Source organism: Saccopteryx leptura, chromosome 2 (genome assembly GCF_036850995.1).
Source record: "Saccopteryx leptura isolate mSacLep1 chromosome 2, mSacLep1_pri_phased_curated, whole genome shotgun sequence".
In the NCBI taxonomy this organism is placed as follows: domain Eukaryota; kingdom Metazoa; phylum Chordata; class Mammalia; order Chiroptera; family Emballonuridae; genus Saccopteryx; species Saccopteryx leptura.
In genome coordinates, this window is record NC_089504.1 from 33,493,062 (window position 1) to 33,637,240 (window position 144,179).

At 42.6% G+C, this 144,179-nt stretch overlaps 1 protein-coding gene across 1 annotated transcript; it reads right to left on the reverse strand.

Annotated features, from left to right (window-relative positions):
• Positions 1-66,724: 66,724 nt before the first annotated feature.
• On the reverse strand, positions 66,725-121,126 carry TGFBR1 (transforming growth factor beta receptor 1). The gene is made up of 9 exons (XM_066367570.1): positions 120,944-121,126; positions 94,761-95,006; positions 91,543-91,773; positions 86,360-86,590; positions 78,495-78,662; positions 77,666-77,822; positions 75,930-76,054; positions 74,719-74,849; positions 66,725-71,846 (listed from the first exon to the last, which is right to left on the reverse strand). Exons 1-9 carry the CDS (start codon positions 121,029-121,031, stop codon positions 71,721-71,723), a joined length of 1,503 nt encoding a protein of 500 aa, XP_066223667.1. The 5' UTR covers positions 121,032-121,126; the 3' UTR covers positions 66,725-71,720.
• Between the last annotated feature and the right edge of the window lie 23,053 nt (positions 121,127-144,179).

The window sequence follows — 144,179 nt, forward strand, 5'->3', positions numbered from 1 at the left end:
AGCAGTTAGTGTCGGCCCCAATCCACCCTCTGTAAATTTTAATAAATACAGTAGTCCTCCTAGGATGTTGAATTTCCTTGTGGGATTCATCAGTGTCCGTCCCCCCCCCCATTATCTGGATGCAGATGTGAACCGCAATCTTTTTTTTTTTTTTCTCATTTTTCTGAAGCTGGAAACAGGGAGAGACAATGCGCCCGACCAGGATCCACCCGGCACGCCCACAAGGGGCGACGCTCTGCCCACCAGGGGGCGATGCTCTGCCCATCCTGGGCGTCTCCATGTTGTGACCAGAGCCACTCTAGCGCCTGGGGCAGAGGCCACAGAGCCATCCTCAGCGCCCAGGCCATCTTTGCTCCAATGGAGCCTTGGCTGCGGGAGGGGAAGAGAGAGACAGAGAGGAAAGCGCAGCGGAGGGGTGGAGAAGCAAATGGGCGCTTCTCGTGTGTGCCCTGGCCGGGAATCGAACCCGGGTCCTCCGCACGCTAGGCCGACGCTCTACCGCTGAGCCAACCGGCCAGGGCGTGAACCGCAATCTTAAGGGGTCCTTGGGATCTGCGCGGACCCTCCATTTCCTCCGGTCTGAGTGCTGGGCTCCCGTTACCTCGTCAAGTTGAGCTGGTTTCACGTGGGAGAGATGGATCCAGTAAGGCTTTTCTGCTATTTTAATGGCCGTGGGTGTACTCAAAAGCACCTGGAACGGTCCATTCCAACGCGGCTCAAGGTTGCCCCATCTGTGGTTAAGAATCCACACCCACTGTCCAGGCTCCGGTGGTTCTGGTAACCGGGAGCCGTGTTTCTGGTCTGGTTGGGCTGATCTCTGGAAGGCTCGCACCTCGCTTCTGATATTTTGCAGGGCCTGCAAGGACTTGAGGAAATTATGATTAGAAACCTCTAGCTCCTCCCTGGTTAATCAGGGTACAAGGGGCACAGGTTGCCCAAATAAGATTTCATAAAGGGTCCATTTATTGAGATAGGGGGTACATCTGGTTTTAAAAAGGGTGAAAGGGAGGAGCTCAACCCAGTTTTCACCGGTCTCCTCCCTTAGCTTGATTATAGTTTCTTTCAGAGTCCTGTTCATTCTTTCTACCTGTCCTGAACTTTGGGGCCTATAAATGCAATGTAATTTCCAATTGATACCTAACTTAGTGGCTAGTTCTTGAGATATTCTAGAGATAAATGCAGGTCCATTGTCTGATCCTAGGGCTAGAGGAATGCCATATCTAGGTATGATTTCCCTTAATAAGACTTTGCAAACTGGAAGCAGCCTTTCCTCGCGTGGGGAATGCTTCTACCCATCCTGAGAAGGTATCTACTAATACTAATAGATACTTATAACCTGACTTCCCAGGGGTCATTTCTGTGAAATCTACTTCCCATAACTCTCCAGGAGCTTTCCCCTGATACCTCACAAAGGGAGGCAACTTCTTATTCTGGGCGTTGACCCTGGCACAGATGCTGCATCTAGAGACAACGGAGTGACTCTAGATGATATCAGTGATATCAGACAATATCCCTGATGTTGGGCCTAGAATAATATTTCTTGACAAAGTTGTTCTAGCTTATTCTGCCCTAGGTGAGTGCTAGTATGAATATCTCTTACTATTTCCCTTACTATTCCCTGGGGTAAATAGAGCCGGGAGTCAGGAAGTTCTATCCATCCCTGCTGATTTTTCTTCCCCTTTAACTGTATCCCTTCCTGCTCTTCTTCTGGGGAGTATCTAGGATCCGGAGGTAGCGTTGGCTTAGGCAGCAATGGAAGAAGGCTTTCTTGTGGCTTAGTGGCTGCCTCTCTTGCAGCTGAGTCTGCTAGGTTGTTACCTTTTATAATAGGAGAATTCCCCTTCTGGTGTCCTTTACAATGGATAATGGCAACTTTGGTAGGTAGCCAATGGCGTCAAGGAGGGCAAGAATTTCACTGCTGTTCTTAATGTCTTTCCCCCCTGCTGTCAGGAGGCCTCTCTCCTAGTATATGGCTCCGTGAACATGGGCGGTGGCAAATGCATAGCGGCTGTCAGTATAGATGTTGGCAACTTTTCCCTCTGCTATCTGTAAGGCCCTGGTTATTAGTCCTATTAGCTCTGCCTTCTGTGCAGATGTCCCTGCGGGCAGCGCTTTCTGCCATAGGACCTCATCTCCCGTGGTCACTGCTGCCCCTACATACCGCCGTCCGTCCTTGATAAAACTGCTCCCGTCAGTAAAGAGGGTCAGGTCTGCCTTTTCGTAGGCCTGATCCCTTAAATCCGGGCAGGAGCCAGTCACCGTGTCAAGGATTTGTTTGCAACTGTGATCCACTGTGGACTCCGGTATTGGCAACAGGGTTGCTGGGTTCAGGGCGGTTGTTTTGAGGAACTGAACAGACGGAGGGTTCAACAACTGAGCCTGATATTGTGTCAGCCTTGCATTGGATAGCCACCTGTCAGGAGGTGCTCGTACCACTTGCTCTACGTAATGTTCCCCAATTACTTGGATGTCCTGTCCCAAAGTCAACTTACTAGCCTCCTTGACTAGTATGGAGGTGGCAGCAAGTGCCTTCAGACATATTGGCCATCCCGCGGCTACAGGGTCAAGTTTCTTGGACAGATAGGCGACGGGCCTCTTCCATGGCCTGAGCTCCTGACTCAGTACCCCTAGAGCTACCCCTCCCTTTTCTGCTATAAATAGCTGAAAGTGTTTGGCCATATCCAGTAGGGCCAAAGCTGGGGCAGTCACTAGGCCCTTCTTAAGCGCTTGAAACGTTTGCTTTTCCTTATCTGTCTATATGAATTGTTCTTCCTTTCCCCTGGTTAGTTCGTGTAGGGGTCTAGCTAGTTCTGCAAAGCCAATATCCACAGTCAGCAGTATCCTACTGCACCCAGGAATTCTCATACCTGCCTCTTGCTGATCGGCTCTGGGATCTGCAAGACCGTCTGGATTCGCTGGCTGGACAATGTCCTTTGCCCTCCCTGTAAGTTATACCCCAAATAACTTACAGTGTGCGTCACAATCTGGGCCTTCTTGGTGGAGACTCAATACCCCATTCACCCGAGATCTTGTAGCAGGTCCGAGGTAGCTTCCTCACACTCTCCTTCGTCCTTGGCAGCTATGAGGATGTCATCCACATACTGGAGAGTACGATCGACGGATGAGAGGAGCGGAAAGCCCGCAGATCTTTGCTGAAGGCCTCATTAAAAATGGTGGGGGAATTCTTAAACCCTGTGGTAGTCTGGTCCAAGTGAACTGCCCCACCAGTCCATTTTCTGGGTCATTCCATTCAAAGGCAAAGATCTCTTGGCTCTGAGGCGCCAGAGGAGTACAAAAGAGGGTATCCTTCAAATCCAGGACCAAATAATAGGTATGGGTTGGGGGCAATGAGCTCAGTAAGGTATACAGGTTGGGCACCGTGGGATGGATAGTCTCTACCTGTGCATTCACCTCCCGCAGGTCCTGCACCGGGCGGTAGTCATGGGTCCCCGGCTTTTGGACGGGGAGTAACGGGGTATTCCAGGCTGATTAGCATTCTCGGAGTATGCCTGCTTTTAGCAGGCACTGCAAGTGCCGTGCAATGCCCTGTCTGGCTCTGGACGGGACCGGGTATTGTCTGACCCTAACAGGGCTGGCAGTGCTCAACAGCTGTACTAGGACAGGCAGTTAGTGGGTTGCCAAACCTGGTGGGTTGGTTTCTGCTCAAACTTCAGGTACCCGAGCACGCAGGGCATCCAGAACCCCTGCTCCTTCCTCCTTACCTCCTTGGATAGTGGCAAGTAAGTATTCTTCAGACAGTGGGACAGTTATCTCCAAGCTGACTTTCACCTCCTTGTCCCTTGTAAGGCTTTCCTCCCGTCGGAAGGTAATGGTGGCCTGAAGTTTCTGCAATAAGTCCCTGCCAAGTAGTGGGTAAGGGCAGTCTGGAATGACTAGGAAGGAGTGAGTAATGGTGCCTCAGCCTAAGTTGGTAATTCTTGTGGTAGCCCATGGATAGGCTTCTGCTTTGCCTGTTGCCCCTACTATTTTGGTGGTTGCCTTCTGAATTTGTCCTTGTGGTTGCTTTAGGACTGAGTAGGTGGCTCCCATGTCGACTAGGAAGTCTATTGGCTTTCCTTCGACTGTCAAGGTGACCATGGGCTCCTGAGAGCTGACAGGAATGGAGCCCTGGCCCCGTCAATCTAAGGTTTGGAGCAAGACCTCTGGGCCCTGTCTTGGCCCTTGGCTGTCGGCCTTCAACTTTGGACAGTCTTTCTTCCAGTGACCTTTCTCCTTACAATAGGCACATTGATCTTTGGCTATTCGCCATCCCTGGCCCTTTTGCTGTCCCCCTTTCCCTTTGGGAGGAAATTTCTGGGCAGCAATCAGGATTTTGGCAACTTCCTTCGCCCTGCCAACCTCCGGATCATCCCTATTGACGTACACCTTCTGGGCTATCTCTAATAGCTTGCTTCTATTTTCTCCTTCAAATTCTTCTATCTTCTGAAGCTTTTTCCTAATATCTGGAGCGGCCTGAGTCACAAAGGCTATATTTACTAGTCTCCTGTTCTCTTCTGCCTCAGGATCTAGAGGGGTATATACTCTATAAGCCTCCATGAGTATTTCTAAGAAGGCTGCTGGAGACTAGTCTCTTCCCTGGATGACTTCACTAACCTTACTGAAGTTGGTAGGTTTTCTAGATGCTGCCTTGAGCCCCCTCAACAGAGCCTGGCGATACTGGAGAAGCGCGTCCCTTCCCCCAGTGGTATTAGGGTCCCAGGTAGGAGGTTGGGATGGGAGAATATCTTCTATTTCCCTTCTTCCCTCCCGAATTTCCCTCTCTTCTCCCAATACCGCTTTTGCAGCTTCTCTCATTATTCTGTCCCTTTCTTCAGAAGTGAAGAGGGTTTGTAAAATTTGCTGACAATCATCCCATGTAGGCTGATAGGTCCTAAAAATGGTTTCAAGGAGAGATATTAATCCCTGAGGTTTCTCAGAAAATGGGGGATTCTGATGCTTCCAATTGTATAAATCACTAGAAGAAAAAGGCACATAGATGAGGTGAGGAGGTGCCTGTGGGCCAGCATCCGGTGCGGGCGGCACCTCCTGGAGAGGCAAAATGGCAGCACCTCCTGCCGAAGAAGGCAAAATGGCAGCGCCTCCCACCGAAGGAGGCAAAATGGCAGCGCCTCCTGCCGAAGGAGGCAAAATGGCGGCGCCTCCCGTACCATAGATCGCCCCTCCTCGGGTGTGGGGCAGGCTCGAGAGCCTGCTCACGTCCTGCTGCGAGGAATCTGGTTCCTCCTGCTGCCAATAGGGTGGAGGGGAATTCACTGGGTCTAGGTGGTCCTCCGGCAGCCCAGGCAAAACAGGGTAAAGCCTGGACGGCTCACCAGGCCGTGTCGGGAGATGGGCTTCTCCCTTTTCCTTTTCTTTGACTCTCCCAGTTTTCCTATTTCCTGTAGCGAGACAAATCACCCGTTTGCCTCGCTGGCTGTCCTTCAGGCACTTTCTAATGTACCCAGGCCGCTCGGTGGCTATATCTACCCACACATCTATATACAGGTATTGGTCTGGGTGAGGTGTCCTATAGATAGTGGCTCTGACAGCAAATAAAGTTGGAAGATCAAAAGTGCCCTCTGTGGGCCAGCCTACATTAAACGTAGGCCATTCTAGCTGGCTCAGGGTCCGGAGGAAACCTGCACTTAGTGATGTACCTCCGTACCCCTGAGCCCTCTTCTGGAAATCAGAAGGGGATCCCGGCACAGACTCCTGTTGTCCCACCCTAGATGATTCAGGAATAATGAGGAGGGGCAGGATACAGGTGACACACACTATTAAGACAAGGAAAACACTTGCCTCTCTCACACTAAACTCAGTCATTCAAGCTCAGGCAGAATGCAGCGCAGCGCGGCGCAAAGAAAGAGATTCCTAATGTGACTGGTCACTTCTAGAGTTAACAAATTCAAATTTTCAGAGAGCGGCATCCCACTTCTGAAAGTCCTGGGTAGGTTGCCGGCAGCGTCCCACCTACTACCTCAGGAGTGCGTGCTCCAGAGCCCAAAAGTCAAACCAAAAGAGGATCCTCAGTGAGTACTTACTCAGCTCGAGCTGTCCCTCCAGTCTCTGAACCAGAACCCCGCTGAGGGAGATCCCGGATGAGCCCCCAAAATGTTGCATCCACCAGGTACGAGAACAAATGTCGGAGACTTTCAGGGGTTTAGATCTTGCTTTATTGGCCAAGTTTAACCTGTGCAGGGGCGAACTCTCAAGGCGTTCGGAGACACCGTACCCACAAGGGGCTGCAAACGAGAGTCGCGCCTGGCGCTTACAACTAGGTCCTTATATATCCTAAGTGAGCAAGCATTTACAGAAGCAGATGTGGCAGTTCGCTATTCGCTAGGGGGGTCACGCGCAACATAGCAACAGGGGAAGGGTTTAGCTCAGTGGCGAATTAAAAACATAAACTTCTGATAAGGATCTCTAACCAATGGAATGCAGGATGTTTGCCCAGCTTTGTGCTGATCTCTTTGTTCTAGGCCTCACAGGGACCCTATCAGCACTTCCATGTTTCTGCTCCTCTAAGAGTCAGACTCTGGCAGCCACAGCACACCTCCCCGAACCTAACAACACAATCAAAGATGTTTACAAATCTTTTAGGGTTTATCTTCCCTCACTAGCCTAGAGGTATTTTACTCTCAAGATTCCAGGAAGGGGGAGGAACTTCAATCAATGTAAGGTGGTATGTAAATTCTGTCTCCTAATGAAAGAGAAGTTTCTCGGTTAACCTGTATTTTAGATTTAAAACTAAATGACCCATTGTACTTACAAGCAAGAAACTTCTAAATTCTTCTCCCTCCCCTCCCCAAAGGAAGGACAGGTCAGGAAAGCCTGACCTTTCCTCCTAGAATATCAATATTAATTTTGCAGCTTTTTGGTACCTTACAACAATAGGACTAAACATAAAAGCTAGAATGCAGAATTTAGAGAAGAAAACAGAAATCTCCGCAACCTTTGGGTAAGCAAAGATTTTGTAGTACACAAAAAGCACAAAGCATAAAGGGTGAAAATATTAAATTGAATGTCATAAACATTAAAAACTGCATTTCAAAAAACACTTTTTTATTGATTTTAATTTATTGTGTTTACATTGATTCTAGTGTTGCCCCTAATGCATCACCCCTCCCCCGTATTCCCCTCAACATCTCCTTTATGCCCCTCCCCTTAGTGCCCTCCCACCTTCCCTTCAGGTTTATCCCATCCTATCATTTCCTTTCCCTCTGTTCTCTTTTCCTCTGGGCCCTTTGATCCCTCCTCTGTCTCAATTCCATTCCCCAGTTCACATTGTTCATTGGATTCCTCAAATGAATGAAGTCATATGATATTTTTCTTTTTCTGCTTGGCTTATTTCACTTAACATAATATTGATAGTTTCCAGGTCCATCCATGTAGTTACAAAATGTAAGATTTCCTTCTTTTTCTTGGCCCCATAGTATTCTATTGTATATATAATATGTACCACTGCTTTTTAATCCACTTGTCCACTGATGGACAATCAGTCTGTTCTTCGTTCGCTATTGTGAACAATGCAGCCATAAACATGGGGGTGTGACTTTCTCCTTTTGAAACAGTGCTATGGTGTTCTTGGGGTATATTCCTAAAAGTGGAATAGCTGGGTTAAAAGGCAGTTACATTTTTAATTTTTTGAGGAATCTCCATACTGTTTTCCACAGTGGCTGCACCAGTCTGCATTCCCACCAGAAGTGCAGGAGGGTTCCCTTTTCTCAACATCCTCGCCAGCACTTATTCTGTGTTGCTTCGTTAATGAGCACCATTCTGACTGGTGTGAAGGTGATATCTCACTGTGGTTTTAATTTGCATTTCTCTAATAATTAGTGATGTTGAGCATTTTTTCATATGCCTATTGGCCATCTGTATGTCCTCTTTGGAGAAATATCTATTCATTTCTTTTACCCATTTTTTGATTGGATTGTTTGTCTTCCTGGAATTGAGTTTTACAAGTTCTTTATAAATTTTGGTTATTAACCACTTATCAGACAAATTGTCAAATATGTTCTCCCATTGTGTAGTTTGTCTTTTTATTCTGTTCTTATTGTCTTTAGATGTGCAAAAGCTTTTTAGTTTGATATAGTCCCATTTGTTTATCCGTCTTTTATTTCACTTGCCTGTGGAGATAAATCAGCAAATATACTGCTGCGAGAGATGTCGGAGAGCTTACTGCCTATGTTTTCTTCTAAGATGCTTATGGTTTCACAATTTACATTTAAGTCTTTTATCCATTTTGAGTTTATTTTTGTGAATGGTGTAAGTTGATGGTCTAGTTTCATTTTTTTGCAGGTTGCTCTCCAATTTTCCCAACACCATTTGTTGAAGAGGCTGTCTTTACTCCATTGTATACTCTTACCTCCTTTGTCAAATATCAGTTGTCCATAAAGCTGTGGGTTTATTTCTGGGTACTCTGTTCTGTTCCATTGATCTATATGCCTGTTCTTATGCCAGTACCAAGCTGTTTTGAGTACAATGGCCTTGTGGTATAACTTAATATCAGGAAGTGTGATGCCTCCCACTTTATTCTTCCTTTTCAAGATTGCTGAGGCTATTCATGTTCTTTTTTGGTTCCATATAAATTTTTGGAATATGTGTTCTATATCTTTGAAGTATGCCATTGGTATTTTAATTGGTATTGCATTGAATTTATAAATTGCTTTGAGTAATATAGACATTTTAATGATGTTTATTCTTCCTAACCATGAGCATGGAATATGCTTCTACTTGTTTGTATCTTCCTTTATTTCTTTTATCAATATTTTATAATTTTCCGAGTACAAGTCTTTAATCTCCTTGGTTAAATTTACTCCTAGGTACTTTATTTTTTTGGTTGTAATAGTGAAGGGGATTGTTTCCTTAATTTCTCTTTCTGAAAGTTCATTGTTGGTGTATAAAAATGCCTCTGATTTCTGAGTATTCATTTTATATCCTGCCATCTTGCTGAATTTATCAGGTCCAGTAGTTTTTTGACTGAGACTTTAGGGTTTTTTGTATACAATATCATATCTTCTGCAAATAATGATAGTTTTACTTCTTCTTTTCCAATTTGGATGCCTTTTATTTCTTCTTCTTGTCTGATTGCTGTGGCTAGGACTTCCAGAACTATGTTGAATAAGAGTGGTGAAAGGGGGCACCCCTGCCTTGTTCCTGATATTAAGGAGATTGCTTTTAACTTTTGCCCATTGAGTATGATGTTGGCTGTGGGTTTCTCATAGATGGCCTTTATCATGTTGAGGTATGTTCCCTGTATTCCCACTTTGTTGAGAGTTTTGATCATGAATGGGTGCTGGATTTTATCAAATGCTTTTTCTGCATCTATTGAAATTATCATGTGGTTTTTCTCCTTCCTTTTGTTTATGTGATGAATCACATTGATTGATTGCCGAATATTGTACCAGCCTTGCCTCCCCAGAATAAATCCCACTTGATCATGGTGTATAATTTTTTTTCATATATTGCTGGATCCGGTTTGCTAATATTTTGTTGAGGATTTTATCATCTAAATTCATCAGGGATATTGGCCTATAATTTTCTTTTTTTGTGTTGTCTTGGCCTGGTTTTGGAATCAGAATAATGCTCACTTCATAAAAGGAGCTTGGAAGTCTTCCTTCCTCTTGTACTTTTTGAACTAGCTTAAGAAGGATAGGAGTTCGTTCTTCTTTGAATATTTGGTAGAATTCACTTGTGAAGCCATCTGGCCCTGTGCTTTTGTTTGTTGGGAATTTTTTGATAACTGTTTCTATCTCATTTGTTGTAATCGGTCTGTTTAGGTTTTCTGATTCTTCCTGATTGGTTTTTAAAAGATTCTATGTTTCAAAAAATTTGTCCATTTCATCTAGGTTGTCCAATTTTTTGGCATACAGTTGTTCATAGTATTTTCTTACAATCTTTTGTATTTCTGTTATGTCCGTTGTTATTTCTTCACTCTCATTTCTAATTTTATTTATTTAAGTCCTCTTTTTTTTTTAGTGAGTCTGGCTAAAGGTTCATCGATCTTGTTTACCTTTTCAAAGAACCAGCTCCTGGTTTTATTGATCCTCTGATTGTTTCTTTAGCCTCTATGTCATTTATTTCTGCTCTGATTTTTATTATTTCCTTCCTTCTACTACCTTTGGGCTTTACTTTCTGTTCTTTTTTTAGTTCTTTTAGATGCAGGGTTAAGTTGTTTATTTGAGCTTTTTCTAGCTTACTAAGGTATTCCTGTAATGCTATGAACTTCCCTCTCAGTATTGCTTCTGTTATGTCCCATAAATCTGGAGTTGTTGTATGCTCATTATCATTCGTTTCTAGGAATTTTTTTATTTCTTCTTTGATCTCATTGTTAACCCATTCGTTATTCAATAACATGCTATTTAGTTTCCAAGCGTTTGAGTATTTTTCAGTTTTTCTTTTTGGTTGATTTCTAGTTAAAGGCCATTGTGATCAGAGAAAATGCTTGATACGATTTCAATCTTCTTAAATTTGTTGAAACTGCTTTTGTGCCCTAATATGTGGTCTATCTTAGAGAATGTACCATGAGCATTTGAAAAGAATGTATATTCTGCTTTAGGGTGAAAGGTTCTGAAGATATCTGTTAAATCCAGTTGATCTAGTGTGTCCTTTAAGTCTGCTGTTTCTTTGTTAATTTTCTTTCTTGAGGATCTATCTAGTATTGTTAGTGGGATATTGACATCCCCTACTATTATAGTATTGCTGTTGATCTCACCCTTTATATCCATCAAAGTCTGCTTTATATATTTAGGTACTCCTATATTAGGTGTGTAGATATTTATAATGGTTATATCTTCCTGTTGGATTGCTCCCTTTATCATTATGTAGTGACCTTCTTTATCTCTTACTATAACTTTTGTTTTAAAGTCCATTTTGTCTGATATAAGTATTGCTACCCCAGCTTCTTTTTTCATTTCCATTAGCATAAAAGATTTTTTTCCGTTTTTTTTCCCTTAATTCTATGTGCATCTTTTGTTTTCAGGTGTGTCTCTTGTAGACAGCATATGTATGGGTCCTGTTTTCTTATCAACACATCTACCCTATGTCTTTTGATTGGATCATTTAATCCATTTACATTTAAGGTTATTAATGTGTAGTTTTTTATTGCCATTTTATTCTTTAAAGCTGTATTCCTCTTTTGCTATATTCTTTTCCCCCTTTGATTTATTTACAACAGGCCCCTTAACATTTCTTGCAGCATTGGTTTGGTTGTAATAACTTCCTTGAGGGTTTTTTTTTTTTTGTCTGGGAAGTTTTTTATTTCTTCTTCAATTTTAAACAAGTCACAGAGCTCTCTTAGAGTTTCCTCAAACTTTTTTAGTCTCTTTCCTTTTTGCTGCTCTGCTTTCATGCCTTTGTTTATCTTGTTCTCTAACTCACTGATTCAATCCTCAGCTTCATCCATCCTGCTTTTAATTCCTTCCATTGTGGTCTTCATTTCTGATATTGTATTTGTCATTTCTGACTAATTCTTTTTTATTATTTCAATGTCCTTTTTTATGCTTGCTATCTCTTTATTTAGGTGTTCTTTGTGTCCATCTATTGTTGTTCTAAGATCTTTGAGCATTCTAACAATCATTATTTTAAACTCTGCATCAAGTAATTTGGTTATATCTGACTCGTTCAAGTCCTTTTCTGGGGATTTCTCTTGATTCATTTGGGTTGCATATCTCTGCCTTCCCATTCTGTCTGTGTATAAGTGTGTGGCCACTGGAGTCCAATGGATGTGGCCTCTGTATTCCTAGGTGTGGTCTGTCTGCAGGCCCACCACCCCCTCTGCCACTGCCTCGGGCACTTGGGTATGGGCGTTGCCGGTGCATGTGACTGGTCTACAAGCCTGGGCCGGCCTCAGCCTTTGCCCTGCCCCCGCGGGTGAGGCTGCACACTGTGCTGGGGCTCCAGGGGCATGAGGGGCTGTGAAGTTCCCTGGCTTTCGCCTTTCCCCTGTGGGTGGGATTGCAGGCAGGACCGCTCTTGCTCACCCAACCCACAGCTGGGTTGGACCGCTTTTGTTCGCCCCTTCTGCTCTTGTGGGGCGAGACTGAGCTCAGGCCAGGTCCCAGTCATGGCCTGCCCGGCTTCCCCCCCCCTGCCCATGGGACCACGCTTCTGCATCCTGCTGCCCTCCGGGGAGCCCTCAGCCATGTGGGTGGGGGCACTGCAGCTCAGACCCTAACACTCCTGTAGTCCCAGAAGCTCCCTCCTTCTAAGTGACTCTGCTCTGAGTGCCCTGGGAGAGCTTGTTTGGCTGGTGTCTTGCTTCCCTTTGCTGTTATTGCTGGTTCCAGGGGAAATATTCACTTTAGATTTGGGGGTGACTCAACCCCGGGGTTAGGGTGGCTGTCCCTCAAAATGTTTCTCCCTGTGCCTCCTAGATTACACTGTCTTCCTCCTACTCTGGTCCTCAGCTCTCCCTGTCCCCTGGAACCCCGGGTGAGTGGTTGTGAGAGAGGTTTTCTGCACAGTCCCTTTAAGAAGAATCCTGGGTCTGAGAAATCTCTTTCTCACAAACAGTATCCTGACTTGTTTCACAGCTAAATAGTGTTCATATGCTTCTTCAATGCTCTGGGGCTGCAGGCTGGGGCTTTGTTCCTGGGACTCAGGACCCTCCCCTCTCTGCCAAACTCACTTCCCACCACGCAAGTCCCTCCCGGCTGCCGTTTGCTCCGGGGAGCTGGGCAGCCCTCTCTGCGTTTCTGATTTTCCCACCAGTCTCTGTGTGGCTTCTTCAGTGTTCCTTGGTTAAAGAGTCCTCTGAGTTTAGTCCAAAGTTGGTTTTTCCAGATGATGGTTCTTAAAATTAAGTTGTGATCCACTTTGGTTCTGGAAGGTGGAAGTTGGTAGGTCCACCATCTTGCCGCCCCTAGGACACTTTTTTTAATCAAATGGTCACAGACTTGGGAAAAATATTTATCATTAGTATATGTGATAAAGACATTGTTGGGCAGATAAGTTATTTTTTGCTCACTCTGTTAAAGATGGCCACTGCTCTCACATGGTGACATTCTCAGGTGATACAGCTGGTTGCCCTTCCTGCTTGGGAGGGGGCTTGGTTATGCTGGTGTATGTTGGGGGAGAGGCTTTCACATCAAAAGGTTTTAAAAGGTGGAACTAGGAGGCCATTTTGGGAGAGAGAAACCACGTTCTTAGAGAGAGGAAGAGCCCATGTGGTAGCAGGGCAGGGAGGCCACGTAGAGGAGGCAGCCAAAATGGTGGAATGGTGAAGGGGAAGTCAGTTTGTGGAGAAGAAGGAGATGGGGAACAGAGATGAATACACTGGTGAGGTGGAAGCCTTTGATTCTAGGAAAACTCGATGAGTCAGAGGCTTTGGGAGCCCTGAATGGAAAAGGAAATGTTTTCCCGCTGTGTGTGTTTTTTTGTTTTGTTTTGTTTTTTGTATTTTTCTGAAGCTGGAAATGGGGAGAGACAGTCAGACAGACTCCCGCATGCGCCCGACCGGGATCCACCCGGCACGCCCAAAGGGGCAATGCTCTGCCCACCAGGGGGCGATGCTCTGCCCCTCCGGGGTGTCGCTCTGCCACGACCAGAGCCACTCTAGCGCCTGGGGCAAAGGCCAAGGAGCCATCCCCAGAGCCCAGGCCATCTTTGCTCCAATGGAGCCTTGGCTGCGGGAGGGGAAGAGAAAGGCAGAGAGGAAAGCGTGGCGGAGGGGTGGAGAAGCAAATGGGCACTTCTCCTATGTGCCCTGGCCGGGAATCGAACCCGGGTCCCCTGCACGCCAGGCCAACGCTCTACCACTGAGCCAACCGGCCAGGGTCCCCGCTGTGTGTTTTCACTCACTTTCTGAATGCGAGTCTAGAATAAAGGAAAATAGACCAACAGTTTTCAGCTCAATTGTTTCTCTACAATCTGTCCAAACTAAATATGAACCTACACAGGCCAGGCGGCTTTGATGGTGGTCATGGCTACTGACTTTACAGACATACAGCCAGGATATATAAAGAATTCTTACAACTCAAAAGTAAGAGGTCAAACAACCCAAAAATTTTAATGGGTAAAATATATGAATGACCAATTCATAGAAGATATCTGAATGGCCAATAAGTACATGTTAAGTTGCTCAACATCACTGGTCATCAAGGAAATGCAAATTAAACCCACAGTGAGATATCAATGCACACCCATAAAATGTTGGTGAGGATGTGGAGCAATTGGAACCCTCACACATTCCAAAATGGTACAATCCCTTAGGAAAACAGTTTAACCGCTTCTTACAAAGTTAAATATAACACCTACTGTACAATCCGTCAATTCTATTTCTAGGTATTTTTTTTAATTTCTAGGTATTTTGCTTAAATAAGTGAAAACATATCTAAACAAAGACTTTTATTCAAATATCCATAGCAGCTTTACTCATTAATAGTCAAAAGTTGAAAACACTCCAAGCACCTGTCCACTGGTGAGTGGACAAATACAGAGTGGTACATTCATACACTGGAACACCCTGTAATGATAAGAAAGGAACTACTGACAAGCACAATGACATGGACGAATCTCAAAAACACTGAGTGACAGAAATCAGACACACAAGAGTTCATATTTTATGATCCCGTTAATGTGAAACTGTCGAGAAAAAACACCTAGAGTGTCAGAAAGCAGACCGCCCGTGGCCTGAGGTCCGGGGTGAGGGAGAGACGGACTAGGAAAGAGCACAGAGTATTTTTTGGATGATGGAAATGTTTCACATCTTTCTCATGGTGATGGCTATAACAGTATGACATTTGTCAGAACTAGTAAGATACATGCTTAAAATGAGTGTGCATTATTGTATGTGAATTATACTTCATAAAGTTGAGGGTATTTTGTTATTTTCTTTTAAATAAAAAAGCACATGTAAAGTAGTCTCATTTTTATAGGAAATAAAAGGTCTTCTAAAGGTAAGAATATATACCAAGGTGGTAATATTGATAAAAGTTTGTAAAAGTTTTTTGTTTTGTTTTTTTAAGTGAGAGAGGGGGACAGACAGGAAGGGAGAGAGGTGAGAAACATCAACTCTTTGTTGCGGCATCTTAGTTGTTCATTGATTGCTTTTTCATATGTGCCTTGACAGGGGGTGGGGGGCTACGGCAGAGCGAGTGACTCCTTGCCCAAGCTAGTGACCTTGGACTCAAGCCAGTGACCTTGGGCTTCAAGCCAGCAACCTTTGGGCTCAAGCTAGCGACCATGGGGTCATGTCTATGATCCCATGTTCAAACTTGCAATCCTGCACTTAAGCCAGATGAGCCCGTGCTTAAGCTGGTGACCTCAGGTTTCAAACCTGGATCCTCAACATCCCAAGCCAACATTATCCACTGCACCACTGCCTGGTCAGGCTATAAAAGTCTTTTAAGTCTTAAAAGGTAAGTGGATTATCAATGTGGATTTAAATTTTCTTTTATTTGCTTGCATTTTTTTTATATTACAAGAATTGGGGTTTTTTTTCTTTTTGTTGAATTTATCGCAGTGACACTGATTAACAAAATTATACAGGCTTCAAGTGCACAATTCTACAACACATCTGTGTACCACATTGTGTGTTCACCTCCCCAAGTATTGGTTTTTCATAAGAAAAATATTGAAAAAATAAAAGAAAGTATAAAGTAATCCTGTTGGTCACATATGTTTTACAACATAGTTTTGGACATTTTTCCAACTATGGCCTAATTTGGGATGTATAGTTGCTTCTAATTAATTCATTATTATTATATATTTGGATTACTCCAACTTTTGCTACTACAAGTAGCCTAAAGGAAAATAGCTGACTTTAAATTCTAAAAGCAAATATTTAACCTTTTAAAAAGTACATTTAAAAACCATAGAAAAAATAAGAAAAAAAGGAGACATGTGAAAAGGTTGCAAAATTGCCTAGTAATACACTAAAAAAGAAAAAAATAGTGATTAAAAAAATCACTAGCCCTGGCCGGTTGGCTCAGCGGTAGAGCGTCGGCCTGGCATGCGGGGGACCCGGGTTCGATTCCCGGCCAGGGCACATAGGAGAAGCGCCCATTTGCTTCTCCACCCCTCCCCCTCTCCTTCCTCTCTGTCTCTCTCTTCCCCTCCTGCAGCAAGGCTCCATTGGAGCAAGGATGGCCCGGGCGCTGGGGATGGCTCCTTGGCCTCTGCCCCAGGCACTAGAGTGGCTCTGGTCGTGGCAGAGCGACGCCCCGGAGGGGCAGAACATCGCCCCCTGGTGGGCAGAGCGTCGCCCCTGGTGGGCGTGCCGGGTGGATCCCAGTCGGGCGCATGCGGGAGTCTGTCTGACTGTCTCTCCCCGTTTCCAGCTTCAGAAAAATACAAAAAAAAAAAAAAATCACTAACTAACTGGTGATGTTTATTTTCAACTCAAATTACCACATTGATCAGCTTGTTTTTAACCAAACTGTATGCTCCCTTTGCACTATAGAACCAGGAAACTTGACTTAACACTTCAATTTATTGGAGTAAATACAATATCAGGTGTCAGGACGTATGTACCATTATTGAAATTTTTTTTTAAAGATTTTATTTATTCATTTTAGAGAGAGGAGAGAGAGAGGGAGACTGGGGCGGGGGGAGCAGGAAGCATCAACTCTCAAATGTGCCTTGACCAGGCAAGCCCAGGGTTTTGAACCAGCGACCTCAGCGTTCCAGGTCGATGCTTTATCCACCACGCCACCACAGGTCAAGCATGAAATTTTTTAACAAGGTAACTGTATTAGGACCCTTGGTTGCAAGCTACAGCTGGGTTTCTGACTAATGCAGTGTGTAAGTGTAGAAGGGGAAAAGGCTGAAAAAGAAATTTCTTAGGAAGCTCCAGGAATAGATCATGTCATTCAAGGAAAATTGCATAACTGAATCAGGGAAGTGCAAGGATACGGCTAGTCCTGAGGTTCAAATGGAACCAGGAACTAAAAGCCACCAGAACAGCATGTTTTTATGTAAGACTTCATTGTAGACCAGTTGCTCCCTCTTGTCAGGAAACATGACCTCCAATAGCAACCAAGACCTTCATCTTTCTGTTTGTAAGAGGAACCGGCTCTCTTTTCCAGAGTTTGACATCAGTGAAGTTTCAGATGACTTCCCTTGAATTAATGAAGCAGCCAAAGGGCAAGGTACTGCTGTCTCCCTGGCTCAGGTCGGCTGACATCAGCTGCTGCCAGGATCCAGGAGCACACGGCAACAGCTATCAGATAGCTGGGAGAAATGAGCCTGGGGTGCCCAAAGAGGGAAGAGGAAGCAGTTTCCGGAAGAAGGTGAGTTAGGCAGATAAAGGTGTCCTCTCCAGTATTCAAAGTAGAGATACCTTAGAACCTTACAGCCCAGGGGTCCTGGCCAACAAATCATCCCTTCCCACAGACCTTCTGCCCACTGCGTCCCCTTCCACAATAAATCTTGCTCTATCTATACTTAAGACCTACCTTGGACAATTGACCGAGGACAAAAAAATAAAATTAACTGCTTAATACTCTTTGGCTTGTATAATTCTACACTGCCTGGTATTAGTATCCCCAGAACTTTCTTTTTGTTCACCTTTGAATAATCATATTTCACCCATGTTTTAATTTTGAATATTTGTTTTGGGGGAGGGCTTGTCTAATAAGCAGAGAAACCCTGGATTTAGGGATTTCCCCCCCTCATATCTATGAGTATTGGCCTTTAATGCTTCATTAGACGTTAATAAAAGACTACCTTCCTCTTTTTTCTTTTTTTTTATTTATTGGGATGACATGGTTTGCCAAACCATACAGGTTTCAACTGTATAACTCAATATAGCACCATCTACACATCACATTGTGCACCGTCAGCCCTGAGCAAAGTCTGTTTCTGTCCCCATTTGCTCCCCCCATCCCCACCACCCGGGGCCCTCCTCCACCTACCTACACCTCCACTTTCCCTCTGGCCACCCTGTTGTCTGTATCTGTGGGTTATATATAATAAGCTTTTTGGCTAATTCCTTCACCTTCTTTTATCCAGTCCCCTTACCCCTACCCCTCCGACAGCTGCCCATCTGTCCATGTGTCCGTACCTCTGTTTCTATTTTGTTCATTGGTTTATTATGTTCATTTGATTCCACATAGAAGTGAGATCATATAGTATGTGTCTTTCTCTGATTGGCTTATTTCACTTAGCATATAATCTCCAGGTCCATCCCTGCTGTCGCCAAAGGTAAGCTTTCCTTCTTTTTTTCACAGCTACATAGTATTCCATTGTGTATATGTACCACAGCATTTTAATCCACTTGTCCTCTGACGGACACTTGGGCTGTTTCCAGATCTTGGCTGTTGTAAACTATGCTGCAATGAACATGAGGGTGCATATCTTCTTTTGAATTAGTGTTTCAGCATTCTTAGGATATATTCCCTGAAGTGGGATCACTGGGTCAAAAGGCAGATCTATTTTAAATTTTTTGAGGAAACTCCATACTGTTTTCCACAGTAGCTGCATGAGTCTGCATTTCCACCAGCAGTGCAGGAGGGTTCCCTTTTCTCCCCATCCTTGCCAACACTTGTTGATTTGTTGATGATAGCTATTCTGGCAGGTATGAGGTGATATCTCATTGTGGTTTTAATTTGCATCTCTCTGATGATTAGTGACGTTGAGCATTTTTTCATTTTCCTACTGGCCATCTGTATGTCCTCTTTGGAGAAGTGTCTATTCAGCTCCCTTGCCTACCTTTTAATCAGATTGTTTGTCTTCCTTGTATTGAGTTTTATAACATATTTATAAATTTTGGATATTAACCCCTTATCAGATGTACCAGCAGATATGTTCTCCCATTCAGTGGGTTGTCTTTTCATTTTGTTGATGGTTTCCTTTGCTGTGCAAAAGCCTTTTAGTTTGATATAATCCCATTTGTTTATTTTTTCCTTGTTTCCCTTGCCCAAGGAGATAGACCAGCAAAAATATTGCGACAAGAAATATCTACCTTCCTTTTTCTCTTAAAAAAGATGCTTTCTGTTCCCTCTTTATTCTTTTGATCTGCACTGATCTATGCTGTTATCCCATTGTTTCCATATAAATAACCTCTTTCAAATACTCCAACCTTTTGATATCAATTTAGACAATATATTCACTGCAATTCTTTAGACTTATTTCAATTATCTACTGTTCTCACTGCTTACTGCAAGTTCTAATTTGCCATTTGTGAAATCCTACTTTAGAATCATTGTTCCCTTCAGGGGAACACACCTATTAATAACATTTTCTTTCAAAGAGAACATATGTATTTACATAATTAATCCCTATTGCCTTTACATAGAACTAGCATGATTGTACATAAAATTGTTGAATCCCATGTATTTCTTTCAAAGCTTTACAAATGTTTTGTTTTTCCTTCCAGGGCAGCTTTTTTTTTATAGTAATTATGGTCTGGGACACATAAGCCATAAAGATGTTTCCAGAAAAGGCTTCCGCGGTCATATAAGTACAAGAAATGTTCCGTGCAACTAGAAGGGGACCAGGCCAAGTAGCATAATAAAGACACGAGACTTCTTAAGTTAATGGTGCTTTAACTTTTCTGTATCCAAACTATTTGACCACAGTAATGTTGAAAGAAAGCATGTGACCAATAACATGCTAGCAGTTACCATTTGCTGAGCACGTATATGAAGCAGGCACTCTTCTGGGACTTATTCTTTTATATCAACTCCTTGGCTTCTCACAGCAACTCTGTGTGGTTGACAGAAATTTTCAACCCATTGTAATGTATGAAAAAACTGAGGCACAAAGAGCTTAAGAAAATAAGCTAGATAGTGACAAATTTAAACCCAAGGTGTCAGTTCCACATGACTCACAGCCTTATGAATGGTCAGGTCAGGGGACAATAAGGGCACTATGCCTTTCCCGAGTCTGAAAACCATGACAAGACATCTCATTGCACCAAAAAGAACTTTCCAACGAACAGTCTCTGTAACAGAATTTGCCACTGAACTATGGCAAAGGCACACTGGGGGGTAAATCTGATTATCGTCAGTGCAAGTACTCGAACTCTGCAGTTGGCCAACGTCCAGGACCCATCACTGAGTACTCATCACCTCATCAGTGCGGCCTCCTGGACTGACGGGCAAAACATCATCCAGATATTCATTGCACATCTGTGCTGGGCAGATTATACATTAGCAATTCAAATCTGGCCTGTGTACCGGCAGTTTCTGAAAATGCCTCTGTTTGGGTGAGATGCCTTGTTGTCTGGGGTGGATAATAAGGCAACTCAGTCTAATCTTGAAAAACAATCAACCCATCTTGCGAAGGTGACTGGCTGTGTGTGTTCTTGCCCTGGCAGCGGTGGAACAATGGCCTCCTAATGCACTCGACTCAGCTGGCAATGAAGTCCCATCCTGATTAGTAGCCCTGGCTGATGTCAATCACCACGAGATGCACCATTGTCCTCTAGTCCCCAACACAGTTTATTTACCAGAAAACAAAGGCTTTGGGGAGCTATGGCTGCTTCCCAGAGATTGCAAAATAGATTGAGCTGTCAAGCACACAAAGTAGACGAAGATTAATGAGTTGTGTGGACAATAAATATGAAGAGATGACCATGAATATGCTAATGGGCATTATCCATATACACCGTAATTGCTACCAAAATTAAAAGGTGGCATGAAGGAGATGGGTCATGAGGTGACAGGGGGATAATCTTGGATGCTTGAGACGCTCACCCCCGATAAGACCCTCTACAGGTTTCCTTTCCTCGATTATTAAACCATCCCAAAGCATCATTGTTCACAAGCTGTCTGAATAGGCTCCTTTTAAACCGGGATGTAAGCAGTGGGGTGAGAGGGGGAGCCGGAAAAGTTACTTTAGGGAAAGGTGTAATTAGAATAAGAAAGGTGCTTATCAAAGGCAAGAAGTGATCGGCTGTCAGGCTCCCTCCTCATCCCCAGGCACAGAACTGGTGAAGGATGTCACATCAAACTTCAGACCCCTTTCCCACCCCAGAGCCACAAGGATTATTATAATTATGAGAATGATATTTAGATCACCTTTTGGGAAGGAGTGAGTGATTTTTTCCAAGTCTTCCAATACTCTGATGATTTTTTGTTTTTAGAAAGAGACATAATAGAGAAATTTGAAGAACGTAATGTTGAAAGGAGCAGGACATTCTGTTTCCCCGAATGGTTTGATTTGGGAGAATCTCTATCCTGTAGGACCGTGGCATGGCTGGGCACGACTGAGCGCTGCCCAGGCTCGCAGCCTGTCATTCTCTGACCCCGTTCACCGCCTTTCTTCTCTTCCACCCTCGTGTCTGCGGACGGCGGTTAAGTTAGCATAGTAACATAGGGAAGTAATGCTGAGAGGCCATGAATGCTAGGAAGAGAAAGGTTTTCTTGTTTCATAGTTTCTCTCCTTTGGAGGACCTGAGAACTGGGTCTCATCCCCCCTGAGGTCTGGGGAGCATCACCCCCTGATTGTAAAGGGCCCACCTTTGCTCCTTCAGGATAGAGACCAAACTCGCGTTCTTGGCCTCCACCAGGAGAAGGGAAGCAGGATGGACCCAGGGTTTGGGAAGAGGGCAGCAGGGTAGAATAGAGGAAGGGAGGTCAGGAGAAAGAAGGCATCTCAGAGACTGTCTGAGGCTGACTGTATACGGGCTGAACAACACCTAACAGGAGAAAAAAAGAATTTTGCACAAATCGATAAAACGACCTCACAGAAAGGGGTGGGAGGCAAAGGTGCTGCCCTGAGGAATTGTGGAAATTGGTGTCTGTAAAGCTCAAGGCAAAGAAATGGCACGTGAGCACTTATTCTAGTTGATAAGTTGTTTCCCGTGGGGGTGAGGGTTGACAATTCTGAACCACTCTACATGTACACTGGAACTGAACAATTAAATACAACGGAGGGCTGATGGTGGAAGCCAGGTTGCCCATTGTTGGAGTGGGAGTTACAGGTGAGCAAGGGGATAAGGCTTAGAACGACCAACGTGGTGATGGATTAAGTTGGAGATAGTACAAATTAACACAGACAAGGATGGTTTCGCATAGTGATGTCTTTAGATATGTTTCTACACACAGGTTAGTGCACACATGTATTTCCTTGCCTTCCTGGCTGAGAGGGCCTAAAAAGTGGCAACAACACTTCAATAGCAACAAGTACATCCAGCACCCAGATCTTGGTTTCTACTACTAGTCTCCAGTTAAAGGAACCAAAGCTCCTCAGAGAAATGGTTGATTCTAGGACGGCACAGGAAATGTACAAGAAACCAACCCTGACAGCACCTTGATCTTGGACTTCCAGCCACTAGGACGATGAGAAAGTTACGTATCTGCTGTTTAAACCCCCCAGCCTGTGGTGTTCTGTTATGGCAGCCGGAGCTGACGAATACCACAGGTTTTCAGGGAGTTGTTCTTAGGCTCTTGTCATGGTGTCTGTGGAATCTGTGAGAGTCGTCATCATTCAGAAACCACCTCCACAGAGCTGGGGGCCATGTCTTCCTCAGGTGTCAGAGTCGCTCACCCTGCTGCACGGGGCTGAAGGTGCAGGGGAGGAGGGGCCGAGTTCCAGGTCTGTAATCAGGCACGTCAGATTTTGAGGCTCTGCGTGGCCAGTTTTGTGGGTGGAGACCTTGGGCTAGGTGACCCCCGTGAACCTGAGCGGTCCGTGCCCCTCTTCTGCTCTCACACACCAGCTCTCCGGAGCACTTAGCACTCGGTGGTGGAACCCAAGGGACTGTCCTTCTCACTCATCTCTGGAGCCCTGGTGGGCACACAGCAAGCACTCAGAGATGTTCGGAAGATGTGCGCACGAGGACAGTGACAGAGGTATGTGTCCAACCGAGTGCCCTCAGTTAATAAGAATTGCTTATTGAAAAACTTTTGTGAACTTGAAGCCAAAGAGATATATGGATTCCAATCCTTCCCTGCCACTTATCAGCAGGGTGACCCTTGAGCAAGTATTAACTATGTCTCCATTTTCTTTTGTAAAAATGGGGCCAATAATGAGGCAGAAACTGTTAACTGGCTGCCCAGTGGACATCCTTAACTCCTTTCTCACCACTGCAGAGGCTAAAAAAGCTAACTTCTCAGTTCCCCAACCTGTCTTGAGGTGGTAGTGGCCACTAAACTCATTTCAAGCCAGTGAGTCGAGAGGAGTGAGTTTGCAGGTGAACTCCTTGGAAAGACATTCTTTCCCTAAAGATAAGCCAGGCAAAGAAAGACTCTCACCACCCAGCCTCGCCCTACTTCATGCCTTCGAATGCAGATGGGGGACCCAAGAGCCATCTTGCGATCCTGAGGGAATAAGCCCAAGGAAGGATGGCAGAGCAGAAGGCTAGAGTCCTTGATGTGACCATTGAGCAAATGAGTAAGAACAGCAGCACCCTCCTGCAGACATCCCATCAAGGAAAGAGTGAAAGTCTTCATGGTTCACACCGCTTTGGTTGGGTTTCTTGTTATTTGCAGCCTAAAGCATCAACTTGCCTCAGACAGTTAATGTGAGGACTAATTAAAATTATCCGTGTGCTTGGCATGACGTGAGCACTCAATAAGTGGGAATTGACTGTTGTGACTTCAAAGGATAGCCCATTGTTGGGGAGCTCAGTGCAGTTGAGAAGACAGAGGAAGGGGCATGAGGAGGAAGGGGTGAGGGAAGGAAGAGCAGATGGAAGAGGGAAGGAAGAGAGAGAGGATGTGATGGAGAGGTGGACAAGGGCCATACCAAGGGGGGATGAATGAAGGAAGAAGAGAGGAAGGGGAGGTACTGGAAAGAGAAGGAGGAAAGAAGAAAAGAATTCAGAGAAGGGGGACCCCAATAATAACTGAAGCAGAAAGATAAAATAATCACAGTAAAAGAAAGAGTCAAAAGTTGTTTGAAAGGAAATAAAGAGCAGTACTATTTCTTGTACACCTAAATTTCTGGACTGAGACTCATAACCACTATATTGCTCTGCAGAATTTCTATGCGCATTTAACTGTGTAACAAATGGTAAATGACCCAGTGCATGCTAGACACTTAATGAATGTTTGCTGAATTAAATGGTATCACGTTGAAATTGGCCACTGCAGAAGAGTCCTAAGAACCTAATTGGTTGCAGCCCATTTTATCCTACCAAGTGAATATGGCCCATGAGATGAGAGTCTAAGCTCTACCTGGGTACAGTTGGAAAGAGGATTCAGAGAGAACCAGCTTTCCTAGCAAGATATGGCACGTGTTGTCACTTAAGAAGGTGCAGGACAAGCCCTGGAGAGCCTGGTGATTTTCTTTTGAAGAGGACTGTGCAATGCAAGCAAACACTGTGCAACGAACAGAAGTGCCTTTGGTTACACTGATCACAGGTCAGTTTTACTCCAGGTAATTAAAAAACAGCTGTGCTTGACCAGGTAATGGCGCAGTGCATAGTGTCGTACTGGGATTCAGATGACCCAAGTTTGAAACACCAAGGTCAATGGCTTGAGCGAGAGCTCATCTGGCTTGAGCGCAGGCTCACCAGTTTGAGTATAGGGTCACCGGCTTTAGTGTGGGATCACATACATGACCACATGGTCGCTGGCTTGAGTAAGGGATCACTCGCTCTGCTGTAGCCCCCGGTCAAGGTACATATGAGAAAGCAATCAATGAACAACTAAGGTGCTGCAACAAAGAATTGATGCTTCTCATCTCTCTCCCTTAAATCTGTCTGTCCCTATCTATCCTTCTCTCTGTCTCTCTGTCTCTGTCATAAATAAATAAATAAATAACAGCTGCAACAGAATTAGAGTAGATTTAAACAAAAGGGCTTAAAAATGGCCATGTTAGAGATATTTTAATACAGACAATATTAAATATTGTAGAATGTTTATTAATTTTCTTGGTAATAATAGCATATGATGATATAAGAGTATGTTTTTATTCCTAGGAGATTTATGCTGAAATATTCAGGAATGGGAGTCATAATGTCTGGAAGTTACTTTCAAATGATTTTTCAAAATAATTTTAAAAGAAATTGAAAGCAAAGACTTGTTTGCTGATTTATTGATGATAGCCAGCTGACAAGTGTGAGGTGGTATCTCATTGTGGCTTTAATTTGCATTTCTCTGATGATTAGCGATGTTGAACATTTTTTCATATGCCTATTGGCCATCTGTATGTCTTCTCTGGAGAAGTGTCTATACAAGCTCTTTGCCCATCTTTTTAATTGTATTGCTTGTCTTCCTGGTGTTGAGTTTTTTAAGTTCTTTATGAATTTTGGATATTAAGCCCTTATCATATATATCAGCAAATATGTTTTCCCATTTAGTGGGCTGCCTTTTCATTTTGTTGATGGTTTCCTTTGCTGAACAAATCTTTTTAGTTTGGGGCCCTGGCCAGTTGGTTCAGTGGTAGAGTGTTGGCCTGGCATGTGGAAGTCCAAGGTTCAATTCCCAGCCAGGGCACATAGGAGAGGTGCCCATCTGCTTCTCCACCCTTCCCCTTCTCCTTTCTCTCTATCTCTCTCTTCCCCTCCTGAAGCCAAGGCTCCATTGGAGCAATGTTGGCCCAAGTGCTGAGGATGGCCCCATGGCCTCCACCTCAGGCACTAGAATGGCTCCGGTTGCAATGGAGTAACGCCCCCTAGTAGGCTTGCCAGGTAGATCCTGGTCAGGCGCATGGGGGAGTTTCTCTGCCTTCTCACTTCTCACTTTAGAAAAATACAAAACAAAACAAACAAACAAAAAAAAACACTTTTCAGTTCAATGTAGTTCCATTTTTTTATTCCTTGCCTGAGGTGATATATCAGAAAAATAATATTGCTATGAGACATGTCTGAGATTTTACTGCCTATGTTTTCTTCTAGAATTTTTATGGTTTTAATTCTAACATTTAAATCTTTAATCCATTTTGAGTGTATTCTTTTGTATGGTGTAAGAAGGTGCTGCCGTTTCATTTTTTTTGCATGTATCTGTCCAATTTTCCCAACACCATTTATTGAATAGACTGTCTTTGCTCCATTGTATGTTCTTGCCATTTTTGTCAAATATTAATTGACTATGAAGGTGTGGGTTTATTTCTGGGCTCTGTATTTTGTTCCATTGATCTATATGTCAATTTTTATGCCAGTATCATGATGTTCTGAGCACTATGGACTTGTAGTATAGCTTGATATCAGTAGTGTGATTCCTTCAACTTTATTCTTCTTTCTGAAGTTCGCTTACCTCAAAAAATTTAAAATGGAATTGCCTTATGACCCAGCAATTCTACTACTAGGAATATTTCCACAGAAACCTGAAACACTAATTCTAAAAAAATATCTGTACCCCTACTTTCATTGCAGCATTATTTACAATGGCCAAGATTTGGAAGCAACCCAAGTGCCCATCAGTAGATGAGAGGATGAAAAAGCTGTGGTGTATTTACACAATGGAATACTACTCAGCTGTAAAAAATGAAAAAAAGGAAATCTTACCTTTTCTGGCAGCATGGATGGATCTGGAGATTATTATGCTAAGTGCAATAATCCAAGCAGAGAAAGACAACAACTATATGATTTCACTTTTATGTGGACTCTAATGAACAAAATAAACAAACAAACAAAATAGAAACAGACCATAGGTACAGAGAACAGACTGACAGCTGTCAGATGGAATGGGGGTTGGAGAACTGGGTAAAAAAGGTGAAGGGATTAAACAAAGAAAGAAAATTTATAGACAGATAACACTGCGGGGATTGCAGGAAGGAAAGGAGGGTGGGGAAATGAAGGAGTGTAGAGGGGATAGATGGTGATGGAGGTAGACTTGACTTGGGGCGGTGAACAAACACACAATGCAAATACAGATGATAGGATTGTGCATCTGAAATCTATGTCATTTTATTAACTAATGTCATTCCAATAGATTCATAAAAAATTAAGAATTTGATAAATAAAAGAAATGGAAAGCAGATAAAGCAAATATTGGAAAATGTTAAAGTAGAGAATAAGCTTATTAAAATTGGTGACCTTGATTTATTAACTTCTGTTTTTCCCTTCATCCAGCCCCCACCCAAATCCATTCTCTAGTCTGCCTGGCACATGGTGAAAATTCAAGACATTTGGTGAATTAATATTAAGGATAAAAATTCTCTTTACAGGTTACTATTTGCATACTCAAGTAAAGATGTGGTTTCAAGTCATTTGCAAAGAAATACTTGCTTTCTTAAGTAAATAGAACTTGCTTAAAATTACAATTAAACATTGATTTTTTTTCCCTCCCAGAGTCTAGTATCAAACAAAAGCCTACTTGTCTTCAGTCCCAAGATGCTCCAGCCTGACCCACCAATCTCAGAAGGTCAACTCCCTAGGTCAACGCCCTGCACCTGACATGCTTTTTCCTAGGGCTGTGTTCCTGCTGCCCCAACTCAGAGTCCCTTCTGCACCAAGACATTGGGAACAAACCATGTGGGCATAGACAATTTGATGGAAAACAGTACATATGCTGTACATGCAATAGAGACAGTGGTGGAATTCAGCAGATCCACACCGGTTTGGCATAACCGATACCAAATTGTTTTAGTTCGGCAAACCAGCTGTTAAAATGGTACTTGTAATCAGGGTTCCCTCTAAGGTGGGCACCTGAGCAGCCACCCAAGGTGAAAATCATAAATTTACATTCCTTACTCCTTTTTAAAGTTCATTGCTCAACACCATATTCTATGCGCCTGTAGTAATGTTCATTCTGTCCATAGGTGAAAAAAATTGCAAGTGAGGATGCCAATCAAGAAGCAATATGAGAATATCTTAAATAACAGTTTTATTGTTTTTTTGTCAAGTATTATTTAATATTTTTTCATTAATATTTTTAAATTCTTTCTTATAATCTAGTTTTGTGTACCTCTTTTTTTTTTTTTGTATTTTTCTGAAGCTGGAAACGGGGAGAGACAGTCAGACAGACTCCCGCATGCGCCTGACCGGGATCCACCCGGCACACCCACCAGGGGCGACGCTCTGCCCACCAGGGGGCGATGCTCTGCCCCTCCGGAGCGTCGCTCTGCCACGAACAGAGCCACTCTAGCGCCTGGGGCAGAGGCCAAGGAGCCATCCCCAGAGCCCAGGCCATCTTTGCTCCAATGGAGCCTTGGCTGCGGGAGGGGAAGAGAGAGACAGAGAGGAAGGGGGGGGTGGAGAAGCAAATGGGCGCTTCTCCTATGTGCCCTGGCCGGGAATTGAACCCGGGTCCCCCGCACGCCAGGCCGACGCTCTACCGCTGAGCCAACCAGCCAGGGCCTTGTGTACCTCTTTTATTGTTCTTATTTAAGTATTAAATGCATGAAATAATAAATTACCTTTCAGTTTATACTTAAAATGGTCATTAGGGTTTTAAATTAGTTGAATCCCACCACTGAATAGAGAACATATATTTACAACTAGCTTATAAAAATTAAAGTAATGAAAACATTACCCAAAAAGCAATGAACTCTAGTTCACTGAGAACAAATAAGACATTTTTAAAAACACATTTCTTATCCCAAAGGAAATGCTGTCTACTATAGAAAAATCAGAAAATGAAGACAAGAAAAATAAAGTATCCTCGCCCTGAGATGACTGTCACATTGTTGTAAGTCCTTTGGTATAATAATAATAGTAATAATAATAATAATATTTAAAAGCAACAGATATGACCATTCCATGGGTACTTACTGTGTTCCATGTACATTTTTATTCTCACAACAAGAATCTGAGATACAGATGAAGAAACTGAGGCTCAGAGAGGGTATGGCCCTTGCCCAGGGTCACACAGCTAGTACGTATCCAACCAGTCAGACCCCCAGATCTGACCCAAACTTAAAAACATACTCTACACTGTACTCTCTCCCATAAATTTGTCATTTTCTACAAAAACAGTAGTCTAACACAGTGGTCCCCAACCCCCGGGCCACGGACTGGTACCAGTCCGTGGGCCATTTGGTACTGGTCCACAGAGAAAGAATAAATAACTTACATTATTTCCATTTTATTTATATTTAAGTCTGAACGATGTTTTATTTTTTAAAAATGACCAGATTCCCTCTGTTACATCCGTCTAAGACTCACTCTTGACACTTGTCTCGGTCACGTGATACATTTATCCATCCCACCCTAAAGGTCGGTCCGTGAAAATATTTTCTGACATTAAACCGGTCCATGGCCCAAAAAGGTTGGGGACCACTGGTCTAACACACAGCCCCCTATTGTGGTACCATTCTATTGCTTTCAATTTGTGTTCATCTTCTATGCTGCTGAATAGATGACCACAAAATTAGTGGCTTAAAACAATACATGATTACTCTCCAGTACCATGTCCTCATACTGTAGGGCACCCTGGATTCAGGTCTTCCTGGGGGTGGCTGGTCCTTTCTGGTCTGGGGGTATCAGGCTGATAACTAAAGATCTTCCATAGCCTGAGTTCCCAAGGGTCTGCACTTCATAACTTCCCCATGCTGATCTCTGACCGACATAAAACAAATAGCTCCCACAAATAGCTCCCCAAAGCTTCCTTATCCCCCACCAGGCACAGGAGCAGTCCTACATCTCTGTCCAGGAATCAGATATATACCCAGGAGCACTCTCTCTGGCTCTCTCTCTAGCCCTGTCATCCATCTGGTGCAGCCTTACCATCTGCAAGCCATAGGAGACACAGCACTGCCGGCCTCAAGCACCAGCCCTGATAGATTTTCATTCCTCCAAACTTAGCTAGTGGTCTCCTCTGCATACAGTTCCTCTCTGAGGTTTAACCCAAAATGGAATGGTGTATTTGTCAGCTATTGCCACACTAATGCTGTGTAACAAACCACTTCAAAACTCAGTGGCTTCCAATGACAAGCATCTCTTTTTGTCACTTACAGGTCTGTGCTCTGCCTGAGGTGGCTCTGCTTCCTGTTGAAGGGCAGCTGGGTTTGGTTCCAGGTGTGGGTTGGATTCAGATCTGCTCCACATGACTCCATATTCTCCTTGGAATGGCAGCTGTCAGAGACACATTCTTCTCTGGGAAATCAAAGAAGCACCAGAGAACATAAAAAGACACATCGCCTCTTAAAGCCTTCGCTCTTTTCATTCACATCCCACTGTCGAAAGAAGCCCCTTGACCAAGTCCAACACCACTGAGGCAAGAAATAGGTTCTATCATCCTGTTTTGCAGGGTCACAAACCAGAGGGAGAGGACAACGTTAGGGGTATACGAGAAAATCAGAGGATGGGGAAATGCTCTTCTCAGGAGCCTTGAGAAGACTTCATAGAGATGGCTTTTGATGCTGTTTTTTTGGTTTTTGTTTTCTTTTTTTTTTTTTTTTTTTTTTTTTCATTTTTCTGAAGCTGGAAACAGGGAGAGACAGTCAGACAGACTCCCGCATGCGCCCGACCGGGATCCACCCGGCACGCCCACCAGGGGCGGTGCTCTGCCCCCCAGGGGGCGATGCTCTGCCCATCCTGGGCGTCGCCATATTGCGACCAGAGCCACTCTAGCGCCTGAGGCAGAGGCCACAGAGCCATGCCCAGCACCCGGGCCATCTTTGCTCCAATGGAGCCTTGGCTGCGGGAGGGGAAGAGAGAGACAGAGAGGAAAGCGCGGCGGAGGGGTGGAGAAGCAAATGGGCGCTTCTCCTATGTGCCCTGGCCGGGAATCGAACCCGGGTCCTCCGCACGCTAGGCCGACGCTCTACCGGGTTTTTGTTTTCTTAAAACAGCAGTTACTTGCCAAATGGCTCAAAGAGGTGGGACATCCCGGGCAGAAGTTACAGGTTAAGGGTCCCAGACAGGGAGAGCATCTGTTTAGTCACAAGAGCCTGATGTGATGGGAAATGATCCTGGAGAGAGGGGCCGAGTCAGACCATGAATGACTTGAGAAGCCTGGCTAAGGATTCTGAGGGTGGGGCTTTGTGCTGGAAGCCATGGGGAGTCTGTGCTGGTTTTTAAACCAGTTAGAAGCCTGACTGCTTTTGCATGGGGCTGACAGGCAGGAGGCAAACATGGGTCTTCTCACTCCCACAGCCATGCTCTTCCCACGGGGTTCCCCCACCCGACTTCTGATGGTCCTAGGCTCCAAATACCAACACGTCTTCCTCTGCTCCCCTCATTGAGTATCACCGCGGGTTCCGCACCTTAATGGTGAGTGAATAAGAGTGAAGAGGCCACTTTCAATGATCCTAGAAAAAGGAACTCCTCCATGTCACATGACCCTCTGACCCAAAACTTGGATGGCTATAGACCATCCATATACGTGTCTAGTCTCTACCATTTATTTTAGTTGGTGACTAGGAATGTTTGAACAGCATACAAATTTACGATCAGAGAATATTAGCTCCTGAACACCGCAACCCTGCCCCCAAATTACCTCTTTAAATTCAGATTGTTTTCCCATTCCATCATTTGCAATCAGAGTTTTCACTGCAGGCAGATTTTTTACAGGTCAGCCCTAGACTGGGGATTTATTTGTGCCCATAAACAAAACCCTGATATTAATCGCAAACTATTTCTGATTCTCAGTTAACATTCTTAAACATCGCGCATCCCAGGGGACTCTTTGCCCTGTCACATGAAGATGATATTTCAAGATTTATGTTTCCCCAAAGAAACAAGGAGATCATAAAACTTAATGTATTCCGTGGTTTGGAATGATAATTTTGCCAAGAGGTGAGGGAATATTTCACTGTGGATCATTATACCATCCATGTAAGTTGTTAATATACTACTTACTACTTCCCTCTAAATATTCATCCAGCTCCTGTTTATGGGATGCGTCCCGTGCCCCAGTGTGAGCTATGGGTGGCATATGTATTAGGGATCGGGACTAGTGAAGACAAAGCTATGGACAGCTCCCTGATTTGAGGTAGGAGGGCTGAATATGAAGATAGAAGGGAAGAAGCTATCAGAGGCAAAATGACCAGTAATGGCCAATGGGTGGGAGACCCCAGGGGAGAGAGCTTTGGTAAGAAGCAGGGAGGACAGCAGGGTCCAGGGCTGGTTCTGGTTCTGGCTACAGAGATGTCTGTCCCTGGAGACTGGGCTGGCAGAACCTGTGCAGAGCCCACTGGCCCAGAGGATGAGGAAGGGGGTAGAAAAAGAGGGTAAGTGATGCAGGGAAACAACCAAATGGAGGAGGATTCAATTTAAACAACCTTCTCTGAGTGTCTCTAACTTGGTCCTGTACATAAGTTGCTCCCAATCTAGTAACAGAGCAGAGAGGCCCACGGCCAAGAGTCTTTTAAGCAGGACCTTCGGAAGGAAAGCTGGAGACCGAGATGAAGAACCCTCGAATTCCACCCCTTGGGAACAATCTCAGAAAGCTTCTCAAAATGAAAAAGCGGTATTGCCCTGTGTTAACAGTCCTTGAAAACAGGATTCAAATCCCAGCACCTCCCTTCCTAACAAGGTGACTTGGGGCCTGGGCCTCTTCTCAGTGCCTCAATTCTCCCACCCGTAAAATTCAGATAATAACCTGACCCACCTCCTAAGATGAGGACGACACACAATAGTTAATGCCCTGCATTCAGCAAGCAGCCTGGCACAGCGTGAAGCTCAGTACACGTTAGTCTTTTCTGTTCTTCTAAGTGGTAATTGCCTAAGGACACTGATGCCAGGATATATTCAACAGCAAAGAGGAGCATCGGTAGCTTTGGGAAAGAGAGTGCTGGGATCCGTCTTCATTTTAGAAAGGAGCCGGGAGGCTGGTAGTGCTGCTGTCACAGTTGTGCCAGGGCAGCCCAATCACCGTCTGGATGGAAGGAAGCATAGTGGCAGCGGAAGGCTTCCTCGCACGCACGGGGGAAGAACTGCGCCTGTGCAAAGCAAAGAGGAGGGCAGTGGAAATGGAGACCGCGGGAGAGAGGAGGCGGGGGCGGTAATCACAGTTCCGAGTAGGGAATTTTTAGATGGATTCTCCTGGCCTACACTCCATAAACTTCAGTTTGTTTTAAATTTGCACTAAAATTTAAAAATCAATGGAAGCACTAAAAGAGGAAATTGAAGAAACATGGTTACACAAAGTATCGATGTTCCACTGGCTACAGGAGCCACAAAAGGACCCTGTGCCATCATGGAGCCCGTCCAGCCTTGGGCTGTTGGAGGTTAGGCCATCAGAGGCTGGACAAGGGGCAGTTCAGCCTCCGGGCCCCAGAGCCGGTATCAGGAAGGCAACCAGATCCCTGATCCTCACTACCAGCCCGTGTTCACCCTGAGGTCTAGTTGATGTTAGTGTCTGTCGTTTCCCCGCTGAGGATAGAGGGGAGAAAGGCCACTTGTGCGTTCACGGTAACATTCTCCAAACACAACTCAGCTGGAACATCTTGCTGGTCAGGAACAGTCACAAAGCAAACTGTTTCCCTGTTTAATAGAATTAGAATCAGGAAATTTTAGTGCCGATATGGGCTCTGTGTGAACTGATTGGGACAAGTGGAGAGGACACAATAGTTAGAGATTACTTAGTCCAACTTGCCCGTTCCACAGATGAGAAAATCAAGGACCAAAGAACAAGAGGAATGTCCCCCAGGCTCCCTCTGCATGGGGGCTACTCTTCACTGCCCCCTCCCCAACTCCTCCCACCGCTGAACCCGCTGATCTTCCTCTGTCCTGTCAAAACACCTCCGGGGACTCTGAAGACTAGAAGATTCTGGAAAGGCTGCAAGGGCACATAGAGGCCCCATCTCCTGCCCCCCCCTTTTCTGTGGCAGAGACAGAGAGAGTCAGAGAGAGGGACAGACAGGCAGGAAGGGAGAGAGATGAGAAACATCAATTCTTCCTTGCGGTTCCTTAGTTGTTCATTGATTGATTTCTCATATGTGCCTTGATCAGGGGGGCTACAGCAGACCAAGTGACCCCTTGCTCAAGCCAGCGACCTTGGGCTCAATCTGGTGAGCCCAGGGTCTCGAACCTGGGTCCTCCGCACCCCAGTCCGATGCTCTATCCACTGCGCCACCGCCCCTTCAGGCTCCTGACCCTTATACAGACAGGAAGACACTGCCTAGGTCAACAGCAAGCAGGTGCTGGCAGGAGGGCCGGAGCTCATTCCGTGAACTACAGCCACGCCCCTCCCAGCTCCCCCACCTGGCCTCCCTCTTCTCCTGAAGTCTCAGGGTTAAGGATGCTGCGCTCTGCCTAGGACTACAACGCCACCACCTCTCATAACAAGAAAGCAGCGCCACCCCAACGCCCTGTGGGCTCCTCAGTCTCTGGCTCCCTCTTGGTGACAGGAAGGAAGCTGGCAACAGACACCAGTATAAGTAAGTGGTTTTCATCAAACTATATTGTCTTCATTACACTATGTCCGTTAGAGCTCCTTCACTTCCTTGTCCCATTTAAACCTCACGACAACTGGTAGGATAGGACCGAAGGCGGTTTCACCCCATTTTACAGAGGCCACTCAGGCTGGGGACAAACCCAGCCTCGGAGCATCAGAACTGGAATCTAAACCCAGTTCTTTTGACTTTCCAGCTCAAGTGTCCTTGTACTTAAGGAGCCATCTTTAAACTAGACCGCTTGCCAGCGTTGGACGATGCCACTTTAAAGCCTCTAAAAGCTCTGGGGGTGGAGGAAATCCTCATCATCTTTCATTAACAAAGTTGTCTTTTACAATTTACCAGCTCTCCCAGGCAGAGGTCCGGGCTGTCCCGAGGGAATAGCTGATGTGTGGACGGCCATCGCCCTCTGGTGGCCAATGAACAAAGTGTGTCATAGTCTTAACTTCCAGAACAAAGACCTAGCAGTCTCCCAGCCTCCACTCACTGGCCACTTAAGATAGTGACAGTTTATTTGTTTTTTATTTTGGGGACCCAACTCACTGGTCAACTGACTAATGAGATGTACACCAGCTCAGGAAAGGGCTACTGAGAACCTGGCTGAGGGGCTGGGTCTGAGGGTGGGAGGTGAAATTTTAACTTTCCTGGTTGTGTGGGCCAACATTTGTCTGAGAGCTGCTCCCATGCTCACGAAAGTGATGCATTCCCCTACAGGAGCACTGCTCCCCGCCCCCTGCCCCCGCCTCGACCTTCCCCAGCCCATCCCCCAGCTGTCACTGCAATCCAGCCTCAAGGCCCAACTCACTCCTCCTGTGGGAGGCCTTGCCTGCTCCTTCCTGCTCATGAAGCTGGTGACAGCTGTGTGCCCTGGCTTGTGGCTGACACCTTTGGTTCTGCCTCTGCCCCATGTCAAAATGAACCGGGACTGTGGGTGGTCTCTGTTCAACTTTGACATCTCTAAAGGCAGGGATCAGTCGCGTTCAGGTCCTGAAACAAGACCCGGCCCAACCCAGACCCAGTGAGTCAGTGAATGAGTTTGTTGGATCAGAGAAAATTTCAGCTCAGCTATTGTCTCGAGGCTACCCTGGAGAGACACAGGCTTTATGGGTGTCAGACTAGTCGGTGCTTTGAAGCTATAGGTTCAAGGATGAGGCCAGAGTAAGAATTTCTGGGTAGAGTGGAGTGGAGTGAACGTCTGACCTGCAGTGCTTGTCTCCTCACCCACTTTGGCAGCCTCCACTTCTCCAAAGGGTCCCCAGGGTGGCGCCTGTTCGGGATGACTCCCCCGGGATGACTTGGGGAGGAGAGAGTCCGCGGGCCTGGGGTTGATTCTGGAGAGTCACCTTGGTGCCTCTATTTTCTCATCTCTACAGTAGGAGCAAATAATATTGATTAATAGTTTTCAAACATAAAACAAGACAATTGATAAAAACCTGTTTGCACAATGGTCAGTTTTTCTAGTGATTTCTGGGTTCCAAACCCTGGGTAGACGTTTCTTACTGAATCATTCATTCATTCAGTCGCTGCTGCAACAATACGCAGTAGTGGTCCAGGGTCTGGGTTTGAGTTCTCGCTCTGACACTTACCGAGTCTGGCACCTTATGCATCTTATCTTATTTCTCTGTGCCCTAGACAGCCCATCCAGAAAAGGGAATGATGGCAGCACTCACATCATAGGAGTATTGTGAGCCTTGAATAATTGAACACACATAAAGACAGGAGACTACTGACTAGCTCCTCTTAGGAAATGCTCAGCAAAGCGAGCTCTTCCTGCAAGATTATGTGGAAGCTGCTTGTCATGAGGTTGGCTCATCCTGGAAGGGTGTATCTCAAAGATGGAACTGAGCTGCCTTTTACATAAAATTGATCTTTCTAATGCACATGCTTGGTATAAGCTTCTTCACTTTGTGGTGAAGAAGCATGCCATTAATGTGAGAGAGAAAACAAAATGTGCCTTAAAGACGTCTGTTGCTCTAATGTTTATTGAATTAATTGATTAATAGGTTTTATATTTTCTACATAGATTTGCACTGCATGCATGGATTTGTGAGTGAGGAAGCAGCAACATACAAGGAACTGCTGGGTGTGATCTCCAACCCATGACAGCACCCAGCAGAGGCCAGTGCCAGATATGGGAGCCATACATCTACTGAGAGCCCTGAAGAGCTTTGTGCCAACCCAGGACCATTTACTATTTTCATTAATGACCGGAAGGATGGAATCGAGACCCAGCTAATCAGATCTCTGCATGATGTGAAGCTGGAAGGGATCTTAGCTACTTTGGAGGACAAGATTAAAATACAATCCAAGCTTGACGAATTGCAGAGATGCACCTAAATCAATAAAGAGGGTGGCAATAAAGATAAATGCAAGCAGCTCTGAATGGGGCTGAGCAAATTACCCAGGCACCAAGTGGTGATGAGAGGAATGAGTTTTGAGAGGGCTGGGAGGAGCTACCTGGATGTAAATTCATCAAGTATTTGTAAAGTGGAGGCTCAGCTCTGTCACTGGGTGGATCTCAAACTTCAGTGAACATAAGAATAACCCGGAGAGCTTGGCAAAATGCATATTTCCAGGCACGGGCCCAAAACTGATTCAGTTGGTCTGGAAAAGGCAGTACTTTGAGAAAGCAAAGCGCCTAGCAGGTAAGGAAGCAGCCTCTGATCACACCACTATTCCCCAAATGTTTTCTCTACAACACTTATTCCATGGGATGCTATGCAAGAATGAACTTCTATGGTCAAACAAGCTCAGGAATGCTCCTTTTCAGAAAAACAAACAAAGGGAATTGTAAGGTAAGTGAGCATATTCATGACTCCAACATTTTCTGCAATGAAATAAACATCTTCAGGTGGTTTAATCCCACACTTGTTGACCAGAGAGCTGTTTCTTTGTGTACCACCCAGCAGTGTCTTGTGGAACACACTTCAGAAGCAGTGATGCCCACTCACCCCCTCCCTCAGTAAATGCCCCAGGATTTCTCAATGGTTTCTCTGATCTGTGTTGAAACTTATCCAGGGGGCTGGAACTTGAAATCGTCTTAACTGCTTCTCTGTCTCCTCAATTGGCCCGGGTCGGAACTTCTTTCTAACATTTAAAGAGAAGATGGAAGCACAATAGCTTGAGATTCCGGTCTAGGTTTTCCTCTTGCCCGAGTAACAGTGCGCCATGCATCCCAGGTTGGGGAGGGAAAGAGGGTGCTTTTCCTTCTTTGTTCATCCTCTTCTTTGATCTTGTGTCAGAAACTGCTCGTTTTCTTCCCATCATCTGTTCTGTCCTCTCCCTTATTAACAGAATTTCCTACTGTCGAATGTAACCCTGGGCCCCATTAAAAACCCTCATTTCTTGCCTCCTTTACAGATGCCCTGGTTAGTCAGAAGTACATGGAAGTCATTGGGGGATTTCTGGGGAATTACTTTACAGGGGCTAACACGTTTGGAAGACACCCTTTTTGCTCTTCCTCACTTCCTTCCTCTCCCTAGCCGGAGCATTGGCAGCCATCTTGGGCCACGAGGTGAAATTGCAGATGGGAGCCATTCACTGAGGATGGCAGAGCAGAAAGATAGACTTTGATGGCCTTGTGAAGCCACCAAAGCAACCCTGCACTGCCTAAGAGAAAAGGGGACCACTAATTTGTGCAAGTCATTGTTTTTTCAAGTTTCTGCTATCAGCTGTTAAATGCAATTTTGAGCTCATACAGAGCAGAAGGAGCAAAGCCTTTCTGTTATTTTCCACAAATGTCAGCCATGCTGGGCTACCATCCTGACTGTGTCCCTAGATGCTTATGCTGTGCCTCGTGTGTGAGTTTGTGTGTGTGTGTGTGCACACTCTTCTCCCCTCTTTGGCATGAGGCAGCTATGCTGCTTCAGCCAGTATGGTCCCCGTGCAGCCATACCTCCATCACCACCTGCCTCCTTCTCTTTCTCCTTTCCTTGGATTAACTCCAGAATGGAACAGACTCAGAATGACATTTGTGAGAACCTCACATCCCTCTAGAATAACCTTCTCTTTTGGAATCTCAGTCTTTAGAATCTTTTTTTCTAAAGTTCCATAATATACACTCCTGTCCAAACCAGTGACTACTGAGAAAAAGGGGGTTGAATAGAAACTCCATCTCAAGAACTCCCTTTGTATCATCAATGAGACTTGCTGCAAAGGAAAGAAAAAATCATGCAATTGCGAAGAAAAGAAGAAATGAGCATGATCAAGAGTCAGAGGATACGTATGATTCACTCCAGAGGGCAGAAGGGTCCCCTCTGCAGCCACGGCCTCCCTCCCACTTGGCCGCCTCCCAGGTCCCGGGGCGGGAGGCCTGGTCTGTGATCCTCCACTCTGTTAGGTGTCCCACTCTGTCCGCAGGTCCTCATTGTGCCACTTAGGTGCCTGCCAGAGACCAGGAGAAACAGAGACCCACTGGAGTTTCTCTCCACATTTGGCCCTGTGGTCTGAAAAGCAACATAAAGGTCTTTGAACTTTTCCTCTCCTTTTCTTTGACTTTATTTATTTATTTGTTTACAAGGAATATTTTTCCAAGTTCAAAACTAGTGGGGCCATTGCATTTTCTGAGAGAATCAAATGGGAGACTCTCCTAGCAGAAGGACCCGGTGTCCACTAACTAAATGCCTGTCCACTGACCGGCGCAAACTCATCACCTTTCTCTCCAGCGCAGCCGCCTCTCATCATCCTCCTGATCGCTGAACAGGCCTCGCTAACTCTGCCGCAAGACCTTCGTAGGTTTTCACTGACGTGCATCATACAAACTTGCACAAAATGTCTATTCTTTCCCAATCATACAGGTGTCTTCTCTGTGCCTTAAAACAGACAGAAGCCACATGCCATGTACTCTCCATCCCCACTGCCTCCTGGTGATTGAATAAATGGACGAACACATGAATACCTGCTCAACAAGTATTGAACAAATTAAATCTTTATAGATGTGTACAAACTGTGTTTCTCCCAAAGGGAGGAAGTTTAAGGTGACACTCACAGGGTTTCACTTGAGAATAATTGGACTCTTAACTTCTTGATACTCCAGACAAAAGCTACACTCTTCTCCCCTGAATAGCTCCCAGATGATATCCTCTCCTTGCAGAGAAAACTGTTCCTCCTGAAAACTTCCTGAAATAGAAGAGGTGGGTGTCTGTAAAATGTCCAGTCCTTTTTTCAATATACTCACTGAGCTACTGACCGGACGCCTTCTGCTTCATCTTCCGCATCCTTTGGCCAAATACGCCAGCCAGCCGGTGCTCAATTCTGCCATTGACTGGACGGTTCAGGAACACACCCTAAAAATCTGATTACAGGAAAACTCATTACTCGAAGTCCTCCCTCAGGGTTCAGAGCTCATAAAAGAAACCTCCAGAGGTCCCCGCTTAGGGGAGGAGAGGGCCTGCGCTGCGAACCTGCAGATGGGCGATAATTAACCTGAACTAATGACGGCCGAGCCCCCGGTCAGCCTTCCTGGATCAATGATCAACTCTGCGTCCCAACAAGCCGGCTCTCAGAGGAAGGACTTTTCACTCAAAGAGACTGACCCACAGAGCATCCTCTGCCAGGCAAAGATGGAACCAGCCAGGGGGGTCTCTGTTGGAAGGTTTCCCAGGTGAGAAGGGGACGCCCAAGAAAGTGAATGTGCAAGGATACTGTCTGTCCCTGGAACCGGCTTACGAGATTCTTAAGGATTTTGAAACAAATTCAAGCACATATAGCAACACATAAAGACAAACAGCACGCTACAAAAGCTACAGTTTTATTTAATATATTAAAAGATGACATGGAAAAATAAGGGAGAAAAATGAATAGTCAAAAGAAAAAAAAAAGTAAATTACAAGGAAAAATCATTTGCCACCAAAACAACAGCCGGTCAACACAAACAACGTCTTTTGTTGTTGTTAATGTTCAACCTCACTCTAGTAATAAAAATATATATATATCAAGCAACAGAGAACTTTCTGTCTAATGAGATGAGTAGTTTCTTTTGTTAATGGTGATGCTCCTGTTCATCAGGGAGGTGTGTTGGGCACTTTTATATACTGTTGGGGGGAGTAAATAATGCAACTTTTGGAAGGCAATTGGCAAAAGATCACAACAGTCTTAAAATATGCATATCCTTGAACCTTTGACTTAAGAACTTTATCCTCGGGACAGTGGTTCTGAAGCACAGGCCATTTTGCCACCCAGAGGACATCTGAAAATTTGAAGCTATTGACCGGCAGGGGTCGGGAACCTATGGCTCACAAGCCGGATGTGGCTCTTTTGATGGCTGCATCTGGCTCGCAGACAAATCTTTAATACAAAAATAATAACGTTAAAAATATAAAACATGCCCTGGCCGGTTGGCTCAGTGGTAGAGCGTCAGCCTGGCGTGCGGAAGTCCCGGGTTCGATTCCGGCCAGGACACACACAGGAGAGGCGCCCATCTGCCTCTCCACCCCTCCTCCTCTCCTTCCTCTCTGTCTCTCTCTTCCCCTCCCGCAGCCAAGGCTCCATTGGAGCAAAAGATGGCCCGGGCGCTGGGGATGGCTCCTTGGCCTCTGCCCCAGGCGCTAGAGTGGCTCTGGTCGTGACAGAGCAACGCCCCGGAGGGGCAGAGCATCGCCCCCTGGTGGGCGTGCCGGGTGGATCCCGGTTGGGCGCATGTGGGAGTCTGTCTGACTGCCTCCCCGTTTGCAGCTTCAGAAAAATACAAATATATATATATATATATACATATATATATATTTTTATATATATATATAAATGTTTTATATAAAACATTTATGTTTTATATATATATAAAACATTCTCATGTATAACAATCCATTTATTTCCTACTGCTCATGTTCATGGTTGCGAGTGGCTGGAGCCAATCACAGCTGTCCTCTAGGATAACACCAAATTTTTATTGGATAATGCGTAATGTACATGGGTCATTGTATGGCTCTCATGGAATTACATTTTAAAATACGTGGCGTTCATGGCTCTCTCAGCCAAAAAGTTTCCCGACCCTTGGTATAGAGGGAGGGGTGTGCTATTGGCCCCCTGTAAGTAGAGGCCAGGGAGGCTGCTAAACATCCTACAAGGCACAGGACAACCCTCCAGAATCAGAATTATTGGTCCAAAACATCGACAGTGTCACTGTTGAGAAACCCTGCCTTAGGGGAGAAAGTCAGGTAAGTACACAGGGATAGAGATGCGAGGATATTCAATGCAGCATTGTATAAAAGGCTAAAAAAATTAAATACAGCACACAAATAGGGACAAGTTAAATAAACCACACTCCATTCTACACTAGAACACCGTCAAGCCACTAAAAAGTACATAAGTTCGTGTTCCTTGACACGGGAGTATATCTGTCATGTGGTGCTCAGTGAGGGTCTCTGGTTTCAGAATCACGTGCCTGGCAGGAGAAGATTCTGAACATGTTTAACCGCCATATCACATATTTGACAGTGATTTTCTCTGAGTGGAAACATGATAAGTGATTTTAATTGTTTATTTTAGCTTAGCAGCGCTTTCTATTTTTCTTACAACAGCATGGGAGTTGGCAATGTGCTGTTTAAGACTAGGGTCAGACGCCGAGTGTTCTGACTTGGTCCTTTTCCAACAATGTGAAAACAGAGAATTCTGGTACCAGGGAACCTGTCTTCCCACGTGCCACCGAGCAGCTGGGGCTGTCCCCTTAGCTCAGGGGTCAGGAACCTATGGCTCATGAGCCAGATGTGGCTCTTTTGATGGTTGCATCTGGCTCGCAGACAAATCTTTAATAAAAAAATAATAATAATGTTAAAAATATAAAACATTCTCATGTGTTACAATCCATTCATTTCCTATGGCTCATGTTCATGGTTGCGGGTGGCTAGAGCCGATCACAGCTGTCCTCCGAGACAACACCAAATTTTTAATGGATAATGCGTAACGTACACGGGTTGTTGTGAGGTCAGGAAGTAAACATCCCTCCTTTAAATCAAGTAGTCAGCTAGCTAATTGCAGAAACCCTTTTGACGAAGAAGATGGCTAAAAGAAAAAAAGATGAGGAGTATCATACTTTTCAGCAGGAATGGACAGAGGAATTCACCTTTGTGGAGAGAGCAGGTTCTGCAGTGTGTCTAATATGCAATGATAAAATTGCATCAATGAAACGGTCAAATACAAAGTGGCACTTCAACACACACCATACTACATTTGCATAAAAATATCCAATGGGGGGGCAGCAGAAAGAAAGCATGTCAAGAGCTACTGTGCAGAGTGCAAGCTAGTGAGCAGCAACTCTGTGTTTGGACCCAACAAGGTAGCTAAAATTCAGCTAGTTTTGCTGGTGCTTTAGCAACTGTGAGAAATGGAAAGCCATTCACAGATGGGGAGTATGCCAAAACATTCATGCTTGATGTTGCCAATAAACTTTTTGATGACTTTTTGGATAAAGACAAGGTAATCAAATGAAGAAAAGACACATCTCTGTTAGCAAGAACTGTTCACGATTGTACCATCATGATGGCAAATCAAACTGAGGCAACACAAGTGAAAGACTTAAATCCAGCACCATTCTTTTCTCTTGCTTTGGATGAGTCAACAGATGTAAGCCATTTATCCCAGTTCAGGGTGATTGCAAGGTATGATGCTGTTGGTGACACACTACGTGAGGAAAGTCTTGCTGTTTTGCCTATGAAAGAGACAACAAGAGGGGAGGATTTATTCAAGTCTTTCACTGAGTTCGCTAAAGAAAAAAAATCCATCAATGGATAAACTTATTTTGGTGTGTACTGATGGTGCTCCGTGCATGGTGGGGAAAAACAGAGGATTCGTAGCGCTTCTTTGTGAACATGAAAAGAAACCCATCCTAAGTTTTTACTGCATCCTACATCAGTAGGCACTTTGTGCTCAGATGTGTGGCGAGCAGCTTGATGAGGTGATGTCGCTGGTCAACTTTATCATTGCCCGAGCTTTAAATGATCGCCAGTTTAAAACACTGCTGGATGAAGTTGAGAATAATTATCCTGGTCAGCTTCTGCACAGCAATGTGCATTGGTTCTAAAGAGGGAAGGTGCTCAGCCATTTTGCGGCTTGTCTGAGCGAAATCCGGACTTTACTTAAAATGAAAAACGTCGGCCCTGGCCGGTTGGCTCAGCGGTGGAGCGTCGGCCAGGCGTGCACCCGAATCCCTATGAAAGAGACAGCAAGAGGGGAGGATTTATTCAAGTCTTTCACTGAGTTCGCTAAAGAAAAAAAATCCGGGTTCGATTCCTGGCCAGGGCACACAGGAGAAGCGCCCATTTGCTTTTCCACCCCTCCCCTCTCCTTCCTCTCTGTCTCTCTCTTCCCCTCCCGCAGCGAGGCTCCATTGGAGCAAAGATGGCCCGGGCACTGGGGATGGCTCTGTGGCCTCTGCCTCAGGCGCTAGAATGGCTCTGGACGCAACAGAGTGGCGCCCCAGATGGGCAGAGCATCGCCCCCTGGTGGGCGTTCCAGGTGGATCCTGGTCGGGCGCATGCCGGAGTCTGTCTGACTGCCTCCCCGTTTCCAGCTTCAGAAAAAATGAAGAGGAAAAAAAAAAGAAAAAAGAAAAGAAAAACGTCGAGCATCCTGAGTTAGCTAACACTGAGTGGCTCCTGAAGTTCTACTATCTCGTGGACATGACTGAACATCTGAACCAGCTCAATGTGAAAATGCAAGGCGTTGGAAATACAGTCTTATCCCTTCAACAAGCAGTGTTTGCATTTGAGAACAAGCTGGAACTCTTCATTGCCAACATTGAAACAGGTTGTTTACTATACTTTGAAAAACTGGGAGAGTTTAAAGATGCATGCACAGCAAGTGACCCTGCTCTTGATCTCCAGCAGCTAGCGGGCTTCACATCTAATCTCCTGCAGTCATTCAAAGCGCGTTTTGGAGAATTTTGTGAGCGCACTCATCTTTTTAAGTTCATCACCCATCCACACAAGTATGCAGTGGACAGCGCCAACCTGAGTTACATCCCCCGTGTCTCTGTCAGAGATTTTGAGCTACAAGCTGCTGACCTGAAGGCCTCAGACATGTGGGTGAATAAGTTCAAGTCACTGAATGAAGATTTGGAAAGACTTGCATGACAGCAAGCAGAGTTGGCGAGCAAACACAAGTGGGGAGAAGTGAAAAAACTTCAACCCGTGGACTAACGGATTGTCAAAACTTGGAACGCGCTTCCCATCACATGCCACACACTGCAGAGTGTGAGTATTGCTGTACTGACAATGTTTGGTTCTATGTATGCATGTGAGCAGTCTTTCTCTAAACATCTAAAGAACGTTAAGACCAACCTACAATCATGTTTAATGGATGGAAGTCTCAACACCTGCATGAAGCTTAACCTCACCACGTATCAACCAGACTACAAAGCCATCAGCAAAACCATGCAGCACCAGAAGTCGCATTAATGGTAAGAAATACTTTATTCATCATTGGTTAGCAACAGCATAACAACGTTATTAAAAAGAATTCAGAGACTTATTGTACTTTAAAAGTGTTGGTCTTACATAAAATGCACACATTTACTTGTATTTAGTGTTCAACATATTGTATGGCTCTCACGGAATTACATTTTAAAATATGTGGCGTTCATGGCTCTCTCAGCCAAAAAGGTTCCTGGCCCCTGCCTTAGCTTAATCCCAAGCCCCATGAAGGCACCTGATGGCATGATGTCAATAGATCCCTTTTCTCTTCCTGGAAATCACCCCAAAGCAACAATTTTTTATTGAACCTGGGGACATGTAAAACTCCAGAGCCAACATTATTAGGAAGGGCTGCCAGAGTAGTGGAAATGAAGCAGGAGCCTGAACAGGGAAAACAGGAGAGGAAGTGGAGAGGCTAAGCCAGGAAACATAACTGAAAACGAGGGCCACCCCCTGACATGCAAAACTGGAGCAGCTTGTTTATAGCAGTGGGCAAGGAGGGCTTGTGGGCCAGCATAGATATTTTCTTGCCTGACCTGTGGTGGCTCAGTGGATAGAGCATCAACCCAGAATGCTGAGGTCACTGATTTAAAACCTGAGGAGGCGGGCTAGTGTGCAGGCTTGCCATTCTGAGCATGGGGAGTCACTGGCTTGAGCATGGAATTGTCCATATGATCCCAAGGTCACTGGCTTCAGCCCAAAGGTTGCTGGCTTGAAGTGCAAGGTCTCAGGCTTGAGCGAGAGGTTACTGGCTTGGCTTGGGTCACTGGTCCAATCCTCAGTCAAGGCACATATGAGAAGTAATCAATGCACAACTAAAGGGAAGCAACGATGAGTTGATGCTTCTCTCTCTATCTTCCTCTCTCATTCCCTTCTCTCGCTCTCTCGCTCTCTATCTCTCTCTCTCTCACATAAATAAATAAATAAATAAATAAATAAATAAATAAATAAATAAATAAATAAGAAGCAAGGGGAGGTGGAGCTAAATCAGATCCCCCAAATTAACGATATTTGCAGGAAGCAGTCTTCTTCTGAAGCAGATGAGAGCAGAGTGAATTTGCATGGCAAATACAAACACCTCCCCCCAAAAAGCTTTAAATAAAAAACAGCTTATCTCCATTTGCTTATAAAGGCTAATCAAACTCACGTACAATACTTTGTATCATTTTAAAAATAATAATAATTGTGCTGGAGATATTGTGGTGTAGCAGTGAGAGACATTCTTTGGCGAGCCCACTGTCTGGTGGGGAAACCAGAAGATGGTCAAATAATTGCACAAATTGCAAATGCAGCATTGTGGGTTAGAGCTTGGACTTTGGAGGTAGTTAAACCTAGATTCTAGCCCCTACTCTGCAGTAGACTCTTTGCTCACCTGCCAAATGCAGAAGTATAATAGCACCTACCTTGTACTCCTATGTAGTTTCATGGGGATTGGATAAGGATTGCTACAATCACTAGGGCTATATGACTTACTGATGAGTAAGCAATTAGTGATGTTAGGTCTGTTTGAGGTAAGCAGATTGAGCTTGTTATGATTATGCCTCATAATGAAAGTATTATAAACGGATACGCTATATTACTTGTGAGTGGGTTGAGGAGGGTTGTGATTCGTAGTACTAGGTGTTTGCTCTCGTGGTTATTAATACAGTGGACACTATCAGTGGTAGCAGCAGCAGTAAGAGTATGATGAAGAGAAAACAAAATTGTAAGAACTCACAATGGGGCGGGGATGAGGGGGGTCTCACTGAGACGGTCAGTCGTGAAAGTTTCTCTGGGGAAGAACTAGAGGAAACACAAAGAACATGTTTCCAGGAATTTCCAAAAATCCTAGGGATGATTTGAATTCCGCCAGTGCACGGCACCGGAATTATAGCTGAGCTGAGCTGGATCTCAGGGGCCAAGAGACCCCCTGCTGACACCTGAGCCCATTCTAGCGCAGAGGGGCCCCTCCCCCACCCACTTCTGCCTCTGCTGACAGCAGGTGTGAGCAGCCTGGCAGGAGCTAATGAAATGTTTACTGAAAAGATTAGCTTGTCAGAGGAGCCCGGACAGATGGCTATTGATCCTGTGCTGTCTGTCATCCCTGTTCCATCTGAGACTAGATGTGGGGGCAGGTTCGCTCTGACCAGAGCTCAGGATGAGGCTCAGGCCTCAGGCACAGTGGCACACAGGAAAAGATGCGTGCAATGGGAGAAAGTCTTTCAGATCTGTGGGTAGTCAGAGTGGTCCCTGAAAACCCCAACTCTGCTCTTGTGGGTTGTTCAGCCGTGGAGCCATGGAAAGAGCAGAAGAAACACCAGACTGGAGTTCAAATCCTGCCTTTATTATTTTGTGATCTCGGACTCTAGGAGACTCAATTATTCTTATCTGTAAAATGACGACGATATAGTACCAACTTCATGGAAGTGTTTCAAGACAAGTCAGGAAATCAGTATCAAATTTCTAAGAACCAACATTGTTGAAGGTAGATTCGTTTGATTTTTTTTTTTTTCAGTGAGGATATTGAGGCCAAGATGAGAACTTTTGTCCTAGTCCATGAATTCCTCTGAGGTAACAAAGAGGTGATTTTGAATTTAGGAGCATTTGAGAGGAGTTGAGAGGTGAGGATATGGAATGAGTTGTAGATGGCGATCTGGAGAAGCTGGCCACGAAAAGGGAAGAGAGAGAGAGAGGGAGGGAGGGAGGGAGGGGAGAGAGAGAGAGAGAGGAGAGAGAGAGAGAGAGAGAAGAGAGAGAGAGAGAGGAGAGAGAGCTGCCTCCACAGGGCGTGGGGGTAGGGCAGGGTCATTTCAGGATGGGAGTCACCGAGAGGACCCCAGTTGGTGGTCTTGAGGAATCTGGCTTGCAGGATGTTCTAAGAGTGTGACCGTTGACGTGCGGACAGTGCTGAGCCTCCGAAGGCGTGACTTGGTACAATACGAGTTTAGCAAGATCACTCTGACTGTAGGGAGGTAAGACTGCAATTGTCGTGGTGAAAATAATGGCAGTGGGAAGACAGAGGCTCCTTGGAGATTGACTATATAGGGCTGGATGATTAACTGATTGATTGATTGGATATGAAGATGGGGAGGGGTGGCTTCTATGAGCATGGTAACACTTTGAATGAGATGGAAAGTCCTAGGGGAGAAGTGGACAAGGGGAGGGTAAACGAGCTCATTTGGAACATGGGAAGGGTGAGATTCCTGTAAAACTCTCAAGTGAGACGTCTGCCTGGGGGCTGGCTATAAACCTATAAACCTGCTGCTCAGGAGTCAGATCTGGACTCAATGTAGAGATTCAGGAGCCATCTTCTGCATTAATTAACTTCATCATCATCATCATCATCATCATCATCATCATCATCGCTGTCATCGAGTTGGTAATGGAAGCCACCAGAGTGGTGGGCTGCCCGTGGAGAATGCCTGAGGACTAAAGAAAGGGCCTGAGGGAGCAGGAGAGGGATCCTGTAAGAGGAAGTCTGGTTTCAGGAAGCCAGGGGAGAGTGAGTATGAGGAAGGAGGGAGGAAGTATTCGACAGAAAATTCTACAAAAAGTCCCTATTTCAAAACCCCCCAAACCAAAAACCTAATTCCTGGATTTAGTAACAAAGAGGTGATTTTGAACTTAGAAGCATTTGCGGGTAGGTGCGAGTGAGGACATGCAATGAGTTGCAGATGGCGATTTGGAGATCTGGGAGTGAGAGGGTCCAGACAGAAAGGAGAGAGAGAGGAGCAAGATCCCTGCGGAGGCACAGACTCAGAGCCCAGGTGCGGGACTCAGGGCACCTCTACAGCTAATGGCAGCCCTGTGGACAGGGAGGCTGAGCCTCCGCGGGCAGAAAGGGAAGCTCAGCAGAACCCGCTGGAGGTCTCTATTTCCTTGCGGAGGGAGGTAAGGTTGTCTAATCAGGTCACAGATGGACGAGCTAGGGCCTCAAACCAAGTCAAGCAGCTGTGAAAGCTGCTGTGGGGAATGGAAGAGGGAGAACTGACCGGGGCCACGTGGAAGGACTGCCAGGCGGGTGGAGGCCCAGCTGGGATGGAGACCAGGAACATGTACAGGAAAAGAAAAGCCAGTCTGAGTGATGCCAAGGATTCAAATGGGCGGGACCTGAGAACTGGTGGCAGATGGGGGTGAGGAGGAAGGGTTTGCTCAGATTGCTGGGCTGGAGGAATTGGGGTTCACTCAGCCCAACCGCATACATGGGGAGGGGTAACGGGAGCAAGCTAAGGTGCATTTCAGGACAGGCAGCCTGGAGACAGCTGCTCTAGACGTGTAAACAGGTTCCCACCCCTCCTCATCAGCTTCTTAGAAAGTAGACAAACCTGACTGTCTGCCACTGGGGACCACAGAGGATGCTGACTCGGCATTTCCAACCACCCCAGATGCACACGCACGCGGCAGAGTGGAGAGCGGACCGGCTGGGGAGACAGCAAGCTTGCCTTGGGACCCTGGGCCCTGGGCATTTCTCTCCCCTTTGCTCAGCTTCAGTTTCCCGAAATAGACAATAAGATTATTTCTAGGAGTCTCTAAGGACCCCAGTCAGTGAGGACTTCTTCAAAGTACAGTTTTACTCCTGAGTGTGTTTTTTACAGCCTGAGGCTGGGGGCGGGGAGGGGCACAGAGCTTGGAAACGCAAACATGCTGTTAACAGCCAACGTCTCATCGAGATCTGAATGCACAACGTTTTCTGCTAATTAATGGCTTCTTTTGAGGTTATTAAGTTAGACTGGGTAGGTGTGTGGCCTTTCTTTCCACTGCCCTTCCAATTAACAGGCACTTTGCTTGGTAAATGTTAATTTAGAGTAATTGGGCATGCAGAAGAGGGACTTGCAGGCAGGGGAAACAGTGGTCCCTCGACTATAGGTTAATTGCTCGTAAGTATTGTTCCTGCAGCCCCAGTCCCAGATGATTAATGGCCTTGGAGTGCAGGCTGAAACCCCTGAGGGTTGGCAGAAGCCAGGACAGGCTTAACCCCTCGGTGACTGAGAAGAGGGCAGAGAAAAATCACAGTGGGTCTCCCTGGGCTTATGAGCAAGACTCAGGGTGCACTCCTCACCTGTGAAGCAGGCCCATAGAATCTCTTCTCCTGTGCATTCTGAGAGTCAGGTATCCATCAAGATAACGTTGGCAAAAACACTTCATTGCACTGATTGAAAGAACAGCGAAAAGGACCAGTGGTTTTCTGCTGTCAATCACTTCTGGCTGAGTCAGCCTGTGCTGGCCAGTTGGATATGTCAACTTGGCTAGGCTACAGTCTTGTTATTCAAATGCTAATCTAAGTATTGCTGTGCAGGTAGTTTGTAGGTGTGATTCAAGTTTATAAGCAGTCTGACCTGCTGTGGCACAGTTGATAAAGCATCAACCTGGAAAGCTGAGGTCGCCGGTTCAAAACCTTGGGTTTACCTGGTCAAGGCACATATGGGAGTTGATGCTTCCTGCTCCTTCCATCTTGTGCCTCCCTTCTCTCTCTCTCTCTCTCTCTCTCTCTCTCTCTCTTTCTCCTCTCAAATGAATAAATAAAATCTTAAAAAAAAAAAAGAACAGCAAGATCTGTATGTAACTATGGCCAGTGATCTGGAAACCCCTTCCCCTCCCCTCTCCTTGAGTCCTGGAAAACCGTAAACAAGGAGTCTAGAAGTTTATAAGCAGTTAGTGGACTCACGAAGATTATCCTAGGTAACCAGGGCAGGACTGATTCAAACCAGTTGAAAGTCTTTAAGGGGTTTCCCTGAAGAAGGAAAAAATTCCTCAGGAAGACACTAACTTCACAGTGCTGTGGTGGCAAAGGCCACACAGGAGGCAGCCCCTCAGCCCCCTCTGCTTCTCCCTCTGCTCTGAGACTGGTCCCACATCCACCTTTCTCCCTCCCTCTCTCTCTCTCTCTCTCTCTCTCTCTCTCTCTCTCACACACACACACACACACACTCACACCCCTCCCCTCCCCCCACCAATGTAGGTTGATTCCTGGCTCCTCCCCCCACCTTTTTTTTTAGGAAGGGCAGAAAGTTTGGATGAGATACTGACCGTCTCCAGTGCTTTCTCTCATAAGATTGGTTCAGGGTACTGGACCCAAGGCTGGGACACTGCAGTGGGGTAGAGGAAGACCAACAGAGAGAAAAAGAGACCATTCAAGAAGGCCTTCAACAGCCAGCTGCATTCTTCAGCCGACATATCTACGTTTAGGGCGTCCGCAGGGCTGGGAACTGGGTGGGCTCAATGGGCATCCACCCCCAGCACCAACCCCTGTCCTGCAAAGACCCCAGAAAGATACAGATGGGAAAAGAATGAATTTACTGGAACTTCTCAAGCTGACTCTTTTGAGGGACCTGCTTGAGTAAGAAACTGTCCGGAGTGGAGTGGGTTGAGTTTTGTTTCCATCAGGGGCAGTGCGTAGGTTTGGAGGCGGAACTCAATTTGTCAGCACAGAGGAGAAGCTGAGCTGAGGGCTGCCTCCAGCCACCGTCCTTCCCAAACAGAGCCTCGTCTCTTTTATAGAGAATAGCTGTTTGGCAGTGCCACTCAGGTCAAAATGGAGAGGGGTGTGTGTGTGTGCGCGCGCGCGTGTGTATGTTCGTATATATGCATACATTTATGCATGTACCTATATATTTCTTCATCTAATCATGAACTCTCCCTGGAAGGATCCAGTGGTTTGTTCTCATTGGTTACCTCCAGGGAAGAAAACTGAGTAGCTCAGGGTTTGGCGCCAGTGGAGACAGGATGGGCTGCGGTAAGAAGTGACCCCAGACTACAAGGCTTATACAAGATAGCCTTTCATTTCTCTCTTACATACCAGGGCTGGTATTACAGCCAATAAGAAAGGGGAAATCCAGGAAGCAGAGGAGGGCACATCCCTGCCCATTAGATGTTGAGCTTCTGCTCACTTACCATTAGCCAGAATTCAATCACTTGGCCATACCTAGGAAATGTCCTTTTTGGCTGAGCAGTCATGAGCTCAGTTAAAATTTGGGGCTTTATTTTTAAAATAAAGAACGGGAGAATAGATAAAAGAGAACAACTAGATGTCTTTTTCTGGAATAGGATGAAAGGGATGTTGTTACTTTATAGATCTGTCTTAAATCTTTTGAACCATATGAATTAAAAAAATATTTTGGCCCTGGCGGCTCAGTGGATAAAATGTCATCCCTGCACACCGAGGTCAGGGGTTCAATCCCCGGTCAGGACACATTCGAGAAGCAATCAATGAGTACACAACTAAAAACGGGACAAGCTGATACTCCTCTCTCTCTCAAATCAATGAAAAAACATTCTTACAAATTTAAGTATAAAAATATACTATATTGGAAGTCACAAATGAAGTACATACATCTACCTCTCCACTATCCCATGGACCCGTTAGAATAAAATGTAATTTTTAAAAGAATTAAATCATATCAGTGCTAGAAAACAAGCAGATCGGAAAGTCTCGGGAAGCTAGGAGGTAGATGAGATGTGATCGAGAGAGACCAAAGCAAAGGTAAACCACAGCCCCAAACACCAGGGTCAAGAACTTCCCTCCTTAACGTAACTCCTGAAAAATCTCCAGATTCAGAGCCAAGAAAGAGAAAGCAAGGCCACAGGGCAGTCATCAGAATAGCTGAGCAATGAACTGTATTCACAGTGGCTGGGCCAGTAGGGTCCCACCTCTTTTCTCCTTCCCCCCAACATACCTTCAACCTGTCAGGAGCAACTTTGCCTACTAGGACCCAATAATTATTCTCCAAAAAAATCCATCAAGGCAGATTTAGGGTGATCTATCTAGAAAGGGATCCTAATATGGGTGTTGTGACTCAAGAGAGAAGTAGAACAGAGCTTAAAATTGTTCTAGACATTCACAACAGGCATATACAACAAGGGGACCGGGCAGGGCTCTGCCCCAGAGGAAAGCAGAGTAAAGGAGTCCCGTCCATTATTTAAGCTTCTCCTTACATGGGCAAGTGTGGGCGTCCCCAGGCTGCAATCTAGAAGTCAGCCCGCTAACAACATGGCCCAACAGCCTACAGGAACCGTGGCCAGCCCTCCCCTTCAAGGGGGATGTCTCCCAGGAAAACAGGCCTGACCAGCTATCTAGACATATTAATCTAGTCCTTCATTTTATGAAAGTGGATGAACAGCACTGGGTGACCAAACATTTGAGGAAAACCAATAGCATTAAGGAGTTAAACAAAGATGAGTAAACAAAAGGAGCCATCCTGGAAAAACAAGACACAGTAAGGAATATTCTAGGAGAAAACTCAAAGTGTCTTTGAAGAGATTTGAGCAAATGTCAAGCCTCTAAAACAAGAGATAGCAGCCACTAAAAAGGAAGCCATGTGTGAATAAGAAATCATTTCTGGAAACGTAAAATGACTGTCAAAAAAAAAAAAAAAATTTAGCAAACAGAAGGAATTAATAGAACAGCCAAGACTAAAAACCAGACCATTATCTGGAATTCAAGGAAATCTCCTAAGACACAGGAAAACACAAAGCAGTGAAAAATTAAAGAAAAGTCCAGAGACAAAGGGAAGCTCGGAGAGGATCACACCCACTCATTCAACAGGAGTTTGAGAAGGAGCAGAAAGAGGGGTGCACACCAGACGGAACAGAAACATTTCCTGGACTCGGGGAACACACAAACCTTCCAAGGAGGCCACCGGGTACCAGGAAGGATAAATGAAAACAAGAGCCACACCTAGACACCTGTGGAAAGTTCAGAACCCCAGGAACACTGAGAGTCTTCAAGAAAAAAAATAAGTCAGCTACAAAGGAATGAGACTCTGACTGGAATGGCTTCCCTGCAGAAATCCTTTTAAACCACGCCTCTAAAATCCCAACCATCTCATCAGGAACAGGTAGCTGAGCCTAAACTATACTCCAGGCCAAACCAACAAGCAGTCGCGGGTAAGATATTGATATTTTCAGTATGCGGGCGAAGTGAGGCACACAAATTTACAAACGTACTTGGGCAAAGCAAAAGGAGTCTAAGGAGGTTTCAAGAAACACGAGATTAAAACAAACCAATAAAAAATATTGATTGTTGAGTAAAAGTGAGGAAAATAAAAATGAGATGAAAAGGACAGCTTTGATAGCTGTGGGGTAGGGGTTAAGCACATGGGAGTATTGTGATACCTCTATAGATCCCCCCAGATTTTGTTCTGCATTGCTTAGTCTCAACAGAACCACAATATGGTAAGTGCTATTTTTACGAAGTTTAAGTATAGACTTGACTCTAGTTCCAGCACAGAATGTAAATATTATAAACCTTGCCAGTATGGCCCTGGCCGGTTGGCTCAGTGGTAGAGCGTCGGCCTGGCGTGCAGAAGTCCTGGGTTCGATTCCCGGCCAGGGCACACAGAAGAAGCACCCATCTGTTTCTCCACCACCCCCCCTCCTTCCTCTCTGTCTCTCTCTTCCCCTCCGGCAGCGGGGCTCCATTGGAGCAAAGATGGCCCGGGTGCTGGGGATGGCTCCTTGGCCTCTGCCCCAGGCGCTGGAGTGGCTCGGTCGTGACAGACAGATGCCCCGGAGGGGCAGAGAATCGCCCCTGGTGGGCAGAGCGTCGCCCCCTGGTGGCGTGCCGGGTGGATCCCGGTAGGGTGCATGAGGGAGTCTGTCTGACTGTCTCTCCCTGTTTCCAGCTTCATAAAAATACAAAAATAAATAAATAAATAAATAAACCATGTCAATGGGAAGAAGTAGATCATATATGTAAATGGGGGGGGAACGCACGTGATGGAAAGGGGAGTATGCAGATTGCAGAACAATATGAGTCGTCAGACCCCATTTATATATATGAATATATTTTACATGCATAGCAAAACAGCTGGAAAATTTACACTCACTTTTACTTTCTATACTTTTGTATATTTTTATTTTTTTACAAGTATGATAACTTTTATTACTAAAAAACTTGAAGTAGACTCCTACTTGACAGATTAACTTAATCAGTTTGCCTAGGGGATTAGGGTTTGGGGGAAGGCCCTGCACAACAACAAAGATTGATTGAGTAAAGAGAATAACATTTTGTGAAACCCACCATCTAAAGCTAAACAGAAACCTCAGCTGTTCTAAACCTGATAAAAACAAAACAACAAAAAATACCCCCCCACCACCTCCTGCAGACCAAATCATCAATGAAAGATCAACACTGCCATCTACCGAGGACTTCTTAGAGTTGAGAAGGCTTTTTGTTTTGTTTTTATTAACAACATTGCCTTTTGAGACCTGCACAGACCTGAAGTCTGGTTTATATTCTTCAGGAGCAGGAATTACTAGCAATATACATGAGAAATCAGGATCGTACAGACAGATGCTTGGGGAGGCATGGGCAACAGCTGAAGACATGGAGTTGGCCTCGCAAAGAACCGACCCGAAGGACATGGTCTCAAATTCAGGACATGACTGAAGTGGAGCAAAGGTGTGGTGTAGGGCAGTGGTCCCCAACCCCCGGGCCGCGGACCGGTACCGGTCTGCAGAGAAAGAATAAATAACTTACATTATTTCCGTTTTACTTATATTTAAGTCTGAACGATGTTTTATTTTTAAAAAATGACCAGTTACATCCATCTAAGACTCACTCTTGACGCTTGTCTTGGTCACGTGATACATTTATCTGTCCCACCCTATAAAGGCCGGTCCGTGAAAATATTTTCTGACATTAAACCAGTCCGTGGCCCAAAAAAGGTTGGGGGCCACTAGTGTAGGGGACCAGTGAAGAGTAGTGATAGGGTCCCAGAAAGAACCTTTCAGTAAGTATTGCTTTCCACAAATAATTTGTCCTGTGAAATAGCGACTACAGCCCTGGTCTCTGAAAATGGGTTAATAGGCAGTATAACCCTCTATCCACAGAAAGAGCGCCTGTGTTTCTGAAAAGTTAGATGATATGGTCATGGTATTCAACTAATATTTTGAATAACTCAAATATAGTCAAGGCACCAGAATCCAAAGGAACCAAGCTGTATCTGGTCAGCCATCCCGCCAAACCCAGCCTGTTTGAAGCAAGCATTGGATTTGCATATCACACTTACCGACCCTCAGGACACATTCCTTAAAAACCCAGGCCTAGAAATCTAATAAACCAAACTCTTGTTCCTTTTTAAAGCAAAGGTTGAAAATATCAACATCCCAATAAGATCAAGGGCAGCATTTGCTTACAGGTTTATAAAAGGAACATAAAGAAACAAATCTATATTAGAGTCACAGATTTAGTAGAACTGAAAAGATGTCTGAAATCATCCAGTTCACTGAGCTCATAAACTGGGCTGAGGTCTGGAATGCTGGAAATAAGAATGTTTTGTTTTAATTTGGAAGGATAGTACAAGAAATAGGAAGAAATGAAAGATATGTACAGGATCTGTTATACCAGGGGTCCCCAAACTTTTTACACAGGGGGCCAGTTCACTGTCCCTCAGACCGTTGGAGGGCCGGACTATAAAAAAAACTATGAACAAATCCCTATGCACACTGCACATATCTTATTTTAAAGTAAAAAAACAAAATGAGAACAAATACATATTTAAAATAAAGAACAAGTAAATTTAAATCAACAAACTGACCAGTATTTCAATGGGAACTATGTTCCTCTCACCGACCACCAATGAAAGAGGTGCCCCTTCCGGAAGTGCAGTGGGGGCCGGATAAATGGCCTCAGGAGGCCGCATGTGGCCCGCGAGCCGTAGTTTGGGGACCCCTGTGTTATATAGTCACGGCTCAATAGATTATGTGTTGAGAATGTAAAAAAAGAGGTTCTTTCACAATACATTTCAATCTTAAAGCCCCAAACTTCCATCTTACTAAAAGGTGCTGGGTTCTGAGAGCCCTTTGTTTCAAAACAAAACAAAACAAGAAAATGACATCAAGTATGAGAAAAATACAAGCAAATAAAAGGATGACAGTAGTAGTAGATGGACTAAGTAAAAAGAGTATCAAGAGGGAAGCCAGAGATTGGTGGGGCGGTGAGTGAAGACTAAAAATGAGTCTTCTCTAAGAAAAGCCGAAGGAAGGCTGGTGGCTGAAACACCTTTGGGAAAAGCTTGCAGGCCGGCCCTTCATTGGTGGGGGGAGGGTGATAACAAAGGACTACTTTGCTTCTGGGAATACCCAGTCCATCTCTGCATTCTCTCAGACCCCTTCATGTTCATTTAGGATTCCTTGGGGGGTTTTTTAGCTTCTATGTAGAATTTTTTTTTTTTTATTCCTGCAATTTTGACTTTTTGATGTTTTTTGTTTGTTTGTTTGTTTTTTTGGATTTTTTTTTTTTTAAGTGAGAGGCGGGGAAGCAGAGAGACAGGCTTCTGCATGCACCCCGACCAGGATCCACCCAGCAAGCCCCCTTTTGGGGAAATGCTCTGCCTATCTGGGGCCGCTGCTCTGTTGCTTGGCAACTGAGCTATTTTAGCACCTGAGGCGGAGGCCATGGAGCCATCCTCAATTCCCAGAGCCCACTTGCTCCAACTGGGCCATGGATGCAGGAGGAGAGAGAGAGAGAGAGAGAGAGAGAGAGAGAAGGGAGAGGGGGAAGGGTGGAAAAGCAGATGATTACTTTTCCTGTGTGACCTGACAGGGAATTGAACCCAGGACTTCTACATGCCAGGCTGACACTCTAGTACTGAGCCAACTGGCCAAGGCCTTGATGCTATTTTTAAGTTCAATTTTTAAATCTATTTCATTAAGTTTATTGGAATGACAATGGTTCACAAGACCATCCAGGTTTCAAGTGCACAACACAACAGACCATCTGCCCACAGTACCGTGTACCCTCTGCCCCTAGCAATGTCTTTCTGCCCCGTCTCCCCACCTCTGCCAGCCTCCACCAAGCCCTCAGCCCCTTTCCCTCAGTGTGGCCATCCCCACACTGTTGACTGTGTCCATGTGATGTATATGTTTTTTGGCTAATCTCTTCACCTTTTAAAATAAATTGTATTTATTTATTCATTTTGGGAGAGAGAGAGAGAGAGAGAGAGAGAGAGAAGGAGGATAAGCAAGAAGCATCAATCCCACATATGCCTTGACCAGGCAAGCCTGGGGTTTCGAACCAGTGACCTCAGCGTTCCAGGTCGATGCTTTAGCCACTGTGCCACCACAGGTCAGGCTAATCTCATCACCTTTCATCCAGTCCCTCCACCCTTCTGACAACTGTCTGTTCCATGTGTCCATGCTTCTGTCTCTATTTTGTTCATTAGGTTATTTTGTTTTTGTTTTGTTTTTTTTTCTTCCATTTTTCTGAAGTTGGAAACAGGGAGAGATAGTCAGACAGACTCCCACATGCGCCCGACCAGGATCCACCTGGTACGCCCACCAGGGGCAAAGCTCTGCCCACCAGGGGGGCGATGCTCTGCCCATCCTGGGCGTCGCCATATTGCGACCAGAGCCACTCTAGCGCCTGAGGCAGAGGCCACAGAGCCATCCCCAGCGCCCGGGCCATCTTTGCTCCAATGGAGCCTCGGCTGCGGGAGGGGAAGAGAGAGACAGAGAGGAAAGCGCAGCGGAGGGGTGGAGAAGCAAATGGGCGCTTCTCCTATGTGCCCTGGCCAGGAATCGAACCCGGGTCCTCCGCACGCTAGGCCGACGCTCTACCGCTGAGCCAACCGGCTAGGGCCTAGGTTATTTTGTTTATATGTGAAGTTATATGGTACTGTATTTGTCTTTCTCTGACTGGCTTATTTCACTTAGCATAATAATTTCCAGGTCCATCCGAACTAAAAAGCTTTTGCCCAGACAAAAAAAAAAATCATCAACAAAAATGAAAAGACAACCCCCTGAGTGGGAGAACATATTCGTCAATACATCTGATAAGGGATTAATATCCAAAATCTATAAAGAACTCATACAACTCAATACCAGAAAAACAATGCAATTAAAAAATGGACAAGGAATCTGAATAGACACTTCTCGAAGGAGGACATACAGATGGCCAATAGGCATATTAAAAAAATGTTCAATGTCACAATTATCAGATAAACACAAATTAGAATCACAGAGATTTCACCTCACCCCTGTCAGAATAACTATCATCAATAATCAATAAACAAGTATTGGCAAGGATGTGGACAAAAGGAAACCATTGTGCACTGTTGGCGAGATTGCAACCACTGTGAAAAACAGTATGGAATTTCCTCATTAATGCTTGATTGATTGATTGATTGATTGTCTTTTTCCGAAGTTAGAAGTGGGGAGGCAGTCAGACAGACTCCCATATGCGCCTGACCAGGATCACCCAGCATGCCCACCAGGGGGCAATGCTCTGCCCATCTAGGGCGTTGCTCTGCTGTAGCCCGAGCCATTCCTGCGCCTGAGGCGGAGGCCATGGAGCTGTCTTCAGCGCCTGGGCAAACTCTGCTCCAATGGAGCCTTGGCTGTGGGAGGGGAAGAGCGAGACAGAGAGTAAGGAGACGGGGAGGGTGGAGAAGCAGACAGGTGCTTCTCCTGTGTGCCTTGGCCAGGAACCGAACCCAGGACTTCTACATGCCGGGCCGACACTCTACCGCTAAGGCAACTGGCCAGAGCCTTTCCTCATTTTAAAAAAATTAAAAATGGAACTGCCTTTTTACCCAGCAATCCCTCTCCTGGGAATATACGCTAAAAATCCCCAAATACTAATTCGAAAGCACATATGCACACCTATGTTTGCTGCAGCGATATTTAACAATAGTCAAGATCTGAAAAAGAGCCCAAGTGCCCATCAGTAGGTGGTTGGATAAAAAGGCTGTGGTAGATTTACACGGCCATAAAAAAGATGGTACCGGCCTGACCTGTAATACTGAGGTCACCGATTCCAAGCCCTGGGCTTGCCTGGTCAAGGAACATATATGGCAAGCAATGAACTAAAGTGAAGCAACTATGAATTGATACTTCTCACTCCCCTCCCCTCTGTAAAATCAACAAATACTGTCTTAAAAATAAATAAATAAATAAATAAATAAATGGAACTCTTACCTTATCATTTAGGATTCTTTTAACCAGATGATTATTCATTCAATGAACTCTACTTGGGGACTGCTCTGAGCCAAACTCTGGGCTAGGCAAGAGGTCCCCAGAAATGAATGACAAGTAGTCCCTACTCTTGGGGTATTCATTTCCAGCTGCAGAGGCAGGCCTCAGAACCATTCAGGGACACAGAATTTATATAAGGACTTAAAGGGAAGCATGCGTATGGCATGACATGGCTTCATAGAGCTACATGGGGAAGAGTCCGTCCACTAAGCCACAGTACTGCACTTCTGACAGGGCACCCCAAACATGCCTTGCTCCCTAGAAGACAGGGGCCCAGCAGGATTAGCATCCAAATCATCTTTGAACCTCTTGTTCTTAAGTGAGGTGTTCAGAAAGGGAAAGGTATGAAACCACCTGCTTCCTTAAAGGTGAAGAGGGAGAGCCCTAAAACCCCAAGGGAGTTAAAAGGGGAATGAAGTGTGATTAGAGGCTGTGCTCCAGTGATTCGGAAACATTGCAGGGGAGCAGAGATCTACCAACAGGCAGGATGAGCGCATGGTTAGAGAAATGACGTCTGAGAGGATCCTTGGGGATGATTCAACTAGCAAGGCAGAGGAGGGGGACGTGCAGGTCTGGTAGCCAGCAGACCAGAGCAAAGGGCACGGGGTGCACAGGAAAACAGGAGACTGCTTTGATATGACTGGCACAGAAAGTGTGCTGGTGGGTGGAATGGCAGAAGTGAGCTGTTTTTTATTGAACAGATTTATTGAGGTATAATTTACATACTACCTAATTCACCCATTATATATATACAATTAATGATTTAGTAAACTGATAGTTGTGCATCCATCACCAAAAATCCAGTTTTAGGACATTTTCTTCATCCCCAAAGGTCCCTGTGCCTGTTTGTCTTTTTCCTTTACACTTATTGTACTTTAACATGATGGTTTGAAAGTTCACCCTTGTTGCAACATCTTTACTATATGCGGCTTAAGTGTCTGTTTGTTGCCGATAGCTTATTGGTTGCTTGCGTAACTGTACTAGCCAATGGGGTGAAGTTGCCACGGCATTCAAATAGTCCTGCCTTCTGGCATGCCACCTCACAAATTGAGGTTAAAGATTGGAGCAATTATTATGCTGTTATGAAATCTTAACACCAGAAGGGGTCTTTGCAATGGTACAAGACTAGAGGTTCTCCAATTGAAAAATGTCGTAATAGCTAAGTCTTTGACTGGCTCCTCTAAAGGTGAAATACATGTCATTCCAAGAATTGATTTGGCTCCATCTCAAACAGGGTTACCGTTTCAATTGAGACGTAGACAATTTCCCGTAAAACTTGCCTTTGCTATGACCATCAATAAGTCTCAGGGCCAAACGCTTAAGCGTGTTGGCATTTTTTTACCTGAGCCTGCATTTGGACACGGTCAACTTTATGTTGCCTGTTCAAGAGTTCGTGAAAGAACGAACGTAAAATTAAAAATAATTGATGGTCCTCTGCAAGGCGAGCTTAAAAATGATGGAAAGATCTACACAAGAAATGTTGTGTACTAATGGCCAACAGATATATGAAAAGATGCTCATCTTCTTTAGCTATTAGAGAAATGCAAATCAAAACGGCAATGAGATACCACCTCACACCTGTTCGATTAGCTGTTATTAGCAAGACAGGTAATAGCAAATGTTGGGGAGGCTGTGGAGAAAAAGGAACCCTCATACACTGTTGGTGGGAATGTAAAGTAGTACAACCATTATGGAAGAAAGTATGGTGGTTCCTCAAAAAACTGAAAATAGAACTACCTTATGACCCAGCAATCCCTCTACTGGGTATATATCCCAAAAACTCAGAAACATTGATACGTAAAGACACATGCAGCCCCATGTTTATTGCAGCATTGTTCACAGTGGCCAGGACATGGAAACAACCAAAAAGCCCATCAATAGATGACTGGATAAAGAAGATGTGGCACATATACACTATGGAATACTACTCAGCCATAAGAAATGATGACATCGGAACATTTACAGCAAAATGGTGGGATCTTGATAACATGATACGAAGCGAAATAAGTAAATCAGAAAAAACCAGGAACTGTATTATTCCATATGTAGGTGGGACATAATAGTGAAACTAAGAGATATTGATAAGAGTGTGGTGGTTACGGGGGGGAGGGGGGAATGGGAGAGGGAAAGGGGGTGGGGAGGGGCACAAAGAAAACAAGATAGAAGGTGACAGAGGACAATCTGACTTTGGGTGGTGGGTATGCAACATAATTGAACGACAAGATAACCTGGACTTGTTATCTTTGAATATATGTATCCTGATTTATTGATGTCACCCCATTAAAAAAATAAAATTATTATAAAAAAAAAAAAAAGAGATGCAAAAAAAAAAAAAAAGAAATGTTGTGTACAAAGAGATCTTTGACATGTGAATTAACATTTTATTATTTAAATCACCTTTATTTATTGAGCTAGCGGTGGCTCTTAAGAAATGTACTGCCAGTGGTTTCCTTCATTGCACTCTACTTTAAGCAATTAAGCAAGTAGAAGGGGGAAACCCCGTGGGGCAGTAAGCAAAGGGGCGTCCTTGCCACCTGCCCTGGGTAATTCAGTTTGAATTAGCAGACACCTTTGCACAAATCATTTTAGTTACAATTTATAATATCTAGAACAGCAGTCATTTTGTATGACTGCCGGGTTTCCTAGTGTACTAGTAAGCAGGCCGTCCCTTTTGATGGCTGAATAGTAAACCACTGAATAAACACAACACCTTTAAAAAGAATCAGCTCACCAGCTGGTGCACACTTCAATGGCTTCCATTCAGGGCTAGGAGGACAATGCTGCTATGAACCCTCACCTCTAAGCCTCTGGGGGGGACATCTGTTTCATTTTTCTTGCATGAGGGTTGCCATAGTTAGCAAGTTAAAATACAGGGCTCCCAGTTAAATTTGAATTTCAGGTAAAAATTTTCTAGCATATCTCCTGCAACATTTGGGACATACTTATAGTAAAAAATTGTTTATCTGAAATCCAAATTTAACTGGGCACCCTGTAGTTTACCTGGCAACTCTAATGTGGGTAGATATCTAGATGTGGAATTGCTCAGTCACATAAGTTTATATTTAACTTTTTAAGAAACTGCCCATCTCTCTTCCAAAGGGACCACACCACTTTACAGCCCAGCAATATATAAAGATTCTAGTGCTTTTATTATCTTCACCAACACTTGGTATTTGTTTTTCTTATAGCCATTCTAGACAATGTGCAGCGATTTCTCATTGTGGCTTTAATTTCACTAACAGCCTTTAAGAAATTGTGTTTATTAGCCATTCATGTCTTCTTATGTCTATCAAATCTTTTGACCATTTTTAAGTTGGATCGCTTGCCTTATTATGTGTTCTTTATGCATTCTAAAAGTCCTTTATCAGATATACCAGTGTTTTTCAACCGCCAGTCCGTGAACAGGTGCCCGTCCTCCAGAAATTTCATGTCGATCTGTGATAAAGTTAACCACCCTACTGTTTGTATAAAGATTGCAGACTCAATGATCTTAGTTGAATTCGCTTCTGTTCAGGGTGATTACCACTTATCAGCCTGTATCATTGGTGAAATACTATTGAGGTTGTCTTAGATATCTTTGGAACGTACAGGCTCGTCTGAACCACCTTTTGTAGCATGCACAGCATTTATAGATCATGCATCCGTAATAGACAAAAAAGCATTCGGACAAATGTATGTAGCATTCAATGCATTGCACACGTGGAGTTTGGAAATCAAGCACCAGCTTGTACCGTGTGGCACTGTTAGGCGCGGTAAGATAAAGCTATTCCTTGCATGTTTCTGTTTCTGGCCAGGTAGGTTACCAGTCCCTAAGTGTAAAAAGTTGAAAATTACTGAGATACATAATTTGTAAGTTCTTTGTCTAGCTCATCTCTGAACAGTGATTTTTAAAGCCTCAAGAATTTTAATTTTTATGAAGTCCAATTCATCAATTTTTAAAGTGGATTTTGCTTTAGGTATCACATTGAAGTCTTTGCCTAAACCAGGAGTCGGGAACCTATGGCTCGCAAGCCAGATGTGGTTTTTTTGATGGCTGCATCTGGCTCGCAGACAAATCTTTAATAAAAAAAATGTTAAAAATATAAAACATTCTCATGTATTACAATCCATTCATTTCCTACTGCTCATGTTCATGGTTGCTGGTGGCTGGAGCCAATCACAGCTGTCCTCTGGGACAACACCAAATTTTTATTGGATAATGTGTAAGGTACACGGGTCGTTGTATGGCTCTCATAGAATTACATTTTAAAATAAGTGGCATTCATGATTCTCTCAGCCAGAAAGGTTCCCGGCCCCTGGCCTAACTCAAGGTCATGAAGATTTTCTCCTTTTTCTGTCACCTTTTTCTTCTACTTTGCTATCATTTTTGAAAGCTAGTTGTATCCAAATCCTGTAATGTTCCTAAGCCAGTCTGCAAAGCTCCATGAAGGTATAGACATAACTCTTAAGCACCCAGTCTCTTTGTTGGTCTTGAGTTAGAGATCCCAAGAAGGCTAAGATTCGATGTAGGAATATCAAGAATTCTGCGGGCTACTGGGGAGAGTGGAAATTCACTCCTGAATTTGCAAGCCCTAAATCTGAGTCGTAATCCCAGGATGCTAAGCCCTTCCAAACTCACTCAAATGCTTCAGGACAGCAGGAATCTCCTTCCATACATAAGTGTGACCAACACCTTGAAAAGTAAGGAAAGACTTGAGTTTGGCACAGAAAAATCTGCTAGTTGTACAGGTGCCCTTCCTGTACCTCCCTATTCAGGAACCAGAAAGTGTAGCTGCAGGTCATCTGCAATGGAGTCTACCTGTGTTGCTTATAATTAGCCTGTTTCGGATTTAGGTAGGTCTGCTATGTATTGAGAACATCTTGTTCAGCTCCTAGAAGAGGTATGTGTGTGTGTGTGTGTGTGTGTGTGTGTGTGTGTGTGTGAGAGAGAGAGAGAGAGAGAGAGAGAGAGAGAGAGAGAGAGAGAGAGAGGAGAGAGAAGAGAAATGAGAGGTCTCACTAGTCTTGAGATAGTGGTGAACGCTAAGGCTTTAGGTAGGTCTGCTATGTACTGAGAATACCTAGAGAGTGTTCAGCTTCCTAGGAGAGATGTGTGTGTGAGAGAGAAAGAGAGAGAGAGAGAAGAGAGAAGAGAGAAGAGAGAAGAGAGAGAGAGAAGAAAGAAGAGAAATGAGAGGTCTCACTAGTCTTGAGATAGTGGTGAACGCTAAGGCTTGGCCACCTGCCACTGGTCTCCCAAGTTAGAATCCCCAGGGGGACATGCTGAGCTCCACCTTCTGGGTGAAAGGTCACAGGCAGAATGGCCAGTGAGGAAGGAGGCTGCCCCTGGGCCTCCCATGCAAAACTTGCTCTTTCTGGCTGTACCCCTCTATCAAATGCACACCCGGTTCCCCTTCAGGAATTTCCTGAAGTAAGACCTGCCAGGCACCTCTGTCCTGTGCACTGCCCTGAAGACACCTTCAACTGATCACCATCCATTCTAATTGCAAAACTCAGGTGATGTATGCAAATAAAAGCACTTGGACAAAACTCAAATGCTAGGTAATGACAAGCACAATCATCTCTCACGTCTGGATTTGTCTCAAAACTGCATTTAATCCAAAACTCACTGAGTGTCCACATCTATTTCAGCGTGTGAATCCAATGACCCTCTGGTTCCTTCTGAGGGTATCCGGAGTGCCAAGGAGCAGTTCTAACTTTATTTTAGTGCTGATGTCCATAACTTTTCCCAGTTTTCCCTTTTAAAGGGTCTAACATTAACAAGTAATCTATCAACACCTCCCTTTAATGTAGCACTGGACCTCTCTGCACATCATCTATAACAGGGGTTGGGAACCTTTTCGGCTGAGAGAGCCATGACATGAACACAACATATTTTAAAATGTAATTCCGTGAGAGCCATATAATGACCCGTGTATGTTACATACACATTATCCAATAAAAACTTGGTGTTGTCCTGGAGGACAGCTGTGATTGGCTCCAGCCACCCGCAACCATGAACATGGGCGGTAGGAAATGAATGGATCATAATACATGAGAATGTTTTATATTTTTAACATTATTATTTTTATTAAAGATTTGTCTGCAAGCCAGATGCAGCCATCATAAGAGCCACATCTAGGCCCTGGCCGGTTGGCTCAGTGGTAGAACGTCAGCCTGGTGTGCAGGAGTCCCGGGTTCGATTCCCAGACAGGGCACACAGGAGAAGTGCCCATCTGCTTCTCCACCCCTCCCCCTCTCCTTCCTCTCTGTCTCTCTCTTCCCCTCCCACAGCCAAGGCTCCATTTGAGCAAAGTTGGCCCGGGTGCTGAGGATGGCTCCTTGGCCTCTGCTTCAGATGCTAGAATGGCTCTGGTTGCAACAGAGCAACGCCTCAGATGGGCAAAGCATCGTCCCCTGGTGGGCATGCCAGGTGGATCCCAGTCTGGCGCATACGGGAGTCTGTCTGACTGCCTCCCCATTTCCAATCTCAGAAAAATAAAAAGAGCCACATCTGGCTCGCGAACCATAGGTTCCTGACCCCTGATTTATAACAACATTAAGATACCGAGTGTTTAAGAGCTGCCTACCACAGTATGTGCACATTACTGATCCATGCCCAAACTCCCTTTCAGCTCCCGTTTTTATGTTCCTTTAATTGTTTTCTTTCACCTTTTCTCTCTTTGAAATACTTAAGGTAAAGCCCTGACTGGATAGCTTAGTTGGTTAGAGCATTGTCCTGAAGTGCAGGTTCGATCCAGGGTCAGGGCACATTGATCTGTTCCTTTCTCTCCATTCCTCTCTCACTAAAATCAAGGAATAAAAATTAAAAAAAAAAAAAAAAAAAGAAATACTTAAACTGCTAATCCCTTTTTATAATCCTATTCTTTCATGATAGAAAACTTAATTTTCTATCCCTTTCCATTTCTCTACAGCTCAAACAAAAAATCCTATATTTCCACATGGTTTAATATTATTTAACTGTATCTGTCCTAATCCTTAAAATTATGAGTGGCTTAATCACACAGCACTGGGTCCTAGCTTTTGTAACATCAAGTTTTTCTATTCATTTTTCAGAATAGCCTCATTGTTTTTGTAAATCCTCAATTACGAAGCCAAAAAAGTGCACAGTTGCAAGATATGTCTAGCAGGCCATATATGTAAAAACACTTTTTCCAAATTAGGAAACACCAGAGGCAGAAGAGATCTATATAAAGCTAGTCAAGCTGTTTCTCTGAATTATGATGTTTCAAAAATAATTACACTTTTTCCAATGAAATTCTACAGAGGTGTCTTCTTTATTATGAAGAAAGAAACAAACCTTAGATCCAGTATTTGAGTTGAAGTGACCAGTCTTTACTGCGAGAGCAATGGAATCTGCAAAACCTGTCTCAGTCAGGGTTTGGGGTCCACGTCTCCTCCAGCAGTACCTCCTCAGTTCTCCTACCAGCCAGGCTCTCACACACACAATAATCACTGTTCAAATCTACTTAAAAAAAAAAAGCTGATTTCTACAACTAAGTCCATTCTCACAAATCTTTAAATTAGGAAAGATGAAAATATGCTTTCCTTTGAAAGTCATGGAAAAACTGTAAGAATCAAGATAAAACCCTACTTTAACACACACTTAGCAAATCTGCTGAGGCAGAAGCAGACATGCAGATAGGCCCGATCCGCCCACCGACAGTTCCACACACCCAAGCCCGTGGAAAGGAGCCAGGAGCCACCACCCAGAGACGCACCTTCAGGCAGGCGAGCACTTCTCCACACGCTCTGATACTGTAATCGGTACTAGGTAGTGACCCAGAGTCTAGTATCTAACTGTAGCAACTACATCTCATAACAGCATGGCTCACTCCAAAATACACAATTTATTTTAAATTATGCCACTAGCGCTTGGGGGAAAAAAAAAGGTAATTTATTTCCATTACTTCCATTTCTCTACTGTAGTGTTAAGACTTGACATAAGTATCATTCTTCTACTTCCTATTTACAGTTCATTCAGAATATTACTACAAATACAATATACATATTTTTAAAACTTAAGGGGAATTGCAGTTTTGTTTTTCTCTCCTCTTTACAGGTTTCTCAAAATCATTCAACTTAAAGGAAAATTCATATGGACATTTTCTGTACATAACTGAAAGAGCCAGGATTACACTGATAAAGCCAAAAGAATTTTGCACAAATACAATAAAATACAGAAAACAGAAAGTAAAGGTAACATTATTAGGGCACAAATATAAACAATACAGTACCATTTGAGTAATGTAGCAACATGATACTCATACTTTATAGAAATAAAACTGCAAACCAGGAGAATGCTCTGACAAATATGAAACATATATATACAATGAGGTAAATGTACCTTGGTCTCTTGAGAGGTAATTTAAGTTTAAAGCAATTGACATTTTGAAGCATCTCCTTGACATATAAAGAAATATCAAACACCCCATTCCATTGGCACAATGTGAAAAAGGGATTATCAAAACAGGGTTCATGGTACTCATTCACAAATCTTGTTAAAAAATAAAAACAAAGTCACTGAAGTTCTTCTTAAGCTTTAAAAACAGGTTGAATGTTATTAACCACATTTTTAAAGTTTACAATTACAAATAAGATTGCATAATGGGATTGAAAAATTTAAATGTACTGACAATCCTCAGAATGTCCTAGAAGTCCAGTATTCCCAGACAGAGGGCCCTGTGGGAATTCCAGCATTCCAAACAGACACAAGAAGCTGCAATACCTGTCCAGAGCTATTCTTAAGGTTCTAAAAAGCATGTGAATTGGCATTTTTTGCCAAGTTGTAACAGAACCATCATTTGGAATCTCCATCATCTGGAGCCAGCACACTGCCAGAGTCAAGGAAACAAAAGAAACCGTTGACTTATACAATTGCTTTTTCAGTGCAAGGATAAGAATAAACTCTCTACGACATGTCTAATGGGATACTGATTTTGTTGTGCATTTTAATTAGCACTTTGCCATTTTGCAAGATATTCTATATGTGATAGTTCTCAAATGTAGGGAAAAAAAATAGTAACTCATGCATAAGCAACAAAATGGCCAAATGACCACTTACTTGGTCACTTCTTTTGTAATAAGAACTGAAATTTGGAACTTTTGATGGCTACGGCACTGTACACAGACTCAAGGCACTTCTTGAGCACTATTATTACAGCAGAATCACAGGCTCAGTGCTTTGGGCCTTACCTTGTCCCCCAGGGGAATACAACTGGCCGCTGCTCCTGGCACATCTCCCATGGCCATTGCTGCCACCCCTCCGCCAAGGCTGAAGTCAAAGTAGGGCAGCCAGCAGGGCCAGCATCTGCCCAGTCTTCAAACCTAGAGACCCCTCCTAGCAACATCTAATGATCAAGGAAATAAAAGTTTGCCACAACTTCCATCAACCATTTTGCTCTAGGTCTCAAAGGCAGCTGTTCAGTCAAAAGGCTACTGGGAGGGGGGAGGAGGAAGGAGGGGGAAGGGAGAGGGGAAGGCGAAGGTTGGCAAGGCTGTGACCTCTGAGTCAGGGATCAGCAGGAAGGCAGGCTGGGAGAAACAGAGCTCAAGTTATTAAAGGAAGGACCGTGGATGTCTGCACCCTACCAGGTCACACCCACCCATCCCCATTCCTCTGGTGTAACTGACTAAATGGATGTAGACAGGTAATTCACCTGAAGGTATATTTTAGACGGGTTGAATTCTGGAAGGTGAGCATCTGAAGACAGGCAGTATAAATAAAGGCTTGGGTTTCAAAATGACAAAATTAACACTCTAGTCAAATTTAACTGCAGGTGATTTCATTCTTTGAATTACTTTCATTTTCAATATTAGCCAATTGAGGTTTATCAAACTGTCATTAGCCAAAGAAGGAATAAGCTGCAGTCATGCGTAGACCCAAATTAGAACTAAATTCCAACTTTTAAAAAATTCTGATTCATTAAAAGTACATTTTATCCACTTAAGTAAAATTATAACTCAATCTCTGATTTAATAAAGAATATCCTCACCAAAAACTGATTTACTTTATATGAAAGTAAGAAATCATATATCACAACTTTAAATCAGACAAGAACTTTTGGTATGTTCTTAAAATTATATAAAAATAGTTTCAGTGATATAATGCATTGGTCCCCTGGATTTCATAAAGCAGGTCTGGTGGGCCTAGAAATGACCAAAAACAAAAAAAGGAAAAAAAGAAAAAGAAAAAAGAGTGGCTAATCACAGAGCTATAGATTATTAAACAGGAACTATAATATAATTATAAAAACAAACCTCTCAAACGCATATATTTGCTTTGATGAAATCACAGTAACTAAAGAAAAAAATCAAATACGGAGTCAAAATATTAACCTCTAAGCACATTTTCACCACGATTCTTTTCAACACATGAAACTGACACTAAATTCCTATGTAATGTCATTCTTTCTAAAATTACTTTGGTTTTAAGACCAAATAGTCTTTCAAATTTACTGTGTGTGTAAGAGATAAGACATCATCAGAATGCAGCGCAGTCACTATTACTGACCTAAATACTGTAAAGGTTATTCTGACCCTTTCACTGGGAAGCTGACAGCACTCTACAGTCAGTGTCTCTTGCCTCACAGCTAAGATAGTTTGACCCCTCAGAATAAGATCACAGTGATAAAGAAAACCTTGAAAACTGTAAAAGCCCTGCAAAGACTGAGCACTGGAAGTAAAAACCAGTTACTATAAGCTAGTTTCAACTTAATGTGAGAAGACGATGACCAGTTTATTTTAAACATTTAATTTGACCAAAAACATCTGTAAACAGAGAACCTATACTCAGAATACGCTTTAGCTACCACTCTCACAAATATCAAGAGTGTACTGAACCTATTAGATAATCATGTAAATTAAGCAGTTAAAATATCTGCACACAGAAGTAAAGACTGAATTAAAAGCTGCCTTCCTCAAACTGTAGTGAGACCTCAGAACCACAATGACTCTAACCTTAGTCACAGACAGAAAATCCACCCAACAATGACTCCTACGTAACAAATGTGACTCTCTTGCACACCTGTTATCTACTCAAATTATTAACTACCTTTACCTTCCTAGAAAAAAGGCCTACCATTTAATATTAACCATAGTCTTACTTTAAACATAATTCATTATTAAAAAAATAACACTGTCTTTGATCAGATAAAGAACAAAATGGCTTACAGAATGCCACATTTTTTACAAGCAGCTAGACAAATTTTCCATTTTAGAAAAATTAGTCTGTATGCTATAAATTTTAAATGAAAGTACTTAACTTAAGCATCTAGAGTGCCACTTGATGTTTTTAAAAGTATATTTAGACGACACAACTAAAATAAAAAACTTGATGTGAGACTATTCAAACATGACCTTGATAACAATTTACCAAGTAATGCCACTTCGTTTCTTTAGTGGTTAAGCACATTCTGGTAGGAGAAAGGCATTTTCAAAATGGAATACCAAGTGACATACCACAAGACTCTCCCAAAACAACAAAAAAAGAAAAAGTCTGGGTTATCCAAATAAATACACTTTTTCAATTGAAACACAACAGGTTTTAACGTGCACAGGCTTTAAGCAATTCTACTCATTTACATTAGCAAGACACAGAAGTGGCACTTACTGGTATAGTACAATCCCGCCTGAAGGCATGTCATGTTCTGAATGTGAAAGAACAATAATAGTATACAAAATACAATTGTATAAATTATGTTCCTCCATACTATATAAGGTCATTTTAGACTCAAGGTAAGAGTTTTATAAGTGTTAGTTTTAAGATCCTGAAATTTATAGAACAGTACATTCAAAGTCTGAATCAAGGAAACTCTTTAGTGGTTCAAAATCCTCTGAGAATGTACTAAGCAGGAGTAATATTTTCTTTAAAAACAAGAAATGCTTCATGTAACTCAGCCATCCAGCTCCTGTACCCTTAAAGATGATCTTCAGCACAGCAGAGTTACCTAAAGTTAAGACCAGCAATCATCTTAAAAAAAAAAAAAAGCTTTGTATTGAAACAAGTACAGGTAGACTACACAATATTCTGTAACTGTTCCTGGGAAAGAGTTCATAGTGCACAGAAAAGACCCGCATGGCTGTTTCCTGGGTCCATGGAAATCCTGGGAAGTTTAAAATTGACCTTATCACACTGTTGCAAAAGGAAGCAATATCCTTCTGTTCCCTCTCAGTGAGGTAGAACAATTGACCTCCCAATTAAAACCCAGGAGCAGATCTGAAGAAAAGCAGAGTTCAGGCAAAGCTGCAGAATTACATTTTGATGCCTTCCTGTTGACTGAGTTGTGACAAAGTTTTCTTAATCCGCAGAGCTGTAAGCCTAGCTGCTCCATTGGCATACCAACATTCTCTCATAATTTTAGCCATTACTCTCAAGGCCTACAAGAAAATACAAGAAAAATAATTAATGCATGCACCACTTTCGATTGATCTGGTTAAGAATGGTTTACCTGCAAGTTTTCTTTCTAAATGATGTACGTACACATTTTTTTGTTTGAGCATCATTCGTAATATCACATGAATAGGAATAACTGAAATGCCCAGTGATAAAGCACTGGTGCCAGCAGCTGGAACGCAGACACAGGGTGACTCCCTCAGCAGACCTGAGAAAGCTGAATTCTAAGCCAGAGCTGTGCAAAGGCAAAGAGCCTACTCCCACTGAAGCCTCACCTTAAATTGAGGAATTAACTGTGTCAGGTGCCTCTAAAGTGAAGTTCAAGGAAAAATAGAAGCATCAGCCAGAAAAGCTGGAACCCCAGACACCTGTCCCTCCCCCACCCCAGCAGTAGAACAGAGGTTTGCATCAGAGAGGGTAAAACAGAACTTTCTGACTTGGGGAACACAGAGGAGAAAGTTCCATACTGACAACACACTAAGTGCTAAGGCTGTAGGCTTTTTCCCTGCAACAGACAGCAACACGGACAGACTCCCTGGCAAGAGACCAGAAATGCGCGAGCATCCCGGGAAAGTCTGAGCAGCCGGGGGAAACACCTGCAGGGGCTGACATTAGTGGTTCCCCAAGGAAGCAACCCTGGTCCGATCACCTTAAAGACCACAGTCAAAACACTCCTTCATGTATACAAAGCTTCCTATACGCTATCAGTATCCTGTTTTAAAACAGAGAGTCGAGTTTGATTAGATATTTGGGGAAAGTTTATAAAATGCAGAAGTTGACACAAACAGAAAAAAACAACTTGGAGAAAGCAGAAGCTGTACACAGAAAAAAAAAAAAAGCCATCAGTAATATCTTCAAAGAGATCAAAGAAAATATGGTATAGGATTTATCATTGATAGGCTTTGTTTCTTGTTTGACTTCGAAAAACTTTACAGAAGTGAAAGATAAACCTGATTTTTTTAAAAAAAGAAAAGATAAAAGCTGATAAATCGCCCAGAGAGTAGAGAAAAACAAAAATATGGGTAACAGGAGGGAAAACATAAGCAAATTAGAAGGTGTAACATTCATAATCAGAGCTGAAGAAACAGAAGAGAGAAAAATGAAAGAGAACCAAAGAACTATTTCAGGAGCACTTCCTAGAAGTGAACATTTGTTTCCAGATTAAAAAAAGACTAAGTGCCCATAAAACATATTTATTCATTCAACAGATCTTTACTGAGTGCCTCCGATGTACCAGATACCATCTTAGGTGCTGGGGATACAACAGTGGACAGACAGAATGCCTGCCTTATAAAGCTTACATTCTAGAGGGCTAAAGCATAAAGTTGCTAAGTAAGCAAAACACATGGACTGTCAGGAGAAACGTCATTTAGGGAAGGAGAGTGTTATTTTAAATAGATGGAGAGGTAACGTCTCACTGAAAGGTAACATGAGCAGAGCTCTGAAGGAGGGGAGGAATGAGCAAACCAAGAAACAGGAAGACAAGAGATCCAGGAAGGAGGATTCACCACAAAAGAGGCAAAGGGAATCCCAGGATGAAAGGTGAGGGATATCCCAAGATGAAAAAAACTGTACCGTCCAGACTGGAAAAGGTCAGAAGGTTCTGGAAGGCACTTCTTTAGTCAGTTTCATATTCTTTTTTTTAAACATGTTTCAAACTATTGAGAGATTTATAAAACCATAGAAAAGTGAAATACTGAATTAGTAATAAGGACATAGAATACAAAGTAAATGAAGAAAAAACAAAAGCGACAGCGATGGCATTGACTCAGCATGACATGATAGTGACTGCGAGTTGAATTTCTGCTCTTAATATTAGCTGCCAACTTTTCTTCACACTTAAAAAGCCATCTATCTGTTCAAGAATTATCTGTTCTAATTATTGAGTGCATAAATACTTAAGTTTGTACTCTGCAGTATTAAGATAAAAATTTTCAAAGACAAAACCTAGCCCAGTTTCACTTGATAAACATGCCAATTCTTTGAGCACACGAGAGGCTTTATATCTGGGCCTGAATACATGACTTTGTTACAGGTAGCTAAGAAGCTCTCTTGATGCCAAAGGTTCTACTGAGTACTACGTTATTTTAAGATGTAAATCACCTACTCAGTGGCCAGCTTTTAATTCTTCCTAAAGCACAAAACTTCCAATCTGGAAGGAAATGCTCTGCGTCACCAATATTACATTAGTAACAGTTAGCAATTAAAGATAGATTACATAAAATTTGTCTTACGAATTCTTTAAATTTACAATTACAAAAACTTTTTGTAAGAGATAGGGTTGAGCTCAGACACTGCTAGGAGCATTTTCCCCAAATTCCTGGTGAATAATCATATGGGCAATCAAATGAAGAAAATATAAAATCATCTGAACCATCTTCATAATCATCTCGTCCAAGTTCCTCATTTTACAAAAAGTCACGGTAAGGTCAGAGAACTGAAGTCATCTGCCCAGCGTCACTGTGAATGGTACGCAGGCTTGGTCTGGAATACCGTCCTCTCAATTCCCGTCAGCACTCGTCCCACTATTCTAGGCTGCCCCGATTGAAGGGAAGCATTCATTTAAAATGGAGGTGCAAAAAAAACCAAACAGACAAAAAAAACCAACAGAGGTGCTTTGGTTATTGGCAGATCTAAACAGTGTTCTGATGGCCAGTGCAAATACTCTATGACCCTTTCAATGTGCTTAAAAACGAATACGAAAAGTCAAGCATTCCATTTTTACTCATTGGTTTAATTGCCGTGAAAAAGAAAGTAAAGGGAATTCTTGTGTCTTTTTTCCTTAAAGTAGCAAATTTCTACTTACTAATTAGAACCAGTTTAGAAAACTGCATAGTATCTAAAAGAAATACTCACTTCACAGCTCTGCCATCTGTTTGGAATATTTGGCCTCAACTTCTGCTCACAGACAACCTTTCTCATTTCTTCAACTGATGGATCAGAAGGTACAAGATCATAATAAGGCAGCTGATAATCTTCATGAATTCCTATATAGATTTAAAAAAAAATCTATTTTAAAGAACTTACTCAGATAATGCCAGGAAAGGAACACCTGAGTGTCCTATTCCAGGGCCCCGTTACTAAATCAGATCAGTGGGACCAGGGTGAGGGCTTGCTCTATCTCATCCACATCTGTAACAAGCCTCCTGTCCAAGTTGGTACTGGGCTCACACCTTGACACTAAATATGACTGTGGGACCATAAAGGTTATTTTAATGATGGTGAACTGAGCTGAGTGAGATGTGAGGGCCACTGACACTTCTCCCTAGAACTCTAATCTGAATTATACACTCTAATGTGTATAATTTCATTCAATAAAACAGAAGAAACGAGTTATTCTGTGAGTGCACAGCTTCTCACTTGGTACAGGGATACACCCTCCATCACTGTAATGTGAACCCTACAAGGCAAGCCTCAGGTGCAAGTCCCTTCCTCTACTGGCCTCTGTCAATAACCTGTCCTCTCTGTGACAATGATGAGACATACTCTGCCCCTCACTGCCTCAAAAACCTGAGACCCTAGTCTCAGCCAAGTGTGGGCCCCAAGGATAAGAGCCTTTCTTGAGGAAATATCAAAAGTGCTAAATATAAAACTAAATTTAAAAATTGAAACAAACTTACTTTTTAAAGTAATGTAATGGCTGTATAACTGTGTGATGCTCTGCATATCTAATTTCTAAGTTGGAGGACATAACCACAATCTCAGGGAGAAATCAGTTTGACCAGGCCATGTCAGAGACAGCTTCCTGGTGGGCACTGAAGCAGTCCTCCATTCTAATGAACTGTATTTCAAGATACTAAAGGATTATTTTCAGATGCTTTCCAAGACTCAGGTAGGAAAGAGAGAAAGAATACCCCAGGATAAGGCTGTGCATTAGGATAAAGCATGACACGTCGTTTTCCCTCACTGACAGTTTTAGCTCTTTTATTTTCTTTGGCAGTCTCCTGAGTACCTGGTGAACATAATTTCAGACTGTTGATGTGTATAATTTCATTCAATAAAACAGAAGGCAATTTTTAAACAACTCTGTTCATGACAAGTTGCTGAGGAAAGGGGGAGAAATTTACCACCAATGGAACATCTTCGAGCTATTTCCCAGAATACTAAGCCCATTGCATAGATGTCGGCACGTTTGAAGGATTCAAAGTGTTTCATATTTATGGAATCATCAAGAACTTCAGGGGCCATGTACCTAAAAAAAGAGTCAGCATTTTAATTTACTGAATGGTGGTCATATTCTTTTTGAACTGTTTCATAAATTTTCTTTTTCCCCTGGGAATAAAAAAAAAAATAATGTTAAGGCATTCCCCCTCTTTCAAAATATGTATAGTTCACGTGCTTCTGCTTTTTTTTTTTAATGACTCATACTTCTTACAGAAATTTTCCTGAAGCACATAAAGAACAAAGTGAAAAATCATTCCACACAGCATTAACATTTGATGAATCTGCTTTCAGACATCTCTCTAATCATATAGTCATATAGATATATTACATAACTGATATCATATTAGCCTCAAGAGTATTACATAACCATACTGGTTTGGAAATTAATGATGTCAACTAAATCCTAGTTGCTATCTGCTGTATGATCTTAGTTTCCAATGACAGCCACAGAACAGTTAGCAGATGTCCTAATGTACTCCACTTACTATCATGTACTTTGCAGGGACTACATATTCTAATCTAGAGTCTCCTCACTAAAACAGAATGGAAGACAGGCAAGGACATACTCTAGGGAAGAAAATAATAGGTTAAAATGAATGCCAGTTTCCCTACTAATGCCACATTGTAGAGTTCCGAAGTTTCAAAAACCCTACAAAGGTTATACAGCTCAAGACTTACAAAGACCTGCAGCAGCCACTGTCCTGGAACCCAGAGAGTTCTGAGAGTCCCTGTTGAATCCAGAAATCATAAAAACAACTTAGATAGAATAAAGCTTGGCTCTAGCCAAGGCCAAGGCAGTAGTTTGAAGATATATGTGACAACATGCTGTGATTGGAGCAAGCTTGTGTTCATAGGTTCAAATCTCAGCTCTTCAGCTTACTATCCATATGACAGGTTGGCCACCTTATGTAACCTCCATGACATGCAGTCCTCATCTGTGAATTGAGAGTAACGACACCTACCAAGTTAGATTCTTTTGAGGACTTGTGGATTTAACACACTTCTACTGAGGACTTACTATGTATGAGGCACTGTGATGGATGCTGAGAGTACAAACTGCTTTTAGGCAGCCTGCAATCCAGTGGAAAAATAACAGACAAATAAAGGACATCCACACCATATTGTGTTAAGTGCCTCAGTGGTCCAAGTTCAGCATGCTATCAGAGCTCTTGGCAGGAACACAAATAGGAAGCCAGAAAAAGGCTTCCTATAAGAAAAGTGAGTACAAGTTAGGGAAACAGCAGGGAAAAGTAGGCTCTAGGATACAGAAAGGCCCACTTTCAGGAAATGAAAATAATTGGAATAGCTACAGTATAGCATTTGAAGAGGGCATTAAATAAAAAAATATATAAAAAGATCCATTAAAATGGCAGGCATACAGTAGGTACCCTATAAACATTAGCTCCTATTGCTATTAAAATTAAGATAACTATGATAATATCTTCTGGAAGGACCACCTGTCATCAACAGGCATCTTTTAAAGTCAGGTAACCTTGGTTTCAAAGCAGGCAAAACCGTAAGATCTTCTACCTGTGGCCAATCTAAAAAAGTTTGCATTTCAGGAGCTACATATAAATAAATGCGAAGGAAAAGGGACTGCTTTCAGAACATATTAAATGCTATTTAGTGAAGAGCGTACCTTTTTGTTCCCACTCTGTGATTTGGAGCAATATCAATTGTGTCTGTGGCTGAATCGTGCCTGACTGCCAGCCCCAAGTCTGCAATACAGCAAGTCCCATTTTTCTTCACCAAAATATTTTTTGATTTCAAATCTCTATGAGCAATGGCTGGCTTTCCTAAAAGAAAAAAATAAAATAAAATAAAATAAAACATAATTGCTTAAAAGGTAATACCAATCACAATTCTTACCAAAGCATTTCAGCCCACATCACCTGCAATAGCTGGGCCACTACTTAACCTCAAGTAAATCCAGCAGCAAGTGATAGCTTCCTGGCCTTTTGGTTAAGATCAAGTGTAGTAGTAAGTGGATAATCAGAGCATAGAGATATGTTGGTGGTATCTGATATCCTACACAGCACAATAATCACAGCATAAAAATTTCATAACTAAAACTTAGTATTTAATTTTTCAAATGTAAAAGGATCTTACATGCAGTCTCCTTATCTCAAAGTCAAATATAATTGTTCGATGGTCAGGTAAGATTTCTACACTATATTATTTACAAGCTTTTCACATTTCATTTGATACTATACATAAAAAATACATTTTCTTAGACTCAAAAATCACAAGTAGGATACTGAATGCTACTTTTAAGAACTCATAAAAACATTGGTTTTATCACAATGATCATAGGATTTCTAAACAGATTCCTAGATTCTTAACTCTATCTGAGATTTTCAACAGAAAGATAACATCTCCAATTAGGCTGACTTCTTGCAAAAAAATTCTCAACAGACACTAGATCCACAGGAATTTAAAGCTTAAATAACAAGATTGCTTCAAGTTACCTTGGGTACCAACAATTTCCATATGAAGATGGGCAAGTCCACTTGCTGTGGACAAAGCGAGTTTTATCATTCCTTCCACAGTAACTGTGTATCTGTTCAAATAATCAAAAAGAGATCCATGCTCATGATAATCTGACACCAACCAGAGCTGAGTCCATGTACCATTGTCTGCAAAATACAATAACAATATTTCAGATGGGTTGCAGAACACTTACAATTTATTTGTTCAAAAGTTATCACTTGCCCTGGCTGGCTCAGCAGGACAGCATCGGCCGGTGTGTGGAAGTCCTGGATTCGATTCCCAGTCAGGGCACACAGGAGAAGCGCCCATCTGCACCTACATCCTTCCCCCTCTCCTTCCTCTCTGTCTCTCTCTTCCCCTCCTGCAGCCAAGGCTCCATTGGAGCAAAGATGGCCCGGACACTGAGGATGGCTCCATGGCCTCTGCCTCAGGTGCTAGAATGGCTCCGGCCACAATGGAGCAATGCTCCAGATGGGCTCAGCATTGCCTCCTGGTGGGCATGCCAGGTGGATCCCAGTCGGGTGCATGCAGGAGTCTGTCTGACTGCCACTCTGCTTCTCACTTCGGAAAAATACCAAAAAAAAAAAGTTATCACTTTACCACAAATTCCACAACTGCAATATGATGGTAGCTTAAGTTTGTAAGTATTTCCTTCATGTTTTCTTGCATTTGCAGTCTGTCTTATACGTTTACCTACATATCCCTTAGATCCTCAGAGTAAGCCTCTGTTGCAGAGATGAGGTTGGGTGACTAATCCCATTTAAGAGATAAGGAATCAGTTCAAAGACGGTCATCTTGAGACTACACAGACAGTGGTGGAGCTGGGAACTCCTTATGCCTAGAAAAATGCCTGGTTCTGGTTAGATGCTTGATGGTTATTTCTGGAAGGAGGGAGGGAAACAATGAAGGAGGGAGTAGGAAAATGAGAAGCGTCAGGACCCTAGTGTGACCACAGTAGGAATGGAACAAAACGCCAAGTAAGGCTAAATGAAGAAAGACAAGCTTTAATGACAGACTCTGTGTATAGTTCACCCAAAAAACCAGACATGATTATGACTCTAATGTTTCCAGCTTAGAAAAACATAAAAATAGTGGTATGACTGACACAAGGGGCGGCTGAAACAGGAACCGAAGTGCCAGGAGAAAAAGCAGAGGCTGAAACCAGCTTTACACACACAAGGTGATTCTGAACCTCCAGAACCAGGAATTATGTGCCAAAAATTCATTTGTAAGCTGACACATGAATCTGCAGCACTTCCCCATGGGAATCATGGTAAAGGTTCTGGCCAGGCTGGTCCACAAAAGCCTATTTAACCTAAAAGTAGCTGGAAATACAAGAAAAACCATGTTTCATGAAATCGTAAAAAAAAAAAAAAAAAAGTATTATAATACTAGGAGGCAGCACAATTCAGTAAAAGACATACCTGAAGTCATTGTGACCTGAGTTGAAATCCAGGGGCTGTTACTAAGTGCCCTCAGACAAGTTTCTTTTTGTTTTTAATTTTTTTTTAATTTATTCATTTTTAGAGAGAGAGGAGAGAGAATGAGAGAAAGAGAGAGTGAAAGAGGAAGGAAGAGCAGGAAGCACCAACTCCCACATGTGTCCCGACCAGGCAAACCCAGGGTTCTGAACCGGCGACCTCAGCATTCAAGGTTGACGCTCCATCCACTGCGCCTCCACAGGTCAGATCAGACAAGTTGCTTAACCAATGAGTCTGTGTCTCTTTTCACACAACAAAAATACCTTACTTGCAAGACCATTAAGAAGATTTTAAAAATAGGATAACAGCTTTTTTTTAAGTATTTAATACAACACATATGAAACATCAGAACTTAAAATGTGCTGTGTCTTTCCTCATTAGTTATAAAACAAAAGAGAAAACCCAAATGACATAAAACAACTTCTGTATTTTTAAGGTTGTTATCTGAAGGTAAGTACCTCTGATTAGAAAAGATTAAAAAAGATGTTCTCAGAAGATTCTGGAGGGGATTTCTGAGTACTATCAGAAGGATTTAGAATTCATAATACTAGTGCTTTATAAACTTGTTTTTCATACACTGATTCTGTTCAAACTTGTACCTTTTCTTTTCCTTGATACAGAGTATCACCAGCTTTACCTGCATGCTTCTGCACCGAGACTGAAAGGCTCACAAATACAAGAAACAAACAGGAACACAGGTAGATGGAAGAAAGAGTTTTATGAGGTAACTGAAGGATATTAAGAGGCCTTGCGCATATAAAGGGTTGTTTGGGAAGAACTACTAAATCATGAGGGTAAAGATAAAGGAGCAAGGAATTGGGGTGGGGGGGCTAAGAAAGAGCCTGCAAGGTCAGCTAGTTCCCATGGTGACCACCAGATGACAGCACCAGCTTGCTTGCTGCTTGAGCAAAGGCAGAGGAAGCTCAGGGCACAGCAGCAGAGGCATTTTGTGCCAGTGTGCTTGCGACTTGGAACACACCTAAAACACACTAGGCTTGGATGAGGTTTGAGCCCACAGTGGAGACTTGAAAGTCACCACCATAATAAGTTTGAAGCTATAAATGTGGGTAAGTTCTTTAGGGGAGCAATTACTACTTGTATTATTAGATCCTTCATAGAAATCATCAGTAAGAAGAGTTTCAGAAAATAAAGACAACTATTAAAAAATAAAGCCTAGAGTCACAGAACATAGTAAAGTTTGCTATAAGATTTGGAGGAGAAGCTAAATGGTGTCAAAGACAGAAGAAAATGAAAACTAAGGACTTGGTCAGATTATGATCACTACTTTTGTTTATATTTTCTTTTTAAATTAGGTAATATTGATCTGGTAGTTGCCACTGATAATCACTGACTAAAACCATCACTCACTCCAGTCACAAAATAGAGATAATCAAACACTATGTCTCCTGATATGATACAACAGAAAATATATAAGTAAGAACTATTTTCAGGAAACCAATAAAACATAATCAGATTTCATCTCTAATTCTACCTACCAGTTTTCAAATAATACAAGGAACAAGTTAAGAGATACTATAGGAATTCAATTAGCAAAATCCAGAATGTAGCAAGCTCTACAGGACAAACTATTCAGTTTCTTCAACAAATACACTTCAAAAAGAAAAGAAGAAGAAAAAAGACAGAAAAAGAACCTAGAGATTTTAAGGGATTTAAAACAGATACCAACCATATGCAACGTGTGGACTTTGCATCCTAAAGTGAATAACCAATTGTTTAAAAAAAATAAAATAATAATAATAGTAATAATAGTAATAGGAGACAATCACAGGAATTTGAAACTAACTAGATATTTTATGACATTTAAAAAATGACAATGGTGCCTGATCAGTTGGTACTGCAGTGGATGGAGCATCAGACTGAGAAGCAGAGGACCCAGGTTTGAAACCCTGAGGTCGTCGGCTTGAGTATAGGCTCACCAGCTTGAGCAAGGGGTCACTAACTTGAGTGTAGGATCATAGACATGACCCCATGGTCGCTGGCTTGAGCAAGGGGTCACTCACTCTGCTGTAGCCCCAATCCCCGCTCAAGGTACATATGAGAAAGCAATCAATGAACAACTAAGGTGCTGTCAGAAAGAAATGATGCTTCTCATCTCAATCCCTTACTGTCCCTATCTGTCTCAAAAAAAAAAAAAAATTAAATTAAATAAAAAATGACAATGGTAGTATGGTTTTGATTCATAAATATTCTTCATAGTCTAAAGATCCAAACTGAATGTTTATGAATAAAAAGCTACATTATCTGGGATTGGCTTCTAGTAATTTAGTTAGGGGCAGTGTAGTGAAATCAGGAGATCAAATATTTGGCAGTGAGCTAAAAGTGAGCTTATAGAAGATGGAAGTTCATTATACTATTCTTTTCTATATACTAGAATTTTCTCTAAATAAAATTTAGAAAAATAAACATTAAATGCTTGTTACAAATTTGAAAATACAGAGAAGCAAAACAAAAAATCATAAAATCCTTCATAATTAACAACCGAGATTAAATATTGCTAACAGTTTAAAGCAATAAATACTGTTGAAGACAATGAAAAGAAATAAAAAGAAGATACTACAGTTCTGGACAATTTCAAAAAGATAATGATTGCATTTTTTTAAAAATCAGAAAAGCTGGGATACATCTGACTCAGGCTGGGAATGATGAGACTTGAGTTGTAACCTAAGTCTCTGACAGAAGCTACTATAAAAGCAGGAAGTGTGGGCTAAAGGTAGTAACTGAAGCCAAGAAAGTAGGTGAAGTCCAGTCTGAGTCATTGCTCAGTCACCACTCACTGACTGCACTGACATGGCTTCCCTGCTTCCCAGCATGTGCTCTGACCCTGGACATTAAGCACCTGCTGGGCCCCAGCACCTGAGCCACAAGCAAGGAAGTGTCAAGGTGGCTTTGTAGAAACCCTGTCTCTATTTAACCGAGTTTACTTAAAAGATTAATCTATTCAGCCTCAGGTGACTTAAAACATAGAATACACTGAGAAGTGATTTTCCCTATATATATGGTCACTAGTATGCATCAGAATGCCCTTACAGTCAGGAAGAGATTAAATAGAAACAGATAATCTGGGCTCTATCCTACCTCAAAACTTTGAGCAACTGGAATTTATTATTTTTTCTGTATTATGATTATACTCAATAACTGTCCAGAAGCAAAATAATAAAGCACATGGCTTTTTAAGTAAAAGAGCTCTTTACATTTTGTAAAACAATTAGATTTAAGAATACAGTGGTGCCTTGAGATACGAGTTTAATTCGTTCTGTAACTGAGCTCGTAAGTCAGTCAACTCGTATATCAAACAAATTTTCCCATTTAAAATAACTGAAATAGATTTAATCCGTTCCAGCCCTGTGAAACATCCCCAAACCATCCTAAATTATGAAAAAAGACATGTTTTTAATTAAGAAACACACATGTATACTTTACCAATGTATAACAAAATATATGAAATAAAAGAAAAAAGTGTTATTTAGTACTGTATTCTTATGTTGGGAGACAGATGAGTGCGGCTAACGGAGGTGAATGGCGGAGGAGGGGGGGGAGAAGGGATGCAGGCACTGTAGACACGTAAACTAAAACTGCACTTTCTTAACACCAAATGTAAAACTAAAACTGCACTTTCTTTACTTAAAATGAAACCACAAAAACTTAATTGTAAAAAAAAATGCACTTTCTTAACTTTAAACTTAACCTAAGCTTAACATTACATATTTTTCATTTAATCATCACCTGTTTTTGCCTTTTTGGCTGCAGTTCCGGCACTTTCACTTGCAGGACTTTGGAATAAAAATCTATCCAAAGAAGTTTGCTTTTGCCTGCCTTTTAAAATGTTACAGAAATGTGACAAATAGGTGTCATTAAAAAGTGCTGAAGCAGGCCCTGGCCAGTTGGCTCAGCGGTAGAGCGTCGGCCTAGCGTGCGGAGGACCCGGGTTCGATTCCCGGCCAGGGCACATAGGAGAAGCGCCCATTTGCTTCTCCACCCCTCCGCCGCGCTTTCCTCTCTGTCTCTCTCTTCCCCTCCTGCAGCCAAGGCTCCATTGGAGCAAAGATGGCCCGGGCGCTGGGGATGGCTCTGTGGCCTCTGCCTCAGGCGCTAGAGTGGCTCTGGTTGCAACATGGCGACGCCCAGGATGGGCAGAGCATCGCCCCCCTGGTGGGCAGAGCATCGCCCCATGGTGGGCGTGCCGGGTGGATCCCGGTCGGGCGCATGCGGGAGTCTGTCTGACTGTCTCTCCCTGTTTCCAGCTTCAGAAAAATGAAAAAAAAAAAAAAAAAAAAAAGTGCTGAAGCAAGACCAGTTGAAACTTTTTCTGGGTGTTTCTTTTCAATGAAACTTGAAAGCTTCTCCCACATTGCCAGCATGTCTTTAATTTCACTTGTAGAAATCACTTCCTCCGACTCTACCTCCTCCTCACTACTAATCTCTTGCAGAAGCTCTGTATGTTGCATCATCTGTAGCTCCTTCAACTCCTCAGTTGAGAGTTCCTCATGTTCCTCGACGAGCTTGTTTAAGTCACCTCCAGACCCATCATCTACCTCCAGACCCATTGACTTTCCAAGGGACACAGTCTCCTCTAACGCTTCTACCTCGATCTCGGTCTCTGGTTCGAATCCTTCGAAGTCCCTGTCGCAACAACATCAGGCCATAACTTTTTCCATACCGAGTTCAAGGTTCTTCTTGTAACCTCTTGCCATGCTAAGTCAATAATGCGTAAGCATATCATGATGTTGTAGTGATCTTTCCAAAACTCTCGAAGGGTTAGATTTGTATTCTCAGTCACCTCAAAGCAGCGGTGGAACAAGTGCTTCATGTAAAGCCTTTTAAAGTTGGAAATGACCTGCTGATCCATAGTTTGCAAGATTAAAGTCGTGTTGGGTGGGACGTAGAAGACTTTCACGAATTTGAACTCATGGAGAATGTCATCTTAAAGACCAGGTGGGTGGGCTGGAGCATTAGTAATGCTTTTATCGGGAGTTTATTTTCTTGAAGATATTTCTTCACTGAAGGACCAAAGATGAGATTTACCCATTCAATAAAAAACTGCCGCGTAACCCATGCCCTAGCATTGGCAGCCACTTAACCTGCAGTTTTTCTTTAAGAATTTTGTGAGTCTTAAAGGCTCAAGGATTTTCAGAATGATACACTAGCAGTGGCTTTACTTTACAGTCATCGCTAGCATTTGCACACAATGCAAGGGTCAGGCAATCCTTCATGGGTTTATGGCCTGGCAGCTTCATCTCCTCTGTGGTAATGAAAGTCTTCCAGGGCATTTTTTTCCAAAACAATCCTGTTTCATCACAGTTGAACACTTGTTGGGGGATGTAGCCTTCCTTTGCGATAAGCGCAGCAAAACGTGCGCTGTACTCCTCAGCTGCCTTAACGTCAGCACTCGCAGCTTCACTATGCCTCACCACCAAGTGGATGCCAGATCTCTTCTTGAAATGTTCAAACCAGCCGTGACTTGCCTTAAACGTATATACTGCTGCCTCTTTTGAGGTTGATGGTTCTTTCTTCTTTAAGTCACCATAAATAATACATGCCTTTTCACACATTACAGTCTCTGTCACTGTATCTCCTGCCAGCTCTTTCTCTTTCACCCACACCAGCAGAAGCTTCTCCATTTCTTCATGGATATTTGTTCTTTATTGGAATAGAATTGTAGTTCCTTCCTCTGAACTTGCGCTTTTGATGGCATCCTTTTGTTTAAGGATGGCACAAATTGTAGATGTATTGCAGTCGTACAGCCTTGCCAGTTCAATCACTCGTACACCACGCTCATGTTTTTCTATTATTTCTTGCTTTACTTCTATCGACATCATTCTCTTCTTCTTACCACTGTCTTTTACACTCACTTTCTTCGGCCCCATGATAGCACACAAAAAAAGTTAGTAAAAAATGCAAAAATGATGCAAGAACGAATACAGCGCATGAGATTCGACTTGATTCTGTGGGTAACACGTGAGAAAGAACGAGATGCTGGTGGTGTGCTGCCAATACTGGACCCGTGCACCAACTAGCAGCAGCTTCCCGAATCATGACTCCTTTCTTGGAATTTCGCTCGGATCTCGAACAAAAATACGGACCGAGTCTCAGCTTATATCTTAAAAAATCCATATGTTGGTCTGCTTGTATCGCAAGGTACCACTGTATATTGTCAAGAGTGAAGAAAATCTTTAAATTCCTGGTTCTAAGGCTTCTAATATATTTCATTTGGTCTAATGGGTCTAATCTATGACACATTCTCTTTTTCTCATTAAATTTGACAATGTTTAGTAGTCATGTCTGTGAAAAGGCTTAATTAAATAGATTCTGTTACACTCAAAGAAGAAGGAAATGTTACTGACCTTTATTGTCTGCTGCTATAAATCCCAAGATGTTTTCATGACGTAACATTACAGTCTGATAAATCTCTGCCTCACGGAACCATGAACGTTCTTCTCTAGAGGAGAATATTTTCACAGCAACTTCTTCTCCTCTCCACTTTCCTCGCCAAACTTCTCCAAATCGACCTTTGCCAATACTTTCTTGTAACACAATAGTTCTCGCAATTGTTCTCTGAACAAGCAATGGTAAACCTGAAGATAAAAGATAAATAGTACTCAATACAAACCATCAACAGGATGGGTTTCCAACAGCACTCTTTCAAGCTCTGTTTTTAAGGAATTTATCATCTCAATGAGATAAAGACTAGATTTACAAAAACAGCAATTCATGATTAAAAGGCAAATAGTAAGTACAATGAAAGAATCCAGCAACTCCTGCCTACAGGGTCAAGGTAGGCTTTGTAAAGTAAGCGGACTTTAGACTGGCCTTTACAGAGGGACAGGACCAAAGGAGAACAGGAGGTAAGGTACTCAGGTAGGAGGAACACGCAAGCAAAGGTATTAAAGGAAATGAATGACACATGTTTAGGGAGCCGGCTTAGATCAACAGAAAGGAGATGCATGCAGTAAAGGCACTGGAAGAGAATGTGAGCAGCCACCAGAATGTGACGAGTACTAGATGCCAAGCTTAATGTGATCAGCAAGAGCTGTTGGTAAAAGAAGAACTAGTAACAGTTTCTGAAAAGAGGCCATGTATGGGGAGAAATAATTTAAAAATCTGATTTTAGAAAGATGAATCTGTTAACAGTTTTAATTGTGGGAGGAGAAAAGTATGTGAATACAACACACAGATGTAAATTCTGGCCTAAGTTTTAATAAATCAGTCAAAATGGTCACAGAAACCATTTTAAGACAGGCAATTGCCTTGCTAGAAACTGGCTACCTAGGTAACACTAGTATCTTGAACAATAGTGTCTAGTAATTTGCTTTAGTAATGGGACACTGGCATTTTTTTTTAACCACACAACCTGCCTTACTCTAATTTTAAAATATTGCCACATGTATTTCATCTATAGAAAAGTATTTACTAACTACCTACAACATTGAAGTAACACTATATTTAGGAATATTCCAATTCCCTTAAAAATCATATCCTCCATGGACTAAGAAACTGTCATCTAAAATTCTACTGACACTGTAGATAATCCCAGTGTATATCATGCTCTACACCAGTATTTTATTTATATAATCTATTACACATAAATCAGTGTCAGTTATAACCTATATTCAGAATTGCTTTCTAGATCAAATTAACCTGATAGTAAATGAAGTAATCTGTTCTCTTTGGTTCCCTGATGTCAAATACTTACCCAAATGTCAACAAATCTACTTTAAAGCTATCTTAAGTTTCTTTTTTCATCTTTCAGTTTTTCAAATGAGTCCTTTCCTACCCCTGCTCCATCCATTCTCCCTTCTACAAAGTAATCAGCAATCTAATTTATAAACAATTGTTTTTATGTTTATAAGGAGACTGCTAGTTAAAAACAGGTCTGTGAAAAATCCTTATTTAAATTAAGACGCTTAATGAAAAATCAATGCCTAATTATGCTTTATAATAGATACTAATTCACTAAATTTTCTTCAAGCCTTTGAACAAGGCCATACCATGTATGTATTTAAATTTATTAAGTATATGTAAGAGTCAATTTCAGGAGGTTAATCTGGAAGTCAGAAAGGCAAGGAATAAAGAAAAGGGAACGGTAAACGGGAAGTCACCTGGTTTCTAGATGCAGACCTAAAATCAAAAACCACATCATCATATTATCCATATTTGGCTACATAAATACCTGAGTATTTAAAAAAATGTAATAATTTTCTTCTAAAGACAAAAATAAACAGGTCTAATTTAGACCTCTTTATTTTCTGCTTACTTTTCTGTACTTTTAGAACTGCTTGAGAGAAACTTCAATAAGGAAAAGGCTTTACATTAGCAAGTAGAAATAAGACCTGAATAGGATGCATACATTTTAAGAGATCATAAGTATGAGCAAGAGATAAGGAACATTGGTATGAGACATTCTCTTTCAAAAGCTGGCACACATGCGCATGTTCAAACACACTTTATGATCTAATGACAGCTTAAATATGGGCATATGTACAACCTGTGATTCAAGTTAATGCAACAGAGATTAGGTTTGCTTTAGGATTAGAGCTGCAGAACCCAGCTCTTCACTGTCTTCCTTGCAGTTCCTAGTTTAAAAGCAGACTTTGAGAGATAGAGCTTGGGCCTTTCCTGGTCGTGGTACTGAGTAACAGACATAAATAACAGGAAATGTTTTCATTTTACTTTTTCTCAACTAGTGAAAAACTAAGGAGAGTATTAAGTACAGACATTTTATTTCCTCACAAGCATGAGTCCAATGCACAAGGTAGCATTAAGGCTTTATATGAATAGAAGGGAAGAGATGGCATTTTCTGCTTCATTCAAAAGATGATTGTTTCTGTCTGATAAATCTGGAGGCTGTTCAGCACACAATGAACTATGCCAGGGAAAGGAGGCCTTAAACTAAGCTTTTTTGTAAAAGCAGCAAATGGACACTGTATGTCAAATTTTTCTTCCAACTATCTTTTCAATAAGAGTATTACCTGCCATTTGGACATACCTCTACCGTTTACCATGAGCTTTCACACAAACATCTCTGTCTCATTTGAACCTCACAACAATCCTATCATTTTCCTTTAAAAGATGAATTGACTCAGGCATGAAACATCAGCTAACTGCCCTAACCCACAGAGCTTGCAAACAATGTAGACAAGTTTTTGCAGGGTAAGGCATAAAAGGAGAGAGAGAAGCTTTCAGACAACAGAGCCATGATCCCTGATGGATCTAGAACAGGGGTCCCCAAACTACGGCCCACGGGCCACATGCGGCCCTCTGAGGTCATTTATCCGGCCCCCGCTGCACTTCCGGAAGGGCACCTCTTTCATTGGTGGTCAATGAAAGGAGCACATTGACCATCTCATTAGCCAAAAGCAGGCCCATAGTTCCCATTGAAATACTGGTCAGTTTATTGATTTAAATTTACTTGTTTTTTTATTTTAAATATTGTATTTGTTCCCATTTTGTTTTTTTACTTTAAAATAAGATATGTGCAGTGTACATAGGAATTTGTTCATAGTTTTTTTTATAGTCCAGCCCTCCAACGGTCTGAGGGACAGTGAACTGGCCCCCTGTGTAAAAAGTTTGGGGACCCCTGATCTAGAATTACATATAAAATGGAAAAAATAGTAACTTCATTTTATACTTCATGTCTATATCTTAAAAGGTAAATAAATGTATTCTTATTGGAAAATCAGCTGCCATTCAGAGAGTAATTCCTTTTGATCCTTTGGGCAGGCTTGTTCCCCTTGAGGCCTGAAATACACCACTGTGCCATGTGGCACGAGCTGCTCTGATTTCCCTGGGTGTAAAGCTTGGCAACAAGAACACAGGTCCAAGGGATTGATTCCAAATGATCTGTAGCCACCCCGATTTCCTGTGACTTTTTGTTCTTGCTTATCGTAGTATTTTGGTTCAGAATAATTTCTAGAACGAGCCAGGTCATCTTTGAGAACTCTTTGGACTAACTCAGAATCAACAGAAATCAGGGAAGCCCTAAACAATCTCTGTTCCTCTACCACTCCTGCCCAAAGAATGACACATCTTCATTATTCAGTACTAAGGCTGTTCCATCTCAGTCCAACCTCTCATTGCCTCCTTCCCTCACAATGACCTCAGTGACCCCTAAAGGCTGCCCAAAGAGATCTGGGCTCCAGTGCAAGCCTACATATGTCCTAGAAGTTAGGGACAGAACTAACTTACTTAATGTCTGCTCACAAAAATTAGGGGATATTTTATAGCTTCACATTCATTTCAAAATATCCCCTAAATTTTGTGAGCAGTATATATGGCCAAATTCTCCAGAAGAAGAGTTCAGGTCATGAAATGAGTTTATTCATACTTAAAGAAATGAACTACTATGCAACAACATATATTTATTTCCTTAAAACAAATAGGCATTTGTCATTATATGAACTTTATTATCAGATGTGATTTTGTGCTTGAGTAGTATTCTTCTCCCAGGCACAATTTCTGCTTTTATGTTTCTTTAGTCACTTGATTTTAAAAATCAGTGAAATTTTTAGTACATATTTTTAAATCTTTATTTTATCCATAAATGTAGCCCTTATCTAAAGCTGGTTTATACTTTTCAAAGGCTAGATAGATCTCATTTAAAAGTCCTAACAAACCACTTTAAGTATACATAGCATTACCAGTAGTATCTGTTCCATATTTCTGATAAGGAAACACACCCAAACAGGAAACATGGTTTAACCAAGGCCACAGAGCCCATCAATAACAAAACTTGCACTGGAATCTCGTAATCCCTACCTGAGTGCCAAATTACAATACTGGAGGGGACAGGGGTCTTCCTCTCTTAGAATCTTTCCAAAGCAAGAAAAAGTTAAAAAAAAAAAAAAAAAAAACCCTTTTGTTTAAACATAAATCATTGCTCTGTCAAAATCCACTTCAGGGGATAATTCTGGCAATCTGCCAGTCTATCTAATCCCATAATAACCAGAACTGAGAAAAGTAAACATCACAGGGCCATGGATCCCTAAAACTATGTTAAAATAACAAGGTGGTTAGACATTTTTCTGTAATGAGAAAAGGGCTAAAAATTCATTATTTAATAAAAAAAATCAGACCTGAGTGAAAGACACCAATGTCATGTTAAAAATGTAATTAACCTTCACAATTTGAAACACATTTTCTGTCATGCCTGCCATCAAAGACAAAAATAAAGCTGTTAAACAATCCTAACAGAATGAGGAGCTGCATATCATTTGAACATCTTTGAACTTCAGCCTCATGTATATAAGAATAATTCTCCTAATTCTTATTACCTCATGGAATCATAACAGTGGGAATGTTTTGAAATTTACACAAACATGAAGCTGACATACTGACCCATTTCAGTAAAAGTCTCATCTATCTACACTAAACTAGCCAGTCAGATATATACCAAGCTTAAAAGACCTTTAATAGCCTTCACACTATTCCAAGTTTTAACAAACTAAGCCAAGTGGCTTAGCCAACTAATTAAATAATACAGTTAATTTTTTAAAGATTTCTTAGGAAAAAGGAAAAACAATTACATTACCTGATCCAGACCCCGATGTTGTCATATCATAAATTAAATCTTTTAACGTAGTACCCTCTGAAATAAAAGGGCGATCTAGTGAAGGGTCCTCTTCATTTGGCACTCGATGGTGAATGACAGTGCGGTTATGGCAGATATAGACCATCAACATGAGTGAGATGCAGACGAAGCAGACTGGTCCAGCAATGACAGCTGCCAGCTCCACGGGACCAAGGCCAGGTGATGGCTTTCCTGAAAAAGGACAAGTGAAATAAACAAAAACAACAACACTGTTGGTAGCATCCACCATTTCCCAATCCGTCACATTTCCTGTCGTTGGCCACTATCGCCATTAGTCATAGAGCCTCAATATGGCAGCTCACAGGGCTGGAAACCAAAACATGTGAATCGTTCAGGCTTCTCTCATTGGCTCTCCTTTTATTATCCCCAACTCAGTCAGCATCTACTTATTCTTCCTGCATTTTTTCGCCATCAAAATAAATAACAAGGTCAGCTACCACCACCAGTACTTCAGGGCCTCCCTATTTATCCCTCTCAAGTCACTAATACAAGAACCAGTAATCTGACACCACTACCATCACAACCTTCCTAATTAAGTCTCCTTTTTTTTTAAAGTAGTTTTGGCTTGTATTGTTATTCCAAGGCCAGTATGTATGTATGTATGTATGTATGTATGTATATGGGGGTATGTATACATACAGATGAGAAAAGAAAAAAATTATGTACAACCTCACCACCCCAAAACAATTCACATTTTAGTATATGTATGTGTGTGTGTGTGTGTGTGTGTGTAGGGAAAATATATTCTTGTTCAGGGAAAATATATTCTTTTTTTTTCAGGGAAAAAAAAGATTTTTGTTCAGGGAAAATATATTCTTTTTTTTTTAATAATAGGGTTTACATGTGTTTTTCATAATAGACTTTCTAGTCTATCTTAAACACTTGGGATTTTAATTCAAGAGCATTTATTTTCTTATAATCTCTTTATAATTATTATTTTACACTGCTTTATACTGACATTAATTATAATGATTTTGGCATTCATCCTGAGCTTTGCTGTATGCCACCATTTCTTTCATAGCACATCTCCCCCATGTTCAACATCCTTACTTGGATTGGTTTCTTAACAGCCATTTCTTGCAGGAAGAGTACATGTATCCTTATATACATTGAATACTTAATTGTCTAAAGATGCCTGTTGCCTTTATATATGAAAAATCTTGGCTTGTCTAAAGAATGTTGAGTAATGATCACTATAGGATGTTCTTCTACCTTCTGATGTTGAAAAAAATAGCAGAAAATCTGAACCTTTCTCCCTTTTATAGTGAATTAGTATTCAGTTGTACTAAATGCATATACAGTTTATCTTTATTTTAAAATTAGTATATATTTCATTATCTATATTTGGATAAGTATTTTTCATTAATTTTGCATAGTATTCTTATTTCTTCTGCCTGCTCTTATGTATTTTTCTGGAATTTTTATACTAAGCATATTGGATCGCCTAGAACTGTCCTCTGTATCTCTTAATTTGCTCACCAACTGTCTTTTTCTCTGAAATGTAGCACAATTTCTCAAGATTGCCTTGCCTTAAGCTTATTTCACACTTGACTATGCAATTATAGAATCCAGTCTACTGTTCACTTTCAATATTGCATTTAAAAAAAATAATTCATCAATTGAGCTTTTCATCTTGAAAGCAATCTTTAACTGTGAAATGTTCTCATTTTATAGTTAACTGAAAACAGACCCTGGTCTCTCGGAAAGTTCTTCCCTAGCATGTGTGAGTCTATTTCAAAGGGAGACAGCTACTCTGATTTATCCAGTTCAGTTCACTTCTTTTAAACCGCTGAAGCTTTTCATTTGGCAATATTTTTGTTGTTTGAGTGTCACGGACCTGGAAATGAGAACTTTATATATTTTTAGCATTAGAAATGAAGTGAGTCTTTCACAAGGTTTTGTGAATTTCCATTCAAATATTGCAAGCCCAAACAATGAAAATGGGAAATTCTGGAATTACCATTTTGTCATATTAGAATTACAGATGCTTACAAACACATACACACCCACACACACACACCTACTCACACAGAAAAGTTAGAGCCCGACAGAGCCTGGCCACAGGAAGCTCCCTGTCACGCTGCACACTCAGCTGTACTCCGCTGTTACCACATGCACCAGGGGAGGACTGTTCCCCTCTCTCACTGCCAGGACCGGCCCTTTTCTTCTGAGCCACAGCAGTGCTTCCAGCTTGAATCAGTTTGGTGCCTGGACCGACTCCGAGTGGAAAGTGAGCACTCTCCTTATGAGCACTGGAACCAAGTGCTTCCTAAAGGAGAACTGGGAGAGTTTGCCCCTTAAGTCTGACCCCAGCCCCTCAGCTTATGGTATTGGTGGGATTCTGTAAGAGGGCCTTTCACTTCTTTTTGTATGGTTAATTTTTCACCAGTCTGAGGTCATCTGCACTATAAATAAATTGTAAAGCTCCTCACAAGTGCAGGTATGTGGGTAGCATTATCTCATTAATTCTGCTAGCATTAATATAGGTCTCCCACCTTCATATTCCTTTGATTATTACAGGAGAAATTTGGTATTTGAAGAAAAGTGACAAAAGAGTTAAATAACGTGCTCAGACTAACATCTTAAACCAGAGTCTTAAAATTAATCTAATCCTAACAGTTCATTTTTGAAACCCTGGCTTGGCCAGGACATTTTAATATGTAAACTATGGTGAAGGACCAAAACCCTAGATACTGTATGTAATAATTTAAACATAAAGATCATAAGGCAAAGTGGAATTACAAAATGAAGGCATCTGGACTTTGTAGTGCTGCTCTTATTTCCTCCCTATTACTGACTGTTTTACAAAGTTAGAGCATTAAACAAGGAAGAAATTCACTCTGAAGACAAAGTATGACTTTCTGAAAGACATACTGCTACAGTGGACTTTGTCAAAATTCGCTTTTAAGAGGCTACCATTTCAGGCACACAGACCTCAGAGCCTATCATGGAATCACCTCTCAAACAGCACACGCCCAGGAGTCAGGATCTTGGCTGCTCTTATAACTCTACAACTATGAACACGTTTCTTCTTGCCTCTAAACTGAACAAGCTGGGCTGGACAATTTCTAAGATCCCTTCCAGTTCTATAGTCACAGTCAGAGTCTAAGAGCTTTTCTTGCAGCATCAAGAGAAAAACATCTTCCACAACAACTTACCAACAGTTGGGAGTTCTATTTTGTTGCAGTGGTCCTGATTACAGCAGTACGTTGTAGTAACAGACCCAGTTTTTGAAGACGGTGCACACACAAATGGCCTGTCTCGAGGAATTAGGTCGATTTCAGCAATACACATGCTATTGTGTATAATTTTGTCTGTGGTCTCTGTGACAGAGACAAAGCACAGCCCATCTGTGACACAAGTATAATTGTCTTTTGTGCAAAGGTGACAGAAACACTGTAATGCTGGAAAAACAGAACGAGATTTTATTAGAAAAATTTCTTAAGGTTAACATTTTGAAATTATCCCATATTCGCTTTAAGACATTCCTGATCCTATTAAAATAATTTCTCTGTGCTTTTCAAAAAACAAAATTCTTTGTTACTCTTAGAAGTTTCAAATCCTGTTGAGAAACACATATGTCGGAGCCAAATATAATGAAATTTGGACCCAGATTTTTTCCTAAAACTTTTTTGCTTCCAAGTATAGAAAATTTGTTACAAGCAATTTCATCAATTAAGACAAGCATTTGCCCTCCCATTTGGAACAAAGTACTTCTAAATTTTTACTGGTTATATTCATTCTTATTATTAGCCCAAAACTAAGCATTCATATATTCCCCTATTAGGGAGCAATGTGTGAAAATACCATACCTTCTACTAATAGTTGGAAATGTCACCTGGGTGAATTTATGGCAATGGAGGAATAGAAACAGATTTGTATTGAGCCACGCTGAGAAAGACATTTATCTTCTAGCCAGGATTAGCGTACTTTTGCAGTAAGCCAAGGGCACTGTATAAGTAACAGTACATATGTGCTCCAACAGCACAGTCAACCTGGCCACAGAAATGACTGAAGAAACACCAGCTCCATTCCTACTTGTATCTATTTGATCTTTAGGGCTTGACTCAAGAAGTGATCTCTTTAGGGGAATCTTCCCCTAATTATCACCAACACCTTCCCTTCCACCATGTTCTCCAATGGTTAACTGCTCCCAAAGCACACACTGCTTACCAGAATTACTACTTTTGGTTTTCTCTCCCCTATGAAACTCTAAGCTCATATGAGAGCAGGAACTCATATTAATCGTTTCTGTAAATCCACAGCTAGCATTAAGTCTGGTGGCACAATGGATAGAGTGTCGGACTGAAATGCAGAGGTCCCAGGTTTGAAACCGTGAGGTTGCCGGCTTGAGTACAGGCTCATCTGGCTTGAGTGCAGGCTCACCAGCTTGGGCACAGGGTCGCTGGCTTGAGCACGGGATCATAGACATGACCCCATGGTCGCTGGCTTGAGCCCAAAGGTCACTGGCTTGAAGCCCAAGGTCATTGGCTTGAGCAAGGGGTCACTCGCTCTGCTGTAGTCCCTCAGTCAAGGTTAATATAATAACTCATGGTCCCAGCCCTTGAAGAACTCCAAAGACTAATGAAGGTTAATATTACAATATAATGTGGTAATTGCTATGTACAAAAATTCTGCCCGAACACTCTCCAGTTCTAAGCTCTTCACAGCTCCCTAGAGTATATGAAGTAACAGTTAAACACTTGTCTAACAATTAAAATTTTTACTTTTGGGTTCCAACTTACCACAGGACAAATGCTATCTAGGGCTACACATGTCTAATCATTATGATAATCATGTCTTTCATGACCTTGGTCTTTACACATGCTATCTAATTTAAATCCACGCTCTCATCCTTCAAGATACTATTCAAACAAGATCTTTTCTATGATGTGCTCTAACCCTCCCTCCCCTTAAAATAACTAGGCAGCTCCTTTCAACAGTTTCCCATAGTCCTCTTAGCATATCCTTAGGATAGAATAAATTAAACTATTTATAATTTATTGTTAAATCGTCTCTCATTACATTAAGAATGGCCAAGTATTTTTTAATTTGTTTTGTTTTATCACCTTTGAATCCTCGATTCCTAGATACTGATCAGAAAAATATTTGCCAAAGCAGTGCTTCCCAAACAGGATGTCACAAATATGTCAGGAGACAAAGAAAAGTCTAAGAATCGTGTACAATTTTTATAAAATACTTAATTTAAGGTAATCTAAAATGAATGAAAAACACTCTGGATCATAAATAACTACCATCTAAACAGGTACCACCAGCAGGCTTTCCCTGCTGCTTCTTCAAGTGTGCTACGATTTCCTTCAGGCAAGATACCCTCATAGCACACTGCACGAGCAAAGCTTTCCTAGTAATTGTAACTGAAAGGCTGAAAAATCAGAGCATATGGCAACACAGGCATGGTCTAGTCAAAAGCCAACAGCTAACAGCCAATACCATACATGTGCTACATGCATTACATGGGTCCTATCATTGCAGTACAATTTGTAAAAGTTCATGAGCAGAAATGTGGTTTTAAGTATGAAAAGACATTTTTCCATTCTGACTTTAGCATTAATTGGTTTAGAGAACCATTTAATAAAGATTTCAGTAATGTCATAATGTTAACTTCATCCGCAAGATGGCAGACAGCTCATTAAAACCGGTATTTGAGGAATGCTTGTTGGTAAGTGTTCTGCTTGGGTATGTGCTCTGATTACCCTAAACTTACAAACAGCCTTGAAGGCAATGAAATACCTTGCACAACATAACTTAGGAGAGCGGGCACTTGCAGCTTTTAGTATCAGTGAAATTAAAATACAGAAACAGATTTAAAATGGAATTAGATCTAAGGCTATTTTTTTTCCCTACTGTGAAACCTATAATCTATAATACTGAAAAACTGTATTAATTTGAATTCTGTTGGTGTTGTAGTTTTCTTTCTATTTAATTTGTAGGTTTGGTTTTTGGTTGTAAATGAGCCAAAACATAAAGGTTTTATATTTAGTTTCATGTCTATACAATCTAAATAACATTATGATACATTCTGTACTTTTCCTTTCAAAGGGGTCATTATATTATGACAAATTCGGAAAAGCCAGTGCCTTTCAATAGAACAGATCAGTACAAATGCCACACAATGTAAAGCTTAACCAGGTAAGGGTTTATTTCCTGAGGGAATTTAAAAATTCTATATTGCCACTCTAAATCAGAGTCTTGATTGAATACAAAATTGCTATTAAATGTATACGGTATAGAAATACAGTATAGGGAAAAAATGAAACAGGAATTTTTAAATTCTCAATAAATTTAATTCTCATTTTTAAAAAATTCCTATTTATGCCATGAATATATCTGACTACTACCTAACTCCCTTTTATTAACCCAGGTTTTCCTTCCCTTTAAATGCATGTACAGGGCAAAATTCCTATCTAAAAAGGTACAAAATGATTTCTTCTTCCGACACAGAGCCCAAGTAACACTACCTACTCCACAGTACTTGAATGCCAGTCCATCAATCTGACTCCCATTTAATTCTGCAATTTCCCATTGAGCATTTCTAAAAGCCAAGTATAAGGATGATGGGGAGTAGTGATATCTGGACATAAGTACTTTATAAGGTGAATGAGTAAGGCACTAAACAGACCATTAAGATCGAGAGTCCTGCAGAGACTGATCGAAGTGCTTCAACTCAGCAGAGGTAGAAGTCGTGTTCCGAAAAGTTTACAGAACATTTAGGTCAGAATCTGGGAGTCAGAACTCAGAAAACATGTAAATCTGCTAGAGAGATTAAAAGGAGAAACCTATCCTGACAGGATTTTTTTCTCAGTAGCAGGATTTCATCCTTGGTGGCAAGCATCTCAAGTGCTAATAAGATCTTCAAATCTAAATAACTTTTTTTTTTCCCCAGAAGTTGGAAACAGGGAGGCAGTCAGACAGACTCCCACATGCACCTGACCAGGATCCACCCGGCACGCCCACCAGGGGGCGATGCTCTGCCCATCTGGGGCATCGCTCTGCCGCAATCAGAGCCATTCTAGCGCCTGAGGCAGAGGCCAAAGAGCCATCCTCAGCGCCCGGGACAACTTTGCTCCAATGGAGCCTTGGCTGCGGGAGGGGAAGAGAGAGACAGAGAGGAAGGAGAGCGGGAGGGGTGGAGAAGCAGATGGGCGCTTCTCCTGTGTGCCCTGGCTGGGAATCAAACCAGGGACTCCCGCATGCCAGGCCGACTCTCTACCACTGAGTCAACCGGCCAGGGCTAAATAACTATTTAAGATGCTAATAACCACAATGGTTTTATTTCATCAGCAAAATAAATACACTACCTTCCTGATCTAGATCATCTCATAGAAATCATCAAATGAGATGTTGTACATTAACACATTTTGAAACCACTCATAAATTATTAAGTGAGCATACAGAATTATCACATATAATAAATGACATTGCCACAAACACGATTCTTATCTGTAGGCCACTAAAGAAACACCTCTTCCCAAAGTAGCACCTAAAATTCCACTGTAGAACCCTACACTGACAGAACCACACAAAACCTTGACGATCCAGTTCTAATCCAGTGCTATTATTTTATTAATGAAGAAACCAAATCTTGAGTACAAAATGATTTATAGTATTTAACACCTAGGTTACATGTGGAAGTGAATTTCCACTATATTGTCATCATAAACAAAAATAAAATATACGTGGCTCTTTTCTGTACTGGTAACCACATGTTAACTAACACAATCCTTTCAAGAGTCTCACAATCCTTTCAAGAGTCTCTGGTGGTTCCACAGTACAGCTTCTTTTTTTAAACCCCTAGACTTTCACTTTTCTGCTTGACAGCAAAGAAAGACCAAATTCCCTGTTGAGTGTCTTTCTCCTACCCTGGTCACCTTTTGCTTCTGTGTCACAATCTCTACCAGTAGCCACAGCTTCCTCAATTCTAAGACGCACATTATCCCACACTAGCATTTCTGAAGTCTGCATACACTTCACAATCAGGGTGAAAAGAAAACTCCAGCTTCCAGACAGAAAGTAAGACATGGTGTAGTTGTTGCAATCTGTGTATGTGCAAACCTGGCTATTCAAGAAATGTATTACCGTATTACCCTGTGTGTAAGACACACATTTTCCAAAAAAACTGGATGCGTCTTATACAGTGATTATAGTATTTTTTTACTTGCATATCCCTCTGTTTTGCGCTTGTTTTTGTGCTCACTGTTGAAGACAGTGATTCATCATCAGACCCAGGTGAGGACAAGCTAATGGATGGGAGTTTTGACAGTGATAAGGAGTTGTATGAATTTTATGATGAATAAAACTTGAATTTAATAACTTTATGTAATACTTTTTTTTTCAGACCCCCAAATTAAGGTGTGTCTTATACATGGGAGCATCTTATGCATGGTGAAATACAGTATTCATTCAATCATCACTTTAATTATTTGCATTGGTACCTCTCTTGCAATTAACATTTAACTTAAGCTTGATCCCTATTAAAATATCTTCACAAGATTTCATTATAATTCAGCACTGCAATGAAAAGCTACTGTATGCCTGACCAGGCAGTGGCACAGTGGATAGAGCATCAGACTGGGATGCAGAGGACCCAGGTTTGAAACCCCAGCTTCGCTGGCTTGAGCGTTGAGTAGCTGGCTTGAGCGTTGAATAGCTGGCTTGAGCATGGGATCATAGACACAACCCCATCATCACTGGCTTGAGCAAGGGGTCACTCACTCTGCTGTAGCCCCTCAGTCAAGACACATATGAGAAAGCAATCAATGAACAACTAAGGGGCTTCAGCAAAGAACTGATGTTTCTCATCTCTCTCTCTTCCTGTCTGTCTGTTCCTATTTGTCTCTCTGTCTCTGTCACATATACACAAGGTACTGTACTCTGTTTACAGAGAACTGTCAATCTCAATTACTAGCAGTAGAAATTTCCAAAGACTTCAAAATAAATCACAGAACTTTCAAAGTCTGAAGATGTTGGTGTGATGTTAAGGACCATCAGAAACTAAACAACTGTCAAAGAAAATGACAACAGTAAAAGAGACAACACGGTCCTTGGGTTTATCATCTTCACTGTATTATAGTATCAGAGTAATAAACCCCAGGTTGAGATTCTGGCTCTTGATACTAACTATAAAAAATATTTCCACTGTTACCTCATTTCAGTGTGTCTATAGGTCACACTTCAAAACACTATTACTTCTACCCAATGCCAGGGCTCTCAAGGGTTGATTCACAAGCCCATATAACTGGCTAGAAAAATGAAGTGACAGCCTGTGAACAGTATCGGGAACAGACATTTCTATGAGCCTTGTTGCTTAAATAAAAAATATAAAAACCTTGTATTCCCAGGCCTACAGTGACAGTGTCTATACAACTCATTCCTGTTTTTATGCATACAACTCAACACTTTTCCAGCCTTGTCATTTCATCTCGATCATTCCATCATCCATCTTCTCCCCTACTAGATCTTGAATGAAACATCTCATTGATAGTCACTAGTGATGCCCTGTGTTCAATTCATTCTTCTTTTCTTTTTTTTTTTTTAAGGATATGAGACATATTGACACAGCTTTCCTTATTAGTTTACATGGCAACTACCCTTCCCTAGCTTACTTCCACCACACTCAGTTCTCTACATCTCTGATCTACATCTCTATACTTCCTGGACTTGGACTTGGACTCCAAACTCATAGTTTAACTGCCTTCCAGGAAACATTCTGCTTGCTTGTCTTTTAGTACAAAGTCAACATTTTCACAATTAAATACAGCATTGCTCCTTTAATAGTGATGTCTGTAACTTAAAGCGGGGGCGGGGGGAGCCCCTGAAAGGACTCCTAGGTTTCTTCTTGCTGAGACAGTGCAGCAGTTAAAAAGGAAGAAAGAAATGAAGATTTCTCTCATCAGATACTAAATTCCAATTTTTCACCCCTCTCACTTTGCTGGCAATGACCTTTCTTTCCCTTACCCTTCCTATTATAACACAATTACACTTGGCAATACAGTGAGAGCATTTCCAAATATGCACCAACAGGCAGGTAAAGAACCTAACATTAACATGCACAATGCCCTAGCTACAGTCTGCTTAGCTACAGTTAAAAGCAGATCACAACACTATTGGCAAAGGTGAAGGCAAAAGTTAGGAGTTATGACAAATCCTTTCCGGTACTAATGCCAACTCTTGTTACCACCTAGTCTATTCCTCCACTCCAATTCGGGGTAATCTGCCTTTCCCTCTCCTTTCTACTCCCAGCCCCATACCCTATCTCAAGGAGGCCCGTCCTCTCTTCCCTTCTCCCTCTGGGGAAAGGATAGCACATAGATTCTCTTCTTTTAAAAATAAAATGCTGCCTATCTGTGTAACAAGGCTAATACCCTGATTACCAGCTCCCTCCAACCTCCTGCCCTGAGTGTGGTTCCTCAAAGGACTCAGTGGTCTTCTCAACTCCACCCCCTTGAAGTTACCCAGCAGCAGCTATGTCAAATGGAGCGTGTCAAAATATCACGCACCTTACAATGTGAAAGTAAATTCTCCAATAGACTCTAGATAACATTTCACCCCCAAATTTAGGACTTCAAACAAAATTTTGATTTTCCAGACATTTGTCCAGATAAATTTCATTTACTTCTGTTACATTTAAAACACTTAAGAAGTATCATTTATAATTCAATTCACACCTCCATCTTGGAAGAATGAGGAACACTCTTGAATTCTAAATCACTTGTTTTTCCACAATACTTCCATTTCCTAGTCCCCTAAACTCCATGGAATTAGCTGATATAATGTGTTATCAGAGCAAAGCACACTAAGAAGAGGCTGCCTAAATGGCAAGATGAGATTTAATAGGGGCAATTAATACAAAGGGCTTCAGTTAGGTTTAATTTTTTTTTTTTAAAAACCACACAAGTACAGGATAAAGATTTGCTTAGCAGATTTGGGGAATCTGTTTAACAACAGATTTTTTAAAAAGTCAACAGCATTTACTGTTAATTGTAGCTATGGTGATGGGTAAGACAGAGGGAGAACTAGGCAAGCAATCCCACAAATAAATGTCCAATATGATAAGTAATCAGTAAGTGTTACTTGAATATCAATCTGCCATGAGTCACAGAGTCAAACAATTAGTTCAACAACATTGATCTGAAAGGTCCCTTAGCCATGGAGACAATCACCTCATTTTATAGATGTTGCAATTAAGTCAATTATCTTAACCCTATACTAAATCAAATCATGACATCAGGATGTGGTAGATTTTGTTTCATAAAAAATCATTTCCTAACTACAGCTCCTCCCTACAGTGGAACTGGCTGCCTCAGAGGTTATGATTTCTCTGTCATTAGAGATATTTAAGCAGAGACTTAATGACCAATAGTCAGAATTCATGAAGTAGGGATCTCTTGCACTAAGTGAAAGGTTGGTCTACAACTCTACAATCCTTCAAATGGGAGGATTATAGAATTTATTTTACAAGTTACATCAAATATTAAACCATCCATATTTTCATTTTTTGGCAAATCCAACTTACCCCTTTCAAGGTGGAACAATTATAGCAAAGCACTTCATTTTCTAGTTGTTTATCTATTTCCTCCATTAACCTGTGACCGTCAGGTTGGGTCAGCAACTGGTTTATACTTTATGTATTTCTGTATCCCTAGGCCCTGGCACCAGGAGATCCAGAATGTGTTTCTTGAATACACACCCAAGAAATACCTCTTTAGCGTGTGAATGGTTGCTATCCAGGGTCCTCAATAAAATGAACAAGTGAGCACATTTTCTCTTTTACATTTTACTACCTTCATTTTTTTTTTTCTCTGAAGCTAGAAACGGGGAGAGACAGACTCCCGCATGCGCCCAACCGGGATCCACCCAGCACGCCCACCAGGGGGCGACGCTCTGCCCACCAGGGGGCGATGCTCTGCCCCTCCGGGGCATGGCTCTGTTGCGACCAGAGCCACTCTAACGCCTGGGGCAGAGGCCAAGGAGCCATCCCCAGCGCCCGGGCCATCTTTGCTCCAATGGAGCCTCTCGGCTGCGGGAAGGGAAAGAGAGAGACAGAGAGGAAGGAGAGGGGGAGGGGTGGAGAAGCAGATGGGCGCTTCTCCTGTGTGCCCTGGCCGGGAATTGAACCCGGGACTTCTGCACGCCAGGCCGACGCTCTACCACTGAGCCAACCAGCCAGGGCCACCTTCATTTTTTAAAGTCCTTTTTTCCACTTCTTAGTATTCTCCTTTCAACTTTCCAAATGCACACTTAGATATGTCCTTCAAGCCCATCTGATGCAGAAGATGCCATTGTCCAAAATAACTTAACTCTCTCCATATAAATGGAAGGCAACCTGACACTTTCAAAATTACAAATGAACCTACTCTTTGACCCAGAAGTAATGTAGCCTATGGATGTACATGGATAATGTGGCTTACATACATGGTTATTAATTTCCTAATGGTTTCTACTCGATTGTTTCTAATCTCTCCTATGCATCTATCAAAAGAACTGATAAAATAACATGATGCACCACTATAAAATGGAAGACCACACAGCTACCAAAAAATTGATGTTTTCTATGTACTAATGTAGTCTTACCCCCCTGAGATGTATTAAATCAAAGTGCATAGTACAGAACAGTGTATTTGATATAGTAACATTTGTGCTAAGGAACTGAGGGAGGGAAGGAGGGGGGAGAGGGAAGAAAGGAAAATGCATACACACATTGGCTTGTACATATTACAAAATATCTCCTGGAAGGACATAACAAAAATAGGTAGCACTGGCTTCCAAGGAAAGGACTAGGTACCCAGAGGATAGGGGTGGGAGACTTTTCACTATACAATCATTTATACTTTTTGAATTTTGAAATATGTAAGTACATTATATCTATTCAAAGTTACAAAAAATCTTTAAATACCTCTTTATGCTCCATCTCTTTTCCCTATATATCTTTAAAACTCTAACTCAGAATTTTTACCCTATGGAGTACAACCACTTCATGCTGACTTGAAAACTTTCATGTTCTTTTTGGAAAATAATTTGCCAAAATATAGATAGTGAGAGCCTTTAGAAAGTCTGTATCTCTCAATCTATTAATTCAACTTATTAGAATTTTGTTTAAGGAAACAATAGGAGATGAAATCAAAGATATATGCACAGACATATTCATTACAGTATTTTATTGCTGAATAACCTATATGAATGACAATTGGGCAATGACCAAATAAATTATAATACAATCATAAATGGGATACTAGATAGCCATGAAAGTGATATTTTAAAAGGCTGTTTAAGAACAGGAAAATGGTCATATTATGAAGGCTGTATATAATGTGATTACAATTCCATACCTATCACATGATTCTGTTTTTGTTCTACTCTATCAGGTTGAGGAAGTGGGGTATATTAATATACAGAGCATATGCATGTACTCTGACTTACCTTCGCCTCTGAAAATAAATGAAGCAAGTTTTATTTCTGATGGTAAGCACCGAAACAGGAATCACATTTCTCATTTTCCTCCAATCTAAACACACTTTTACAGATTCTTTTTAGATTTTATGTTGACTAATATATATTCCAAGAATATAGTAATCTCATGGAATTCACAGACAAAAAGATAAGTTCGAATTCTATCTCTGCCTTTCTAAAGGCTCTCACTAGGTCTTCTAAGTAATCCTGAGGAGTTTGCTTAACTTTTTGAGCCTGTTTCCTAAATTTATAACAGCAGTCTCAGAAGCTTTAAGAGATAAATAATATATACAGCCTGACCTGTGGTGGTGCAGGAGGTAAAGCATTAACCTGGAACACTGAGGTCACCAGTTCAAAACCTGGGCTTGCCTGGTCAAGGCACATATGGGAGTTGATGCTTCCTGCTCCTCCCCCCTTCTCTATCTCTTTCCTCTTTAAATAAATAAAATCTTTAAAAAAAGAAAAAGGATACTTAGCACAGTGCTTGAGACATAATAAAGTGCTCAAATACTCATTTATGTACTCATTCAACAAGCATTTATTTGCCGCCTACCATGTACCAGTCCCTATTCTAGCGCTAGACAGAGAATCAACAGTAAACCTTTATACAGCTCTAGAAGGCAACATGAACATAGAACATAACATTAACAGTGTGCGCATAAAACAGTGAACATTCATGGTAGCTATTCTCTTTGTCCATTCATAGATACCCATACAGAGTTTTTCGGCAATATGACTGTTTGAATAGGGTTAGCCCAAGAAGAACTTCACTGCGGCAGCATGATAGGCAGCTACAGGAAAGTAGAATTTTCACTTCCAGCCCAAATTAACAAAGTATTGGAATACAACCAATGTGTACATTTATATGTAATACCCCTAACTAATAAAGAACCATTACTCATTAATCATAAAACATTAATGCTGGATGGAAGGAGCCTAATAATTTAATTACCTGATCATAACTCATTTTATAGACAAGGAAACAGAAGCGCTCTAAGAGTTATATCAACATAATCTAGATTTATTCTAAAAGCACAGGAAAAAAGAATTATTAGCTAATCTCTGGTTATCCCCCCAAGTGAAGCAAGACAAAGGACTCAACCCTTTCCCTTCGGAAAGCAAGAGTGACTACAGATGCTGTGACTTGGTTGCATAGATACTGAGTCTACTGATGAACCTAAATCAAAGTGGCAGATCTTTAGGACGAGGGGGAAAAAATAGAAGATGTGGTAAGAGAAGGAAGTAGTAACCACCCACCAGCTGCCTTTGAAGAGGAGAGTTACACCTGGGCCAGCAAACAGCAAAAGAAGTATCGGAGCCACAGCTGAAGAAATTGGTGGGCGGCGTTATGCAGTTAGTACTTTTAGAAGCAGGCCTGAACACCATTTACCAGAAAAGTACAGGGTATGTAGCTTGTTCAGAAAGAAAGAGTACACCTTTAGGAGGACAGAGATGATTAGGAGATTCCTACTCTGAAGGAGTTCATAATGTAATGGAGAGAACACACATGTCACTGATAAAGGAAATGCAGACAAAATGGAGAGAGAATACAGAAAAGAGAGACTTCTCTCAAAGATTAACCCTAAACTGAGGCTTAAGGAAGGCCAAAGAAGAATATAAATTCATTTCAGGGATATGCTATACAAAGATATTGTACATAGTTTCAGGAATAAGAGTTGGGCAGTTTAGGAAACTACAAATAGATCATGCAATCATCTTGATGGGAGCAAAACAAAACAAAACAAAAAACCTGATCACCTGCTCATGATAAAACAAAAAAGTCATTATAGCAAAAAGCCATCAGCTTTTCTTAAACCAGCAATAAACAGAGAAACAAAAATTCAAAAATATGTTATTTACAAAAGTATCAAAAAATCAAATACCTAGGAATAAAGCTAACAAGACATGTAAGACCTTCCCAGAGCAAGTTTCAAAGCATTACTCAACACTGCCATTTTCTGCTCCCCAGAAGAATCACACCTTTTACTCTTAATTGAGTCTCTTGGTATTTAGCTTTATGTCACTCCCACTCCTCTGTAGAACAAAGAAAAAATTACTGAATTTACCCAAAAGGATGATAGATATTGTCAGAAATCTGAGACTTGGTGAACCACACACACAGTTACACAAGCTTTAACTTTCTCACATTCCCTAGTCTGAAATGTTCATCTTCCTTGTCAAACATAATGTCAAAGCAAGCAGTTCAGTTCTGGTCGCAGTCACTTAGAGGAACATAGCTGAATTAAACCGAGCAAAGATATTAAAGCCCAGCCAAAACAGAGCCAAAATACTATATAATATTTTACAAAATTTCTAACCATTGAATCCACGGCCTCCCTTGGGGCCTAAGTATGCAGGCATTTAGTGCTGTCTGAACTCATTTCAAAGGAACATTTACCCTTCAAGACTAAACTGGAGCTTGTGATGTGCTGTACCCATGCTAATAAAGTTTTCAGACCTCAAAATCTAGATGTGCAGAGATAGCACTAAGAATAAGGTTCTCTAACTGCTTGTACCACTAGCATTCCGGTTACTGAAGAAGGCCTCTTAATGGGAGATGGGGGCGGGGGGAGTAATTAAAAGATAAGGGTCTACCAGGGCTTGAATTGCTGATCCTTCAGAGAATTGAAAATACACCACAGAATTAGGCAGCACATGTATGTGCAGCATAGAATTATGAAATCTACATACAAGTCAATAATTACTAGGCCCCAGCTATGGTTTAGAATGGGTCATGAGTGATTATACCCATTTGCTCCATGAGACATTTTTCCCAGTTCCAGGATCTCTAAGCTAAATTAGCAGCAAACATCCAATCACTCCGAGCAGCTACTTCTCTAAGGCACACCATCTGCTGGCAATCCACAGCTAATTCTGAGTGTGGTGGTCCTTAAAGACCATCCCCTAAGGTTCTGGCTGGACTCCTAAAAGCCAGTTTATTAAAAACTGCTTCTTCCTTCCCCTTCTCCCAACTTAAGGCAAGGGAAGGCTGGATCTGACAAATCTAGTGGAGAGGCCCTAACTAAAAGAATATTTATATGACCATTAAAAAGAAAAAAGATTAGGTGGAAGAAACAATTGTGATTTAGGAAAACTCTGTGAGAACAGAGAGATTTAAGCTTAAAAATGCATTAAAGATAAGAAGGAAGAGAACAAACACAATTTACCATGGGAAAATAGAAAGCAAAACAACAGAAAGAAAAAACAGAACATTTGTTCATAGGAACGTGTTCTCCAGTGCTAATTGTGTTAATTGGCTTGTATGTTGGAGTAGGGAATTTCAAATCTGCAACGCAGATTTTTTTTAATGGAGCACGAAAAGGAAACGAAAAAGACTTAAGGCAGATCTGTGGTTCTCAATCCCTGGAGAACGTCAGGAAAAGGCCCTAGAATGTGCACTCTGAAGGCTCTGGCCCCGGTATGTTTTACTCCCTCTGGCTGCAGCAAGTATTGATGGCTTGTCTGTGTTAAAATCAGTAACACATCTGGAGTAAGGAGATTTTTCTCAATTTTTCCCTCCAACATTTTGTTATGAACATTTCAAACATCCAGAAAAACTGACAGAACTATGAACACCTATATGCATACCACCTAAAATTCTATAATTGTTACTATGTATTTTGCTAATTTAACATTACTATTATTTACCCATCTATGCATGCATCTGATAAAGGTCTAATTTGACAATACTCTTCCATAAATTTAGGAAATTTTTAAGAAATCATTCTCCCTAAAAGAGACATGAGTCAGACAAGGGATGCTAAATGAAGTTGTAAAGTGAGGAGGAAGCCAGCTTCCTGTTCCTTCATTAGCTGAAAGAATTATCCTGAAATGCCACATAACTTCTGAGCCCCAACTTCCTCACCTGTAAAATAAAGTCAGATGAAATGATAATCATGGTCCACTTAGTTATGGTTTTCTTCTGGTCTAAAAATGCTATGATTCTATAAAAAACTATTTTCTTCATAAGAACTATTACTTACTTTGTGTTCTGTGTGCCAGAAGCATGCCACACGTTACAATCTCATTTAATCTTCACAGGTCCCTTAAAATTTCTGAGATACCACATTCATGAAAACTGTCACCTGTCTATAGTAGCATGTAGCCAATCTCCTGGTACACCTCCTCTACATTTTCAGGACTCTGTGCTAGCACCAAGTTTACATTGCTTTGGCGGAACCAGATGGAACTAGCAATCACAATTATCTTTCCTCATTGAGAAACATGAGCAAACTCTGGCCCCTGGTTTGTAATTTTTTCCAAATATGGAATGAGATAAATAGCTAAAACTGCTTTAACTTGTTTATTTTGGTAAAATAATTATATATAATTATTGTTGAAGGGAATCTACAATACACAATCTTGGTGTTTTTATTTAAATCTGATGCAGAATGAATAACAAAATTAAAATGTCAGTTTTTCAAATGGAGAAAGTACTCAAATCAACAGCCATGTGCTAAACAAAGAGACTCAATTAGAGCACATTATGGTTCAATTTGGAAATGAATACATCAAGAAAAAAAAACCCTCCATACATACATTGTGTGTATGTATTTATAGAGATGAAAAGCCAGTTACTGCTTTTCTATCTCTATATTCTTCCTCTTCAGGTTTAACTATCTCCTCCATGTTCAGTGTTCCTGAACTGCATATCAGCCTTCACTTCTAGTAGAAAAAGCCATTTATTTGTTTTTGCTTTCTTCCATGGGGAGTTATTTGCATTTCAATGAATATCTAAAGATCTTATATTGTAGAAATGTAACAGGATGCCTGCACAAGGTGTCCTAGAACTATAAATATACACTATTATGTAATCAGTGAGGTTCACACCTAGAAAATCTAGATGGAATGGCTATCCTGAAGCAAGTGAACAAAAATAAGGCGGTTCAGCCCTGTTGAGTTAGAACAAGGAAACATAGGGACAGGCCTAAAGGAGCTCAGTAACTGCAGAATAAGAAAGGAAAGTGAATCCACACTAGTCATGGAGAGTGATAAACCTGAATTCTTCTCTTTATCTCACAATGCCCCTCATACAAAGACTCCTTACAAAGAGCTGGTAGAAACCTGATTTTCCCAATGCAATCATGCTTGTTTCTAACCAAAGAATGTCCTTCATGATAACATATGCAAGCTATATATATGTGGGGCCACACTTTCTGAGTAAAGGAAGTCATCGTTCCCAATATCCACTACCCACAAATAAGGCAGCTCTTCAAACAGGAAACCCAAGCAAAGACCCTGCTGTTTTGCACCTGTTTGCTGAAAGGTAAATGTCTGACTCTGTTCACCTTTGGTTGCAGCACCCAGATGATGCCTGCCAAATGGAGACGGCCCAAAAGATAAGGACATGAAGAAAATGTCTTTGTAAGCCAGGTTGAACAGTTTCATGTTGCTCTCTATTCATTATCCTGTAGCTTTTAGCAAAGCTTGATTTAAATGCTCCAGCCTTACATCAGCTGTTCCGTTGGCATTAGGGTAAGACTAGTGTATTCATACTTGGATCAGAGCCTTAGAGTGGAGAAGAAAAATGGTAGCAGCAGTACCAATCTGAACCCTCAATACATGTTAAAGAGGAAGCCTGACACATCAAGGTTCAGGGCTGTGAGGTCCAGGAACCCCTTACCACATTGCAATCTTCCTCTCTGGGACTATATTATTGAGAAAGATGGCAAACTCCTTATGAATTCTCAGTAATAGACAATGGATCTATGAAAATTATCAGGTTTCCTTATTACCATCACTTCAAGAAAACTCAGAGCTGTGTTATGCTCCACTACTAAAGCTTTCCTCAGCTAAAAGTTATAACTGTTTTCTTTCTTTTCCCCTTTTACTTACTCATTCTTATCTTTCTGATCATTAGTTTTGGTCTTATTTTTTTGTGTGTGTTTGGTTTTTTTTGTGACAGAGAGATAGAGACAGAGAAGGACAGACAGACAGGAATGAAGAGATGAGAAGCATCAATTCTTCGTTATGGCTCTTTGTTGAGGCTCCTTAGTTTTTCATTGATTGCTTTCTCATATGTGCCTTGACTGGGGCCTACAGCAGAGTGAATGACCTCTTGCTCAAGCCAGACTCCTTGGGCTTAAGCCAGCGACCTTGGGCATCAAGCCAGCAACCTTTGGGCTCAAGCCAGTGACCCTGTGCTCAAGCTGGTATGTCCACACTCAAGCCAGATGAGCCCGTGCTCAAGCCAGTGACCTTGGGGTTTCGAATCTGGATCCTCTGTGTCCCAGTCTGAGTTCTATCCTCTGTGCCACCGCCTGGTCAGGCTGGTCTTATGTTTTTATTTCAAGCTTTCTAAGTCCAGTTTTTAAAAATGGCCAGAATACCCAAGCCAGTCAATAAAAAAATCTTCCCACACAATAAGAAAGTTACAATAGCCCTGGCCAGTTGGCTCAGTGGTAGAGCATCAGCCTGGCGTGCAGGAGTCCCGGGTTCAATTCCCGGCCAAGGCACACAGGAGAAGCACCCATCTGCTTCTCCACACCTCCCCCTCTCCTTCCTCTCTGTCTCTCTCTTCCCTTCCCACAGCTGAGGCTCCACTGGAGCAAAGTTGGCCTGGGCACTGAGGATGGCTCTGTGGCCTCTGCCTCAGGCGCTAGAATGGCTCTGGTTGCAAAAGAGCGATGCCCCAGATGGACGGAGCATTGCCCCCTGTTGGGCATGCCGGGTGGATCCCGGTTGGGCACATGCGGGAGTCTGTCTGACTGCCTCCCTGTTTCCAACTTCAGAAAAAAAAAAAAGAAAGTTACATATAATGCTCACTTCAAAGCCATAAATGGTAGGGAGGTTGAAGCCTGTATAGCCAGCTAAAAACAGTGAGCAAGGAAGCTTGGATTACACCTAAAAGTAGAGAATTCTAGAGGAGAAACAGAATCTGGAGTTAATCAATTCCAGCCTTCCGGTTAACACAAGAAAGTCCTTCTATGGCTTTTCAGACTGAAGGCAAACTAGCCTCTGCCTGAACATTTCCAGTCACTGGAACAGGACCTTATAATGCTCTACCTTATGACAGTAGTTCCCATTGATAGAAAGTCCTTCCCTCAATTGAATGAAACCTGCCTCTAAGTCTTAACAATTAATCATAGTTCTTCATTACATACAAATATATCTCCATTCCCAAAAGACATTCCCTTCAGTTATTAAATATACACTAATTCCTATTTATTGATTATCTACTGGTATCAGGCTATGTGCTAGGTCAGGGGTTGGGAAACATTTTGGCTGAGAGAACCATGAACACCACATATTTTAAAATGTAATTCCGTGAGAGCCACACAACAAGTCGTGTACCTTACGCATTATCCAATAAAAATCTGGTGTTGTCCTGGAGGACAGCTGTGATTGGCTCCAGCCACCCGCAACCATGAACATGAGCGGTAGGAAATGAATAGATTGTAATACATGAGAATGTCTTATATTTTTAACGTTATTATTTTTTTATTAAAGATTTGTCTGTGAGCCAGATGCAGCCATCAGAAGAGCCACATCTGGCTCGCGAGCCATAGGTTCCTGACCCCTGTGCCAGGTACTTTATAAACACCACAATACACTACCTTCACAACTATCACTCAAGTTAGGTGTTATCTTCCTCTGAAAAGTGAGTCCCCGAGAGATACACTGATTAGAATCTAATTCCAGATAAATATGTGGGGGTTCTTACACCTACTCCCGTAAATAAAGACTATTAGATTTCTGGCAATCAAGTCACATGATTTGAATGCCTTCAAAAATGGAAGAAAAACAAGTTAGACCAATCCAAAGAGAAAAATATAGTCTAGAAATACAACTGCACCAGTGTTTGGTCCACAGAGAAAAGCAATAGCATAAAAAGCATTTAACAAGATAGCCATCAGAGAACTCCAGGAGACAGTAAAGGTGAGACCTATGAAATCACAACCATGTCCTGAAGCCCATGGTATAAATGCAGGCAGATTCCCAAAAGGTCAATCAACAGAGAAAGCAGCATAGCCTAAAGGCTAATTTCAGTACAACCAGGAGATCATAAACAATTCAGACTACATATTTCTTTGGTGTTGGGCATGGGGGGCAGGCAGCAGCAGGGAAAAGCATGGACCTGAAATCTAGGAGGGAAGAATATCATAGTAAACCAAAAAAGGTTCCAGACCTAAGCTAGGAGTTTGGTGTCAAAATAAAAACTGCCCTAGCCAGAGCGCTCTGTTGCATAAAGCATTGTCGGCTACACCAAGGTTGTGGGTTCAAGCCCTGGTCAGTGCACATACAAGAGTCAACCAATGAAAGCCCTGGCCAGTTGGCTCAGTGATAGAGCGTCGGCCTGGCATGCAGGAGTCCCAGGTTTGATTCCCGGCCAGGGCACACAGGAGAAGCGCCCATCTGCTTCTCCACCCCTCCCCCTCTCCTTCCTCTCTGTCTCTCTTCCCCTCCCACAGCCAAGGCTCCATTGGAGCCAAGTTTGCCTGGGCGCTGAGGATGGCTCTGTGGCCTCTGCCTCAGGCGCTAGAATGGCTCTGATTGCAGCAGAGCGATGCCCCAAGGTGGGCAGAGCATTGCCCCCTGGCGGGTATGTCGGGTGGATCCCGGTCGGGCGCATGTGGGAGTCTGTCTGACTGCCTCCCCGTTTCCAGCTTTGGAAAAATACAAAAAAAAAAAAAAAAAAAAAAAAAGAGTCAACCAATGAACACATGAATGAGTAGAAAATTGGTCGATCTCTCTCCCTCCCCCTACTTCCTGTTTCTCTAAAAATCAATAAAATTAAAAACCAAATAAATAAATACTGCTCTACTTAAGGTGGCAGGGCACCAGAATCCAAAAGAAAGGAATGAGGCAGGAGGTGAATGATGATAACCATTTCTTTGCCTAAGGTCCTCCCATTCCCAATCATATTGCAGTCTTCTCATCTTTGCTGCCTACTGAACAATTCCACGTGGCTATCCTATCACCTCAAATTCAACGTGCTCAAACTAGAATTCGTTTCCCCTTGAATTTTCTCTTGCCAAATTCCTTATTATTTAAAGGCATTATCCAGGGGTAAAAAACCTGGAGTCACTATTTTTTGTATTTCATGGGGTCCTTCTTAATTTTTGTACTCCCCTTTTTACAGCTAAGAGCTACTGACATTCAACAAATATTTACTGTAAGGTATTTTCCACCAAGGAAGAAAGAGACATAGCCACCAAGTGTGGAGAAGCAAAAGCTTTATTTAAAGCGCATCCAGGGAGAGGTTCATTGGTCTGCAAGACAGGGGCCAGGGAAGTCGCACAGTGTCTCCCCGGGGTGGGAGTAGGATAATTTATAGCGTAGGTAAGGTGGTGGCGGGTTGATATGACATGGCAAAATTTCATTGGCTGACAGATTTTTCAAAATGCTCCTGTGCCATTTCTTTTGCGGTCATGGGTGTGGGTGGTTTCGGCCAATGTCCCCGGACCTGGTTCCTCATGTGACCTTCCCCCATTGCCAACTGACCTCACATTTACTGAGTGCCTAATCATGTACCAGGCACTTTCTATTCACTTGAGATGCCCTGGTAAAGCAAAACAAAAACACTCATTTTCATAAAGCTTATATTTTAGTAGGAAGGAGACAATAAACAATAGTAAATATGGTAAGTAAATAGAATTTCAGAAGATAGTAAATGTTACAAAAAAGAAAAAGCAGAGTAAGATAATGAAAATGTTAGAAAAGGTGGTCAGGGTAAACCTGACCCTGATTTTCAGGTCTGCGCTTATATTTGAGAAGCCAGGAGTTTGCTATGAATCTATATAAATCAATACAAATAATGAGTGATCAACTATTATTAGACTCATCAGCCAGATTCAAATTACCTAAAAATATAATGTCAAATAAAAACAACAAGCATCTGAGTAACTTGCAGTTGCAAAGAGGCAAACTGTAATTAAGACAAGCTAAAGCAAATTCTCATGGTTTAAAAAGATAAAAAAGAAAATCTTCCTGACAAAAAAGTAGCCATTAATAAAACATTTACTGTAGATGAAAGCAGCAGGATGTACAGGAAGGACTGCACACTCTGGAATGCTCAAATGCAGGCTCCACCATTCACTAACACCATGACCTCAGTTTCCTGGTCCGTAAAATGGAAACAGAAGCTCTTCTGTTTAAAAACTTTCACAGATACAAACTGTGTTCCAATCTGAGCAGAATCTGTCAACTCTGCTTACTCAGGTAGATAGAAATAATAGTAATGCACAACCATCTGAGTCTCAGTGGTTAGTCTAGATATGTTTGATTTGAAGCAGTTTTTTTTTTTGTCTTCCTTTTATAAATGTATTTATAATTAAAAGATGAAAGACACAATTTAGCATCTCTGGATAATGTAAGAGAGATGAAAAGAATCCTGGGTTAGAATCAATGTCATCAAAATGTAGTTATTTCCTAAGTACTGGTCACCTGGACCTAGGAACTAATGAACTGAAAAAGTTTTTGGAAATTAACTGGTACATAATTAAGAAGCTTTTGTACTATTATATAGATACCATACAGGGTCGGTTATGAGAAATAAATGTGACAAGGCAGGTAGAATATATTTTTTTCAGATGAATAAAATGGTGCAAGGACCACTTAACTTTCAAGAAATGTCAAAGCAACCTGTGGGTATACCCTGTAAGTCATATATATATTTTTTAAGTTGGAAATCATTCTTTATAATGTGCAATGCTCTCAGATTGCAAAAATGAGAAAACAGCTTTACAATAGGTCAGATCTAATCTACAAAATTAGGCCCATAAAACCAATCAAACTGACTTCACTCACTAGTGTTTGAGAAAGTGTTTATCTAAGAGAAAAACCTACAGATCAATCAGTCATTAAGCTCATATCAAAAAGAAGTAACCAAAAGAAACCTATCTGCATTATCTGGGCCCAAACCATACTGGATTTAATTCAGAGCAGCAGCAAATCTTAATGCTTATGGAGACTAGTTGGGTCTAAATATTAGAGTTAGGCTGGGTCAAGATAGACCATAAATTCTGAGAAGATTCCAAAAGTTTTCTTGAGCCAGTTCTGTGGGTCAAAGCATGAAAATCCCTGAGAAACATGCCAGCATCTGCCCTCAATTCCAGAAGCAGGAAGCAAAGATGTGACCCAATCACATGATTTCAAACCACAGTCCATCTGTTCTGAGAACTTGCATTATGTAAGCCACGACCAAGAAAGAAGAGCAAATTGTCAACATGTGCAGGGGGCTCTGTGGTTTGGAGACACGCTCTTTTTCATATCAGAAAGGTCATCCACAGGACAATGGCATTTTCAAAACTTACTTCATTAGACATGAACATATCTGATGCAACATAATGGCTCAAGAATGTTGTTGAGTTCAGGAAACTGTTTCAACTAGGCCTAGAAGAACCTTTCAAAACAGGCCCTCCCCACAGGAACAAGAGTTGTCTTACTCTTATTTTGATCATGTCAGTTCCCCATTTAATTTCAATAACAAAGTAGATCATCTAAACCTAACCTGTACTGCAAGGCATTTCAATTACATCCCATTTCAATTAACCTCAAAACTGTACTGTAGCACCATCTTCTAAAGTACAATAAAGTCTACTTTTCTCAACCAATAAGTACTATATCAGGTTCTTTTATCAGCAATGTGTAAAAGATAACGACCTTCTCTTAAGGTGTTTATAACCTATAATCATTCACCCTCCCTCCCATCTACAGAAGTCACTTTTCCCAATTACAGAAAAGTTTAAAGAACTTCTTTAAAACTCAAGATAACTTCACTCCATTAACCCTGCTCCTCCCCAACTCCAAATCCTTCATATGATATTTTAAAGTGCCTTAAAGGACTTAGATTTAAAATCAGAAAATCAAAGTTCCTATTTTTCCATTCCGCCTGATCCTGAAATATTTACCTTACCTCTCTCTGTCATGTTTTCCATCTATAAACTGAAGTGACTTACATTTTTCACCATTAGAATGCCTAAGGCCTGATGGGTATCCTATAATGTTATTCTCTCTTACTTATTCATTCTACTTAGAATAGCTTTCTGATTTGTTTCTAATCACATATTATAGAGGTTTCAGAACTGCAAATAATAATAATAGTGCTTAATGCATCCAAATCACAATATAGAATAAGGAAATTTCCAGCCAATCAAAGTTTTGGTTTCTGGGCTGGAGTAGGCCCTGGGACAGTTGGGGGATACAGTTTGCAAAGAGAGAGTTTAACATTATCAAATCGCCCTCTCTGCCCATCTGAATTCTAGTCATACTTTAAAGTCAGTTTAAGTCCTCAAGTGTCCAGGAAACCTCCCCAAATCACTTCAGTCTATATTAATCATTTTCCTCTTTGAATACTGATGCTTCTCTTCAGGGGGGGTGACATTAAAAATATTTAGCTGGCACCATAATGATACCACGCAATCAGAAAGGATGTTTGACCAATAAAAACACACATGGCCATTGGGAATTGTTGGCTGAACATCATTCCTACCTATTACTACCAATACCAAATAGCAACCTCAAACTCCAACACAACTTTCTCATTTGATCTTCACAATCTTATGATTTAGGAAAAGTAGGTCACATTCCTATTTTCTGCATGACAAGAGGTGAAGTTGGGACTAATACCCAAATCTAGTAATCAACTGCTTCTTTCACATATGACTTGTTCTGAATATACAGATTATCAATTAATATTGCATAAACTAGACTGACTCATAACAGTATATTACATGAATGCTCAATCAAATGGAATTCACTTAATCAACATGCATCTAAAAGGAAAAGAATATAAAACAGTGCTAGGTTCTGAGAGCATAAAGAAAATAAAAAGGCATGACCCTGGCCCTCTGTGTACCTATGTTAACATGTTCAAGTGTATAGTTAAATAACAGTGCAGGATGGCAGAACTAGGCCACAAAAACTGAAGTGCTATACAATTCAGGGGAATAGAGTACAAGAAGTACAAGAAGTCAGGACTGAGAACTTGTCTCCTCACACTCCCAAAAAGGGTAAAATTAAGTATGTAGTGAAAAGGCAGGAAAGTCAGGAGTCAGTGGGAAAACAGAAATCGCTGGAATTAAGGGTTTGCAATAGTGAGAAGTGATGGATACTCAGGGATGGCTCTAATCATAAGCCTTAAGTGCTGCTCTAAGTGCTGAATATAAATGGAGAATCCTACAAAACCTCTGCAGGTATGGCTGAGGAATTTAGCTTGGCAGTCACCTAAAGAAAAGCCTAAAAGAGAGAAACACTGGAAAGCAGCTCGATTTGAGGGATAATGCAGCAGGCCTAAACTGATGGATTCATACAAAGAAAGGAAGAGACATTCAAGAGGTTAAAATAAAGAAGAGTTGGATTTTAGGCAGGTTTTCAAAGAAAAAAAGTTATGAAAAGGCAGAAAGGAAAAGACTTTCAAGAGGTATTAATATAAAGAAGAGTTGGATTTTAGGCAAGTTTTCAAAGAAAAAGTTATGAAAGGGCAGAAAGGAAGCAAACAGCATTCTCACATGAGACATGAGGACATAGTGGTACTAAAATTCCTATTAGAGACAAGGAACCAACTTCCCTAGAGAAATCTGTGTTAGAGAGAGCAGGAGCTGGGCAGAGAAGTGCAAAACTGATACCCAGACAACAAGGAACTGCGAGCTCTTAAAAAGGAAGCCAAGCTATAAACTTAGAAAAAGCATTGAGCTTCTTCAGAATGTATGAAAAGATGGACTGAAACATCAACATAACCAGCAAGGATAGGGAGACCAGTTCAGGTGAACTATATGTCAGCATATGAGCATTAGAATCAGCTTTATATCATATGCATGCCTTTGTAGTCTGTAAGCTCCTTCAGAGCCTGGACTGAGCAATGTTCTGCACATCGATTACTCCACCACTGGTACTTGAATCCATGAAAACTGTGTGTGCCAGGCTAGGTGGGAAATAACGAACTGTTATTCAACTTAATAGTGGTGTAGAAATGTAACTTATGCTTAAGGCATGACTATATTCATTCTCCCACCTGTGCACACATTTATCTTGCCCTCCTCCTTAGACCAACATTGAAAATTTATTGTTTCCTCCAATGTAGGCCCAGTGTGAGGGGACTCCAAAAATGTACTAGAAGTCAGAAAGCTGATCTGATTTTCAAAATGCAAGAGCAAAATGCAAAAGTGAATAATAAAGATCAATTAATTGTTCATTAGAAGGCTGAAAAAGACAAATGGGCTATGCCAGACGGGTGTATATATTAAGGTGTATAGCAAGGGTCGGGAACCTTTTTGGCTGAGAGAGCCATGAACACTACATATTTTAAAATGTAATTCCGTGAGAGCCATCCAACGACCCGTGTACCTTATGCATTATCCAATAAAAATCTGGTGTTGTCCCGGAGGACAGCTGTGATCGGCTCCAGCCACCCGCAACCATGAACATGAGCAGTAGGAAATGAATGGATTGTAATACATGAGAATGTTTTATATTTTTAACGTCATTATTTTTTTATTAAAGATTTGTCTGCGAGCCAGATGCAGCCATCAAAAGAGCCACATCTGGCTCGCGAGCCATAGGTTCCCGACCCCTGGTGTATATAGGCTTTGGAAACACTGAACTGTGAGTGCAAATCCTAACTCTAGCTCTTAGTAGTTATGTTAAAAAAAAAACACAACTCTCCACACCTCCATTTTTCCTGTATAAGGTGGGTCAAATACTACTAGCCCTAAGGATTCTGTTATAAGGATCAGAGAATGTATTGTAGTTCGGTGTCCTTTTCATGCATCTACATCATAGTAAGCTCCGAGTAAACAGTAGCCATTAGAAAGAATTGGCACCCTCTGTCCCGAGTTTTTGTTTTTGAAAACATCTGGTATTCAATCTCGGAAACAGATATGTACTTTCCCTGTACTTTAGTTGCTAACACTAAGGCTCTATGGTTTAATTTTTAGTATTTTAGTTTGGATGCTAACAAAGTTTTTCATTCCTCGGTCGTAGGCGATGACCTGGTACCCCGTCCTGATTTAATATTTTGGAAAACGGAGCAAACATTCTCCCTTGAAAACCAGCTTACACAGACAATTGATTCAAACTAACCGTCACTCAAGAAAAGGTACGTCACTAAGCGATTTTCCTTGGAGGAAATAAAAGCGTTTGATCAATTCACAGAGCCGTTCCCAGTCAAACATTCCAAACCCCGCAGAGTGAGCAAAAGTTCAAGTTTCTACTACGAAAACAATCTGTAGCATTCTGGTTACTGGATTCACTTCAACACTTCCCAGACGCACGAAAGAAACACTCCGCTCATCTTCCTGCCTCCGGCTCCTTACACAAAGCTTCGCAGCTCCTCTTCCAAAGCTACCAGTGGCTGGAGCAGCAGTCCCTCTCGGCGGGGTCAGCCCTGCCGACTCCGGGGTCTCAACCACGTCGCCCCTCCAGCGCGCTCCGAGTTCAGAGCTCACATCCCGCGCGGGAAGCCTCCTCGGACTCGGACCCCAATCCCGCCCCGGGGCCCGGGAGCCTCGCGCACCAACTCGCTCCGGGTGGGTGCCCAGGACACTGCCACACAGCGCTCTGGAGGAGGCCAGTCCCGGCCGGCCTCACACCCCTCGGCCTGCTCCCACTCTCTCCCCAGAGGGCAGCCCCCGACATCGGACGGCTCCGGCAACGCCACCTCCCACCGGGAGCCGCGACCGGGCTCGGCCGCCAGCTGCAAGGCACGTCCACCAGCGCTCGACACACCCCCCCGCCCCACCTCCCCTCCCCGGCAGCCGCTCGCGTGGCGGCGGCCCGGCCAGGAAAGCCCGGCCCCGGCCCGGGAGCCGCCACCTGCGCCCCCGGCCCCGCGCCATGTTTGAGAAAGAGAAGGAGCGAGCCAGCGGCCGGGCCCGGCCCGCGCGCCCCACAGCTCCAGCCAGTCCCGCCGCCGCCCACCAGCCCCTCTGCTCACCCGTCGTCCTCGGGACCAGCGTCGCCGCCGCCGCCGCCAACACGAGGAGGAACAGCCGGGGACGCGGAGCAGCGGCTGCCGCTTCCATGGTCCCGCCGCCACCGCCTGTGGCCCGGCCCGGCCCGGCCGCCGCCTCGCTTTAGCAAGCCTCGCCTCGCCCCACCTCCCCCGCTGCCTTGGAGGCCTCGCTCCGGCCCTTTGTAACTGCTCGGGGGCTGCGCGTCCATTGGCTGCAAGCCTCCCGCCGGCCCCGCCTCCTGGCCGTCTGCGAGCCGCTGAGCGGGACCCAGACCGGAGCCCCGCCCAAGGGTCCCTTGGACAGCCAATCCGGAGCCGTGGGCGCCCGCCCTCTTGCCACGCCCCCAGACTCCCCGGGGACAGTGCCGCCAGACCCCTGCCCCGGCGGGAGCAGCTCCGCTCTCGCTGGAGACTGAGTGGGGGCAGGGTCTAAACTAGCCTGGGCCCTGCAGATCCCACAGTCTCGGAGGGCCAGGGCTGAATGATGGGTGTGTCTGGGTGTGAGTCGCTTTCTGAAAAAGACTGTGGCCACTGGACGCCCTTTTCTTGCAGCTTCCCCTAGCTACCTAAGATTTGGTACTGACCCCAACACATAACCCCGACACCATTCAGAGCCCTACACTACCAATCCCCAACACGTTCCAGATCCGAAGCATTAGGCAAGCTTCAACTTTTCCTGCCCAGATCCACGCTTCAACTTGCAACAAGATCCTTCCTCAGTGCCCATCATATTCGACTCCGTCTCCTGTTTCCTCCCGCTGTCAGCGTCTACCCCCAACCCAGGTACCCCCACCCCCTAATTCCAGGCCCAGCAAGTCGCTAAATCTTGGCCTCAGATATCCTGAGCTCAGGCATACCCCTGAATAGCCTCCCGCCTCTCTCCGGAACTCAGAGCAGACCCAGAACGCTACTCCAAACGACACTCCTTCCCTCCCACCCCTTTCTGATTCAGGTGGGAAAGGGAAGGTCTCCACCTCCCCCCGCTGAAAATAGGAAGATTCCCCTTCTTAGCACACAGCACCCGCAGGGCAGAGGGGGAGCAGTCATTATGTTTAGCTGCTTCTGACAAGCCTGCACAATAATTCTGAGGTGTCACCAGAAACCCAAATAAACTCGGCTACGTTTTCATTCTGAATTTCTAATTTACTGTGAGACTGTGAGACGCTCCACCCACCTTCCCTCTGGGACGCCAAAATGAGCTCCAGATTTGTAATTCTTCCTGTCAGACTAGTCCTCTCTTCAGACACAAACAACAGCCGAGGAGGCTGTAACATAGTACAGAGAACATTTTTCCACAGAACCTTTTAAGGAAAAAACTTTATTTTCTGTGTGATTCGAACCTGGAATGAAATAAACCTTGGTCGTAGGAATCAGAACCAGCTTCTAGTATTGGCTTGTAAATTACTTTTAACCCCTGTGAAGACTCCCCTCCTGGAATCATAGAGGGGAGAAGAGGGTGGAGGTGTTGGAGCTGAGGTCTGAGACCTGCCCTATTCCCTTCCTAGCTAGAATACTTACTTGAGCAAGTCGGTTAACCTTTCTGAGCCTCTATTTCTTCATATATAAGATGGAACTAACATCTACCACCCAAGGTGAGTGAGAGAATATAAAATATGGGGATTCTGCCCTTTCAAGGTCTACTTCTTGGCCCTCCCTCCAGACCCTTGACCAGCTCCTCTCCTCTGGACAGGTAAGGGCCTAACAAGCGATGCAGAGGTTGCTGCTAATACCAAATACCACCTGCTCTCTGGGGCCGCAGCAGCAAGCTCTCCTCTTGCTCCCAGCTGCAGGCAGACCACGCCTGGGGTGACTGCTTCTGGCAGGCTCCAGTCCCAATCTGCTCTCTCATTTCCAGTTTCTTCAATGGAGACTGGGTGGGTAAGTCAGGGTCTTGTGACACTGAGGTCTACAGACTGCTTTTTTGATGCTCTATTCTCAGTACCTTACATAAGAGATATTGATTGATTGATTGATTGATTGATTGAATGAATGAATGAATGAATGAATGAATTCAGCTCAGGCAAGTGACTATTTTTCTGTCACCTTTAGGTTCCTCATCACTAAAATGGAAAGATAATAGTACCTACCCCATTTATAAATAAAAGGGATTGAATCACATGTCTTGGGCCACATAAGTGACATAATTGGTCTCTGGAACATAGCAGATATTTAGTTAATGTCATTTCCTTTGTTCATCCCCTTCCAGCTCTACAGGATTCTAATCAGCATTCATGCTCCTGGTAATCTGGGCCTTTGCTTTACAAGAGCCTCAATTAATCAGTGTTAGGCTACCTTCCATGACACACTGCCAGTTCCTTAACATTTTCCATGGACTTGAGTGTATTCATTAGGAAACTGAGGAACAGGAAAAAGAAACTGTTTCTCTATTTTATTTTCCTAACATTAGGGGGAAATTCCATAAGCCACAGATCTATAAATAAATGACATTCAAATGGAAGAATAAATGTTTAAAATTGTGGTTCTCTAAATTTAAGCTGTCTTCAAATTACCTGGGGAGCTTTTAAAAATGCAGATTTCTGGGTGTCAGCCCTAGAGAGTCTGCCTCGGTACATCTAAAGCAGGCCCAGGAGTCTGAATTTATAATAAATAACCCAGGTGATTCTGCTGCAGGTGTCACCAGGCCACACTTTGAAAGGCACAGTTTAGCCCTGGCCGGTGGCTCAGAGGATAGAGCATCAGCCTGGTGTATGGATGTCCTGGTTCAATTCCTGGTCAGGGCACACAGGAGAAGTGACTACAGACTACTACCTTTCCCTCTCTCCTTCTCTCCCTCTTCCCCTCCTGCAGCCAGTGGCTCAATTGAACCTCCAGTCCTGGCACTAAGGAGGCACTGAGGATAGCTTGGTTGGCCGTAGTGCATTAGCATCAGGTACTAAAAATAGCTCGGTACCAAGCATGGGCCCCAGATGGGGTTGCTGGGTGGATCCTGGTCCAGACGCATGCAGGAGTCTGTCTCTCTAACTGCCCTTCTCTCACCTAAAAAAAAAAAAAAGGAGTTTAGCAAGTGTGACCTTAAAATTCATAAATAAAAATGCACACGCTTGTTTCACGTTTTGAGAAAGGGTGGGCAATGAAAGAAGCTTCAGGCTTTGAAGGCCTGCAGACCCCAGTTGGAATTCTGCCATTTCCTAGATCTGGAATCTGTGCACATTACTTGATCTTTCTGAAATTTCACATCCCCTGGTGTAAAGTGGGATAATGACTCATATATTTGTTGTAAGAACTAAATGAACTATTACTCATGAAGAATCTATCATAAATATTAGTTCCCTTCGCAGTCATTACAGGCTCTCTAAAAGGCTTACAGCTGTTTACTCCAAGTCTTGATTTAAAGGGGGAAAAATGGAGAACCAGTCTCCAGCTCATCAGCTGCAAAGCCAGGACTAGGAGGCTCTCACGCTTGCTCTCTGCACAATACTACTTCTCAGTCTTTATACTGAATACTTGATTTCCTTTTCCTTTTGTATTATTCCCTTAAGTAAGACCTTTTCTTCCATATAGAGGGCAGAGACTGACTGCTAGTTGCTTACTTAACCTATATCCACTTCTACCTTCACTTTATAACAGAATTTTCATTTCCTTTGGGAAAGCAGGTTACCCAGCTTAAAAAAAAAAATCTCAATTTCCCCAGCTCCAGGCACCTAGATAGATGTGGCTATGTGACAGAGTTCTGGTTAGTGAAGTATAAGTAGATATCTACCAGGTAGAACTTACAGGAGAGATACTGTTTTCCCCATAAAGAAGAGATAGACTCAGCACCTTCTCATCTTCTTTCTGCCTGGCACACAATCGCAATGCTTGGAGATGCAGCAGCTATCCTGTGAACTTAAGGATGACGATGGCCATAACTAGAAACACTAGGGAGAAAAATGAAGAGAGTCAGCGCCTTGATAAACTCCTTGAGCAACTAACTGCACCAGCTCTAAAATGCTTACCCTTGGAGATCTCACTATATGAGAAAAAGAAATGTTGGGTTCGTGGTTTTTTGGTTTTTTTTTTCAAATTTAGACACTTAAATTCTAGTCATATACTATTGTTGTATATTTTATTTCAACTTTATTTTTTAACTCAATATACTATTGATTTTTATCATTATTACTTATTGCTAACTCTTGGTGTTCCTAATTGAATGACAAATCACCTCAAAATGTAGTGGCTTAGAATAGTAACCATGTATTGTTTCTCATGAGACCATGGGAGGGCTGGGAAGTTTCTCTGGTCTAGGGCAGTTTAAGCTGATCTCATATATGAGTCTGCAGTCAGGTGACAGGTCATCTGGGAGCTGAACAGATCTATAATGGTCCAAAGCAGTTCCTCTCTGTGGTTTTTCTTCCTCCAGCAGGCTACTTTGGGCTTGTTAACATGATAGTTTGGGGGTTCAAGACAATGAATGGAAGTTTACAACTGTAAACTGGCACAGCACCATGTCTGACACATCCCATTGGTTTGAGTATGAACTGGGTCAAGGCCAAATTCAAGGAGTGGGGAAATAGACTTCCATCCCTTGACAGAATCACATTGCGAAAGGGCATGGAGACCAAGAGAGTTAGTAAGTGTGGTCAATTTTGCACACAATATTTACCACTTTTTCTGATCTTTTTCTTTCTATTTTTTTATTTTTTTTACCTCTAGATTTTCTTTTTCAAATCACTTTCATTCTGCCTGAAGTATATACCCTTTTGAATTCTCTTTAGTGAGAGTCAACTAGTGGCAAACGGATCTTGGTTTTTACGTTTAGTCCTTGGACAGTGTTTTCACTGGCTATAGAATTCTGTGTTGATAATTGTTTTTCTCTCAAATACTGAAGATGTCATTTCACTGTCTCTGGCTTCCATTGTTGTTAATGTGAAATCAGATATTAATCTATTTCTCCTCTGTAGGTATTCTTTTTTTCTGTGTTTTTTTTTAAAGTAGACTTTATTTTTTAGAAATAAAAATATAAATAAGTTAAAACAATAAATAATAAATAAAAATATCTATTTTTTAGGTTCACAGTAAAATTACAGAGTTCCTATATAGCCCCTTCCCCCATTCATGCAAGCTCCCGCCGCCTTCCCCCCCCCCCCCCCGCATCAATATCCCGGACCAGAGTAGTATATTTGTTACAACTGATGAACCTATCTTGACACTTCATTATCACCCGAAGTTCCTAGTTTACATTAGATTCACCCTTGGTGTTGTACATTCTATGGGTTTGGACAAGTGTATAATGACATTTATCTACTGCTATAGTATTGTGCAGAGTAGTTTTACTGCCCTAAAAATCCTTTGTGCTCAGCCTACTCATCTCATCTCTCCCTCCCCTAACCCTTGGAAACCATTGATGTTTCTACTGTCTCCATAGTTTTGCCTTTCCCAGAATGTTACATAGTGAGAATCAATATATAACTTTCTAAGTTATATATTGGCTTCTTTCACTTAGTATACGCATTTAAGTTTCCTCGATGTCTTTTCATGGCTTGATGGCTCATTTCTTTTTAGTACTAAATAGAATTCCATTGTAAAGATTTACTACAGTTTATTTATCCATTCACTTACTATAGGACATCTTGTTGCTTTCAAGTTTTCATTATGGATAATACTGCTATAAACATTCATGTGGGCCCTGGCCAGTTGGCTCAGTGGTAGAGCGTCGGCCTGGCGTGCGGGGGACCTGGGTTCGATTCCCGGCCAGGGCACATAGGAGAAGCGCCCATTTGCTTCTCCACCCCCGACCCCCTCCTTCCTCTCTGTCTCTCTCTTCCCCTCCTGCAGCCGAGGCTCCATTGGAGCAGGGATGGCCCGGGCGCTGGGGATGGCTCCTTGGCCTCTGCCCCAGGTGCTAGAGTGGCTCTGGGCAGAGCATCGCCCCTGGTGGGCGTGCCAAGTAAATCCCGGTCGGGCGCATGCGGGAGTCTGTCTGACTGTCCCTCCCCGTTTCCAGCTTCAGAAAAATACAAAAAAAAAATTTAAAAAAAAAAAAAAAAAACATTCATGTGCAGATTTTGTATGGACATAAGTTTTCAACACATTTGGGTAAATAGCAAGGAGCACAATTGCTGGATCATTTGATAAGAGTGTGTTTAGTTTTGTGAGAAAACTACCAAGCTATCCTCCAAAAGTGGCTATATTATTTTGTATTCCCACTATCAATAAGTGAAACTACCCATTGCTCCATATATGGCTGTTTTTATTTATTAAATTTTTCATCTCTAGAAGTTTAATTTGTTCTTTTAAAATTTTTTCTAGCTCTCCTCTCATTAGGTCCACATTTTTCTTTACATCCCTAAGCACCTGAAGCATATTTATATTGATAATAGCTGTTTCATCATCTTTGTGATTTCTGGGTCTGCTTCTGTTCACTGATATTTCAGGCTTTCATTTTCTTGCTACTTCTTATGCCCTGATTTTGTGTGTGTGTGTGTGTGTGTGTGTGTGTGTGTGTGTGTGTGTGTGTGAGAGAGAGAGAGAGAGAGAGAGAGAGAGAGAGAGAGAGAGAGAGACAGAGAGAGAGACAGAGAGAGAAGGGAAAGGAGAGAAGTAAGAAGCATCAACTCGCAGTTATGGCACTTTAATTGTTTATTGATTGCTTCTCATACATGCCTTGATGGAGGGCAGGGGCTCCAGCTGAGCCATGGCCCCTTGCTTAAGCCAGCTACCTTAGGCTTCAAGCCAGTGACCATAGGATCCTGTCAATGATCCCATGCTTAAGCCAGTGACCCCACACTCAAGCTGGCGAACCCACACTCAAGCCAGCAACCTTGGGGTTTGAACCTGGGACCTCAGTGCCCCAGATAGATATCTATCCACTGCACCACCACTGATCAAGCTGCCTAGTGATTTTTAAAAAATATTTATTTTATTGATTTTAGAGAGAGGGAGGGAGAGAGCAGGAAAAAGACAGGAACACCTGTTCCTCTATATGTGCCCTGACTAGGGATCAAACAAGCAATCTCCACATCTCAGCTCAACGCTCCAACCAACCAAGCCATCCAGCCAGGGCTACCTAGTGGTTTTTTATTGAATGCCAGATGTTGTAAATTTTAGGGTGTGGAATGCTTGATTTTTTTTGTATTCCTATAAAGATTAGTGAACTTTTTCTGGAAATGAGTTAGGTATTTCAAATTAGTTGAATCCGTTTGAGGCTTATTTTTAAAATCCTTTAGGACAAATTCAAAGTAGCCATTATTCTAGGACTAATTTTGCCTTACTTATAAAGTCTGTTGTTTCTGATATCTTTGTTAAATGCTCTATATATTCAACAAGGTCTCTCTACTCTGGCTTGAGAAAACTCAAGTGATTCCTAACCTAGTCTGAACTCTGAAAATTGTCTATTTTATAACTTCTCAGTAATTTTTCTTTCCTCTAATGTTGTTCTTGCTGGCCTATGGCAAGATTAGTATCCATGCATAGATTAGTAGGCAGCCAAAGACTCAAAGGGACTCCAGTGCAGATTTCTAAAACTCTGCATAACTCTTTCCTCTCCAGAACTCTGCCTTGCAAATTCTAGCAGCCACAGGCTCCCTGAGCACAGATCTCTACCATCTCAACTCAGAAAAACTATTGAGCATTGTTCTTCATTTGCATATCATCTTTTGTGAATGTCCATCCAAATCTTTTGCTCTCGTCTTTAATTGATGATTTATAGGGGTTATCTATATAATCCGGATATGAGTCCTTTGCAGATGTGTGTATGATAAATATTTTTGTTCTGTTATATTATTACATTATTTACAAAGAGCAACAGTTTTATTTTTTCATTTCATAGTTCTTTGTGTGTGTTCTGTCCAGAAATACAAAGATTTTCTCCTACATGGTCTTCTAGCTGCTCTATATTTTTATCTTTTACATTTAAGTCTTAAAGCCATCTTGAATTAACTTTTGTGTAAGATGTGAGATACGAACCAAGGTTCAGTTTTTTCCATACTGACATTCAGTTGAGCTAGCATGATTTGTTGAAAAAACTTTTCTTTCTCTATTAAACTATATACATTGGTACCTTTGTCAGAAATGATTGGTGGGTTTCTTTCTGGACTCTCTTTTTCTTTACATTGGTTTATTTGTCTTTCTTAATGCCAATATCACTGTCCTGATTACTATACTTTATGGTAAGTCTTAAAATCAGGTAGAGTAAGCCCCCTAACTTTGTTCTCCTTCTTCAGTAATGTTCTGCCTATTCTAAGACCTTTATAGTTCCCAGTAAATTTTACTGATAGCTTGTCAATATATATTTAAGAATTTGGGGAAAATTGAAAACTTTGAAATATTTATTATGCTGATCAATGGACATGGTATATTTCTCTATCTATTCAGGTCTTTAATTTCTCTCAACAATGCTTTGTAGTTTTTACTGGTAGATGTCTTTCATAACATTTGTTCATTTATTTATAGGTAAAATTTTATGTTATTGTAAATGAAATTCATTTCTAATTTTCATTTCCTAGTGTTGGATCTTTCCCAGTTTTGCTTAGTCTTCCTTTATAGTTCCTTGTTTTCAACTTCTGCATTTTAATTGGTCCTTTTTAAAAAAACATAGCAGCAGTCAGTCATTTCATAGTCATGTTTGTACATAAAAATTCCAGCATTTGAATTCCTGTGGGTCTATTTTTGCTGCCTGTTGTTTCTCATTGATAATGTCTCTGTGTAAATATAATTACTTCTTATTGAAAGCTGTATATTTTCCTTGAGATTTTATTTTTGGAAGTTCTTTAAGGTCTGAGATAAAGGTAGGGTTCTCTATCAAGGATTTGTACTAATTCTTGTAACCTGTACCACTACCCATCTCAGATTACCCTTGGCTTGAGGTTTTCTTATTTGTTTGTTTTTGATTTGTTTGTTATTTAGAACACACAAGTAACATGAATTTGGGCTTCAAACTACATGAGGATAGCTTGTGGTTTCAGATTCTCACAGATGATGCTGTTTTACTTTTTTGACCCAGCACCTATGTTCTCACAATCCTCTGGTGGGTGAGGGGTTAGAACCATATTTACCCATGTATAAGATGCACTTTAAAAAAAAATTGGGGGGGGGTCTAAAAACTAGGTGAGTTTTATACAGTGGTTGTAGATTTTTTCCTTGCATTTCCTGCTTTTTTGTGCTTGCTTTTGCGCTCATTGTTGAAGACAGTGATTTGTCATCAGACACAGAGGAGGACAAGCTAATGGATGGGAGTTTTGACAGTGATGAGGAGTTGTATAAATTTTATGATGGATAAAACTTGAGTTCAATAACTTTATGTAATACATTTTTATCCCCAAATTTTGGGCCCCCAAATTAAGGTGTGTCTTATACATGGGGAAATATGGTAATTGCTTCCAGTCCACCCTATCACTTGAGAGTATAGACCAGTGGAATGTCATCTTTATGGGAGGAGGTGTCCAGCGGCCTTGCATGGCCCCTGATCTTTGTACTTTGTGACTCCCTGTACTGTGTGAGGCCAGACAACAAAAGCTCAAATTCACCTGGTTCAATCAATGTCCCCAGGGCCACAACCAGCTGTGGTGCTCCAGTCTCCCTGCTGAATTTCTTCTTTCACTTAATATTTTGACCTGAGAATCTCTTCCTTTCTTGCCAACTTTTAAACACATTTAGGAAGATACATTTCCCTAGCATTGTTAGTTTAGTCGCCCCCCCCCCCCCCCCGTGGGAGGATTAATCTACCAATTATCAAGGAATGAAACTCCTATGACCTAACCTCCTCCGTTCACAGACATCTTAAAAATCACTATCAATTTTTCTGTTAGAGCAGACTGCTATTGTAACTGTTACAGGCTTCAGTGGGAATTCAAAGGAAAGCTATGTTGCCAATACAGTAAGAGAGAAATTCAGCTTCTGGCATTGTCTCTGCTGCTTTCCAAACATTAAAAACATGCTCACAGGCTCTCTGTCCACACTTGCCTCTGTCAAGCTGGTTTCCCCAAATGCTTGAGTCGCTTTAAGAAAATGTTTTGTTTTGTGTTTTGTATTGTTTCTGTTTTCTCTTAGACTTTTGTTACAAATGTCTGATTTTAAATACACTGTGGATAAATACTTTCTCGGCTTTGGAGACTTTATGTATTTACCAGCTTTTGATTCAATTTATAAATGTCCCATGGATACTGGAAAACTTGTGAGTGTGAGCGTATGTGTGTGTATTTAATCCTAGAGGTAATCTCTGCTTAATTTTGACAGCTTAATCGCAAAGACAGACAGGGGTGCAATACGTTCTCCCCACTGCTTTCCCTGTTTCCCCAGAGACACTTCCGGTGGCCTCCAACACCCTCCCCACATCATCATAGAACTACAAAGTAATGGCCACATCTTGGGCCTATCAGTCTGGGCTGAAGGCTAGCAGGCTGAGCCACGTTCTCTCTGACTCCTGAGAAGTAGCCCCACAGCGACAGGCTGTGGCTCTGTTTGTACTAGCCCTGCCCTCAGACAGCTGACCTTAACCTATCCCCCAGCCTTGCTCTCTGGCAGCCACCCTCCAGTAGGCTGACAGCTATGCTAGGGTTCTGCTGTGTTCCTACGTCTAGGCTGCGGCACTTGTCTCCTGCATTGTCCACGATTCCTCCACCTGGCCCTGCCTCCTTTTTATCATCCCCCCCCCCCTTTTTTTTCTGTTTTACTTTTTTTTTAATTGTTTTTTTTAGCTAGAGGAAGGGAGAGAGACACACACTGAATCGTTTGGTTCACCTAGTTACATGGATAGAACCCGCAAACTTATCCCATCTGGGCCACACTGCAAGTTATCCTTGGCTTTTAGTTTTATTACTATTTATGTAGAATTTACTCCCGGGCCATAAGTTTTTGTTTCTTCAGTTTCTTCTGGGTTATCTTTTTCTTCTGTGCAGCTTCCTCTTCTGGTTTAGGAACAATCTGCTCCTTTTCAGCAAGGATCATCTCAATGCGGCCGGGAGAGCTCGTGGAAGGGTTGAGCCGCCCATGAGCTCTGTAAGTTCTCCTTCGCATCCTGGGAGCCTTGTTCACCTGGATGTGCTCAATGACCAGAGAATCTACGTCTAACCCCTTAAGTTCAGCATTACTCTCTGCATCTTTAAGCATGTGGAGCAAAAATTCAGCACTCTTTTTGGGCCAGCGACCCTGTGTCCAGCCCCACTGTTTGGCCTGGGCACACCTACCCACCCCACCATTGTAACGACGGAATGACACACACATTGCTTCTGTAAAGCGACATCCTTCAGGTACTTGGTGGCTTTTCAAATATACATACCCTTGATGGCCTGGGCAGTTTCACGCGTGTTCTTAAAGTGAACTCGAAGATTTGAGCCTCTTGATTTGCATGATTTTGTGGGGTTTTCTGGGTCAAGTGAGTAGCGAACCATTTTGAGAGGTTACCTACACCCGTTTTCGGGATTAGCTATCATGCCCCCTTGCACGACCAGAATCTTTGGCCCACACTAAGCCCAGTGGATGAGTGTTTGCTCTGTGCAGACCACCCTCTAAGGTGGTATCTCTGCTTTTGAAGCACCCTTTGCTGTTCTCTGTCTGCCTAAACATCTTGTTCCTTGTGTTGGCATCCCTGGAGCGGACTGCCTGTGTGTCATCTGTCACTCTTGCATCAGTTGCGCCTGACTAGTCCCATTGTCTCACTATAGTCCTATACCCTTTCTCCTGTTGGTCCGCCCTCTCCAGTTGCATTGTCTCAGGGGAAGCCTAGCTCTCCCCCTGGTCAGCCAAGAAGATTCCCTGTGGTCAAGACAAATTGATGGTTTTCAATAGGCTGCTACTACCCTTTCTCCTTGGCTCAAATTTCCCTTTAATCACATATTCTGAAAAAGTACAATGGAAAACAAAAGCCAGAAGACATGAAACACATGCCCGTGTGGTCTCTTTGTAGGAGACCCACACCAGTTTAATCTGACAAACACACATGCATACGCACACACACAGATTCACATGCACATTTAGAACTATACATCCAAAACAACAGCGTCCACATTTGATGAGATCATTCAAACAAAACACAGTGGCAGTACTGGGGAGAGCCCCATGCACCTCTATTTGGCAGATCCAGCAGTCAAAAAACAAGCGAGGATAACCACCGAGATTAAGCCTGCGCACACACACAGGTTCACATGCACCGACAGCTTTCCAGTATCCCTGGGGGACATTTACAAAATTGATCATAAATTAAGAAACCTGGAAAAAATCCTCCAAAGGAGAAACAGGAGAGGATAAGTCCTGTGTCCCGAGCATGTGTAAAGCTGGGCATACCTCACAGAAGTTCAAGTGCAAACAAAACAAAATAACATATTCAAAAACACTTAAAAATTTCCTAAAGTGACCCAAGCATTTGGAAAAATCAGCTTGAAGGAGGGGGAAAGAGAGACAGCCTGTGAACATATTCTCCCAGTTGGAGAAGTTGAGATAACACAGGCAGCTGAATTGCTTTTGCGCTGTATGGCCAATAGCTTTTGTTTGAATTCCCTTTGATACCTGTAGCAATGGAGACTGAATTCTACTGCAGGGGAAAAAAACACCTGACAGTGACTTTTCAGTTTGTCTATGTAGCGGGTGTGGAGGGGGAGAGTGGGAAGGGGTGGGGGCAGGGTGAGTAGTGGGCGTTCCAGAGGATCAAGGACAGAACTTAAAGAACCAGGATCCCAATCCCCACCCCACCCCGCAACCTCTGCCCACCTAAGTCAGGCAAGCAGCAGCCTTGCATAAATCCTTCTTACAGGGCAAGGGCAAAGGAGCCCATCTTCATCTAATTATAATGCCTTGGCTGCAAGGAGCCTCTAACAATTCTCTGGGTCAAAGACAGATGCTTACTGTTTCCTGATGGTCTTTTGAGGGGGAAACGGGAGATCCCAGAGAGCCATTATATTGCCTAAATTGGAAAAATTAGAAAGAAGAAGGCTGAGCTTTAGCAGGCTTGACAGTCTCGGCCCTTTCGCTTGGGTGCCCATGCCCCCGGTTCCATCTGAATGTCCCACTTTTTAAGCTGACCCAGGAAAAGCCAAGATGGCCCAAACCAGCTTGAAAATTCCCAGAGGACCTGAACCTCCCCTTTGTGTGTCTCAGTATTCCCCTGAGCACCTAATCTCATATTTAGGACATAATTGCACCCCCATCCCAAAGACAAGAACTTACATTTGATCTGATTAGATGAGAGTAGGCTGTTCATTCTGAGCTCCAAGGCGGGAGACCTGACTTCTAGTCTGGTTTCTGTCACTAAGTTGCTCTGTGGCCCTTTTTGGGACCTGTTTCCTTACTTGTAGAAAATATGGAGAGATATTTGGGAAGAACAGAAAGAGAGTTAAAGCTGCTTTCTAAAATCTGACCCGCTATGTCAGTGGCCAGGGAAGAGGAACACTGCCTCTTGAAGACTCACAGTGGTCTGAATTCTCCGGGTTACAAGAGAAAGGAACCTAAATCAAAAGAGCAGAAAAGGACAGGGAAGATGATGTCTTAGCTCTCTTACGTCTCTCTCTCCAGCTCAGCTTTTCTCTGGTAGTCCTGTTCTCTCCTCCAGACATCTTCCTGCGCATATTAGAGGATAGAGCGGACAGCTAAGACCTTCTCCTGCCAGGCACTCTTACACAAAACCCTAGGGAATGTCCTGACCTGTGGTGGCGCAGTGGATAAAGCATCAACCTGGAACACTGAGGTCGCCGGTTTGAAACCCTGGGCTTGCTTGGTTAAGGCATATGGGAGTTGATGCTTCCTGCTCCTTCCTCCTTCTCTGTCTCTCTATTCTCTCTTTCCTTCTCCCTTTCACCTCTCAAAAATGAATAAATAAAATAAAAAATAAAATCCTAGGGATAGACTCTGATTGAGCCAGCTGGGGTCAGGTACTCATTCTTTGGGTCAGGGTTTCTTTACAGAGAAGCTACTGACCTTTTTGTTTGTTTGTTTGTTTGTTTGTTTGTTTGTTTTTGTTTTTGTATTTTTCTGAAGTTGGAAATGGGGAGGCAGTCAGACAGACTCCCGCATGTGCCTGACTGGGATCCACCTGGCACACCCACCAGGGGGCGATGCTCTGCCAATCTGGGGCGTTGCTCTGTTGCAACCAGAGCCATTCTAGTGCCTGAGGCAGAGGCCACAGAGCCATCCTCAGCACCCGGGCCAACTTTGCTCCAGTGGAGCCTTGGCTGCAGGAGGGGAAGAGAGAGACAGAGAGGAAGGAGAGGGGGAAGGGTGGAGAAGCAAATGGGTGCTTCTCCTGTGTGCCCTGGCCGGGAATCGAACCTGGGACTCCTGCACACCAGGCCGACGCTCTACCACTGAGCCAACCTGCCAGGGCCACTACTGACCTTTTTTGAGTGGGACAATTCTATGTTATGGGGCATTTGTTGTCCAGGGCACTGCTGAGGTTTGAGATCCCTGGACATTAAATGCCTGAAGTGTTCCTCAATCATTGTGATAACAACAAAACTGTACTTGGGCCCCCCAATTTTCAGCACTGGGGTGTGGGGTGCAATACCATCTTATGTGCATAAATTACTGCCTTCTTATCACTTGCTGAAGCCAGGGTCCTGGAGCACTGTGACCAGCTAATCCTTGGTCACCTGTGGTCTCCTGTGGTTCCGGTCAGGCTGGATAGGGCATGGTGTTTGGCAACACATCAGACTCATATGGTACCAGTGGTTGAGGAAGAGTCATCTCCCAGAGGAACAATCACCAGGTTGCTATTACTAGACAAAGACCAATGGCTGTTGACTACAGGCCTCTACCTTCATCCCCCAGAGGAAGAGTGAGTGCTCCCAAGGGGAAGGATTACCACCCTCCTCCTACCAATGAACCTCTAGTCTTCAGCCACTCAGCATCCTAAATCTCAGGACTTCAATTCAAAAAACCACCATCCTTAAGCTGGCATCAAGGCCTTCCCCATTCCCTGTGTTTCTGACCTTTCCACATGCACCTTGAACTTGGACCACCAAGAAGGTCAAGGCTCCCTACACCCCCAGTCAGCAGCAACAGACAGCTGGACTAAACTTGCAAGGCTGGGGATGGGCGGGGGCGGGGGGGGAGGTATGGAAACTAGTCATACCAGGGCAAGTGTGTGCAGTTTCCCACTCATGAACTCATCTGAACGGGGCCACATGGTGATTCCAGGAAAGAGCAGAGAGACCCAGAGCCCGGCCGTCTTTGGAGTTCTGAGAAAAAGGGAAAGCAGGGCCGTTTCTTGAAGAACCCTGGTGCTTTCATGGTTCTGTTTGCTGAGCTGAGCTGAGCTGATGAGGCAAGGAGCTGCAGGAGTCAAGTTCTAGGAAGCAGCTCATGTAAATCAAACGCAAAAGCCAGGACATGTTAGGAGAGATTTTAGAGAGCCTGAGCACTGGAAGAGTGCTGCTCAGAAAGGGACGGACATGCCCCCAGAGTCATATCCCCGCCCCCCCCCCCCCGAGGACCACTTTAGACTTCCTCAGGCCCCAGAATGTAACCCAAACTCCTTTTTCATTTTCACTAAAATAGTTGAGACAATTAGGTACTTTCCAGAGGAATCTAACTGTGAAGCTAAGGAAAATTAAAGAAGATGTGGAAAGTCCACCAAACTTGTAAGAACCTGTGTGTCTCAGCTTCTGGAAGATTCTGCTCCACACGCTATTGGAGAGTTCCATTTGTGCATGACTCCAGGTTATTTCCCGGGTGGGTTTCTTCCTCCTGATTCCAGTGAAAAGCCAGTGTGCAGGGAGGTCCCCTGGACACACTGCTTTCCCTGCCCATGCCCTCAAGGGCAGGCAGGGTTGAGTGGGGAAGATTCGGTGCCCCTGAAGGGCCAAGCCTACCCTATGAGCTCTGTCCACACAACTGTTCTCCTTTCCTCTTCACACATGGGTCAGCCATTACCTCTCAGCTCAGCTTTTTTGTTCCAAGAGCTCACAGTTTAGTGAGGAGGATGACTGCATACAATAAATTACTTCTCATCATATTGTAACCCCAATAGAGCTGGACCATCTCCTAAGCACCCTCATTATAACATTTCATCAAAACAAACAATGGTCTGACTTCCCCCCAAAACACACACAAGAAAAATCTTAAAAGTTTTTATTGGAAAGGAAAAATGTAATAGTGCCACAGGGTGACTTTCAAATCTCTCCAGATGAGGCTGCACCACCCCCTCCTCTTCCATCCCCCCGAGGGGTCCTCTGTCTGTTCTCACATACACCCAGCTAGCCTTGGCCCCACTCCTCCCACTACCCAGATCTCTACCCCTGAGCCCTGGGAGAACGGTGGGAGAATGCGGACCAGGTCTGGGCAGGGTGCCGGAGAGGACAGGCGAGCCAACTGCTCCTGTTTGTGTCCCCACCGTGCAACAGAACAAGTGAGGTGGTGGTGGGCTTCCCCCTTCCAGCTCCTTCCTCTGTCCATCCCCAAGCATTATTGCCCCTGGGGTCTCTCCCAGATCTACTCACTTGGACTCAATTCACACTTCTTCTAGGACAACCTGAAGGGCTCCCCGGGCTTCCCCTGCATGGACATGCGAATGACTCCCAAACCCCTGTTTCCCCAGGAATGCAGCCTCTTAAGTGCCTGGGCCTTCCAACATGTAAACTGCTCCCCGGGGAACCTCAAGCCTGAGAGGGACCTGTGGTCACCTACAAAGCTCTCTTTAGGGCGGCATAACCATGACATTTACAAGTAGGTTATTGATGATGTAACTTGGAAATTACCCTGTGTCTTATTTGTTTGTGTTTTTGGTCTTTCCCTCCCTTTCCCCAGCAAGTTCTTCTCGTCTGGGGTGGGGGTGGGGTGGACAGTGAAAGTCTTTTTGTGTTTCACACCAGCATGGGGCTCTCCAGAGCATTCGTGTGGAAGGTCTGCAGACCCATTAAAGGACTTGGTTAAATTTTCTAAGAGACAGATTCCTGGATTAATTGGGTCATGCTCCCCTGACATGTCCTGGTTGGCCTAGGCCTAGGATTACTACCCATTTCTGAACCAGTCATAGTGTCAACTGAGTTGGAATTACAATAATTGGTCAAGTCAGTCACTGACACTCCTAGAGCCCAGCCAAACCATGAGACTATTCCACAAGGGAACAGAGAGAATAGATGGTTAGTGAGTAAGCAACCAATGTCCCCTGCAAAGTGTTTCTTCAGAAGTGGCTTGCAAACATTTTTGGAGCATGATCCGTAGTAGGAAATGGATTTTATATTGTGACCCAGAACACACACATACACATACACACACACACAGCTGGAACAAAACTTTAACAAAATAATATTTACTCCCTGCTACTGGGAACAAACTCTGATATTCTGTAATCTTGGCTTCCTGACCAGATAATACCTAATTTTATTTAATATTTAAAAATCCAGGTCTGAACCTACTGGAAAGACTTCACAACTCACTAATGGGTCATGGCCCACAGTTTGAAAAAATACCATTTATAAGGCTTGCATAAGCTGCTTGTATTATTTTTTTTATTTTTAAAATTATTTTTATTAATTTTTTTACAGAGACAGAGAGAGTCAGAGAGAGGGATAGATAGGGACAGACAGATAGGAACAAAGAGAGGTGAGAAGCATTAATCATTAGTTTTTTGTTGTGACACCTTAGTTGTTCATTGATGCTTTCTCATATGTGCCTTGACCATGGGGCTACAGCAAACTGAGTAACCCCTTGCTCAGGTCAGCGACCTTGGGTCCAAGCTGGTGAGTTTTGCTCAAACCAGATGAGCCCATGCTCAAGCTGGCAACATTGGGGTCTCGAACCTGGGTCCTTCCACATCCCAGTCCGATGCTCTATCCACTGTGCCACCGCCTGGTCAGGCGCTGCTTGCATTATTTAAATAGTTGTTAAAAGGTGTCACAGGCCCTGGCCTGTTGGCTCAGTGGTAGAGCGTCGGCCCGGCGTGCGGAAGTCCCGGGTTTGATTCCCGGCCAGGGCACACAGGAGAGGCGCCCATCTGCTTCTCCACCCCTCCCCCTCTCCTTCCTCTCTGTCTCTCTCTTCCCCTCCCGCAGCCGAGGCTTCACTGGAGCAAAAGATGGCCCAGGCGCTGGGGATGGCTCCATGGCCTCTGCCTGAGGCGCTAGAATGGCTCTGGTCTCAACAGAGCAACGCCCCAGATGGGCAGAGCATCACCCCCTGGTGGGCGTGCCAGGTGGATCCTGGTCGGGCGCATGCGGGAGTCTGTCTGACTGCCTCCCTGTTTCCAGCTTCAGAAAAATACAAAAAAAAAAAAAAAGTGTCATAAATTCTTCAGAAATTTAAGAGGGAAGTATAGAAGGAAGTGGAATTGGGTTAAGGGAGGGTAAGGGGTCATTAAGCATACAACAGTGGTTCTTGCCACCTGTGACTTAGAAGGAAGGCCGTGAGAGAAGAGACTTTTGAGCTCCAATGTGGAACTTCAGCTTCAAAGATAAGGCAGCCCACCAGGACTTGTGCCCTGAACAGATCAGATGTGTGGCTACCAAGGACTCCCCTGGACTGTCAGTATGGACATGTGACACAGCTGGATGTTTTGAGATGTATTGTTCTGTAATCTTTGCTACCCAGAACCCAAATGCAGCCTCTCACCAGACTTTTTCAACCCTTGCCAATCACAGTGAGCAGACAGATGCTCTTTGGTCATACTATGGCCAGGCTAGCCCAAGCACCTACTATGTGCAGGATAGCGTATGTGTATGTGGGAGGCATGAGGATGAATAGGCCATGTGCCCATTTATATAATGTTACATGACATATACACATAAATAATATATTTTTAAGGACACATTCATATGATAAAGATGAAATTCAGAGTAGTGGTTAGGAGATGGAGAGAAAGAAAGAGGCAGGGAAGAGATATAGTTATGGGAACATTTTGTTTCCCAAGTTTAATGTCTTATTATTCATTATACATTAAAGATGCAGTATATGCACACATATATACATGTCTATTGGTATGTATGACAAAAATATAGGCCCTGACCCTGTGGCTCAGTTGCTTAGAGCATTGTCCTGACATGCCAAGGCTGTGAGTTCAATCTACATACAAGAATCAACCAATGAATGCATAAATAAATGGAACAACAAATCTACGTTTCTCTCTCACTCTTTCCCTTCCTTCCTCCCTCTATCTAAAAATTAATTAAAAAACAAACAAACCATGGACTCCATGCTTAATGAGCTCACAGACTGAAGTGGAAGACAGACATAATTACAACTAATACACTGAACAATGAGATCATAAGAAATATAAAAGAAACAATTTATTTGCTTGTTATATGACCTTGGGTAAGTCAAATTATTTCTTGAAGCCTGAGGCTCTTCAGATACATTTTAGATGATAGATATATAGATAGATACACACACCCCTATATCATTGGTTTATTGTGAGAATCAATTGATATGAAATGCATGACTAAATGTCTGACAAACTGTAAAACACTGTAAAAAATGTGAGATGATATTATCACTTTGGGTTATCTTTGCAACTGACTATTTCTTCTGTGAAACTGCTATCCCACACAGTGTTGTGCTCAAGTGACAGTCTGAAAGAAGCAGGTTGTAAGTGATTGCAAATTATTCTCAGTCTAACATATTTTGCGTCTAGCACAATGAAGGATGGAAATAAAGACAACACTGGCTACTACTGAGAAGCGGCTTGTGATTGTCAGAACAGGGACTCGAAGATTCAGAGATCCGTGGGATGGCTAGATGCGATGGGGGAGGGGGAGGCACAAGGACTTTGGACTAAGAGTCTATTGGGGGAAGGTGTCGTTAGTGCTGAGCGGAGAGGAACACTCTTCACCTTTCCTAGGGGCTCTTGCAGTCCAGTTAGCAGATTTCCACGCCACTGTCACACTGAGCCTGGGCAGGGGCCGCTCCTCCCCAGTGTTCTGGCCTAAGTGGACACAAATCCCTTCCCCCAGCTCTCATCAGCTTAAGAAAGCACAGGAACACTCTGGCTTCTGATGCTGCCAGCGTAGGCTCTCCTTCAGGATTACCGTACCCTGTGAGACACCTGACTCCAGCCCAGAGAGCCAGCCCCGCTCTGCAGGCTCCTTGCTCAAGGTCCCCATTTCTGGCTCTTGGCCATCCCCATGTGACAAGTTCCACCTTAAGATCTTGGAGACTTATTCTCAGGAATAAGGTGCAAATTCACTATTAAGGCTTAGGAGTCCAGGTTCAAGGACCCTGCACATATGACTCCTGAATTTAGGCTCTAAACACTGTCTCTCTTGGGATAGAATATGTCCCTGAGACAAGGGGAGATTGAGACAGGTAAGAGCCAAGCAGTTCATCAATCAGAGTCCCAGCTGAACACAAAATGGGGTAATTCGAGGAGCCTTTAATAAAAGAATTCTTTTTCGGCCCTGGCCGGTTGGCTCAGTGGTAGAGCGTTGGCCTGGCGTGCGGGGGACCCGGGTTCGATTCCCGGCCAGGGCACACAGGAGAAGCACCCATCTGCTTCTCCACCCCTACCCTCTCCTTCCTCTCTGTCTCTCTCTTCCCCTCCCGCAGCCAAGGCTCCATTGGAGCAAAGATGGCCCGGGCGCTGGGGATGGCTCCTTGGCCTCTGCCCCAGGCGCTAGAGTGGCTCTGGTCGCAGCAGAGCGACGCCCCGGAGGGGCAGAGCATCGCCCCCTGGTGGGCAGAGCGTCGCCCCTGGTGGGCGTGCCGAATAGATCCCGGTCGGGCGCATGTGGGAGTCTGTCTGACTGACTCTCCCCGTTTCCAGCTTCAGAAAAATACAAAAAATAAAAATAAAAAATAAAAAAAATAAAAGAATTCTTTTTCAAGGGTTGCAGGGTATAGAGAAGTCACAAGAGAGAAGGCAGAACCTTAGAAGGCTTCCCAGCCCAGGCCTGAACTACAGGGAGGAGGAGCTACTGGTGCCTGGAGACAGAGTTCTGTGAAGGGAGTCGATGGACCAGAGCTGAGCTTTTCCACGGAGAGATACAGCTAGACCTTGGAGGTTTTACAGGTAAGGAACCCAGCAAACAGACAGCCTCCTCCCTCCATCCCATCTCCAGCCAGGTGGCCTAACCTGAGTAGGAGCCAAAGGGCAAGGAAACCACTGATCAGGTGGCAGGGCACAGAGGCAGGTGTATCTGAAGGAACAATTGAGACACACAGTCTCGCCACGAAAGTGAGGAACAGGTCAGCAGCACAGCCTAACTGTCCAGTGGGGGACACCCAGAGGTACCAGAGATGACAAAAACACAGTCAAGCAGTTGATTTAGGAAGACAACCTTCAGGCTTCAGAAATTCAGAGACAGCCATTAGGAAGTGAGATCACGTCCTTAATGGCTGAATTCAAATGTCCTGTGTTTAAAAGAGGACAAAGTCACATATTTGCAGAGATATTTTTGGCATGGAAGAATCGAATTCATTTAGCAATTTCACTTGCAGCATCAGGTTGAATTTCACATCAACTACTTGCAAGGACATTGGGTCCTCTGAATCACCCCCTTCTTCTCTCTGGGCCTTGATTTTCTTCTCTGTAATGTGAGAGCGTTGGCTGTGATCTCTATGCTCCCTTTGGATTCTGGCATGCTAACATTTTAATATAAACTATGTGATCAGAACAAGTTTTAACACATTGGTCTTGGCAATGATTTTTTTTTGGATAGGAAACCAGGCAACAAAAGCAAATATAAACAAGTGGAAAAACATCAAACAAAAAACATCTGCACAGCATAGAAAACAATCAACAAAACAAAAAGGCAACCTAAAGAATAGCAGAAAATATTTGCAAACCACATATCTGATAAAGGGTCAATATCCACAATATATAAGGAACTCAAACAACTCAATAGCAAAAACAAAAAAACTCAAAAACCTCAAATTTAAAAATAGGCAAAGGACCTGAATAGCTATTTCTCCAAAAAAGACATACAAATGGCCAACAGGTACATCTAATCATCAGGGAAATGCAAATTAAAACCACAATGAGACCCTGGCCGGCTGGCTCAGTGGTAGAGCGTCAGCCTGGTGTGCAGGAGTCCCGGGTTCGATTCCCGACCAGGGCACACAGGAGAAGCGCCCATCTGCTTCTCCTCTCCACCCCCTCTTCTTCCTCTCTGTCTCTCTCTTCCCCTCCTGCAGCCAAGGCTCCATTGGGGCAAAATTGGCCCAGGCGCTGGGGATGGCTCCATGGCCTCTGCCTCAAGTGCTAAAATGGCTCTGGTTGCAACAGAGCAATGCCCCAGATGGGCAAAGCATTGCCCCCTGGTGGGCATGCTGGGTGGATCCCAGTCGGGCACATGGGAGAGTCTGTCTGACTGCCTCCCCGTTTCCAACTTCAGAAAAATACAAAAAACAAAAAACAACAACAACAAAAAACAACCACAATGAGATATCACCTTATATATACTAGAATGGCTAGTCTAAAAAAAGACAAAAGATAACTAGCATGGGAGAGGATGTAAAGGAAAGAGAACCCTTTTACACTGTCAATAGGAATGTAAACTGGTACAGTCAATATGGAAAATGGTATGGAGTTTCCTTAAAAATCAAAAACAAAACTACCATATGATCTAGAAATCCCTCTTCTGGGTCTATATCCCAAATAAATAAAATCAGTACCTTCAAGAGAGAGCTGCACTCCCATGTCCATTGCAGCATTATTCACAATAGCCAAGACAGGGAAACAACTGAAGTGTCTGTTGACGGATGAATGGATAAAGAAATTACAATTACACAATAGGATATTATTCAGCTTTTTAAAAGAAGGCAATCCTGCCATCTGCAACAATATGGATGAACTTGAAAAACATCATGCTAAGTGGAAAAAGTCAAACATAGAAAAAAATACTGTGTGATTTCATTCATATTCAGAATCTAAAGAAGTTGAATTCATAGAAGTCATAGACTAGAATGATGGTTACCAGTGCAGGAAAGTGGTGGAAATGGGGAGATGTTTGTCAAGGGTATGAAGGCACAGTTATGTGGCATGAATAAGTTCTAGAGATCTAATGTACAACATAATGGTTATAGTGAATAATACTGTATACTGGAAATATCGGGTACTGGAAATTTGTTAAAAGAATAGATCTCAGGTGCTTACACACACACACAAACACAACACACACACAAATGGCAACTATATAGACAGATGATGTTAATTAGCTTGACTGCCATCATCATTTCACTATGTACATCAAAACACGTTGTACACCTTAAATATGTACAATTTTTCTACTGGAAAAGAACCAGTTGTGACTTAACCGCACAGCCAACTTGGCAGTCACTTCATGACTCCATGTTGTAAGCTACAAAATTGTTTTTTTGAATGCTTTTTTAAATGGCTCCATTTCTCTGATGCAGCAAAGAG

What these genes read in the sequence shown, in the direction of transcription:
- TGFBR1 (XM_066367570.1), bottom strand. Translation starts at nt 121,031, where the DNA reads ATGGAAGCGGCAGCCGCTGCTCCGCGTCCCCGGCTGTTCCTCCTCGTG. An exon ending in AACATCGGGGTCTGGATCAG is followed by an intron (nt 86,591 to 91,542) that starts GTAATGTAATTG and finishes TTTTATCTTCAG; the next exon opens with GTTTACCATTGCTTGTTCAG. An exon ending in CACAGAGTGGGAACAAAAAG is followed by an intron (nt 76,055 to 77,665) that starts GTACGCTCTTCA and finishes CTCTTTTTTTAG; the next exon opens with GTACATGGCCCCTGAAGTTC.